Raw genomic sequence first — 129,090 nt, 5'->3', positions numbered from 1 at the left:
GTAGCCCAAAGGTAGATGAATTGCTAAACTAAGTGCGGTATGTACACACAATGGATTTTTAGCCATCTCTAAGGAGGAGGAAATTTGTGATGAATACTGCAACACGAATAAACCTTAATAGTAAGTCTGGTGAAATAATCCACTCAGAAATTTATTATGCTGAATTATATAATTACATTTAGATGAATTATCTATAGTAGTCAGAGCCATAAAGACAAAAAATAAAATGGCAGCTTCCTTGCCTTCAGGAAAGGAATTTATTTGATGGGGACAAGGTTTGGAGCTTTTCAAGAGAAAATGATTTTACAGATGAATGAGGGTGACGATGGCTGGAAGTGAACTGTTTATGTAAGGTAATTTAAAACGGTATACTTCATGTGCATTAAAATCTACAAAAACGAAATGGCTAAGATGGGATGGATGACATGCTAGCACACACATGTAATCTTAGTGCTCAGGAAGCAAAGGTGACAATGGTGTGACTGGGACAATTTATGAGGCCACTGGCAGTGGGTCCAACATCTAACACTAATGCACAGACTGACTTAGTGGAGCTCATGCTATATGGAGAGAGATACCCTGCCCAGCATAGACACAGGGGTGTGGGGTGGAGAGCTGCCTTGGTCCTGCCCCAACAAGATGATGGGACAGACTTAGTAGACTTCCTATGAGAGGCCTTACCCTCACTGTGGAGCAGATGGGAGGTGGGGGGGATTGGAGAGACTGGGAGGGAAGGAAGGAGGGGGAACTGGAATTGGAATGTAAAAATAATAAAAAGAGAGAGAGAGAGAGAAAAAAAAACCCAACAAGAATTGAAGACCTGCCTAGGCTTCTTGGCACCCTATCTCAAAATAATACATACATACATAATATATACATACATTATAAACTTGTAAATTATATGTAATATGTATCAAAAATGAAAAAAGTGCTCTGTGTATTTCATTGTAATAGTTTTAGAAAGGGATCAAAAGCAGGGTCTTTTTTCTGTTGGAAATACAAAAGGGGTCTAGTTTACAAAGTAAGAGTATAATACAATTAAAACACTGAATTCATAGAGCAACTCGATAAAGAATCTTAAATGTCACCACATTACATTCTGTATAAACTGAAATTTGTCATTTACAAATCTGTTCTACTTGAGTATTTACTATCCCTCTCTTTTCCTTAGTCCACAGGTAGTAGCAGGAGATGCAAATGCCAATAGGTTGTAGCAAAAAGTGTAATTGTGAGACTAAAATGAACTTTGAGCATTCAGTCAAACTTTAGAAGTGAAAGATGCTTGCGTGAGAGGTAAGAAAATGGATGTCCACAGAAGAGTATATAAATACATAAAATACACAGTTACACACATTTCTTATATAGTTGCTTGTATCGATATCTATAGATTCGTTTTGGGGATGTTATTTTTATATTCTCATAAGTTTGCTTTCTCATCCTTTTATCCTAAGGAAGGTTGTATTTTCTTTACTTTGAAGAATAATATATTTTGTAAATTTGTTTTATATTCCTACTACCACATTGTTGTTTTAAACAATATTCTTCAGGTTATTGTAATTGAGACTCAGAATAAAAGTGATGTTGTCCTTTGTACCCCATTCTGAGGTTCGGCATCACTTTGAAACCAGTTTTGTTTGCAAAAGACAGCAATTTAATTGTCCCAAAGGAGCTTACCAGTTATCTAATTGGGAAATCAAATGGCACATCAAAGTCATCATTTGGATACTCAAATACTACTGTCAATAACAGTACTTTGTTTTCATTGCCCTATTCTTCAAACAAGTTCTTCCAGTGGCAGGCAAATGGCTGCCAGAGACTTGTGTCACATCCTCCTGGTTAGCAATTGTCACTAAGGACATAAACTAAGGAAACCACTCCCTAAGTCAGTATCCCAGCTGCAGGCTGTGTGTTTCCTCTCCTGTGATTGGCAATCCCAAAGTTTACTCATAGAACAGGGCTAGTCTTTCAAACAAGAATCTGGAGAAAGAGCCTGGGAAAATTAGGCACAACAAAAGAAGAGTTTCACTGTTCACTGAAGCAGTATTTTCTCGCTTTACCGCGGTGGCTTTTTTAAGTTTAGACTGACTGATCACTGTTGCTTCTGTCCAGTCCACGGTGTCAGCCAATGGATTGTACAGTTGTCCTCCTAACATTTGAGTCCCTTTCTTTTACGGAACTTGCCACCAGGAGAACTTTAGTGGGAAGGCAGGCCACATGCCCTGTTAGGGAAGATGGAAAGTTCAAATGCTAGTTGTAAGTACTCTTAAGGTCTTGGGGCTTTCTATGTAGACAGGCTAGGAAGATGGGGGCAGAAATAGTTCCTGTACTGCTGGGGCCAGGAGCACTCATGCAGTACACACTGTGTCTGGGACAGAAAGCAAAGTGCTGACAACCTAATTAACGCACAGCTTAACCCTGCTTGTGTCACACAGTTCCCTGAGGTCTCATTCTAAAAGCAATTTTTTCCCCCAGCCTTTTTGTTATGGGCTATCTAATATGACATGTATAAAGGAATTTCTTTTCTTTCAGCCCAAGCCACTGGTTGGTATAAAGCTATTTCTTAGTTATTTTGAGGAATAACTATTTCCTTCAAGATGCTAATGATAGATGACTTAAGGTATGATTCATCTTTTTCATGTATTTAACAGCTTCAGATTTTAGAATTTATTATTTCATGGCCATCCTTTTATGATAGCATTAAATTTATTAAGGCAGGAAAGCATATCAATACAGTTAAGAAACCGTTAATATTAATACTCCCATGTTCTATAATTAATGGGTGACATCTAGTTTGGTTCTCTGCTTCAAGTTTAAGGCCCATTTGTACCTTTGCCATATAAATTAGCATCTTTATTTTTCTGAGTGGAAGAGGTTTGACATAAACACAATGATTGTTATTAGGCTGTGAGAATTTACTGTATTTGTGTGATATATATTATGTTTTCCCTTATACGTAGAAATGTACAGGGATACGCTCATAAAATACCAGGTGTAGACTATGTTCTTTCAAAATTCTAATGGTGGCAGTTCAAATACTATTTTTGTTGTTAATAATGGCTCAATACCTAAAGAGTCCTTCCAAGGTAAATTAACCAGGGAAATGTGCCAATTTTGACTTCATTGTTGAATGGCCGCATTCATTCCTTTTAGACTTAGCCCCCCATTTGCTGTGGGTCGGCACTCTATAGAATTCCTGCCGGCCCTGCTTTTCACCTATCTTTTAACAGTTTAACAGAGATGGTTGGATCACGTCCATCGCTGCAATTGTGTGTGGCGTAAAAAGCTCTGCAGTGCCTCGCTCTTCCCATTGTGTCTGCTTCCCAGAGTGCTCGCGCGCCGCGGCTCACTTGTGCTTTCTGTTTTCTAAACCCATTTATGCCCATTCTTTCTGCAGACACTTGTTCATCTGGGATCTCAAATTGACTTCTCCCTATTCTGTGTCCGTAACTAAAAACGCACCATTAACATTGATTGCGCTCTTGCAAAGCCCTCCCTCCATAAAGAGTGAAAGGCTGTGTGAGACTAGGCCACAGTGTTTGCAAATACCTGTTAGAGCCAAAGTGAGAGGAAGAAATGAGAAATAAAGAAATAATTGGAAACTTAAACATGCACTCTCTCTCTCCCTCTCTCTCTCCCTCTCCCTCTCCCTCCCCCCTCTCTCTCTGTGTGTGTATCAGATTAGTTTTTTTGGTTGTTCATAAAGAGAGACAGACAGTTGTAAAACATTTTGGAGGGAAGGGAGGGAGCATCATGCTACTATAAAAGATGGAACAAGGAGTAAAGCCAAGTCAGTGAGACCACCACAGGTTTATGGAAAAAAATAAACTCATTTTATAGCAAGGAAGATGTAAAAGAGCACATAGGCCATGGGTATTACCTACAGCGTTTAAATGTCACTGGCTTGACTTTTTAAAAGTAGAGCTGTTGTATTTTTTATTTATACAATAGTAATTGAATAAATGATTATACAATAGTAATATTACTTTTTTTCTTTTGGAGTAATTTTATACATTTAGAAACTATTAGAATCATAAAATTAAAAACTAGTAGAAAATTTAGAATTATGGGATACATTAACATCACTGTAAAATCATACATTTTAATACTTGTGAAAAACACTTCACACTTGTTTATAGTCTTGTGTTTGGTAAAAATGTAATACATTTAAAAATGTATCAAAATGTGTTGTCCTGATGGACTTTTCACTCAGGACAGTGGAAATACTGTCCCAATTACAGATGGCCCAGAAAAGAAAGTGTTCTATCATTCACCTCAGTTTTTCCTATAGCTCCCCGCCATATCCCCAGCCTGCAATCATTGGAACAATATACAGAACAGGACAATGTTGAGAATCAAGGTTTGTGATAAGTCAAAAGAGCATATAGCTAAGGTGAAGCCCAATAAAACATAGAAGGTAAATAATTTATTTTCAGGTGACTAATACTTTCAAATATATTTCTGTGTTCCCTTGACTGGATATTCTATTTTAGGTTACAAATTTTTATAGCTTTTTTCCTATTAAATCATTAAGTATAAGGAAATGTCATTACAAAAACAAAATTTTAAGATAAAAGTATGTAAGTTGAATCTGAGAGGTACCGTTTGAATAGTATATGAAGCTAAATTAAAATAAAAATTAATAATGTAATGATATAATTAATATTTTTATAAAATAAAAATGTGTAGAAGCAGCTTGTTTTCAGTAAAATATAAATTTCTGGCAAATCTAGTTTTAAAAAGCAGCTGTGAACTTAAGTAGCAACTGAATATTGATTTTCTTGGAAATATCTTAATGATGAAGGAAAATATAAAAAGATGAACAGGAAAACTGATGAGTGCTTCAAGGCTGCATGGAACCTTTAGGGGTTTTTGCAGAGGCAACTTTTTCTGATGACAAACCAGTTTCTAGTCCATAAATAAACCAAACCAATTGATTAGATTCACTTAGTAACCAAAGGAATGTAACCATAGGCGCTATCTCTACTCACAGAGAATTAAGGATAATTTATTTCCTTTTGTGTCAGTAATATTTAACCGAAGCTGTAATTAAGATTTAATATTTTAAAATATTAAATGCTTCTTATAATGTATGATAGTTTATGGGTGGAAATATTATGCATGTTGCATATATAGGGTTACTTAAAAACTAGTTGTTAGTGTCTGTAAACATATATGTAGTATGCACCTGTACAACAGGGCATCATGTATATTTTTGATAAAAATATTCACAATCATAGTTAATTCAATAGAGGAATCTAGGGCTGTACATTAGAGTAAGTGATAAGATCATCACTGAAAAATTATAATTATAGCTAATTGTCATATGTAGATATCAGAATATTGGCTTGCCATCATCTAATTTCAGTCCAGCATAGTAGGCTCCAACTTGGTAATTAAAATGTGTTAGTTTCTCACATTCCAGGTTGGTTGTGGGATTGAAAATCAATTCATAATGCATTTGATTGATTGCATGCAAAATCCATCTATGAAGGTATTTGCTGAGAACAAAGAAATAATACTTGCATTGTATAAGTTATACTTTTTATCCAAATACATTGGAAGAGAATGAAATAGTTTATAGTCTTTATGTATAGTAGCTATGTAGAAAGCAAACACAAAATGCTGGCTAAATTATTAATTGCTCATTCATGTGTATTTTAAAAAGCAATGAATTAGGAGTTGAAAAATAATCTAGGATTAGATGTGTTAAATAACATCCTTTTTGTAAGCCACACTTTCTTTAAAGAGAAAGTAATGTATGCCTATCTAATAAGAGTATTAGAATAAGTCGTTCAGAATGTGTGCCAGGAATAGAAGACATCCACCATTACTTCTGTTAAAAAAAAGAAAGAAAGAAAGAAAAAAGAATCACTTACATTCTATGATATTTTGTTTGTTTTGTTAATAGGAATGGGATGGAGACAAACCTATTGCCTGTAAATATCACATAGCTTAATTTGTTTGGTAGTCCCAGGACGGTTGTACTTCATGTCAGTGACATGTGTTGTCATGGCAGAAAAATCTATGATCTGCTGTGTCAAATCATGTTCAGATTCACCCCTTATTATTTTCATATTAAAACACCATGATTTATATGAAAAGGTTACTGAAGGCTAGCTAGGTGTTCACTATATTTTCTACAGTGCCTGGCAATGCCTAAACTCACGTTTATTATTATTCTTTGTGTCACTATCAAATTATATATTAAAATTATATTGTGTTCAATAAGAAATTCAGATATAATTAAATTTTTATAAAATATACCCAAATTTTAAAAATGAACTTAAAAATAAGACACAACATTTATGAGAAATCCATAGGAGAAAAAAAAATCCCAGAATGTTAAATAGATGTGGTATAAAAATTAATCTTTTCTGCTTCATATTTTTCTGTTCTTGAACACTTTTCCCCAGTGAAAACCTATTACATATTTTTGTCCTAGCGTTTTAAAAAGACACATTTTATTATAAAAGTCTGGTATTCATTTCTAATCGTAAAAAGAAACAAGGAGCACGGTCCGGTCCTAAATTCATAATTCGGCACACTGTCAGACATTGCAGTGTCGGAATTGCAGTACAACCCAGACACCTTCTGGACATCTTAAGAACTGCATGTTATTCTCTGAACAAAGACCCTGAATGTAACAGCTATTTAAAAAAACCACACATTAAGAAGTGCAAAATCGATCTGTAATTAGGTTTGAAATTTGACATATTACATGATTAATTTACTGAAGCCAGTATTTAAATAATTAAAAAGCATGGAATTATGGCATGCACATTGGAATGATAGTTTCCAAAATACCTTTGGAATCATTTTCAGGTAGATTATAGGATATGCACAGTCGGATAAAAACACCTTATGTTTATACAAGTAACGTTGCAATACTATGAAATTATATTCAACATAGAGTCAATTCTTTGAATAAATAGGGTACTTTCTGAATCGTGCAGCCTATTTATATTAAAGTATGACTGGCAAATTTTTAATAATTTTTTTCTGAGAGGGTCTCTTGTAGCTTCGGGGACATCACACTCACTATATAACCAAGGATGACTTTGAACTCCTCACCTTCCTGCCTCTATCCCCTGATAATTGTGAGACACCATGCCTGATTTATGAGGGATGGGGGTTGAACCCAGGGCTTTTCTCATGCTAGGCTAGGTAAACCCTGACAACTGAGTTACATCTCCAGTCCATTAATCATCAATTTAAAGAACTTTATTTAACAAAGTCAATCCCATATCTGATTGTTTTGTGCTATTTTAGATAATATAACCATTTAGCAAAATTTTAAAAGAAATATAATTATTAAAGGTCAAAACTTAGTTTTGAATGTGTGTGTGTGGTTTTGTTTGTTTGTTTGTTTTTGTTTTTTTGCTTGAAACTGCTTGTAAAATCACCACAGGCTGGAAGGCTGTATTGCTTAAATAGTAAGGCTATTCAAGTGGCAGAACTCAACTGACTTTAGCAGTGGCTGTGTTTGGTCTGTAGGTTCATATTCTCAGAGTTACAGCAATCTTACTTTCTGTACAAACCATTGTGTCTGTGGTGACATGACTTTACAAGCAACCTCAGGCTAAAAAAAGACATGCTCAAACCGTGTTTTGACCTTTAATAATCAAAACTTTGTTGAAATGGAGTTACATGTAATTCTTGTTGAGTCACTATTCAACAATGGTTTTGGTGGTTGTTCACTATGACATGCAGAAAATGTAAAATTGTGGAAAGAAGCCAGGGGATTCTTGTTCACATCGTGAGCGCCAATCAGTCTTAACCCATGTGTAGTAGGTCAAATGAGATTGCTGTTTCAAATGAGTTTTTAAATTTTTTTTTATTGTTGCTGCTGTTGTTGTTTGTTTGTTTTTACATTCTCTCTGAAACTCTTTGTAAAAATACCTTCAACTTCAGGAGTTAAAGTGAAGTCAGGTCCCAAGAAATGGCTAAATCCAGCAGGCAGAATAACATTTGTTATTTTAATGGGAGAGGCTTTAACGTGGCAGAATGATCCACCCTCTGTAGGAGAGCTGGTAACAGGAACGAACTACAGAATAAAATAAAACAGTTAAGAACATCGTAAATCAGAAGCGAAGATAAACAGACTTCCTTATCATGAGACACTCTGCACAATCAGCTTTTAAAAAGTACTTTTACATGCTTGCCTAAGCTCATAATTGTACCTATGAGGACCACTAGAGCCCCACAGGCACTGGGTTAATGTCCCTCAAAATCTTGTGGTCTGGTTTTTTTTTTTTTCAGACTATGTTGTACTCATCACCAGGAGCTAGCGCTTGATGGTCCATCCTTCCTCCAAAGCTCTTAGCAGCGAAGAGCAAAACCATGAACAAGAGAACATGTTTCCCTTGTAATGGTTCTTTTTCTTTCTTCAAATATTTTTCCTCCGTGTGTATGAGTGTCTTGCTTGCTTGCTTGCATGTATGTATGCATGGTATGTATTATGGTACCACATGCATGCTGGTACCAGCAGAGGTCAGAAGAAAGTGTTGGACCCTTTGGAAATAGACGGGGCTAAGTCACCATGCGGGTGCTGGGAATAGCATTGCTTTGGATATAAATAAATGCCTGTTCCACTTTCGTCAAGACTGTGAGCCTGTTTAAGGAGATTAATTCCGAACATATGGTTTGACTTACTTAGAGATATAGGCCTTTGCTATTTGTGTAGAATAACCAACTTGACTTCAGCAAGCAATACCAAAAACACAGCTTTGAGTGGGCGCCAAGGTCCTTTAACTAATGTTGTGCAGTCCTGGGTGGCCCAGCAGCTCATTTATGGGAACTCCTTTCTGTCACTAATATGGCTTGCTGCCAACTCTTCTATTGAAGTCAAACCTCTAACATGCTCAGGTATAAATGTATAGATTATACTTTGCCCTTCTGGTATAAAAAGAAATAACAATAACAACCAAAATAAGGAAATCTAAACTGAGAAACTTGAAACCTTGTCTATTCTTGTTTCTTCTAAATAGCTAAAAGAAATCATGGCTCAGTTTTGTTCTAGCCACGAGAGTAAGAGTTACTATTGAATTTTAAAATATTCTTTTGTAAAACATATATATTAAATGCTTTATTTTACTATGAATGGGTGGATCAAAAATAATTTTAAATAAGATGTTTGCTTATGTAACAATGGTAGATAGTTAAATTCTTTTTACACATAGCACTATTCAGAAGGCAACAATAGATACATTTTAATTAAACAATAGTTCTTCTACGTGCCCCTATGGGACTTAACATATGCAGTGTGGCAGAAGCATCTTTCCCCAAAGATGCCCACTAGCCTCGCTACCAACCCTATGAAGACCTTACCTTACATGTCAAAGGAGTCTGCAGGTGTGACTGAGGTAAGGACTTTGAAGTGGGGAGATTATTCTGGATTATCTAAAGAGAGGGAGACAGGAGGGTCAGAGTGGGAGAAGCTTCGATGATGGAGGCAGGGGCTGGAGTGATGGGTGCCACTGCAGGCTGAGGCCTAGGAGCCATGGTCTTCTAGAAGCTGGAAAGCACACAGAGTTCTTTTCCAGAACTTCCAGAAGGAGCACAGCTTACCCCATGCTTCATCTAAGTCCCAGTTTCAGATTTGTGACTCCCAGAACAGTAAGACAATCACCGAGTGCCATGTTAAACAATGCATTTGTGATCATTTGAAGCGAGAACAGCAGAAAACTATTTCATGGGGCATGTGTATTTTCAAGAGGCGGCTTGAAGATCAAGAAAGAGGACTCAATCACTGAACTTAATTTCACCTGATTGTTCTCTTTTGAAAGAGAGAAGCCCTTGCCAGGGATCTGAGCACAGTTGTTAGACTGTACTCTTAGTATACATTGGCTGTTAGAACTCAAAGTTAGAACTTTTAACCTATACATCAATTTTTTTAAAACTAACTTTTATTAACATTGAACAATTATAAGCCTCAAGGTCCCTATAGGTCTAACTTTCACTTGTTTTAGAAATGCCTTTATCTAAAAATGTCAAGATTAATTTTTAAAAATTGGAGTTAGTTAAAAGACAAGGAATTATTAAAAATTTTCAAGTAGGGATAAAATTGTATCTGAGTAGTAGGATGCTTGACTAGCTGGACATGTGTTTGCCCCTCAGCACCACAAAAAAGAAAAAAATTACCAATATGATACTTATTTATCTTTTAATAAAATTTTAAATGTGCGTATGCTTGAAGAAGAAGAAATCTCCCCCTCTTTTGAGGCAAGCTCTCAGGTAGCCCCTGCGAAGGTCAGGTAGCCCCCCCCCGCCCCCCCCAAGGATAACTTTGAACTTCTGATCTTCCTGTCTCCCAAGGGCTGTGGCCACAGGTGTGTACACCACCGTGCCTGATGGAGGCCATCTTCTAATCCAGTGTCTTTGACATTTTGTCTGTCCTTTAAGACTGTGCCTATATTTTCTTCTGCTGGTTTCTTTAAGATAGTATAAATGTAAAGAATTGGAGAAAATGAGTTCTCTATATTTAAAAATTAGATTTCTTACACAGTTTCTCTAAATTTGTATCTTTTCTCCTGTATTTAATAGTTTTTTTTAAAGTCCTATATCCACTTTGACAGTGTGTGTGTGTGTGTGTGTGTGTGTGTGTGTGTGTGTGTGTGTGATTATTCTTTATCCAGACTTTCCAAAGTAATGGATTTGGTTTTCAAATTAACATAGAAATCATAATTTAAATTTGAACTTATGTTTCATGTTGACTTAATATAAACTACACATCAGGTTTTTAAAGAAACAAAGCCATCTCTCTATCAGTAGGTGACTCTATTGCGGATGGGAGAAGTAAAGCAAGCAGAGTTGGATAGGATGAAGTACCTTTTTTTGCTAATGAAGGGACTGAGAAGAACCTGTTCATCAGCATATATTAATCCAGAAGTTAAGCAAAAGCCCAGTAGGAGGCCCTCTGTCTAAAGCAACCTCACCTGTTCCTCCTTCAAAATCCTGTTCTCTCTCTCTCTGTCCCTCCCTCCCTCCCTCCCTCCCTCTTTTCCTCTCCCCCTCCCCCCTTCCAGGATTTCTCTGTGTAGCCCTCACTGTCCTGTAACTCACTATATAGACCAGGCTGGCCTTGAACACAGAAATCCTCTTGCCTCTGCCTCCCAAATGAAGATCCTGTTTTGAATGTAAACTTGGATCCTTGACTCTAACGTCCTTGGATTTTTGCTTCTAGTTATGTTACAGGTTCACTTATACCCCCTTTCCCACCTGCTCCAGGTCTTTGTAATGTCTCTGGGATTGCTCTAAACGCCTCAACTGGTTCTCCTCCCTACTCCTGTCTCTTCTTCAAGCTTTGCAAAGGGTCAACTGTAACAATTCTACATTTCTGTTAAAAAGCCATCATTGTTCTGTGTTAAATTTGGTTTGATTATAAACAATCAGAAGTGGTTAATGATCGAATTCCTAAAAAGCCTGTTTCTGTTGTTTCTTTATCCTATAATTTTGTTTCTATCATGGTCAGGTACATTTAATGGCTCATGGGCATGGGTAAAGAGTCAGTAATTTTACAAATCTATAAGAATAGCAGCGCACATCTCTGTTAGATGAACTATACAGCCCAGAAAGTTGAGATGAAAATTCTCCTATTTCCTCTCTGCCTAAACTGAAGCAATTTTATAGTTAGTTCCTACAAAAACAGAATATCCCAGTTTCTTACCTTGTAGCATCACCTGAAGTACCGAACAAACAAATATTAAATAATCTGCCTTAAATAAGAGCATTATTAGGAAAAAGAGCTGCATTTGATAGCAGTCACTAAGTAAATACTATAATTTACAAACCACATTTGCTTAAACATTTAAGTCAAAATGTACATGATATAATGTGAATTTACAGTAATCTATAATAAAAAGAAAAGTGTAAATAGCATAGTTACCGAATTTTTCTTTGCTTGTAGTTCAGAGAAATGAAATTCAGCCTTTGCCCTATCATCTGCATTTATAGGAATTCCATCCAACATCTGTAAATTAGGCAGGCGGAAGATGAGCACATGGCGATGAACCATTTTTCTACAAATCTAAAGAAAGGTAAAAAATAATAGTTTATTTCCAAGATCCCTTTCATTAAAGAATTAACCTTCAAAAGGAGACAGTTTGGGAAAGGACACAAAGATGATACATAGCGGCTACTACTTTACAATCTTGGGTCAGGAGGTGGTGGCACCTGCCTTTAATTCCAGTACTTGGGAGGCAGATGCACTGGATCTTTGATTTTGAGGTCAGCCTGGTCTACCTAGTGAGTTTCAGGGCATCCAGGCCAGGACTGCACAGAGAAACTTTGTCTTAAAAGCCAAACCTAACCAAACCAAACCAAGCCAACAAATCAACCAAACAAACAATATTAGGTGCTACAGGCCAAAACTTGATAATGGGAAGTTTCTTAATCTTTTGCGATGTCCAATGAAAGTAGAAAATACTTTTTAAATGAAGTCTATTGTTAAGAAGAGGTTTAGTCTTTCTCCTTTGCTTCTTCCTTTCATTTCTTTTTCTTCCCCTTCCCCTTTATCCCCTTCCTCTTGCCTTTTCCCACCCTCTCCATGTATCACAGGCTGGTTTGAACTAATAGTCCTCTTGCCTCAGCCTCCCAGGTGCTGGAATGGCAGGTGTGTGTTACCACACTCAGACTATCATCCCTCCATAGTCCATAGCATTGCCCATCAGCTAGAGGAAATCTCAGCTCATGGGTAGAACTCTATGAAAGTTCATTTATAAATAACTACTTTATGTAAGATTTTCCAAAAGGCCCTATTCCACTTAATTCAACATCTTCTGGTCTAGTATGATCAGTTTCTTCAAAGTGTTAACCTGCTTTAAAAATATTTACAAAAAGGTTGGAAAGACTTCAATAGAGTGGTCTGATGGTATTGACTTTAGAAGGCTTTGCTTGCAAGGATGGGGCTCTTTCTTGGTGTTTGATACCCGGAACTGGGAATGTGCTTATCATTCCTTGGATGATAAGAGTAGTTGACTATGCATTTATAACTACTAAAAATAGCAGGATCTGTACTCAACCTCTTTTCCATCTGGAATTTGGAATTTCAGTTCTTGATTGAGAAAGGGTGCCAATGTAATCAACTTTCATCAAACCGCAACACATAAGAGATGCCATTTTTGTGACTAAGTGAAGATTGTGTTCTGTGTGCCCTGCCATGGGAGAGATAGCACAAGGAAGTACACATACAGATTCCTCCAGACTCTGTCTATCTCTTCCTCACACCCTATGGTTGTGTATCCTTACTATGCCATTGCAATTGCTCTTAGCCACAAGGAAAACATTACGATGACTGAGTTTCTCTAGAAAATCTCTGAAATAGTGATGATCTTGAGGACCCATAACATAGAAAGAATACAGTACTGTACTGTCTGTAATGGCAAACTCTTGGAGATGAATGAATAAGTTGGGCCTGATGGCTCATGTCTATTATCCTAGCCCTCTGGAGGCTAAAGCAGTAAGATTGCTATGAGTCAGAGGCCATCTTGGTTTATATAGTAAATTCCAGAACAAGCTGAAATGAAAACAAAAACAAAAACACAAACAAAAACAGAAAACAAAATGAACAAACTGCTTGAACTGAATGTGGTAGGGGGATGTTCAGTAATGGAGAGAGACCTCTAACACACCAGTCAAGCAAATCACTGACCACATTCTAGGTTACAAAGCCATTTTTTTTAAATACCAAAGAATACAGAGCCTGCTTCTTGTCACTAAAATGCTCCAAAACTGGAGGAAAATGATGAAGATACAACTAGAAACTAGAAAAAATTAAAATAAATAAAAACATATGCATAGCCTTCAATAATTTGTGAATGAAGATGAAGTCTCTTGAGTAGATTTTGAGATATGAAGATTAGTAAAGGCAATATGTAAAAACTTTCAAGGCATGTAAGAGCAGTACTGTAACCTACAGCTTACAGATTAGAAATACATTGAAAATTAATGTTAAGTTAAAATGATTAAGATTTAAGAAATATGAAAAATAAGAATTTCTTTGAAAAATTTCAAGTAACTAAAAGAAGGGAATGATAATAGATGTCGATGAAATAGAAAGCAAATCATGCCCTTGACAAGGAAAAAATACTGTGCTCTAAAGAAGCAAACATTGTAATCAAGGCTCTAGCAAGATTTATCAAGAATAGAACCCAAAAGCAAAAAATGACAACCTTAGGCACAGAGGGGTGACAAAAGCAGATATAGTGGAGAATTAAGAGAACATTATGAGCTTGCATTAAGCTCATAGCGATACATTAAGAACTTAGATAAAAGAACAATATCTGGAAAAATTTAAGCTCCCAAAATGAGCTTATGAGGAAGTAGAAATATGATGGGACTTATACTCATGGAGGAATTGAGTAAGCAAGCTAAATTCTAGCTTATAAAATAATTAGAAACCAGGTGTTTTAGAGATAAGGTCCATATTGGTTTTTTTAACCAATCCACAGACTAGGAATAGGAGGAGTGCAAAAGACATTATGCCAGATTTAAAGGTATGGTATCAAAAGACAGAATTATAGTTTTTATCTGCATAGATACAGATATGCTATGTTAAATACTATCAGATATAAAACATGAACAAATAATATTCACACCAGGGATTTAAGGATAGAATAGTTTTACTCTACCAAGTCTGTTAATGCAATTTAGTATACCATTAAATTATAAAAAGAAACTATATTATCCATCAGTCAAAACCCAATGTCCATTTGTTATGAAACAGCCATTTGAAACTAGAAAGACCTTCCTTAAATTATTAAAAGTTGCTTTCCCATAATTCATTGTAAGCATTATCTCTAGAAGAGACAACTTGGAAGCATTCTTTTGAAATCATCAAATTCAATACTACACCAGAGTTCTTAATCAGCACTCTAAGAGAAGAACAGGAAATAAATATATGAAGATTGAAAATACTAGCTATTTTTTACAGACAGCATGATGGTATATGGAAAACAATCAACGGTTTTTACAAACCATTAGAATTAAAAGCAGGTCTTAGCAAGCTGTTTAGACAAAGAACAATATGTAAAAGTCATAATTTCTTTACTCCTACAACAAATAATTAGAAGAATACAAAAAAGAAACTATTTAAAACAGCTGTTAAAACAATAGGATAAATCTTATCAAAGATGATTGAAGCTTTTCTGGAAAAAAAAACATAAATCTTTCTCTGTGTGGAAATAAATATCCTTTCTGTAATATTTTTTAGATTAATTTTAAAGCACATATAAAACCAGAAAGTATACATATTAATGGGTGGTCTGTGATACAGCACCCATATATTTGGATAAATGTATACTTCATTTAATCAGGTGAGTACATCTTCATTATCATTGTTTATGGGAAAAAATTTTTAGACTTTTATCTTGCCTAGCACCATGGCGGCCACTACCACCTTGCCCCTTTCCACTAGGGCAAGCAAGTACACACAGGACTCCTGTATCCCTTCCTGGAAAGAAGGTTACCACTGGGACAGTGTTTAATTCCTCCAAGAGCTCTTGCAGAGGCATGCCCCAGCAGCTGACAGGTCCCAGGAGCAGAGGCAAGAGTAGTCAAGGGAAGGGGTGAGCCAGTCCATGGCATGGGAGACAAGACAGCCAAAATTCAGTAGGCAGGGACAGATTTATGTTGTTCCAAAGATCATATCAGTTTTGTTTTTGGACGTGTGTTTAAGCACATCTGGGGTAATACGTTTAGTCATCATTGATAAACTGTGACAGAACAAAGTTATCTTTTACATTCATTTTCTCTCAAGTTTAGTCATCCTTGATAAATAGTTATCTTTTATAATCACTTTTACTCATCAACCCTGTAACCCAATTTTAAAGAATCCAAAGGCTTATGATAGCATGTTCTCAGGCTCGTAGTTCTTGTGGCTTTAAGGACTCAAGACAGAAAGAAAATCTCCAAGCTAGCCCTGGCAGATTGTCATGTCCCTAACAGTGTATTAGTAACTCTTAATAATCAGAGTGGCCAAGAAAAATCCTCAGGCCAAAGTTGCTGAAGTTCAATTTCTGACACAATATAATGTTTAACATTTTATATCTTTGTAGAATTTATTTATAGGTCTCATCCCGGCATTCTTTTGCTCATTGGTTATAAAACACCACAGCAGCTCTGCATGAGCTAACTTTTCTAAGAAAGGGAGGTCTTGACACCTCATGCTTTTATCGTTTCACCCCATTCTTTATTTATCAGTATAAATCTCTGTGTAGAGCAGAGGCAACTTCACCTAATCTAATTTCGTTGCTATATATGCTGTGCAATTGCCTGAGTGTATTGTGGGAGGAAACTTGCAATCTGATCTGTGGCCCACCAAAACTTTTAAGTTTACTTTGTTTTGAGTATCTTGTTCCTGAGTAAGTACGGGGAAGATGTTTCAAGAATGGCTCATAGCCTCATAAAGAGACCTCTGGCTTCCTTATATGTGTCACAGCCTCAAGGCAAAAGGAAGACCTTTAAGTAGATAAGGAGATCTCCCTAAAAGCGGGAGGGGTGGTGTGTTCAGGACTTTCCTGGAGAAGATTAGAAACAGTAGTCCTGGGAGAAGGCATAAATGATTCATAAGAAATTTCCCATCAATCCAAGATTCCAAAATTGTACAACTACTAAAAGTCCCCCAAGTATGCAGCATGTGGAGATCAAAGCCAAAAGTGGCACCTGCAGCTCTGCTTTGCTGGATCTTTGTCAAGCAGCTGTGCTGGCTTTATAACGTTAGCTGTTCCCATCAGACACGGCTCTGCCAAGCCCTCTCCTCCAACACAGAGAGCTTTTACCAGGAGTTTCCCGGTCCTTTGCAATCAGACTGCATACTTCTGTAATTTTCCTATATGCCTAGTAGGCATTTTCAAGGCTGGCATCCAGTTTGGCCTGGTCACTGCCATCTTGTGTCATCACCTCTGCAAGAGTTCCCAAGCAGTCCTGACCCCATTTCCCCCCCCCACACAATGTTTTCCAGCACCATAAATTAAAAACCAAACAAATGAACACCCCAAAACAAAACATTAGGGCAGCATGCGATGCTTTCCAGCTGGATCTAGATGCCACCAACAACAGGAATGTATCTGACTTCTTTGATATCAGCTTGAAATGAACTGTTCTGGCTTAGATGAAAGACCCTCGTCCTAACATGTGACCCTCTCTCTGACTCCCAGTCTTGCTGCCCTTGATGCCCTTCTGTGAAACCCTGGAACTGTCTGCCTCATGGCCTTTTCAGTCTTACACCGTCTGCTGTCAGTTTTATGCTGGATTTTCCTGGAACGCGCGGCAAGCTAAACATCAGGCCATCTCTCCATTGTCATACTTTTCAGTTTGCTTAGATGTTAAATGTGTATGGGGTGCTATTTATTGGATCCCTTTAAAGACTCCAACAAGAAAAGGCTGTCTCCCACATTCATTTAAAGTAAGTGCAGTTCAAAGGAAAACACCAACAAGATTTCCCTTTAACTTTGTTTGCTTCCTAAAATCCACAGGAGAGTGAAAGGGTGAAGAATAGCAAAGGCAGTGAAGAAAGTGAAGGACACAGTAAGAATGAGGAGATGGGAGAGGAAGATAAGGAGAAGCACTCTGCAAGAATTAAGACAATACAAAACGTTAGTAATTAACACAGCGTAATGTTATTGGCACAGCAATAGGTAAGTAAGCCAAAAGGTGCAATGCAGAATGTGACACACACACGTTTACATTTGACAGCAATGGTTTGCAGTGCAAACCAAACTTGTGTTGGGTTAACTAGCTACGTATATAAGAATAGAAAAAGTGAATCACGTTCTCATATCATATAAAAATACATAACGATAATTGGGAAATTAAGAAGTTATAAAGGTAAATACTCACTGGATTGCCATAGACAGTAAGCTCTCTGAGAGAAGGCATAACATCAAGTTTTTCCAGTTCTGCAATTTCCTAGTAAAAGGTAATAAATTATCATTTGGTTAGCTTACATCTCCTCACTACTCCAAAGTAGTTTTAAACAAGTTTTAGACGTCAGGTAGTTCCAACTGGATCATCTGAGTGAATCCACGTGAAGACCATAGACTCCTAATACCTGACTAGCAAAGATAACACTGCAATGCGGAAGATGAGCCACACAGCAGAACTTGCAAGGTAACAGCAAACTTTTCTAGGAAGAGCTGTAAGCTGCCCTAGGGCTTAGATGGCAACCTTAATAATAGAAGAATGTGTGATAGCAGCTGTACTTTGATACACTAGCTGTGAAAGAGAGAACACGTTAAATGGTTAAATGTTGTGCCCTCCTACAATGCACAGGACTATTTATTATTATCCACTTACTATTATTAATAGTTTGTAATCCTGTAGTTTTGGCAAAAATTTTTAAAAAATTTATTTTTATTTAATGTGTGTGTGTGCTTTGTCTTCATGGTATGCTTAGATGTTTAAAAGAACATGGAGAATCTGGGTGTCAGACAGAGGAATCACCTAGCCACAGGGATCAAATGGGACCATGAAACTGAAATCTTAGTTTGTGTTGCAATGATTCTTAGACAGAATACAATAGGCCACATTTTTCTCAGTCTACATTATTGGACACACTGGCAAAGTCAAAAGCACCACACCACAGACTGTAGGTCAATGAGACTCTATCTACCTTGATCTGAAGTACTAGTGTTTTGTTCATTTGTAATAGGGGTTTCTCTTGTCCTGTCATTGTTGGCTAACCCAGAGATTGTATTCTGATTGCTTACTTGTAGAGTTAATGCTTGTATCATATCATATCATATCAAATTGCCCAAATTGGTGTGAATCCAGAGATGAAGTCTCTACCCACAGAAAATTCGAATGGATAGCCAAGGTTTTGAAAGAATATGTTTTCAGAAGAATACAGCGAGGTTTCCAACTCATTTCACTGAACTTGTGCTGCCGGCTGGTGTTATTGTACTTAATGTGACCATATACCATCAGCAGACCATCTAAACTCACCGAGGAATACCACTTCAAGGATAAGAATCAAAGGCTAAAATCATTCAATAACCACTAAAACTCAGTCATTCCTTCAATGACGCTTACCATATTATTACTGTATTAAAATTTGATAGTAAACCCCATTGAGCACGATTCTGTTCACGTTTCCTGGGAGGAAGCTATCATGCCAACCTAATCTACTGTCTCCTCCATCCCTCACAGGGAATAGGGTGTCAAAAGGTGACAAGGACATCCTGAGGAGATGCTGGTTGTTTGGTCCAAGTTCCTTTAAGCCTGCTACTAACTGGATACCCTGGCAAACAGAGCAGTGGCATTTTCCAGGAAGGTCCTTAGCTGTGGCGTTCTCTTGACAGATCTCTCTGGATAAAGACTGCTTACAGTCAAGTAACCTGGAATCTACAGAATAGCAAGACATGGCCTCTAATAAGATGCTTAAGTATAAACCGGAAATGTTTCAGGACACTCCCCTACTCTGAGACCACTCCCCAAAATCTTCCTTGGAGATTGCATCTTTTATTCTGAGCTAGACAGCTTGTGTGGTGTGGAATGAAGGAAACCAATAAAATGTCCAGGGCCTCAAGTGTTAATTATTGAAACTGTAATCAAAACTCATGGCGGTTTTGTTTGTTTTTGCTGGGCTTGTTTAAGCCAAGGCTTTGGGCACACTGAACACAGTTCTACCACAGAACTTCTCCCCAGCTCAAAGTCTCATTTGTTTAGCTCACTTACTGTTGGCACAATATTCCCACAGAATGCCAGATTCTCCCAACTTTCATCTTTTTCTAAATAAAGTTGTGGAAAGCTCACTGCCAACTTGGCCAGGCTTTCCTCGGACTTGGGTTTCAATCTGGATAAAATCAGGCGCATGCTGCTTTTCTTGGTGTGTATGTGTCTTACTTGCTCAGTTGAAAGAGAAATTACTTGTGATTTCCTTCTAACCCTGGAAAGGAATTCTATATTATCACAAAAAAAAAAAAAAAAAAAAAAAAAAAAGGCTTCACAAAGTGTAGCAAGTAGAGACTAAGACAAATAGTTGTCAAGTGTCTAGTGTCTGCCATGTACCATGTGCTAAACTGATACAGGTATGGACAGGATGGACACAGGTCCTGCTTGTGCAGAAGGCGTAGACAGCTCAGCCTGCTCTTGAAACCACCTTAGAGGGACAGATAGCAGACACAACTCTAGTGAAAGTAGGCTTGTAGGTCATTACCAAAATGCTGATAGAAACACAAGCTCTGTCAGGTCCAATAACTCTCCTGCCTGTATGCTACCTCAGGAGGCAGTCTAAGAAGGTCCAGTTTGGTTCTGCACTCTACAAGCAACAGCTGCATTCTGGGTACATAAAACAATGGACTTTTTAAGGAAGACAGGTGGGTGGAGAGCTGAGGTGTTAAAGTCAGGTGAGTGAGATAGATGCCAAGCAGATCAAAGACACCGGGGCAGGGTGAAAAGGCCGGAGGAAGGTTTCTGCCGAGACTCAGAGACAGCTTAGACCAAGGGCATCGAGGAGTAAGTGCGAACCATGAGGGAGGATTAGTGAGCCCAGCTTTAGAACTAAACCAACTAGCATCAGTGGGTGGGTGCACATCGTCCAGGCTCTAGGTCTAGAAGTGGTGAGAACCCCTTTGCATCAGACTACAGTACATGCCTGGTGATATGCCTGAAATGGACTTGATAAATAGCAGTCACAACACATAAACTTCAAAATGACAATAGCCCCAAAGAACGTTACCTGGATTTTATTATATCCTAGGAAGAGTTTCTCCAGTTTGACCAAAGATTGCAATTTGCCCAGCTCTCGCAGTCTGTTTTCTTCTAGGTGAAGAGTCAGCAGGGCACTCGGTTTGGCAAAAGCACTTTCGTTAAATGCTCGGATGCGGTTATGGTCGACGACCAGCTCCTGAAGGACAACCAAGTTGTCCAGCCCTTCGACCTGACTGATCTCATTTCCTAAACAGTTATGACATGCTGCATGAGCCCAACTCCCAGAATCAAAGTTTATGTACCCACCTTTATTTAAATATTTATCAAATGATTTTTAAAACTAAAAAAGAACATACATTTTTATGTCTTCAAATTGTAACACAAACTGATCTTTCCCTAACTTTTAATGAGCAGTCTTTCCACAAAATACGTTCTGTAGCTTTAACAATCCAATTTATCAATCTGTTAATTCAGTTACAAAATGATCTTGGACTAATTTTCCTCTTTTTGATATATCTAATTAGTTACTTAGTCCTAATATTTACTCCTTTACAACTGAGTCTTAGACTTATCATACCTATTGTGGGTCAGGTCATTATTAGTACATATTAATGCAACTCTGGATCAAAACTGCATATGTGTTAGAGTTAGACAGACCCGATCACTTGGGTACATTATTTAAACATATTGGACCTTGCTTATTTCTTCTTCCCCACCCCAGGTGTCCAACATCAGGAAGATGGATAAGAAAATATGATGGATAAATATACAATAGGTTTTTTTTTCATTCACAAAGAAGAACAAGATTATATTCTTTGCAAGAGGATGCATGCAATTGGAGATAATCCCATTAATCAAATTAAGGTAGTCTCAGAAAAACAAACTTCATATATGAAAGTGAAACTATCTAAGAGAACAGAGGGGACTGATTAAGGAGGGGCAGAAAGGGGAGGCAAAGGAGGTAAAAGAAATACACTCAACATACAATATATACTTGCATGAGTACATACAATTGCATTTGAGTATATGCATATATGAACATTTGCACACGTAACTATATGCAATTAATTTTTAAAAATTATCTTTGATAATATGCAGCTAAACTAAATGAAAAATATTTGCAATTATTAAATTTTTGTTTCAGTGATCATTAGAATAAATAATGATACTTCTACTTGCTTGTTAGAGCAAGATGATAACCTAGTTAGTTTACAGGATTTATGAACAGCATGTCTACTCACCCTGTAGAAAGAGGAATTTTAAGTTTCTTAGTCTGTTAAGTTGTAGCTGGACTAAGTTACAAATTCCATTGTATCCCAAATGAAGAACCTCTAAACTTTGCATTATTGGAGGCAAATTTTCATTGCTTACTGAATCTCTGAAACACACAGTTATGTTTGAGGTCATAACTTGATTTCAAAGCAACTCTATCATAAAAGAAGGTCTGAAGTGTATTTACTATAAAGTGAAAGTAAGATAAAAATTTGTATGAGTTTTTGGTATATGATAGTTGACCAGGGTTTTATAATAACAATAATAATTTTTATCTCTTAAAATGCTTATATGGCAAAGAATAAAATACAGAAAGTCACTATGAAAAGTGAAGTCAATATAATTAGGCAAGAAAAAGAAAAATTATGTATTCCATTAGAAGGGAATAAATGCAGTTATCTTTATTCTCAAAGACATAATCCCTGTAGGTACTAAACTCTAACAGATCTACCAAAAAACTAACAAATCACTTCATCAAAGCCACAAGACAAAGTAATAAAAATGGTCTGAAGTTCTAGTGCCAGTAATAAAAATAAAGAGAACAATTTTTCTACTTTTTACTACTGTGTAACAGAAAATAAATTCAGAACACTTTATAATAAATTCCAAAAAAGAAGCACAAAATGTTACACATAACTGAATGAAACCAATGGAGGTATCAGTAAATAAAAAAATATTTCATGTTTGTGGATTAGAAATCTGAATATTATTAAAATGGCAATTCTTTCTAATTGATGAGTAGATTAAATATAATCTGCATTGAAAGCTCTTTATAAATTTTAAGACAGTTCATTTTTTTCCTTTTTCCTAAAGAATTCAAAGAACTCTGAACAGACAAAGCAATATCGAAAAAGATAAGTTAGATGGCTTACTGTCGTATAATCTACATATTGAAACAGGACACCATAGTGTAGTGAAATTAATAACTGGCCCTTGCAATGACAAGGGATGGATCTCAAAAAGTAAGCTCAGTGAAAGAAACCAGACACAAAGCGAAAGTAGGAGGGCTTGGAGGTGGAGGAGGGGGGAGTGGTGGGACAGGGGTAAGATATGATAAGGGGGCATTGAGGATAACCAAAGTATGTTATGCACACATATGAAATGCCATAATAAAACCCACTATGCAGTACAATAAATGAATGCTAATAAAAATGAAAAAAGTTCTTACTATGCAATTCCAATCTTACACAATTTTAGGGAGAGGCAAAATCATAGGAAAAGAAAGCAGATCAGTGGCTGTTGCTAAAGGCTTGAATGTGGGGGAAGGAGACCGCAAAGAACAATGAGGGTGGTCTGAGGTGCAGCCATTTCACACTGTGGTTTTAGCCATGGCTACAGGACTGGATACATTTGTCAGAAACCATTAAATGGCACACTGAGGTTGGTAACTTTGTTATATGCAAACTGTAGCTCATTAAAGGTGGTAAACACTAGACCCTACTCCAAATGACTTGACAGATTTTGATGATCCCTCCTGGAAGGTATCATACTCCCTGTGGAGTGGGGGTGGTGCATGGGAGAGAGGAAGGGAGTGGGAACTGGGATCGATATGTAAAATAAGAAAAAATAATAAATATACATGTATGTATACATACATATATACATATATATGAAAAATAAAGATGGTAAACACAAGGAATATTCTTCATTGAGAAAAATGAAAATACTTTGACTTGGTGGTACACATATACATACACACATATCTCTGTCCGTCCATTCGTCTATCTATCGATCTATCTATCCATCCATCCATCTATCTCTCTATCTATCTATCTTACCTAGCCATCCATACATCCTTTTATAAATGTATAAGAAAGCAAGAGATGCATCTTGATCTTCACAAAAGATTTTTTCCATAATGTTAGAATTGGGGAACAATGACAAAGACAAAGTTCATCCTTTTATTTGTCAAGTTTATTTTTGGCATATAGTTTGTTAAAATAATTCTTAAAATCAGCCAAATATATGCATTAGATTGTGTTCTTTGGTTGTTTTTAAGTGTGACAAATTAAAGAACTTTAGAAGGTACCTATTTAGTTTTGAGGTTCCTTGCTGTCCATAGCCACTTGAAGGTATTTTCTGGTAGAGCATTTGTCTGTTGCTTAAGTGAGTCTGAGGTTTTAGTCTGGGCATGATTGATTCGATATGGTTATAGTTGAGGCATAAGACCTGTAGAAAAACATCTTATTAACCAAATGTCAATAACATATTAAAATGGTCTGACTAACACTTGGGACTTAGAACATAACTAGTAATATATTATTATGAAAAATAAAATAATTCATCCTGAAGAATTTAGATTTAGCCTGGAATGTGTTTTTAATGATTGTACATGTTGGAGAATCACTGCAATAAAATATTCAAGACATAAGCCAGCTGCCCAACTTTCTCACTCTGCACCCTGGTTTGTCTAAGCCTGAAACAGATAAAATAATTACTTAGAAAGGCCTTTGTCTCTGTGGTTAGACGCCTTTAAATACTGACTGAGTTAAAGCAATGAGACTGCTTTGAGAACCACCTCATTCCCAAACTTCATTTCATACGTGCTCACTAGAGATTTGGCATCTTGTTCTATCTCCTACTGAAGAGTAAGATCTTTTTGTACATCAAGGATGTAAGGCAGATAGATGGTTAAAATTTTTTTAAAAAAATAAAAAATAAAAAACATTGGAAATCAAAACTAAGAATTTTTTTCTTGATGAATGAAAAACAAAATATAACACAACTTAGGGAATAATTTCGACACCTTCATAAGAATACATTTTAATGTAAAATGGAGATTAAAACTTGTGTTGGAGTCTTTGAGAGCAAATACAGCTTTGCAGCAACATGCCTTCACATTGGGCAGGTAGATGAGGCCACTGAAGGAGGTGAGGTTATTGTTCTGTAGGTTCACATTGCATACATTCCTAAAGTGGTCAACTGGAATCAGATCCACAGTCCTGAGTTAGAAAGCAAATACAGTTATTATTTTAAGGGGGCATGGTGAGTTCCTCCACAAATGACTCCCAAAGCCATTGAAAAGTCTCCCTGGACAAGTTCTATGCAATGTCAAATATTGGAGACTGATGTCCAGCTAAGTGTATATTTTTGTTGCACAGGTATGAAGAACATGGCATAGCTTTTGATTACTTTAAAAAAAACCCCTTACCTATTACCATTAAACAATTATTATAGAAGACACTTACATGGTAAACATTTCCAGTTGAGTTACAGATTAACATACAAGGTCATGAAGTCATGGCAGACTTGATAGAGTAAGTCATAAGATAATCAGGTCCTAAGCTTCTGTGGATGTATGTGAAGTAGGTGTAGACAGGAAGGAAATAGCAGTAAGGGCTTTGAAACCAGACTTTTCCGAGACCTAGGAGACTGTCACAGCATTGGTTTCAACACTCAGGTGACTGGGGCCTATGGTCACTGAGAACCTCTGGAAATCTACGTGCCAGACAAGTCTCAAGCCTGAACACGACAATTCCACATTCATGTTCTATAATGCATCTAAGGAATCCATTAGAATTAAAAGGTACAATTAAAAGTATGAGCAGGTTTCTTTTTAAACTAACTTTGATTTTCATCATTTTCTGCAGATGTAATTACATTTTTGCTATTCCTTAAAAATATATACATGAGTAGTAAACCTAATACGACTAGTTGTAAAACAAATAGGAGAAACAAATCCAGATGAGAAACAAACCCTTTTGGTAAATTTTTAATCATAGTTTCTGATAATAAAAATTATCGCATCATTTCAAGGGGTGTCTGACATAGATTAGGACAATTATGTTTGGAAAGGAGAGTTAAGTGTTAATAATTATACATGTAATTATAATTACAAATACAATAAGTGATTGTACCTAATGGATGATGAAGTCCAGTTTAGTTCTTGCATTTGGATAAAGTTGGAGTGTCCTTGTCGCTCGGCAATCATGTCAGATGTAAGTCTACCACCAAACAAATCTTTTGCATTCTCGATCTCTGAAGGTTCCTAGGAGGACATCTGGAAAGTGATGAGCTCTGCTACAGACAATCTCTGGTTACAGATGTAAACGACACAGACACACTTCTCCTTAATCTTCAGTAGAAACACTCCCACCCACCTAGCACACTGGATAGATGAAACACACACAAAATGATACCCGAGCTCTAGGGACTTTGGTGCCTGAGGGATGACATCTTGTTTTTGGTCTTTGTTTGTTTTTCTTATTTTCTTATTTTATTTTATTTTTGCCTCCTATATGCCTGGCTGGGTGCTGGGAAGCCAGAAGAAAGTCCATAACCATCTGACTTTCTCTAGTTAGTGGACAAGCAAAGTGGGAACCTGGCATGACATGACAATAACTGCAAAACTTTTAGGTAATAATAGGTCATCTAAGTACCAGAAAGTGAACTTGGCCACACCACCAAGTACGGAATGGGCTACTTGGTATCGCTAGACTACAGCAAGACCATCCTCTGCTTTCCTGTGTCAAAGGAGAGACTGAGCCTGCATTCCCTCCCAGCTCACTGCTATCCCAAACAACTAAACCAAACCAATTTTCACCACATGGTGTGTGTGGGGGTGGGGGGAGTGGGGATGGGGGGGTGGGTGGCAACTACTGTCTATCATAGCAGGGGTCATGTAGAATATTAATGAGTCATTCCTCTCTCTCACAGCCAGGATGAATTAGTGGAGGTCCATGGACAATGTAAGAAGGAGTCTCTCCTGGGCCACACAGAATCAATGGAGACTGTTGAAAAGCGGGAAGTCCTACCCTTGCCTTGGCATCGAGGAACTACACACTTCAGGCTGTATCTCTAACTCCTGCCTAACAGCAACAAAGTAGTGCCCAGCATCTTCCCACTGGTTCACGGTCAGGGGAGGGCTGCTGAGACAGGTAAACTCTGCTCTGCTGTGGACCCAAAATTGTCCACAGAAAAACAGAGAAGCCTCTCAGTGTGAAAAGACAACAGAGCCTCTGGGGTGGCACAGATATGAGTAATTACTGACAATCAGGCCTCACTAAAATGCTTCAGTAATTATGAAAGCACTTGAATCAAATGGAAACAAACAATCAGCAAGGGAATAAACACCAACAAAGGAAAGAAGATATGAAAAAGAATGTAACGAATTTTATTACTGGAAAATAGCATAGCCAGGCAGTTAACCCAGGCAGTTAATTTATCATTCTGTTAGATAAAACTGCTGTCATTTTCTTGACATTTAGTTACCCTTCCTTCTTATATTCCTAACTCACAAAGACTTCATATTGGAAATGAGAAGACATGCTGCATATCCAAATAATTTTTGCAAGATAGAAATATGTACAATGATGGAATAAAAGGAAATTACAACTACCTAGACAGCTCTTCAGTTCCTCATAGACTATGCCTTCCCTTAGTTAAAAATATATAAATAAAGGCCTGTCTAACTTGAAGCAAATCATGTACCATCCCTGAATTCCTGGGACGCTCCGCCGCTTCCATCTGTACCGTTCCTGGTTTACCTACATCTCAGAGTTCTCTAGGGACCTGCGGCCCTTGCTTCCCACGTCTCACTGCTCTTCTTTCTTTCTTTTTTCAAGTTTGCTAAGCGAAATATTAAAGCTTTACTCAGGCTTCCTTGCATTCTCTGTTCTTTCTTTAGACAGCTTTCAGTTTAACTATCTGCTCTTTTCAAAACTGTTTCTGAATCTGGAAAAAAAAAATGTGAATGAAATTTTCACACCCAAATTTAGTCCTATGACTTCAACCTTCTGCTTGATATTTCTAGCCATATAATCGAACGTCTCCTAAAACACAATCCGTCTGACCATCTTATCCCCCAAAGTTGTTTTTCTCCTACTCATATTGCTTTTGTTACAGTGATCTTGGAGAATATCAGGGCTCCATTTGAGGCTCATTAGGGGAAAGCCATTTCCTCCGGGTCAAAGGCATGGGATCTACCTCTGGCCTGAGTGGAGACATAACATAGGATTGTTTCCTCACTTAAGAGTTAATTCACCTGGGCCTGTCAATGACCTTTCCAAGAGATCATGGCTTATTCACTTACAGCTGTGCTAAAAGTTGGAATAACAATTACCCCTAATAAGAAATTAATGTTTTCCTTCGGGAAATATCCTCGGTGTAGTGATTCACACCCCACCACCATGTTCATCTTTTAAAGTTCATGAGCCAGGAAAGTATAACTTTCTCTTTTCCTCTGGCTTTTAATCCTTCTCTGAAGCTGTTCTTTTGCCACAAGCATACTTGCTGCCATGTGAAGGTTGCTGACCTTCATTGCTGAACTTGCTGACCTAATTCAAAATGCATGGCTTTTTTTCTCTTTCATAAACCTTCTTCCAATGGCTGTCGAGATTTATAATTTGATGGCTCTGACCTTGAATTTCCTAGTGAGTCTCTTTTAAAATTCTTTTTGGGAAGACTAAGGACCCAAAGAGGTAACCCCAACTTCCTTCATGACACTTTTATTGTGGTTGCAAGCTCTGTAGAAAGCTTTCCATGTTTGCTGCCCATGGGTGATACATTGTGTTAATTTCCTCTAGTATTTTCTCCAGTTTCAGCTTTTCATTTTTGTCTGTTTGTTTCTGAGACAGGGTCTCCTTATATGGCCCTGGCGGCCCTGGAACTCACTATGTCAACCAGGCTGGCTTCTAGCTCACAATGATCTGCTTGCCTCGGCTTCTGCAGTGTTGGGATTATAGGCGAGCGCCGCCACACCCAGCCATCTTTCTGAGTCACCTCCTTCTGGTTCAGTTTCTTATTATTTTGCTCCTGTAATATTTTAGTAATTAAAAAAAAAACCCATTGTTTCCCCTACTTCCATAAATAATGATATTAGATGAAAATTCTTAATATGTGTTTCTGGATATTCAAAGCATTCCCATCCCCTTTCATTTGAAGTTCAATTCTCCAGCCCATTGTTCATCTTTCATTATTAATTCATAGATTTTTTTTGACATAGCCCATTTTAAAAGGACATAAAGCAGCTTATAGGAAATATAATATATAAGAAAACAGTAAAAGCATAAATAAATAATACATAATGAAGGCCAAGACTAAAAGCAGCATAAGTTGGGACAGATAAATCTAGGGCTAGGGACAGAGAACATAATATCATAAAGTGTGTCATAAAATGACCCTGAGCTTTTGAGATGCTAAAATGAGAAGAAAAATACTTATATGATGCCCATTGTCAGTGAACAGAACAACACTTTTCTTTCCTTCATTTATCTCTAAAAGTACTTATTCATGACATCTTTCAAATGAGGGCATGTAAATAAGAGGAGTAAGAGCTCCAACACATTTAGAGCAAATACAATACTAGTTATATAAGACTATACATAAAATATACCTTTAGTTAAAACTAGTGGCTGAATAAGTCCAACATACACAATTCTGGAGAATTTGAGATTATTAGAATGACTAATGTTTTACTAATGATTATGTTTTATTCAGTGAGACACTGACTTTTCAGAGTATCTCAGAGTACTAAACCATCAAGGGTTGTCTCCAAAATTTCTAAAGTATTTGATGCATGTTTTTGTTTGATGAGAGCTAGGAAACATTACACTGTGTTCTTCCTGAATTTGTTGGACACTTATTCTGTTACATGGGGCTTGGAAGTCCAGCATGAACTTTCCCAGTATAGAACCTAGGTCTTCAGATGAGGATTTTGTGTTCATACCCAAGTCCTGTGCTCCCCAATCACTGTTTTTAAGTAATCCTGCCATGCTACATTTATTGGTTCAAATATATTTTCCATAGTAGTCAACAACTGTATTTTTCTAGGAACCAAGAGGCAGTTCTTAAGCCTAAGGGGGTGATGGCATTCAGTTGTGTTCCTACTCTGCTTCATGGAACTATGCCTTACTTGTTGCAGCGTTCACTGGAGATTTAACCCAGGACTTCATACATTAAGAAATTACCCAGAACTAAGCTACTCCTCCAGTCCTTGCTCTTCACTGTTTTTGAGTGTGTGTTTGTGGCATGACATGTGCACACATGCCTTAGGTCCACTGCCGAGCACACCAGGCTAGCTGGGTCATGGATGGGCTTCTGAGGATTTTCCTGTCTCTACCCGCATTTCACTGTGGGAGCACCTGGATTACAGGTGCTGGTTATGTTGTGTAATTTTACACGTGCTCTGGGGATTCCAGCTCAGCGCTTCATGCTTGTACTATGGGGTCTTTGCCTACTGAGCCCACTCTTCACTTTGGAGGGACAGACTTCACTGTATGAAAAGGTAAGCACCATCTTCCCTCTCAGTCTATCAGTTAGACTATTAAAAACTGGCTAGGTGAGAGAGCTGTAAAATTCAGATCCAAAAAGAACTTTGGAGATGTAGATTTTGATGAGCATGGTGAGGTTTAGAATAATACCAGAGATAAAGCCATATTCAAGATGTTTATGGCCTGTGAATATGCATATATGTGCACTGTGGATCAAAAGTTATGATTCACAAAACAACTTACAATTGAGAGTCCATCCAAGGCCTTCAGTTCTGGAAGATGAAATATAACAAACAACCGGTAGTTTTCTTGGTTCCATATGATAATGTTTCCAAACATGTCTAGAATGACCAAGTTGCATAAACCCTAGATAATAAGGACACATTCAGTTTCTGTATATGTGTATATTCCAGCAAGTTAGTTTTCCAGGGGTTAGACACCTTTGAATTTTTAGAGTTGAATTATCTATAATTTCATAGAATTGGAGTGCTTTTAAGTATACTAAAGGGTTTCCCTTTAGACCAATAAGAGATGATAGTCTACAACATTTCTGTGGTTCATACTATATATCATTACCCCTTTCAAGATACTGGTGTTAGAGGTATTACCAGTGGAAAAGGTGTCGAGAAAATGTTCATATACTTAAAGCTGTGTACCTTGATCATGGAATAATGGCCTAGTAGGTGGTATGCTTGTGTATTTACTTTGGGGTGTATTACTATGGGATGAAAAACAATGTCATTTGAAAATAAGACCATCTTGAAGTCTGTCAGCTCTCTGAAAAGATAGGGCAACCAATCTTAGGGGAAATTTACCTTTAGTAAAGGAATGGGCCTGAGTAAGTGTGGGCAGGAGGGAATGAAGCTTCTCAGTACCATGATGGGTTTGTTTTCTGCAGACACTGTTGGTGCCCAGGTTGCCTCTATAGCTTTAGAAGGTATATTGGGAAAAAGGACGGAGAGAAGGCTAACTGTAGGGAAAGTCAGGAAACTGATACAAGTTGTGGGAAGAAAATAACAGTCACAGTAAATGAAGCAATGTCTCATGCATAGGATATGCATAGGACAGGAACTGATGAGACAATGAAATCACATGTTGCATTTGAAGTTAATTCCTTCAGTAGAGCCTGTTACACAGTAGTCTTGAATTAGTGGTTTCTTTAGGAAAATTAAAGAGATCAAATCCAAATAAAGGGTTAGGGATACAGCTCAAGGTAGAGTGCTTGCCTAGTATGCCTGAGGTCTCGAGTTTTATCCTCAGCTTAGTACTGGAAAAACAAAAACAAAACAAGATCCAATAAATAAATAAAATTAACCAGAAAAGTTCAGAGAAACTGATAAAATATGACTATTGAGAATTTGTGCTGAGAACAGAACTGTTAAAGAATGTAAGGTTTGGGAATCTTTACAAATATTGAAGCATTTTTGATAGAAGGAAGTTAGGGTTACTATTGATGTAAGGAAACACCATGACCCAAAGCAACTTAAGGAAGAAAGGGTTTAATGGCTTATATATCCCAAGTCACAGTCCATTGACGGAATCCAAGTCAGGAACTCAAGCAGGACAGGAACCTGGAGGCAGGAGCTAATGCTGAGGCCATGGAGGAGTGCTGCTTACTTGCTTGCTCCTCATGTCTTTCTTGGTCTGCTTTCTTATACCACCCACGACAATCAACTCAGCAGTGGCTCCACCCACAATGTGTTGTGCCCTCCCACATCTATCGTTAATTAAGAAAATACCCTACAGGTTTGCCTAGAGCCTGATTTTTCTGGAGTCAATTTCTCAGTTGAACTCCCCTCTTCTCAGATGGCAGCTTGTGTCAAGTTGACATAAAGCTAGCCAGCACAGAAGATATGGGTTCTTACATTTGAACATGAAATGACATATTTCATTTGACTTCAAACTACTTCAGAGCCATAATGAAAACAAGTAACAAGACAAAAGCCAATATGGTTCTCAAATCAAAGCAGACTTGTAGTGGAACGGGTACAGAAGATCCAAGGATATGTCCACGAGGATGCAGCCTTCTAGTTCCCTACCAATATATTTAGTAGTGCTGGGAAAATTGGACACCTATGTATAGAAAAGCAAAAACTGATTCCCATTTCTCACTCTGTAAAAGCATTAACCCAAGGGCAAGAGAGAAGGCTGCGTGGTTAAGAGCACTGGTTGCGGTGGACCCAGGTTCAAGTCTCAGCACCCACATGGTGACTCACAACCATCTGCAATTCCAGTTCCAGGGAATCTGATGCCCTCTGCTGGCCTCCTTGGACACCAGGCTTGAAGGTAACACACATAAATACATGTAGGCAAAACACTCACACATAAAATTAAGTAAATCTAAAACCCAAAACAGAACATGAACTCAAAATGGCTCACAAATATTAGAGTAATACCTGAGGTAAAGTTAGAAAACTTAGAAAATACCAGACTTAAAGATGAAGGGAGTATTTAAAACAATGACTTTCTAATAGGATTCTAGTAGCCCGTGAGGTTGGCAACCACAATTGCATACATTAAAAAGACTTCTTCACAGAAAAGAAACATTCACCAGAATGAAGAGACAGACCACAGATGGGAGAAACTCTGATTTAACAGCTAAGATATATAAAAATATCAAAACATTAAAAACCAAAAGGACAAATAACCTAATCGATAAACATATAAACCGAACATAAACTGAACACAAGTAAACAAATCCAAATGGATAACAAAAGTAGGCACACATACAAAATAGGAAAATGCAAATCAAAACTACATTGAGATTATATCTTATTCCTGGTCAAAAAATGATGATAGCAAGAAAACGAAACAAAGAAAAACAAACAAACAAAAAACCCACAATACACATTGGCAGTGATTTGAGGAGAAAAAAAACTCTTATAAGCAATTGATAGTGATGCAAATTATCCCAGCTACTATGGAAATTAGTATAGGGGTCTTTATAAAATTGCAAGTAGATCTACACACTACTCCTTAGGGGGTGGCCTGCACTGAAGTCAGCGGATTATGCAAACAACTGACCATCCATGCTTACTGCAGCACTAGTCAAAGCAGCTGAGTTATAGAACTAGCTCTGGTACCCATCAATAGATGAACGGACAAAGAAAATATGGTATGTAAATATTATGTAGTATTCAGCCATAAAGAAGAACAAATACATGCCATTTTCAGGAAACGTAGATCACTATACTATGTTCAAAGAAAATAAGATAGCCTCAAAAAGACAAGTATTGTGTGCTTTTGCTCATATATGGAGTTAGTGGGGGAGAATAGAAGGGGGAGCATAAGGGATGGGGAGAGGAAAAGGAGGAGGGTCAGGAGAGAGGGAGGGCAATAAAGGGGGATGGATATGGTCAAAGCAAACTGTTATAATGTTATAATGAAAATGTTATAATGAAGCAAAGTAATCTGCACAATTAATATATCTTGATAAAAAGTTACCCCATAAATATATCAGATCGCTATCATATTGGTCTCATTTGTATATTGCATGAAATGAATGCAAATGCATTTCAATAAACTTGTTACTTGAGTTTCCTTTAGTCTTCAACAAACTCTATTCAGCAAGTATGGCTTCCATCACATAAACAAACAGTAAATGCTTTGAAAAGTGGAAACTTGTTAGCCCAGGCAATCACCTTTAAGTTGTAGATCTCTTGGTTCACAGCTATGTAGTTATTGCTTATATACAATTCTATCAGGGTAAACATCTTTTGTAGAGCACTCAGCGATGTGATCCTGTTGTTCTCCAAAGACAGCGAGTGGAGATGAAGCATGTTATCAAAAGTGTGCTTTTCCAAGCCAGTGAGAAGGTTGTTGTTCATGCTGAGGCGGCTTAATTTAGTCAGCCTGGCGATGCCTAGAATATCAGCCAAGTCAAGAAGCAATTGCGGCAGCAGGTTAGTTTCAAACAGAACAAGCTAGCCATGGCACTAATGCTCTTATTTGTAAATTTCAACAACTTTGCATTTCAGAAGGACACAGTCATGTGCAGAAAGTGCCATTCATGCATCAAATTTTGATTTTTAATTTCTAAGTAGATTCATTTTTCTTAGATGTTAAAGAAAGACACTTTGTAGGTAACAATTTTTCCTTCAAAAAAAAAAAAAAGATAAAATAGCTAACAACTCTCATATTAAAACACTAAAGATTAGAAACCAGAGAGAGTATAACAGTCTGGAAATTAGGAAATCAGCTGTATTAATGACAACAATTTGGCCCAAGTCTCATGTTACATGCTTAAAATGATTTTTAGAATGAAGTTTAGAAGCTGGCTTCTTCCAGTAGATTCTAGCCCTAATGTTTACCCTGCACTACAGGCACGGAGAAGCATGTAAGTGGGAGAGACAGTGGAAAGGAGGACTTTTTTTTTTTTTTAAGACAAGGTTTTGATATGTAGCTCAGGCTGGCCTCAAATTCACAGTTCATTGTCCTCCTGACTCAGACACCTTAGTGCTGGGATGACTGGCGTGGATCATCACACACCTGGCTGAAGGATAAGAGCTTTGGAGTCACAGTTGGCTTCAAATGTATTGCACAGGGCTACAGGTAAAAGATACAAGTACTCCTCCATTTCCTCATCCATGCAAAGGGCATGTCAAATCTACTTCTAAGGGGCTATGGAAGTAAGTAGCATGGTTTTTAGGAAGGGGGAATAGAGGCAGTCTTTAGCAGGTCACAGAAGATTTCTTTCAATTTCTTCCTACTAGAGGCATCAAGAGAGGGTCAGGATGGAAGCTGAGACAGTCACAGAGTATTTAATTGAGTATACTTCAGAACAACACATCGAAATGATGAGCTTTTTCGCTTGAGATAAGCACAGACAAAAGATCTGAAGAATCTAGGATAGTTGGTGGAAGATGGGAATTTAGCTTTACTCTACGGCATAGAATAAATGCTTTTATATTGAACTTAAATTAGTCAGGATATACTCATCTCATTATGACTGAGGCCTTATTAAAGCAGATTAACTGCTTTGTAAGTGAAGCCAGAGAAGATGTATACAGATTTTCCATTTCTAATTTTCAGTAAGTATAATTTTCATCTTTGCATTTCTAAACGTAACCTTAATTCCTTACCTTGCCAAATGTAGTGGACTGTTTGATCTCACCCATGTTATAATGTTATAATGTTATAAATGTTAATGGTCCTCTTGTTTCTACTCACATGGTTTAGTAGTAAATGGTAATCCTCTGCATTAGGAAAGGAAAGAAGCCTACGGTGACAGTCAGCTGCTAGGGCTCATTATGCTTAGAAGTTTATCGCCAGTCCTGTCAAAAGGTGTTCAGAAGACCCTAATGCAGGGCTTCTTGAAGCTTCTCTAGATACCTGCCCCTTTGGAAACTCGGTCCTTAGCATTACTGAGTCTCTATCTCACCTTCTATTTTTGAGATGCAGTTGCCATCTAATGTGAGCTCCTCCAGGTTGACACAGGACTCCAAGCCTTCCATTTTGGAGAGGTTATTATTGCTGAATGATGCCCATTTCAAATTCTCCAATTTTTCTAGATTTGTGATTTCAAAGAGATGTTGTCCATCTAAATTTAAGGCAGTTATCTATACAATAATTCATATTACATGTTACTTCTGAATTTTGTAAACATTCAAAATTATTAGATTTAAAAATCTAACAAAACAGTCCAAATGTAAAAAGTAAATGTTAGAATTCCTTTAGGAACCGGAAACTCTCAGTTTATGAGAAAGTTAAAGCTTGACAAGACTCTAATGGGGATGTTTGTTGTGTTCCGGACACAGTGATGTGGCAGTTGGGTTTCCAGTGCAGCTACTGGGACAACTGCTGGCAAAGAACTATCAGTCTCTTTGGGGACAGCCTCAGCTGCAGAGCTCTTTTGCCTCTGGGCACACTCCTTGCCAGCTTCTCTGGCCATTGTTAGTGGTAGATATAAAAACCTGGCCATCCCAGCTTCATTTAGGACACATTTAAAGCATCATTCTGATCCCAGCACTAGGGACCACCGAGGACCACTGAGCCTGCACTGCAGCCCAATATCAACATGTATTATACAATAAAAATGTCAACAATGCTTCCCATTTTCAAGAGTCATATTTGCTTCATCGTTGTCCTTCTTGTCTGCATTAGAAAGGATTCTGATATGATCAGGTAACCTTATGCAGCAAGAAGCTGTTGGGGCTGTGACTTGTTCCTGGCCGAGGCCTGGATTACTCTCCAATTCACTTGTCAAAAATTCCTGCTCCCTTGTCTTTAAAATGTTGACTTGATCTCTGGCTCTGAGCCTTTAGTTGGCTAAAACTTAGTATAAAAATTTACCTTTCAGTTTGTAGCTGACCTTTATACTAAATCTCCAATTCTATGGTAACCACAGTTGAAGACAAACCCCTGTGACATCTATCTAGAACTTGGACTTAGCATTTCATGCTTTATTTATTTACATACATACATACATAGTACACACACACACACACACACACACACACACACACACACGGTACATTTATTACCTTAGAAATGATAAATTGCCTTATATTTTCCTAACTTTATTGAAGCATAATTGACCATTAAAGTGGTAAATACTTCAGGCCTTTCATTTAATTATCTAATTTGATAGCCAAGTGTTATAAATTAAATGCTGTGATGTCAATTAGATGTGGAATCTAAAAGTCAAACTCGTGGAGACAGAGAGAAGACTGCTGGTTTCTGGGGATGAAGATGGAAGGCCGAGGGAACAGAGTCAAAGGGCCAACATTTCAACTTTTCAAGAAAAATGAGTTCTGAGGGGCTAAAGTATAATGTTACAACTACATTTAAAAAGTGTATTGTACACTTGACTTTTGATGAGAAGGTGCATCTTAAGTCTTCTTTCCCATCTTGTTTTATCTCTTAAATTTTTGTTCCTAATCTATCTAATTCACACCCATGTTGAATACAAAGATCAATTTAAATAAGACAATGTAAGAGTTAGTAGAATGAGCTGATCGTTACCTTCAAGTACCAATTCCCAGTCAGATGAAAATGTGGTCCTAACTTTGAAATCTGTGTCAGAATTTTGGCAGAAGGCCATATACTAAGCATCCGAGGTCTTTCCTCTTTAGAACTAGAATGCTGTAAGAGAGTTAACTAATAAAGTAGAAAATATGATGAATAAAAGTAATAGCACATTGACATTCATTTATACATAGCTAAGAAGTTTTGTTTCCCGGGGGAGATGGGTAGTCCAATAAACGATTTAAAAACATTTCCTACCCCTTGAAACATCCCCCCAATCCAGATAAATTTTAGCTTTTAACTTTTCTTGTTTTACAAACATTGAGGCATTACAAGATAGCACACAGCTTCAGCAATGGTTATACTCCACAATCCAGACAATGACCTCATGAGGCCGACTTATGACCTAGAACAGTGCCACTGTCATGCAAGCTCCTATGGCCCCCTCCCAGCCTCTCACACCTATCCCTATTGCGTCATTTCTGTCTGCCATTCACTTGCTTTCTTCTCTCCATCCCTGTGTGTGTCCATACACCACACACTACTAAGCCTTACGTTGTTTGAGCTGTTTGGAAACCAACAGTGTGCATCCTGCTACCCTGCTCCTGTCAGCAGTATCAGAGTCATCCTGCTTCACCATTTAGCTGGGGTTCATTTGCAGTCAGAAACATGGAAGTTCCCTCTTGGTGACTCTCTCTCTCCTTTTCCAGACAAGTTCTCATGTAGCCCAGGCTGTCTTTGAACTTTGTATGTAGTTTAGGATGACTTTGAACTTCTGATTCACCGGTCTCCACCTCTGCAGTGCGGGGGTTATAGATGCGTACACCATGCCTGGTTTGTGTGGTACTGAGGATTGAATCCAGGGCTTTTCGCCTGGTAGGCGAGCACTTGATTGCTAACTGAGCCACATCTCCAGCCTTGTACAGCAGCCCCTACATGACTCTGCTGACCGTGAATACTGATGTTTTGTGCCAAACTTTTGTTGTTAAGAATACTGACATTGTGGATACCTTTGTGCCCTCTTGCATGGCTCCTGTACGCACATAAGGGCTTCTTCAGAGAGTATGATCCCAAGCAAAACTGATGGGTTAGCGAAGTGTGTGTATGTGTGACAGAGAGAGAAATGGGAAGTGAAGAGAAGGGTGGAGAGTCAAATCATTTCTTTCAAAGTGATTGTAACTATTATTATTATTTCATATTCTGGATGAAACTTAAAATTTTTGACAATCTGTATGATTAAGGATAATTGACAGATTGTTGTGGTTTGAACATTACTTTTAAAAATATTAATGTGGTAAATCATCTTTTTCTAAACTGGTTGACTGTTCTGATATCCTATCCAGTAAAATGCCTTTTCAAACCCCTTCCTTCAGTTGGTTAATCTTTTTCTGTACATATTCTGGATATTAATAGAGACCTGTGCTGTAAATTTTCTTCCTTGGCATAGTTCTTATTTTTTTTCCTTTTGTTACAATATCCTTTAAGAAAAGGCTGTGCCAATTTTATTCCAGACAAACTCAATCATGGTTCCATTTTGCTTCCTTATTAGTAATTTCTTAATCCATGATCACAAGAATAAATCACAAGTATATTTACTTCTAAAACATTTTTGGCTTTGCCTTTTGCAGCAAAGTTTTCTTTTTAAAGATTTATTTACTTAATACATATACAGTGTCCTGCCTTCATTTACACCTGAATGAATGCCAGGTCACCAGATCTCATGGTTGTGAGCCATCATGTGGTTGCTCAGAATTGAACGCAGGTCCTCTAGAAGAGTAGCCAGTGCTCCTAACCTCTGAGCCTTCTCTCCAGACCATTCAGTGAAGTTCTCATGCATTTGCTGTAGGTATTTCTACTGAGCATCTGCCTAAGTCTACAAAGATGGGTTTACTGTCTGTCAAGCTCTCCTAGAGATTTGGCTCTCTACTGGGTCTTTGTTCCAAGCTGTGGGTCTGTCTTCTAATTTGGTGCCAATGTCACATCTTAAAAAATTCAATAGTCTTTGATTTATATTGGAGCAAGGCTCTAAGTCTTTCTTAATATGTTAATTATAATTTTATCAACAAAAGCTTTCCTCTTTTCATTTTGAGTAGATCCCAGGCTAATTGTTGTGTTAAGGAATTAACATTCACGTTTCCCTCAAAAAGTAAGGCAAAAGAGATAGAGCCTTTTTTTGAGTGTTGGGGATCAAGTCCAGGACCTAACCCAACTTAAGTAAATGTTTTGTCACTAATCTACATCCCCAACAACCCACAGTACAGGATTCTTTATCCATAAATTGTAGGCATTTCTTTCCCCCACAGGCTAACAGCTTAGTTCTTATTTTTTCAGCCAGTTACACATAATAGTGATACTAAGTAGATACTGTGCTAACTGATTTCTCAAGGCCTCCTAAGGTTACCAAATACACAAATACTGCCTATTTCCATTCAGGCTCTACGGAGTTTATGAGATTAGAAAATCATTGCCTTGGAGACACTGAGGGGAGGGAAGTGGCATTTGGGGCTGCAAGGTAATTCATAAAGTCCGGTGGCATTTATATGAGGAGGTATTGTGGCATATATTGAGGTGGAAACATTGCCAAGTGGTAAGATCACTCACTATATGTTGGTTTTTATTAATACGTTACGAGAGAATGTCAAACTTAATAAAAGAAAATAAGCACAAGAAGTATTATTTGTATTTTTCACCCAACATAAGGAACAGTAACCTATTGACTCCAACCTGAGTAATCTTGGTTCCATTAATGAACTTTAGAGCTGCTCTGGTTTCTTCTTCAGAGATGACGAGTCCATCTAAGTGTGTAAGAGTCTTTAGTCTGCCAATAACACTCAGCCTCAATGTGGCTGGCTTGGGAAAAAAAAATATCAAAAGTTAATTTGCATAAAATATCACATGTATTATGGCAAGGGAAAGTAGCTCTTCCTTCCTTTCCATATAATAGAAAACTGTACAGCTCTCTTCTTACTACATAGTTATAAAACTCAAGACTTAATTTAATTCTTTAAATAATAGTTGGAATTAAATTATGTAAGGATAAACCTGTTTGGTTTTCAGATTGCAAGTCTACCACTCTGGGAGGCAGATCCCAGGAGCTGTTGGGAGGTGTCTGTGGTGGAAAAGATCATGGGAACTATGGTGGTGATTATTGCTTAACGAGTAGGCAGTAAGCCAGGGAACTCCATGCTGGACTCAGCATGGATCTCCTGACCTTTGACATCCAACTTGATTACAGGGAGACAGTGACCATTCAAGAAGTCTGCTTTGGCCAAAGAAAAATATTGTTCAATTTTGCTTGGCCTAGAAGAAGAATTTCAATTATATACATCTAGTAATATGATCCAATTAATGGAATTGATCATTTTATTAGTACTTTATAAACAATAAACATAGCCTTAAAATGTCATTTAGTTATTTATTCTTGTGGTGGGGGTCTCGCTACAGAATGTAGGGTGGTCTTGAACTCACAATCCTCCTGCTTCTAATTCTCAAGTGCACTGTCTGTCTCTATGTATACTTTAGAAAACAATGAAGAGCTTTAATTATAAATTTGAGCTCACTTAGAATACTTGGAGACAACATTAAATGTATAACATGCATAAACAATAAAATAATGTTCAAATTTCCTTCCTATAACAGAATGTGATTTTATAATTCAGGCTTATTAGGGGACATGATTGCTACATTTAAAAGAGAATAAATAATGGAAATTGCAAAGTAAATTCATGTTTATCATCCAGAGTGTAGGGCACTTTACAAAATGCTGTCCCCTTCATAACAGTGTGCTTCCCTCTCCATATCGTAGTATCCTTGGCTCCTGTGTCATTACAAAAGCATTCTAGCACACTGACATATGGATTCTCTGGAAGCTTGCAAATAGCTATGACATCAGTCACTCTTAGAGCAATAATTTGTTCAAATTGTCACAGGTTATGAGATCTTTGGCATGACATCATACTTGATTCATTAGGTCACTACCCTACAATCACTTATGAAGGACTTTAAAGGAAGCACAAGAAACAGGGATGGCTTGCCTACTCGTGGCAGAGACAGTGGCTGTGAATGAGAGCACCTGCTCTTCTGGTGGTGGCTGTCACATACCTTCTGCCAGGGGTTGTGTTGAATGTCAAGGGTGAGAAGGCTTGTGGTGTGTTTGCACAACACATTGATCTCATCACCCGTCTTCTTCAGCTGATTCCAGCTCAAGTCTAAATGCTTCAGTTTCATCAGGCCTCTGAATCCCTCCAGAGTTATCACGTGGTTATGGCTGGCATCCAAATACTCAAGGTTATACTGCAGTACACACAGATAAGAGTTTGTATTTACTAAGTGCCTTTCTCTGCTTCTTTAAACATATCCCATGTGTTCCTATAATGCACACGAAAAACCTACACAACAGTCACTCTGCCATAGGGCTAACAACACTCTGGGTCAGCTCAGTAACTCTTTTTCCATTCAGAATTCAGACTTTACTCTCATGACATGAGAGATCCCAGGGAAGATTTCAAACTTGGAAGAAGACAGGGACTGTAGGAGAGTTACTCAGATTATGGATTTGACAGTGGGGGAATACTCTCAAATATACACACAAAGCCAATCCTTCTTAGAGACCACAGCATAGGCTTCCCATCTCTCTGAACACAGAACCGCAGGGTCTTTTTGCACAAGACTGTGGGTAAACAAGACAAGTCGTTATCCCCCCCCACACACACAATATGTCTTTATGTCTAGACTTTTTGTTATATTGGTGAAACAGCTTTACTCACAGAGTACGTCCTTAGAGACAGAAATTTAACTTTATTCTATAATTTTCATTTTTAAAGATGCATGGTTTTCTAAAGCTGGGTCTCATGGTATAATCCCTGCTCCTCAAGAGGCAAAGCAGAAGGACAAGATGTTCAAGGCCCATCTGCTCTACAGACAGAATTCAAGGCTAATGGGAGAAACTTGTTGAGAGCTTGTCTCAAATAAAAAGTAAAAAGTGGGTCAGTGGTAGAGTGTTTATGTAGCATGTAAAAAGCCCTAGTTTCAATACCCAACACCATATTTAAAAGCTACACAGTTTTAAATTATTTTCAATAATAAAATTAACACATTACTTATTGAAAATGTGGAGAAGTAAATAAGTGAAGAAAACTGAAAAGCATAAGTCTATTGCTAGAAAGAACTGAAAGTTGTTTCTGTTATTTTTATACATATACTTTCCTATCACTTTATATGCTTTCAGGATTTTCACATTTCATTACAGATTACCAAAAATGATTTTTCATAGCTGCATATCATAATATTTAGACAATATTTCTTAAACATTATACTAGGATGTTTACATTTCTAATTGCTAGCAACAACACAATAGACAGCAGGAGGATGATACTATCTACTATACTGTGAATTCTTAGAACCAAACATTTCTCCAAGTAAACAATAGGGGATGATATGGGACCCAAAGGAAATCTTTAAAAGGGACCTAAAAGGTATAATGCAAATATGCAGTTTCTACACAGTGGTGATAACATGTTTTCTGCTAGTCTAAACTGTTTGTGTACTGCCTCTGAAATAATGATAAACTAGTAGAAATGAAATGACTGGTTGCCAACTATAAAATGTGCCTCTCCTAAAGTGGCAAATCCAAACTAATATGAGAGCAATGTGATAGCACAGCCAGGGGAAAGTGCAGGGAGAGGACCTGGGGGGAAGGAGAGATGGTTGCACCATGGGAGCTTTGGTCCTAAGTCGCTCACTCCCCTCTCTTTCTGTGAGGGATGCTTATAAACAAGCTCTCCTTTAAGAGAGCTCTAAGTCACACATTTGCATGACTTACAATTTAATGTCTCTTCATTGTATGTTATAGTAAATAATCAAATAAATAATAAGGTCATCTAATTAACACAGTGACAGCCAGTGCTGTACATTAAATCCCCAAAACATATTTGTTTCATAATTGAAAGTTTCTCTCCTTTGACCTACATTTCCTCTTCCCCTAGGTCTAGACTGTCATTCTGCCTCGTGCATTTGATTTTGTGTTTACATTTCAAAAGAGCAACTCTTACCAAATGGTACACATCATCTAAGCAAGTAAATTCGTTAAAGCTAATATTCAGTTTTCGAAGTCCGGTTAACTTGGAAAGATCTCTCAGCTTACTCAAGCTATTCCCATGTAGATTCAGATTCTGAAGCAAAATAAAATGTAAATTAAAAATACATTACTTTCTGCGACACAATCTAGGTGTTAGTATCTAACATTTAGAATAATTATTAAAAAAGAATAATTGTCATTGCTCCTCAGCCTTTTGGCTAAGATCAAGTATAGAATAATTAAATCATCTACAATAATGGAAAATGAGAACACAGTTGCTTTGAATAACATCCCGAGAATGCTAATACAATACGTTAATATGCTGTGTGATGTTGAAAATTAAAATAGTTTATAACAACATCAATGGGCCTGATAGGTGATTAACATGACTTACTACTTGTTTGTTATTGGCAAAATTCTTTTCAGTGAATAAATATTTTGGCTAAGATATTTGTTAGGGAAGATCTGCTTCTCAGGTTAGCCAGTGAAAAATGGATGCTCTCCTGATTTGAGACATCAGGCAGAAAACCTCAGAGGAAATAGATGGCAAGGGTATACCTTGACTGAGCCATTGGACCAAGGAAGAAAATCTGAGAGTCTTGAAATAGGGACAGAATGTCAAAGAGGGGGGTTGAGATATAAGACCATGGCCACATCAGAGGGTGGCCCAGATGTTCTCGGTACATCTCCTCCTGGGATGTACAAAATGAATGTTTTTGCTGTTTTGTATTTCAAAGTACTCAAGATACCTACATGTGTCTCTGTCTTCAAAACTCACTGTATTTGAGTTAGAGAAGTTCTCAGTGTTCCTGCAAGATACTAGTTGTTCCTATAAGACAGTATTATAAACCAGTAGATTTTGCATATCCTTAAAAAACTCATCTCTATAAAGGTCTTCCAGGATTCCCACCTTCCTACATTTGTTTCTGTATCTATTCACTAAATCAAACTGATGTTGTTGAATGGGGAAAATAATTTATTCATTTTCAATACTATCCAGGTTAGTTTTTGTCAGCTTGGCACAAACTAGAGTTATCTGGAAAGAGGAACCTCAGTTAGGAAAATGCCTTATAGTCAAGTCTATAAAACATTTTCTTTATTAATTAGTGATGTGGGTGGGTTCATCTCACTTCCCGGTGAGGCCACTCTAGTTGGTGCTATGAGTGGTATAAAAAAGTAGACTAAGCAAGCTATGGAGAGCAAGTCTGCAAACAGCATGCCTCCATGGCTTCTACATCAGCTCCTGCCTCCAGGTTCCTATGGTGACTTATTTCATGACAGACTGTAGAGCTGTAGGTGGTAATAAATCCCTTCTTCCCCAGGTTGCTTTTGGTCAGGGTGTTTGTCAATACAATAGAAATTTAACTAGAACAAGTAACTAACAATTAATTTGTTGCTTTACACATAAGTAATTCTGAACAAGTTATAGGTGAAAAAAATGAGTATAAGAGTCAGGTTCACAACTGACAATTCTAATTTTAACACATGATTGTCTATAAGAGCATATAAAATTCAGTGTCATAATATATAGGGGTATAATTTTATTTTTGTAAAATTCCTTTTGCTTTCTGGTGTCGTAATAAAACTAATAGATTAAAAGGAAAGTAAGAAGTGCATTCTTAATTTATTATACTGGCACATACACAAAAAGAACAGAAGAGATAAAATGTCTAGACATTCCCACTATGATAGTGAGGGCTTGCTAGAGGCTCTAGAAATGTGCAGTATAGTCAAATTAAAAGTGAAAAAGTCTAGCTACGTTTATTATAAGTGTCAATCCAAGCAGTCAAATAAATGTGAAGAAATTCCAGTAAGCCACGTGCCATGACATCTTATTTGCTCCTGTTTCCTATTTTTATTTACAACACCCACTTTTGTGGGTGTTTTCCTGTTTTTTTTTTTTTTTTATTTAATCCTTTTAAGTTTTAGAGAAACACGTGCTACTGGGCTCAGTCTAGACAAGTACATTCATCTTTTAGATACATTTCATTGCTAAACTTTATCATTCTTATGTTGCCATCTCAGCATTGTATTTTTCTCAGCATGCTGAGCTGACAGCTTCTGTGATTACCATTCTGCGTTTTGCCAACACAGTAGATGATGATGGCACGACGCACCCCCTCCCCTGCCTGTCCCCATCAGTAATGATAACCAGTTGAAACAGACATAACCTTCTCTAGGCTTAAATATCCAGTTGGTGGTGACAACCCAGGTCTATGAGCACAGTCTCATAACACTTTGAAAGCTACGTTTTCTAAAATTAGTAATTTAGGAAATAGAATTGTCAAGTTCCCTTATTGTCAACTTTGCTTTAGGATTTCCCTCTTGAACAATGGATCTAGAAATGTGGCACTGGAGTCATGTAATTAAGTTCAATGATCAATAATATTGTTTCTGTATCTTCATCTGTATTTCAACACTCGTGGTACCTATCAAGAGATAGTGCAACGTGTGTGTGTGTGGGGGGTGCATGGTTCTCAAGGTGCATCCATTTACTACTTCTGAGTGTTCAAGCAAGCAACCCAGTGTCTCTGGTGTGTGTGTGTGTGCGTGTGTGTGCGTGTGTGTGTGTGTGTGTGTGTGTGTGTGTGTGTGTAACTGAAGACCATCCGGTGTGTGCCACATACTGTGCTGGGTGTTGGTAGAGGTAATGGCAGTCCATAGGATTCTTAAGGGTAATTACAGAAAAGGCCATCCACCTTCTCCTCAAGACACCTTTGTGTTTTGCTTTTAATTTTTTAAACTAACACCGGTTTGATAAGAAATTGTGTCAACAGTTTTAACTTGGCCAGTAGCTTCTAGGCCAAGTTAAAAAGACTTCAGGACCATTTTAGAGTAATGGAAAACATCTGATGACTTTAAGTAGGAGTGTCTGAGGTGGGATGGAACTAGCATGATCAGATTTGCATTTTGAAAAGATTAGATGAGGTTGAGTGGAGCAGGCATGGGGGGCGGGGCTTTGTTGCACCTCCTGGAACCTCCCTCTTATTGAACTTTAAATATGACACTACATCTATTTTATATAGCCATCTACTTATTTATATGTGTATTTGTGTGCCATGGCACACATGTGGTCAGGGGACAATTACAGAATGTTTATGCTCCCACAGATCTGGAGATCTGACACAAGGCATCAGGCTTGGTGGCAAGCACCTTCCCAGCTGAGCCATCTCTCCTGCCCTGAATTTTACTTAGTTACATAGCAGACTACAAAGTGATTGGCACTCCCTGGAGTTTCAGAACTGCCACGGTAGAGTACAGGAGTCCCGGTTAGAAGGCTAGGACAGTAGAGTAGGTCAGAGTTGGTGGTAGTTTGGAAACCATGGCAGCAGCATGTCTGAAACTGATAAATCTCAAAATCAGGAATGCAGGGAGGTTACCATCTCAAGTAGAGCTGACTCGATGTACAGTATGTCACTTTAACCAGTAATTCAAATTCTGCTGACATGTACGTAAAGATAAAACGTTCATATAGTTATTGATTAATACTGGACACTGACTAGAAACTTTTTGGTTTTACCTAAATCATTTAAAGAGAGATTGTTGATCATTCAGAATAACATCACTTGCTTCCTTGAAAACCACTTCAAGTAGCCATTGAACAGCCACTACATGGCTAGACTGAATTAAGACATGATGGTGGTAGAAAATACACTCCAAAATTAAGATGTAATATCTTCTTAATGAATTTTAATAACAATGCACCTTAAAATATTTTATGTATTTGGGTTAAATAAAATATATCATTGAAACAAATTTTACCATAAACAAAGCTGTGACAAAGTCATTGGGAAACTTAAAATGGCACATGTGGTTCTCACTTGATTATGACTGGAGAGCACTAGTCTAGACTAACACAAAGAAGGGACTGAACACTTTTCAAACAAATTATAAGATTCCTGGCAACATCAAAGAGTAACTTAGTAACTTTACACTTCACATGCTAGGTTCAAACTTCAAATTCAAGTTTCCTTTTTCCATCACAATACTCACCACAATATGGCTGTAAATGTTGGTCTTAGCGAGTGAAATGATGGTCTTATCATCCAAACTAATGAGTTTGGGGCGGGGCTTGATCCTGGGCTCCATCTTCATAACCTCATCATCAAATTTCAAATCCTGTGAGAATACTAATCCTTCAGAATATTTTTTGCCTTCTTCTAGAATAACAGTGTTTAGTGTTGAAAATAAAGAGTGAACTTTGACCTAAAAAATATTTCAAATGTTAAAAATTCAGTTGCTAATTTGTTATTTTAAAAACCAAATAGGCTGTATAGAAAACAATTGACTTTCACGGTTATACATCAATAACTAGGATAATAAAAATGACTTTAGTAAATATATAATCACATATCAAGATTATGAACTAACCATGGATGTGCCCATGTCACCCATAAAGATTTCTTAAAACTGGCAAAGGATAAATTTTATGACATAGAACACACAAAGGGCTAGAAATTATCAGACACAAAGCAGAAGGGATTGATATGGCAGGTAAGAGCAGAAATGTAACTTCTAAGCAGGAACATATGTGGGTGATAACATTTAAGAAATGTAATATTTGGGATAAATAAATAAAACAGAAAGCTACTCTCTGTAGTTATTTGTTAAGTAATTATAGCAAAAATCTATAATAAACTAATAAGACACTATGGAAATGAATAGGATAAATACTAAAGAAATATGTAAACAACTACAAAAATAACAATGCTTGGTAAATGTTAAATAGCCAAAAGAATATAACAGTAGATTAAATTGTCAGCCTGGAAGCCAGTACTGAGTCAATATTCCGGAACAAAGAACTATGAGAGAAAAATAGAAAGTCATCTCCACATCTTTTAAACATGAGTTCAGAGTCCCTCCCCAGTGTGGATTCCAGAAGACTTAACAGAGAATTGAAAAGAAGAAATAATCAAAGGAATTAAGAGAAGAAATCTTCCCAGAAGTAAGGACAAAACTCAGTCATTTCAGAGCTCCCCAAGTGGTGAGAAGCTTGCATGAGGCCCTGCTGGCATCATTAAACTGCCTGGATTGCCCTCCTCTTGGCTTCTTTGTTACGTAAGTTAAATGAACTACTGCTTATTATTTTTCTGGGGTTTCTGTGAGTTTGACTGGTAGAATCCCCTTAGGAGAACAGTAAAATAACATAAAACGCACGGAATTCTATTTAATAAGTGTATATTAAAGGCCTATGTACAGAAGAAAGTGTAAGAGCATACTCAAATGAATACGAAGTAAGCCATTGTGTTTCTAGACAAGGAGTCAATGGATTCACAAGGATTAATTCAAGGCTAGGGAACTAGCACAGTGTGTAGGAGCACTTGCAGTGCAAGCACAGGAATCTGAGTTGTAATCCCCAGCACCCTAGCAAGAGCTGAGCATGGATGGATGTGTGTGCCTGCAACCCCAGCACTGGGAGGCTGAGGCTGGAGTGTCCCTGGAGCTTGCTAGCTGCCCTGCCTAGCCCAAGTGGTGAGAGAACTCCTGCTTCAGTGAGAGATCCTGTCGCAAAGCAGCAAGGTTTGTTAATAGAAGACACCCGATGATGCCCTGCACTAACCTCCGCATGCACACACATTCATTGGGATACACTGTGTGCACATATATCAGATAACCAGCACACACACTAACACGCACACTCTCACACACACACACACACACACACCCCAATACATATACATCACACAACCAGCACACACACACATACACACACACTCTTCCTAAATGAAGTTTCAAACTCAATACAATTTCAATCAAATCTTAAAACATCTGATGGTCAAGATTTTTAAAAGGGTATTTTTTAATAGAAACCGATGAGCTGATTCTAATTTTTCTTAGGAAACAAAATGTTTAAGAACAGAGAAGAAAAGTTCTTAAAGGATAGGGCAAGAAAATTTGTTCTGTCATATATCAAAACACATTATCAATGTTGTATTTAACCAAAACAAATGTGGTTAGAGTCCAAAGTCAGATAAATCAATCAACAGAACAAAGCAGGAATTTAGCATAATGTCAAATGTTAAAAATGGTTTTAATGAGAGATAGTATTTGAAAACTCAGCAAAAAGGACAATGAGTAGATTGTGTCTATTTAAGAAAACAAATGGATTAGTCCTTCAAATCACACAATGTAAGGTAATTTCTAGAAAATATCTGAAAAGCAGAAAGTTTTAAAATAAGTTTAATAAACACTAAGGAAAAACAGGGTATTTATTATAAGACTTTTGAAAACAGATATAAAACCCAGAATCCACCCTGGGGAAGACACGAACTTTGAGAAATTTACAAATTACAAATTAAAATGCTAACTTTTTCTTAAAGTAAAATTAAAACAACAGAAAATGTTTGCACTATAAGATAATATTGATATCCACAATATATAATTTTAAAAAATCAGTATGAAAACAGCAGTCTCATAGAAGTTACCCAAGAATTTAACAGGTGACTTGTAACACTGAATAATTTTAAGCATATCAAGTTTGAAATATTCTGCTTTTTGCTTTAGGAAATGGGAAAAATTGATAGTGGTAAGGATGCACAAAAACAAACCCTGCCACAGTCTGAGGGAACATATAAAATGGTCACACCTTTGTGCAGGCAATATCAAAATCTAAAAAGTATCTATCTGTTGATTTTCTATTTTTCTCGAATAGCTCTTTCTTGCATAGAAAAAAAAAAAGAGTTCATTTGGGCTGGAGAGATGGCTCAGCCATTAAAGGCTAGGCCCACAACCAAAACATATATAATAATCGTCACTCAAATAGGATTTTAAATAGTTAAAAATACATACAACTTGTATTTGTTATCGCCACAGGAGAATTTAAATCAGAGTTTTACTGAATAGTATACAACCACAGAAAGAAGAAATTATACATCTATGAAAAAAAAATATGATTGCAATGTATTGTGAAAAACAAACCCACAAAACTGTTAGGTGGGTGCGTAGGAAAAAGAAGGTGCAGGAGATTAAGGTGGAGGTTGTTTCCCATGTTTATTCTATAGGTGTCTTTCCCAGTGATACTATAGATGTACAACACTCCTATAATATGCTCATATAATAGAAGTATTCAAGCGCCATAACGACACGCTTTCAAAATTCAGTTCTTCTCAGAGAAGCCATTGTACATACACACACACACAAAGCATGAATAAGCATATATAATCAATCTCAGCATAATATTGCTGGATTTCAAATTATTCAACTCCCAGTTAAGGAACCCCTGTTTTTTAAAAATGTACAACAATGCATACCACTGTGATATACTCAAATTCAACGATGTACTCTGGCAAAACAAGGTCATGGTCAAAGACAAACCACTTGTACTGCCGAAAGCCGCAATCGCAATTTCTTTGTCCTATGATAGAATCTACAGAAAAAGAAAGAAAGAAAGAAAATCAAGCAAGACAAACATTCAAAATACAGTAAACCTTTTTACTCCAGTACAGAGGAAGAAATAACAGCAAGGTCTTACTAACACTTTCCCACAGTTATAAAATTCAGGGTGTTACAAAAATCCTCCAGTGGCCCAACATGGACATCAGAAAGATTCCAGCCCTTTCTCCACAGAGTAGGGTTGATGCTCATGCTTATCATTTTACCAATTAATAAATAAATGACCACAGAGTTTGATAAACAAAGCCTCCAAGACCTTTATTAAAGGTTTTTTTTAGTCATTTGAAAACTAATACATAAATGCATTTGTATGTACACACTCACACATGAAAACCTCTATGTCCATGGATTCTGCAACCATGGATTCAAAAACCGCAGAGCAGAAATACACACACACACACACACACACACACACACACACACACACACACACGTGTAGTGAATCTGTACATTTTTTCTTGTTACTATTCCTAAAACAATAAGCACAGCCATGATTTGCAGCATTTCATTTATACTGCATTAAGTACTAAAGCAATGTTGAGATGGTGTACTCAGGAAGACTGGACTGTGTAGGTGACATGCACACATTATGCCATTTGATAATGGGCCTGAGAATCTCCAAAGTTTGATATCTATAAATGGTATGTGTGTGTATGCATACTGTAGAACTAATTCCCCAGATACTGAGAGTTGAGTGTATAGATGGCTATAAATACACGCACGCACACACACACACACACACACACAAAACACACACACACACCCTTCCCACAAATAATTAAAATTGGCGAAGTAAATCACACACACATTTCATTTCTATGAGTAACAGAAAAATCATTAGTCTCCAGAAGTAGGTTTTTATAGAAAGGTTTACAGGTCTTCTTAGATAGAGGTTAGACCATTAGCTATGTTATAAACTGTTGTATTAAACAGAGATGTTTTGTATTGAGAGGTTTGAAACTGCACAGTGTTCTTTTTGGCAGACATACTTAGCAAATGTCTCTGAGGCATGAACACCGAGTTAACCATGGGGTAGTTGGCTTTAATGATGGGTTCCTGTTCACGAGCCTGAACGCTCTGGCCAAGAAAAACCTTTGCAATGAGGATGGTGCCTAAATATGAAAAAAATAGACATAATTTAGCAAATATGACCTTAACAAATTTCCAGTGCAATTTTTATTAACTTCAAGTATAACTTAACCTTCTGTAAAGGCAGAGGCCATGGCTGTCTTACTTGCTACTATATAGTGCACAGCACACAACTTGATTCAAATAGGAGCTAGAGCATATCTGTTAAATAAATGAGCTGGAAATAAAAGGAACATTGTAATTGCAGTGAACAAAGCTGGGCATGGTGGCTCACACTTAGAATCCTAGCACTTAGGATGTAGAAGCAAGAGCCTTACAACTTTTAGACTAAGCTAAGCTGCATATGGAATGCTAGTTACATACATTAGGCTATAGAATGGAAAAAGTAAAAACAAATAAAACTACAAAGAAACTTAGGAATAAATAAAATAATTTAGCAGTGCCTCTGGTGTGTGTGTATGTGCACGTGTGTGTGTGTGTGTGTGTGTGTGTGTGTGTGTGTGTGTGTGTGTGTTCTCTCCTATCATGCAGGTTCTAGGGACTGAACTCAGGTAGGTACGGGCTGAGACATCTTGCTTTCTCCTCCTCCTGAGACCTAACAGGTACTAAATACATATCTGTTAAATGGAAGGACATTTCTTTGCTCATAGATTCTTGCAATTTGCTGAATACTAAGGATTTCTGAGTCAATAAAGTTGAAAAAATAATTTCTACCACTAGGTGACTGAATTTACTAAGCACAGAAGAGTAATGGGACAAAGTTAATACTGCTTTGGCTCATAAGGGATTTTCTCCAATTTTCAGTAGAAGAAATAGTGTCCTTCCAGTAACCTAAGTTGGGTATATGTGGGCAAACTTCTCAACATACATAGGTCTCATTTTTTTCTAATCTGTAAAAGTAGTGCCTAAAATTGTATAATCACAAGTGTAAAATCAAGGTTAAATTTTTTTCCTAATCATTACATATAATTACATATGGATAAATTATTTTTTTTTCAATATTTTATGTTTATGTGTATATATCTGGGTGTAGGCTTGTGCACATGAGTGCCGTGTCTTTTTCAGAAGAGGATGTTGGATTCCCTGCAACTGGAATTACAAGCTGGTTATGAACCACCCAGTGTAGATGCTGGGACTGAGCTGTGGTCCTCTGGAAGAGTAGCCAATGCTCTCACCCACCAAGAAATCTCTCCAGACTTGTTTATCATTATTTTACACAAGATAAATCAGGAGAACCTGTTTTAGAAAATGCATTTGGGGAATATTAAGTAAACAGTAAATATGAGGTTTTTCTAATAATGGGAAAGGAAAAGAATGATTTAAAAACTATCAGAGTTTTTTTCAAGAGTCCTTGATTTAGCAATCAGCTGGAGTTTCTGATATTTAACCATATGAAGGACTGCAAATCACACAGTTTGCCATGAACCATCTGGATCCTGGAATGCTATTCTCAAAGAAAAAGAAAGTGTATAAGCACTCTCAGGCCAGGGTTTAAACCCAAGGTTTCAGGCAAGCCAGGCTGGCACTCTGCTACCAAGCCACACCTCCTACCACAGCAGGGGTTCCTGACTCAGCACCAACCAACTTTCTGCCTACCCAGTGATCAGTCAGTTTTGGGATTGAGAGCTAAAAGAATAGGGGCCCTTAATCCCCGGCCTGATTATCTATTCTCTTTATTGTATATACCAATCCTTCATGTTTATACTTAGGATCGTAACTGTAAATTTTATATTTAATTATATGATTATGGGTATGAGTGGGCATTACGTAGAAACTGGTTTACACAAACCAAGCAGTGCCTAACATACAATAAGCATTTAATTAGTACAAATGGAACGGAAAAACCAACTGGAAGGTGAGGCAAGAGAAGGCACGATGAGCTGGCCTTTTCTCTCAGGCTCTAAATAAACTCTTCCATGGGTATCTTGCAAGCTGGTTATTGTACTTACACTATGTTGTAGGAATTTAGCAGAGTCACTGTATCTGGGATAGACATTAGAATGAATAGCTGTTTTCTGCAAGTACTTTGACCTTGAAGAATCTTTGTGATAAACAGTAAAGAATTTTTGTGGAAAACTGATTGTTTTCTGTGATTTGTAGAATTGTTTTACTGAAGGCGCATTGCAGCCTTTGCATAACTTTGATCACACAATGCCCTGGCACCCCCGAGGCTCTTGGATTATTGTGTATTACAAACGATACACAATAAAGGACTAAAGTCACGAGGACATGCTATGCAACACAGAACACCCCGACAACACTGCCACCCATTTAAGCTGCAAGGATAGTATTAGTAAGTGGATAAAGTAGCTTGCAGCTTGCCTTCTATAGAACAATGTCTAAATCCACAAACCTCACGACTTGTCTCCTACTGACAGTAAATCAATCTGGTTTTCTTACCACCTTAGGGGGATGATGCAGCTCAATGAAGTCCACCCTTCCTGACTACTTTATATTTCACATACAAGCCAATTCTTTTCTCTTTCTTGTGAAGTTAGTGTGTGTGTAAAGAAATATACATAGATACTTTTGAGTGCACTACATTGGGGAGAATGACATCAAACAATTTGGACAGAATCTCTCAGATAAAACCAAGAATGATCCAGAAGAGACGGAGGAACGGAGGGACAAGGGACACTTCAGAAGCGCTGTCTATATTACCGTGTCTGAGGAGGTCATACTCAGCTGGACTTTTCATCTTGTCCTTATACTTCTGCTGGAGGAACTCAATTCGGGGGCACTCACACATACTGAGGCTGTTCACAAGGGTAACTGCTTCTTTCCTGAAAGGCGGCTGTAAAAGGGGAAAGATTTTGAGGGCTTTCTTTTTCTACCTTATTTATTTATTTATTAACACAATTGACAACATTCCTACTTCAATGCAGATGGCTTCTTATTTTATGTTTCTGAGTCTGCCAAATCAATCTGCAAAGAAATAGATAACGTCCAGGTGCAACTTCATTATGCAAATCTATTTAAATATTCAACATTCACATGCAAATGGGTCTATAAAGAAGTGATGAGGAACAAAATTTGTTCCTGGGAAAACCAGCAACCACAACACCACATGGTGCAGGGCTCAACAGCTTTCACACATGGACTTGTGGGAAATTCTTGTTAACTCAGAAAAGGCCCTGTGGGGGTGAGGCACTACATCAGCCAAGGACGCCATTTGTCTCTGTGTATGCTGTACGGTCTACATTATTTTGAAACAAAACATTTCTAATTGTGCACAAATATTTTAACTTTTGTTGTGACAAATTTGACTTCTTCCAAATTGTATCAGGAATATGCATATTACAGGTCACAGAGCAAACAGAAACACTGTTCTGATTGAGAAAGCTAGAGCTATAAGAGGTTATGCCAGTATCCAAAGATGGGCGTAGAGGTTGGCAGAGTCATGATTTGAACTCACATCTATTTGTCCTTGTCACAACCTCAGTTTTATATTTATCGTTAGTTTTTGAGTAATAGCCAAATTACTTAGAATTATGTCTTTCCAGAAATGTCTCTCTCTCTTACACACCCAAAGTTATCCAAAGAAGTTCTTTAGAAAACCAACTACTTTCACATCTGTTGCACTGACCACACCCATTGGGGGGTGGGGACAGGTGAATATCTCACTACACCTGGGACTACAAATCCCACACTTCGGCGTCAGTGAACATCCCTACCTGTTTAGTTACAGTCTCTGTGCATAGTATTGGGAAGCGATACTATAACTTTGGCCTTCAGGGGACAGAGAAAAGAGAGGAGTATGAACAATGACTAAAAATCTAAGATATCTCAAGATACATCAAACAAGATGCCCTTTTTAAATGAGTAGAAAAAAGTAACAAGATGGTGACTCGGGCTTTGGGTAGGAAGGAATCCAAATAGAAATGTAAAGGAAGATCATTTAAGAGGAGAAGATACAATAAGGCACATGCACACATAGAAGTTGCACGCACTATCCATCCACTCATTCACCAGGTTCTTATTGAGAACTTAGTCCTTGCCCTTGTGCACTAGTAGAAAGGTTTACTTTCGACATAGTGTCGGTTCTGTAATAAGGACCCTCAAGCGACTTCTGCTTAATGTAAACAACGCTTGACAGTCTGGAGGGTTGGCCTGACTTCTCTACTTCCACTCTTTAAGCCATAGCACAAGGGCAGTTCCAAGATAAGATGCTCCCTTTGAAACCACGGAGCAACTCCATCCTAACCAGCCTGCTGCATGCAGACCAAGAGCCAATCAATTTTATTTTGAAATTTGTCAAGCGGTTGTACTTCTTCTGGGAACCATGCACAACACAGAAAGCAATGTAAGAAACAGCAGGAAACATGCTTCTTGGAAAACTAAGTGGAAAATTGAGTGAAATTCAGTGGAGCTTAGTTTAAAATTTCTGTGAAATGTATGTTTGGGCAAGGCCAAGCCTAAGTTAGTGGGAGCCAGGGTAGCTCCTACAAGCTAGGTGCCTCTTGGACTGAATAGGATGTTTAAGAATCTAAGAATGACATGTGGTTATGGCCAGGGTGATGCTAGTAAGAGAGCCAACTAGAGAGCCACTGTCCAACTAGACTGACAAGTGCATGTAAATCTTCATACGAAGTTCAAGCATCTGTTGGGTTGCATGCAGTCCCTTCTCTTGCGCTTACTTGGGACTGAGCCCACTGCCTCTGGGCAAGTGCTCTGCGGTGAAACTGTACCCCAGGGTCCCTTTTATTTTTTTATTGTGGGTCAAGGTCTCAGATAGTTGTCCAGAGTGGCCTTGAACTTGAAACCTAGGCAGGTCTTAAAATTGCAATCCTCCTGTCTCAGACTTGCAGGCAGCTGGAATGAGAGGCTCGGTTGTTGTTTTTTTTTGGGGGGGGGGTTATGGTTCTTCATTTTAATTGATTTTTAAAAAATTAGCTTGCAAACTAGGAAAGAGTTCTCTCACTGTTTGAGAATCAGGAAAAGCTACAGAGAGAACACCTTTAGCTGAATCTTGAAGGATGAGTGAGTTTGGCCCAGGAAATGAGGGTTCATTATTTTACCAGAGAGAAAATTGGTACTGCATCTGTCTGGTAACAGGGTCTTAGACTGCAGCCAGTGTCTTCTCTGCTCCAGTCCTCTGGTGCATAAAACACAACCATCCTAGGAACAGACTCTTGCCTAGATTGCTTGTCAGAGCCCATTTCCTGATGCAGAACCCGAGTGTTTATCTTTGTTCACTGGGTGCCATTGTGGCTGAGACACCTAGCTCACCTGGCCTTCTGGGTGTGGCATAAAGACAGCCCCTCCTATTCCCCAGACCTTCTCAAGAAGAGTAACTGCTGGTGTTTGGAGAGAGAAGACTGTAAATGCTAACCTCTTAGTATTCCCATGTGTAGAGGCCAGGGACATAAAGAAAATGGTGGCAGAACAATAAAGCGTTAGAAGAAGGATAAATCTGGAGAGACGGCTTGGTGGCTAAGAGCAATTGCTACTCTTCTGGAGAACCTGGGTTCGATTCCCAGCACCCACGTGCAGCTCAAAACGTCCCGTTTCACTCTCCTAGGGCATCTGAATGCACATGGTGAACATATATCCACTTAAGTTAGAAGGCCAGCAATAGTGTGGCACAACTGTCTTACGGTTACTGTTGCTATTATGAAAAAGCATGACGAAATACAAGTTGGGGAGGAAAGGGTTTTCCCTCTTTCACTTCCACATCCCTGTTCATCACTGGAGGAAGTCTGGGCAGGAACTCAGCAGGGACAGAAACCTGAAGGCAGGGGCTGATGCCCAGGCCTGGACGTGTGCTGTTTATTGCTTTGCTCCCCCATCGCTTGCTCAGCCTGCTTTCTTATAGAAGCCAGGACCACCTGCCCAGGAATGGCACCACCCACAATGGGCTGGGCTATGCCATCAATCACTAGTTAAGATTCTACCCTATGGGCTTGCCTACAGCCCCATCTTATGGCAGTATTTTCTCAAATGAGGTTCCCTCCTCTCAGCTGACTTTAGCTTATATCAGGTTGACATAAAACTAGCCAGCACAATCATGGATGCCAAAGGAGAGCTTGAACAAGGAGCCAGAGAGAGGACCTGATGTGTATTATGGTCCAGATAATAATGGTAAAATATCAGAAACTTTTCTATGTAGTAAGAAGTCAGCCAAGGACTTTTCATGTGAACTTCAATAACACAGTTTGTTTGAGTATTCAAAATACTGTCATTTCAACATCTAGTCAACCTAAGAAACGATAGCCATTAGGAAAGCCGGTGTTTAAGCTTTAAGCACATGGGTCTAGACTAGCCTCACTTCCAGGGCTCAGTATTCACAGGAGGGCAGGGGTTGGCCCAGTTAGTAGAGCAGGACAGGCAGCTATTGGGAAAATTAATGGAGACAGTGTCTTAGGTGAGGCAGGAAGTGAGCACGTGGAGGGTGCAGGAGATGGAATTCAGGACTTTGCACAGCAAAGACTTTACTAATTGAACTGTCTTCCCACTTCCAGAATATATTTTTGGTCAGTTCTTATCATGGCAAAATACACGTAAGGTAAAACTGACCATTTTAACTGTTCTTAAGCACAGAATTCAGTGGCATAGGGCATTTACATTACTGTGTAATGCCATCATCACATCTATGGCCAAAACGTTTTCATTAACTTGACCTGAAACTTTGTACATAATAAACAGTTAAGTCTTTGTCCTTCACCTCCCCCAGGGCCTGGTGATGTTCATTCTTTATTTTATCTCTGTCTTTGCATTGCCTTTGCATTACACAATATTTTCTCTTGGCTTATTTCACTTATGGTGATTTCAATGTTCTTTTGTGTTGTGTGGACTCACGGGGCAGATTTTCATCTCTCTTTATAATCTACTGTGAATTAATGGCAGTTTTTTTTTAATCTAACTTTCATCTATTGATTGATGTGCATTTGGGTTGTGGCTCCTTTTTGGATGTGTAATAGTGATGCATGAATATTGCTATAGAAATACCCAAGAGCATTGCAACACACATTTATTTAACCAAGTACGATTAACAACTTTGCAAAATACATGCCACTGCCACTTTCATTTACAGGCTGGAGAGAAGCAGGCACAGAGGTGGGTGCAGCTTAGGTGGTAGAGGATGTGCCTGGCACACACAAAGCCCCGGGCTTAGTCCCAGCATTGCATAGACTAGGTATGGTGGTGCATGCCTTTCACTCCAGCACTTGGGAAGTGGGGGTGGAAGGATCAGGAGTTCAAAGTCATCCTAGGCTACATAGTGAAAAAAGAGTAGGCAGAGGCAGGTGAAGTGGTGTATCCACAGAGGGGTGACGTCGGGGTTCAAACACAGCGGGATCTCACTTATGTGGGCACCAAGTGGATTGGGAAGCAGTGCTCTGTAGCTGGGGGCTACAGCTGCCTCATGGGGACAGTGCAGGGAAGTGGGTTGGGTGTGCCGGAGCTCAGGGGGTCTAGTGATGAAGCAGTATTGGCAGTAAGGTGAGGACAGAAAGGTAGAAAGAGACAGTGGCAGAAAAGGGGAAAAAGAAACCCGATGACAGAAAGCACAGCCAAATCCAGCTACTGGGATGTTTCCAACGCGAAGAGTTAACAGTAGTGCTGGAGGCTCCTAATAGCTTTAGAGCCAATTAAATAAGGCGATTTCAAGTCACCTAGTGTAAGAATCCAAGAATGAAGTTAAGTCAGGCAAACAAAGCCACGCTGGACTTCCTGTGCCATCCTTTTTGTGCTTAAGACTCTGTCTACCATGTCACCAAGCTTCGAGCGAAGCAGGCTCAGAAGCTTGCTATCAAGACGGATCTGGGTGGGGAGGCATGCTGGACAGGAGGCAGACCACACGCTCTAGCAAGATTATTCAAAGAGACCGGTGCTACCTTGCTTGTATCACTCTCTTCAAATCCCCTTTCAAGTATTTGTAGCAGGTGCTTTTTCTTCACCGTCACTTCAGGATCAAAAACATAAAAAAGGCACTCCAGCATCTTTCGATAGCTCCTTGGGAACAATGGAGACAGAAAAACGTTGAGAGTTGATTTCACAAGAACTTAGCCATTAGTAAGTTAACTGTACACCCATGGTGAGAGTTTCCTGTTTACAACGGATAGTCCAGTGTCATTAAAACCTCCAGCATGCCTACCCCACTCTCAAAAAACAGGCCCAGTGGGTAGAGACATGGCTCAGAGGTTAAGAGCACTGGCTGCTGTTCCAGAGGTCGGGAGTTCCATTCCCAGCAACCACATGTTGGCTCACGACCATCTGTAATGAGATCTGGTGCCCTCTTCTGGCCTGCAGGCATACATAACAAATACATTATTAAAAATAAAAACAACAACGACAAAAACAGGTCTTATGCAGACAAATCATGAAGTCATCTCAGCCATGGGAGATGCAGGACCAGAATCAATTTACTAGCAAGGTGCATTTTTCATATGGTTAATTTACAAAACAGGATATTCATATTCTCTCCCTGTAAAACAAAACAAAGGCAGGATTTTTACAGCCACTTTCTACAGAATCAATTCTTACTCTGAATCATGTATGTCTTCATGGTCCAAACACTTTTGGAATTTCTCTTCAAACTTCAGTCTCAGAATACGGTTGTTAACTTTAATGACACGTTTGACCTTCACGCCTGTGATGCCATATGCTCTGAAGTCCCAGGTACAGAAACGTGAGAGAATTAGTTCATAGCAGGAATTAAACCTATGTGGGGGATACAAAACACACACACACACAACAGGAGAAGCTGAAGGACACAAAGCACATGTAATAAAAGTTACAGATCCTATTTTGAGATTAATTTGCTAAACATACTTAATCAGATTACAGTAACTGTATTTTTGTTTCAACTGGCATATTTAACCAATAAAGGATGTTAAAACTTGAAACCCAGTAAAATGTTTCTTTTATTATCTATTATTTTGTCCTTCCACTTAAAGGTTATGGTGACTGAAAACCCTTCCTTCCTAAGACTAATTGGCTTCAGCGTGATCTCATGTTCCTGGTTGCCTTCCTGCTGGGTATGCCATTGATATTTTTCTTTCCTTAGTCCCCTAAAATGATTCTTTTTTTTAAAATTCATTTATCTTACATTTTTAAATGGTGCCGAAGATTGAATCTAGGACCTTTGGCATGCAGGGAAGCCCTTTGCCACTGAGAGCTATTTGCCTCCAATGGGCTTGGAAAGGTTGTGTTTCCCCAGGAACCAGAATATGACCCTCTTGTTTTCACTCTCCTTAGATGATTTCATCTGGAATGTATATTCGTATGCATGCATGTAGCCAGATGCAAATATTCATGCCTATCCAAACTTAGCTGTAATACCCAGATTTGAATATACAACTGTTTTCTAAAATACCTACTTGAGTATGTGAAGAGCCTGTCAAAACTAACTTACTCAACATCTGGCCCCAACCTGCAGTTAAAACTGCAGGACTGATCTATTTCTGTTCTTCCTCACTCCCTCACCTTATCCCTCAGCACGCCCGCCACCATTTCTAAAATGCACACTGAGGCAGATCCTGGGTCATCGTCACCAGGATGCTGTCCTCGTTGGAATCATCATTATCTCTGGGTCTATTACAAGAACTTCCTAATTAAGTTAGGGCACATGAGTGAAAGGGCAGTGTCTCTGGTTTCTCTCCTAAGGCCAGCATTCCAAAGGAGGAGATAGACAATAAATACCTAAAGTCATAAATATAGCAAATTCTAAACTGATGAGGACTTGGTGGGGGGAGCTCTGGATGATGAGTGCAGAGGGTGATCCCTGGGAGTTTTAGGGAAGACCTTCCAGGAAGAAATGATCTGAGAACCAGAGGAAGAAGACTTCTCCGCTTTGGGAAGTTCAAGAACAGGAAGGATCCGCTCAACCACTGGCCAGCTCTCTGCTGCCCTCATCTGGCCATTCTCTTAAATTACAACTTTATCTTAAAATTGTACAGAATGGAGATTAAGATGAGATTGAAAACAGCAAGCAAGTGATCCTGTATGGGATACATTTACCTCATGATCATTTGAATGTGTCTGAGAGCTAAAGCCACAGAGGGAAGCTTCCTCATGGGTGGTTTGTGAACCCAATATCTGAACTCCTAGCTCAGAGAACCTGACTTTCTCACTGCTAGAGGCTTTATCAGTGCAGGCAGGGGCCACCGGCCACTCTCCTCCTGAAATAACAAACCAAAATTGCCAGGTCTAGCTAACCCTGTGGGAGCATTGGTGGTGCAGTGGTGGCGTTCTTGCCTCCCAAGTCTAGGTAATCCAGAAGAGTCCAAATCTGGTAGAGCAGACAGATATGAACAGTGTCACAGACCACCATAGTGCCTGCTCAGAGTTCAAAGGTCTTACTAAATATCCACATTAACATCTGCTGTGAGAAATCCACTGGCCTTTCTTATAGAGGGGCCATTGTCTGGGTCTATGTTATTCAAGTCTTCTCCAAATATGTCAGAAACTGCTCAGACTCTCAGTAGTTCACTTCCTGCACCCAAAAAGAGCTAGTGCTCCAGCATTGTAGGGACAGCTCCCATTATTCAGTGGGCATTTTATCAGAGAGCCTAGGTTCTCAAGAGTCATGGCAGTGATGGGCAAACTATCAAACTGGTACATTGGATTCTAGGAAATGCATGAACCAGAAACAGACAAGAAAGCCTCATGTAGTAGAATCCTCTCACTGATGGTGTGTTGTGTGTGTGTGTGTGTGTATGTGTGTGTGTATGTGTGTGTATGTGTGTGTGTATGTGTGTGTGTATGTGTGTGTGTATGTGTGTGTGTATGTGTATGTATGTGTGTGTGTGTGTGTGTGTGTGTGTGTGTGTGTGTGTGGCAAAGATAAAGTGACGCTGAGGGACCCAAATGCATTGAATTTGGGTGAAGGAAGGAAAACGAACAAACTCCCAGACCATGGGCATGCTCCCAGAACAGTGAAGCACGTAGATCAGCTCCGGGGAGTGAGGATAGTTGAGATAGTTAATGCTCCCCTGCAGAAGAAAGGTTTGAAAGAAATGTGGAAATGCACAGCCAAGGGCTTTCATTTGGTTCTGTCTTTAACAAGGTGCTTTCTGAGTAAAAGCCGACTAGCAAGGGTCGTCAGGGGCTTTCCTGGTTGGTGAACATCAGCACTATTTGGCAGGCACCATGCTGGGCTCTGTGATCCAGGCAGGATGCTATGAAAACCCATGTGCAGGTGCTTTGGATTAAAGAGCATGCATGACAGCATGTGTACCTGGTTGCATATGGAAACTGAGGGAAAGAATGAAGTCAAGAATGGCTTCAATGTCTGTGAAGCCTGGATTAACAAGAAAATGCTGAACCCAAAACCGTAACGTCGAAAGCTAACTATTTTCGTATTACTTTGTCTAATTCTATCTCGTTATTTTCTCACTTCCACCTGAGGCTCAAGGGACTAATGGTACTTCAAGATCACACAGGGAATTTAGATGGAGGTCCTTTCTTTCTATTATCTCAAGGTGGATTCCCTTTTGTATTTGTTGAGTTTGCCTCGTCGATTGAACATCCAGATAGAAATGTCCAACACACAGGAATGCAGGGCAGGAGTCTGATTGAGGAGGGGGGATTTGCAGCTAGGAATAATTAGTAAAAGTTTAGGAAGAGACCATCAAGGAAAAGCATGAAAAAAAAATGCAAAAAAAAAAATGTTTAAGTACCAAGCCTATAAGGAACGGAGAATGGTACCAAGTATTTCAATCCTGAAGAAACGGAGGACTCCCCACTACTCCACAACCCTCATTAATTCAGTGTGGCCTGAATGTGTGAGCCTTCACACTAGTACACCCCATGGACTAAGACTGTCCATTAAAACACATGTGGCCAATTTTTATTGGATATTAAATACATACTCTTTAAATGGTCAAAAGAAACTCAATCCCATCCATGAAAATTCACTTCATGATTCTAGACAAATCCTTAGTGGATGGCATAAAGTGCTGTCTTATGAGATTAAGCACAACACTTCACTGCCATAATATAAGGTTTTAGAGCCAAAACTCTTGATGCAGATTTGGGGAGTGGAAGGGAAGAGCTGGAGGGTAATGTGAGATGCAGGCATGACCAAAGCACACTACATGCGTGTATGGAACAGTACCACAAGACCCATTATTTTGCAGTGACAGTATACTTTAACAAAAATGAATATAAAGGGGTCCGTTACTGCAAATCATTATATGTTAAAAAGTTAAATGGTAAAATGAGCACCTATAAAGCAATAGAGAAACTTCAATTAGTACTTATGCGCTTGGCTATGACCCAGCCCTGTGGCAGAGGTTGGACTGCAGCTGTCTTCCCCTGGAGCTCACAGAGCCAAGCACACATTGTTTTGTGGTGCTTTCAGGTGATTTTTTATTCTAAATTGGCTACACCTGTAGTGATGTTGCAAGCGTCTCTAAGGCAAGGACATCTTTCATGCTCTCGAGTTCTCACTTGCTGAATGTCGTATGACACCAGTGAGCTACTCAAGGGGCTGTACAGAGAGGAATAATTTGCTTCTACAATGACGGAACCCCTCCATTTGACTAGCATGTGTCTGTAACATAAGAAGCTTTTGGAAATTGAACAACATGGTAAATGTATTTCAGGAAAGAAATGATGCTGAGAAACGGTGAATGGTATACAATTAAAAATCTGGGGGATTTTTTTTTCTCTTTTGCTGAAGAAATAAAAAGTAGTCTAATAGAAAATCTATCTCTACTCAAGCACTTTATACTTAAGGAGAGATCCTTGGCCTTAAAAATATTGATGAAAGAGAAGTCAATGTTTAAATAAAATAGCCAGAAATGGGGCACCTGGCTATTTAAGGCACTTTAGCTGTAATTTTTTTTTAAAATCAGACATAAGAGAGCAGGCCTTGAGTGGCCAAGCATGTGGAACACTTAAAACAAGCGACTGGCCTTGAAATTCTGCCAACACACATTTGATTACCTCCATAAGATGGGTCAAGCTTATTCTCATTAAATCCAAATTAAGGCTCTGTAGCTTTGTAGATGCCCACTAAAAGCCATCAAAGCAGTCAACTTACTATCAGGCTGATGTAGGAACAGAATTGGTACTGTAGTGATTTTATTTTTAAATATTTTTTTTAACTAACTCACCTGTTTTGTTAAAAGGTTAAATAGAAGCAGAAATGCATCATTGTCTCTAATTAAATTTCTATTGTTTAATATTCCTAAGTAGGCTGAATGAATGTAAATGAAAGACCACATCTTACTACCTACAGATCTCATGAGTTTGTGCATTTGGAAAACCAAGGCCTCATCTACCTGGGAAGTGGCTTGCATGTCTTTCATAGCCTTGTTCATAAAAACCAAGTGTTGTGGTTTAAATAAACATAATTGCAGGACAAATTCACTGATACAAAAGATTTACTGGATTCACTGATATAAAAGAACATAGTTTAGAAGGCCCCCCTTCTCCCTTGGAGAAAGCTCCTTACACTTCTCCACCAAAGGATCCAAACTTCTACTCACAAAGGTAAAGACCTCTATTGAAAGCAGCCACTGATGGGATTAATACCTGGCAACCATACGCTGTATTCTAAAACTTAACGAGAACTTGGCACACTAGTCCGTATAAGAATCTGCCTTGCTGTTGATGTCAAGTAACACTTCACTCTGTGGCCATGTGTGAGGCCATCTTGTGGTTCCATACAATGACTGACTGACTCTCCACATACCCAGGTTACCAATATGGTTCTAGGGCAAACTTTGGTTGTGTTAATGGCCTCTCGGTTTAAGAAAATGACTTCAGAAATATGAAACTCATAATTTATAGTATTCATTTTCAAGACTTTCTTCTTTAAGAGTTATTTCTAATCACATCCTCTAGTTGAGACAACATTCCTGCTTGCTTATCTCACTGACATGAGGGCCATGGTTCTGAGGTATGGATGTCTGAGACTCCACTTCTGCCTCTGGTGGTCCTCTGGTGGGATTTTCACGTGGTGTTGGGAGTACAAAGGTCCTTGTACCCACAGATCATTGGGGAAACCAGGAATGTTGAGCATACTGGGTTGTCTTTTCAAAGAAAAGATATATAACCTGTTCTCTCACCCAGAAGGCTGGGAATTGGAGGTGATCTAGTCTAGCTATCTGTGTTATCTGAAGGGCCAGGTCATATCAAGCTCACACAACCAAGACCAGAGGTATTTAATGTCTAGATGAACCTTACATTATCTGTATAGCCAGGGGCTTCCCCAAGCTCCCACAACTCAGACCAGAGGCAGCCAATAGCCCAAATAACCTCTGTGCTCTTTGTATGACCAAGATCATGGCAGATCCTCCCCTGAACCCTTAATACATGCAGCCTATCTCTAGAATCCATCTTCTTGGAAGAAATGACATATACTTTGAATTAAGTTTTCATGTAATTATGCCTCCCTGTGCATTGGGAATTGTATTGCAACGGGAAGCTTTCCCCCGGATTGTACTGTGTTTAAATATATTATAATAAACTGCCTGCTATCAGACTCCAGAAGTTGGACCCCGCCCGGTTGACTAAGTCAGGCTGAACCAAGTGTCATTCTCACCTAACCTGGATTGTTTCCCTGCTGGCTGTGACACTTGGAACCCCGCAGTCTGAAGTCTGGCTTTGTCTGCCTTCTCCTGACATGGTGTCCAATGGCTAACTGTCTGCTTAGCTCCCCAAATGGCTTCCACTCTGACTACAGGCCTGCAGGACAGCCATGAGATGGCCTCCATGGTGGCAACCTGCTGCTGCCAATTCTGCTCTGACTTTCAGCCAGTATTCAGAATCCAGGGTTACACCCACCCAGCAATGGTATAAGCCCGAGGACAGTAGAGGAATGCAACTTTTTCTTAACATTTCTGTAAACTTCCCACAAACTTTATTTCTGCTGTCTGGCCAAGAAAAAAAATATACACAAAGAGTAATGATGTTGAAGTGTGCAGAGTTTGCCTCACAACAATAAAACAGACAAATGTGCAGGTGGGAAATATGTAATAGTGGATTTCCAACCGATGACTATTTTGATAAAAACTGGTTTGAAATGGGACACTATAAGTTGATCACCTGGCTCAGGAGCCTAAGTACAATTATTTTTAAAGCTATACTTCAAGTTCAGATTTACCAGTCATCAGCTTGAGTGCCTTCTTCAAAATGGATATTCCCCACAGTCTCCAACTCAGTTAGCAAAAACGGGGTCAATAGGCCGTGGCTTTTCTTCTTCTGTTTTACTTCAATGTGATAAATTGTTTCAATTCTACCAGAGACAAAATCCACATTTAGACACCACAATACGAAAAACTCACAGCATTAAAGCACAGAAGTTTGTTCATGTACTGAAACATGTACTCAGTTCGTTCATACTGTAACATGTATTCAGTTTGTTCATATACTACAACGTGTTTAGTGTGTTCGTGTACTCTAACATGTATTCAGTTCATTCATGTACTGTAACATGTATTTTAATAACAGTCACTTTTTGCTTTTCAGTGGATGAGTAAGGTTAATGTTAGCAGTTAAAGCAGGAACACGGATTTTGTTACCCTCACTCAGAGTATGAAAAGCTAAGAAAACCTCCTGGAACTAAGCATGGCTGCCAAATCCTAGACAGGCCATTTTGTCCCCTTATACCACCGTAGGTATCCTCAATACCATGCCAATACTAATATGTCTAAACCGCTAGTTTGAAGGTAGCTTGGCATGGGGTAATGCCCTACTCCCAAATGTTACAATCCTGTTGTTAATAGGGGTCAGTTAACTTGTTTACCCAGTCTGAGTGTGAATGAAAAGGTAGCCTGAGCCATACAAGGGCTGCGGGTGCCTTGCTGGGTCTTGTCTGCTTTGGGGGAGAGGGGAGGTTCTGAACTAAGTAGAGCTCAATTGCTTTCTGACAGAAGTAGACGCTTGATACCAAGCTGTGAGGAGAAAGCTCATTGTGCTTAACTGAGAACGGCCTCAGCCAGACCAGCTTTGAGAGGGTGGGTGCCCTAGGAACCCAAGGGCCAACACAGTTCATGTCTGTTGCCTACCATTTCTCAAGGGACCTGGGCTCAACTCTTGCCACCCCATATGTCTATTCTTTCATGTCTTCAATCTGAACAACCAGACAGTTCGCCAAACATACTCATTTAGTTTCCTGTTCCAGAATGTGACCCTTTCGTCCAGGGCACTCAGCTTGTTGAGTATCTTCTGCTGCAGACCTGATTCTTGGGTGACAGTCTCGTTACTCCTGGGTTTCTCCGTCTCTGGTGTATTGTCATTCTGCCCTTTACCAGGTCCCTTGAGTTCAGCCAGTTCCCGTTCTAACTGTTGAAAACAACACACCCGAGAGCAAATTAAAAAGAAAATATCACTAAGGCAAAGCCCCAACTCAGATTTTCATTTTGTGGTGAGATTTATTAGTTCAGAAGATGAATGCAGAAATCTAGGTAATAGGTAGCAGAGACTATAAAAGCCAAAGTGAAATTGCAATCAGTGCTGGTTTGGATGTGAACAAAACCTTAAACTTGAAACAATGTAATTTTAAAAACATACTTACGTCTCAATGTTTTTTTTTCAACTATGTCTGGACAGATATAAACCATAGGAAACACACAGAAGGGAGATAAGGTTTTTCTTTTTTAGCAACAAGCACCAAACACAAAACACCACACATTGTATCAGATTTTAATATTTTTGGGGTTTGTTGTCCATAGTTGGCTTTTTGGTATTAACTGGGGCATTTAAAATATTGTTTTGAATAATATTATTTATCTTGATTACTTAGCCTTTGGATCAACCCTGTAAAGTTTAGGTCCCAGGGCAAATCTCTTGTAGGAATTAAAGATGAAGTATAACGCACAAAGTTTATAAAAGGAAATTTACCAGTTAGCTATATTTCTTCACTTAAATAGCTATAACTGGCTGCTAAAATCAAATTACATATTTAAAAATGTGTGCAGTTTATAAAACACTCATTCCTTCTGCTGCCTGCAGATTTTAATTAATATAGTGAGTACCCTTAAACTGAAATTTGAAGTGTGCCCAACTTTGAAACTTTGAACATATTTTAGATATTTAGATAAGGGATGTTCAGCTGGTGGAGTCCATGTAAATATTCCAAAATGTGACAAACTCCAAATTCTGAAATGCATTTGGTTGTAAAGGATTCTAAACAAGGGACTGTCGACCTACATGCATGAAAATGGCACATTATAAAATGATTTCCACATCTTGGTCTTTCTGTGGTTTTAATCAATAATTTAAATTTAATTAAAGAATATCCTTCTGATTATAAAATAAAAACATACTCATTTGTAGAAAAGGTCAACAGATACATTTCAAACCTCTTTTTTAAAATAAAAAAATGGTTTTTTTTCTCTACCTTTTAAATGTATGGGTATGTGGGTCTGTGTGACGAGTGAATGAATATGCCAGTGAAGGCCAAAGAAGGTGCTGGATCTCCTGAAGCCAGAGTTACGGGGGTCGTGAGTCACCTGGTATGGGTACTGAGGATGGACTCCAGTTCTTTGCAAGAGCAGCATCCCTGTGCTAGCCCTGGCAGTACACTATGGGAATGATCGACTTATTCTCTTGTTATTATTTATGTAGCATCTGGTGTTTTGTTGCTATTGACGGGGTGGTGACGTCTCCGTAGAAGGTACACTTCCTGAGCTGAAGGTCAGACGCCCTCTGAAGCTGTGTGACCATGGCTCACTCTCACGGGCACTGCAGAGTGTGCGATGCTCATCTCTACCTCCCACTTCTGTTGTTCTTATTCTTGGTTTTGCAATTGAATCTACATTTCTTCATAATTTATAGTATTTCTTTTATTTGGCAGGTAAATCAATTCATTTACATATTTATTCTTGATATTTTTTCATCTAATTTTCACTCCCAATGAAACTTAGTTTGGTAAAGTGTAAACCCAACTCCCCCACTCTTAAATACCTTGGCTCTTTTCTAACACTATTTGTTAAATAATCCATTGTTTCTTTATGGTTTTGGGACGTTACAGAAAATTTTACACACACTAGGTTCTATTATCAAGTAAATGATCCCTAACTTTTCAAGATCTGCTTTTAATAGAGGGAATTGATGAAGTATTCTGAATAGAAAGCACACATACTACTAAAACAAAGTTTGATTTGAAGTTTCCTGTTGTATACCTGTGTGTGCACTCCTGTGTGTGTATACACATTTGTCTGTGTGAGTGCAGGTATATGTATGCTGCAGGACAGATGTGAAGGTCCTATCCCACCGTTTGAGACAAAGGTTCTCAGTTCCACATTGCATAAGCCTTGTCTCCACCTCTCAATCTCATCTCAGGAGCACTGTGGTTACAGACAGGCTACCAAGCCTGGGGTCAAAATATTTTAGAGTAAACCTGACTTAATCTTCAGACACACACACACACACACACACACACACACACACACACACACAATGGGGGACATAGGGGATTTAAGAATTTACTATTTTGTCTGATAATTTTCCTACAATGTAGCCAGTGGAATTTTACATAATTAAATCTTACAGTTTTTTTTGCAAAGTTGAATAATTTTATCCGTTCTTCTGGTAGCTTCTGTAACTTGCATTTTTTGTCATTCAGCTTTTCAATTTCTTCATTCAGATGTCTTTGAACAGTTTTTATTCGCATGTTATAATACATTATTTTTTTCATTGCTGTTGTCTGAAGGTAAGAGAGTAAATAACATAAGATTAGATAAAACAAATTGCAGAGAACTGTGCTGGCTAGTTTTATGTCACCTTGACACAAACTGGAGTCATTTTAGCAGAAGGAACTTCAATTGAGAAAATGTCCCTCCAGATTAGCCTGTGGAGCTTTTTTTTTGATTGATGATTGACATGGGAGGGCCCAGCTCACTGTGCACTGTGGTCCTGGGTTCCATAAGAAAGTAGGCAGAGCAAGCCACGAGGAGCAAGCCAGTAAGCAGCCCTCCTCTATCAGCTCCAGCCTCCAGGTTTCTGCCTTGAGTTCCAGCCCTGATTTCTCTGGATAATGGAGCAGTAGGCTGAAATAAACTCTCTCCTCCCCAATAAATAAATAAGCTTCTCCTTGTGGGAAGTAAGCTGAACTAAACTCTTTCCTCCCCAACAACTTTAGGACACATAGGTAGAAACCTAAGACACAGCTGTCTATGGTACTGTCTGAACACAAGTTCTTTCTTAATTTGGAAGTTGCCCAGCTGCATAAGACATGCTGAGGATGACAGCAGATGTGGTGATGTTCAGAGGGTTTATTTAATTTAATATATAAGATAAACATCTCAAAGAGCATCTTTGTGTCTAACATGGATGTGGCATATGCACATCTAGTTCCAGAATTTTCAAAAAAGAAATTGCAGACATAATTTAATTTATAAAACACTATACTTAACTAATAGGACTTAGGATTGGAGCAAATTATCAAACCACTGTTCCTAGTTTATTAATTCAGGGAAAGCATACAAATCAAATTAAAAGGGGTTAAAGGTAAATGTAAAATTGAGTATAGTTCACTTTTTAAAAACCTTAACAGTTAAAAAAAAAAAAAGGACAAAAACAAAATTTACTCTGCCCCTCAATCTGCAAAGTGAGGCTCTAACTGAACTATCTTCAGATTTAGATCATTAAATTATCACTCTAATGCAATTACCTCAAGTCTTAAACTTAACACCAGTATATCATTCAGTTACTAATCAGCTAATAATAGCAAACTGACTAAATAGCCCATTATGAACTATACAAGTTTGAGAATTAGATTAGTCACAAAGAACAGGCCAGACAATCTATCCAAGAGGATCAAGTTCCAGATTCAGTGAGATTCCCTCTAGAAAAATAAGGTGGGGGGCCAGAAAGCAAAAACCTGACAACCACCTTTGACCTCCATATCACACCCACACATACATGTGTACACACAAGCATACACTTCACTACACACACACACACACACACACACACACACACACACACACGAAGGAAGGAAGAAAAAAAGAAAAACTTGAAAATGCTGTTTCTTATTATTTTGAATATTTGGGGTAAATAAAAAAATCCCAAACAAAAATACTTGAGTCACTGAGAGATAAAAGGGTTTCAAATAAAAATTTAAATCTAAAGAAATATCATGTGTTGTGGAGCGAGCAGTTTATTTTGCCAGACAAAACAGAGAATGCTTAGTTAAATTTCAAATAAGCAGCAAGGTATTTAGTAAACTTACTTGTACTTATTTAGTTATACCAAGACATTCTTTAGTATTTACACAAAATTCAAATTTAACAGGTTTCTTCCATGTGGGGAAAAGATTTTTTTAAATGCTACGTTTAATTTATTCTAAAATAATTTTAATCATCATGTATCAAAAAATTCTATTTCCAATAGACACCTGTTTCCCATTTTTAGTGGGACCACTGAATTCCAGCATTAATGTTATTATTTGCATACTTTTAGATAATAATATTATTCTGCTCTTAGAGCAAGAGAAAACTGACTGTATAATGCTTCCAACCATATGGGGACAGAGCCAGAAAAAAGCCATTTCTCAGACACACTTGAATCACAGATACCTGCTTGTGAATACACTTACATCTGCTAGTTCCTTGATTTGCTTTGCCGATACATCAAACGTGTCAAGTCGTTGAAGAGAAGGCAAGTGATACAACACGTGGGTGGAGTAATTACACAGTTGACACACAGGATTAGTTTTGTACTGAGGATCATTCAGAGATAAATCCTTTAATCGAGGCAATCTTGTTAAGTTAGTAAGATCCTAAAACATCAATGACAATCAGTGTTCAGTCAGTTACGAATGCTCACTTTGGGGGTTGGTGGTTTTATTTATTTTCTTTTTGGGAGGGGAGGGTGGGATTCAAGACAGCAATTCTCTGTAGCTTTGGAGCCTGTCCTGGAACTTGCTTTGTAGACCAGGCTGGCCTTAAACTCACAGAGATCTGCCTGCTGTGTGCTGGGATTAAAGGCGAGCACCACCTTTGCCTGGGAAAGGAAGTGTTTTAGTATATATGATCACCCACACTGTCATGTAACACATTCAATTGAACACCTAAGTATGTATGTTAAGTGACATAAATGCCTATTTCTCCACAGTGAAAATATGTCCTAAACTCTAAAAGCTATGCATTTTCTGTGTACCAGCTGCTGCTCCAAACCAAAAAAAGCACCAGTTCTACTTTACAATTCCCTAGGCACATCTGTGATCAGATTATAATAGCCCCTTGCTGGAGAGCAATGGCAGATCTATTGTCTATCAAACACAGCCCCCATCAAAGATCTGATTAGCCGTTTGATCAAAGCTTCCATGTGCACTCTGCATTTGACCCAAATGACAATGCTGATGTTACTCAAATAGAACCGTGGTTTTTTGCATGCCCATGTGAATATCTATCTCCCCTCTTAGAATGTCCATTGCCACAGCCCAGGAGAACCTCCTCTGATGCCTGTTAAAATGCTGCTAGCCTTTCCTATTGATTAATTCCTTTGTGATTTCAGGTAACATTTCACTCAAATTTCTTTTTAATTTACTCATTCTACTGCTTTGCAATACCCCTTTGTTTTTGAGTTAAAAATGTACCATTTTTTAAGAGTACTTATTTACACTGGGTGAATCAAAAATTATTCCTTGCTCTTCTTTCTCTAATATTTTCATCAGGTGTGCTTGAATATGTACCTTCCATCTCACATTGGCAGAATTATATTGGGAACATGATGAGAAAGCAAGGAAAGGTTTTGACAAGAGAGACTGATTATAGCATGTTTAAAAGGGCAAGCGTCGCTGGACGGTAAACAGATTGAGACTAGAGAACAGAAAAAGGGTTGATAAGGGGGTTCAGCAGAGACGCACACCTAGGGCCATGCCAGACAGCCTGAGTTCCATCCCCAGGATCCACACAATGTAATGAGGGAACTGCCTCCTCCTGAAGCTGTCCTCCATCTCCACCTGTGCCATGGTTCTCTCTCTCTCTCTCTCTCTCTCTCTCTCTCTCTCTCTCTCTCTCTCTCTCTCTCTCTGTCTTTTTCTCCCCCCCTCTCAATAAACATAAATACAAATAGTGAGAATTGTGAGAAGTTGTATTCCTGTTTTTTCCCCTCAGTGATGCAGCTTGGTAGCCATCAATGACAGTGGTCCAGGGAGTAAGACTCTGGACATACTCCACACAGGCACTAAGAGGATTTGCTCCTGGATTGAGGGTAGGGTATGAGGGAATAACAGCAGGAAAACACGGCTGTCGGGATTCTTGCTTAACTAACCACGAGAGTGGAAATACCAATTAGAGAACCAGAGATGTCTGCAGGAAAAGAAGATTTGGAAGCAGACACCACTGGGAAGTCGTTAAGGGAGGTCAGCAGTTCAGAGAAGTCGCCAGGGGAAACAGAGGGACCAGTAATGAGATTAGGTGTATTTACAGTCATAAGGCACAGTGAGATCATTTAGAGAGTGAACGACAGACAGAAATGAGGAAGACACCCCAGGGCTGAGAAGGGGCAGTCCTCTTTTCCAGATGTTATTGGAGGATGAACCTCCAACGAAACAGATGTAGCCAGAAAGCTTAGGAGAAAGCTAAGAGGAAGTAGCACCCTGCCAGCTGACTAAATAGTTATTTCTTTGATTCTAGAAGGATCCAGTCATTAAGGCTAATTGAACAGATGCCTCTCAAACTCCCCGGAGCAGTGGTTCTCAACTTTGTTAACACTGCCACCCTTTACTACAGTTCCTCATGTTGTGGGAACCCCAACCATAAAATTATTTCATTGCTACTTAATACATAATTTTGCTACTGTTATGAATGGTAATGTAAATAACTGATATGTCTGATATGAGGCTCCCAAAGGGGTCACGACCCACAGGTTGAGAACTGCTGCCCTTCAGCATCAGGAAGCACTAAGTAACTAACTCATTGAAATTACTCCTTGAAGGAGGATTGTTTGGTGTATTTTCTGGCCTACAGAGTTTGTAAATCAGGTTGATAAACAGAAACCAATCGTTTAGTTGAACGTACCTTGAAAGAAGTAATTTGATTTCCAGACAGGTTTAGTTTTTCTAGTTGTTCATTAGGATCAAGACACCGGCCTTCGATTTAAAAACAAAATTAAAGAAACATTAGGGATGAGGATACATCTGAGAGGCTGTGTGTTTGCCCAGCATGCCCAAGGCCCCGAGTTCAATCCTCAACATCACAAAAATAATTATGATTCTCGTTCTACATTTATTATTTATCGTGGCATACTTGTGAGTTATAGGTGAAACACACTGTGAGAAACTGTCAGAAGCAGTAATTGTTTTAAAGATCTTCACAGCTCAACTGAAAGAACCACCACCTAAGATAAAAATGTATGCAAAAGTAAAAGTGCTTCTCAATGACATAAAGTCTAAAAGAAACAACCCAAAGCATGCACTTTTAAGACGCATTAGCCCAGATTATAGAGGAAACAGTACGCACCAATGCTGCTTATCAGATTTCCTGCAAGGTTGAGATCATTTAAATTCTTCAGCATCTGTAAGCCCTGGAAGTGTAGACAACGTGTAATTTTAAACATCATGAACTGTGATCACCCTGGTTATTTCCTCGGGTGCTCTAACAGTAGATATTGTGCGCTTCACAGGCCCAGAGGACAATGGGTACAATGAAGCCACACACCCCTCTCATTTTAATGGAATCTGGAGAGAATTTTAAGGCAGTGCAGGGAAGAACAGTGAAGTGAGTGGGGAAATGCCATTTCTCTCAGCATGTTTCTAATTCAGGCAAGTCACACAGATTCTCTAAACCCCCCGTTTGAAAACCTTCTAATTCCAAATATCACCTTGTGAGCAATAGAGAGACAGTGATTCCTTACAAAATGCGATCTATGTGTTAGTTCTTCTTTTTACTTATTAAAAAAACATTGTGCATGAGTGTTTTGCCTGCATGTATGTCTGTGCACCATGTGTGCCTGGTGCCCACAGAAAACAGCAGACGGTGTTTGGTCCCCTGGAATTGGGGTTACAGACATTTGTAAACTGCCATGTGGATCCTGGGAATGGAACCCAGGTGTTCTGGGAGAACAGATGTTGCTCTTAACCACTGGGCCATCTCTCTCAAGCCCCACCTCAGCTCTTTTTGAGAACAATAACTACACTATTCATAAATAATCTTGGACTTTAGTGCTATGATCTTAGACACTGTTGCTTAAATGCCGTAACAGTAAACTGGCCTTACATGCAAATTATCAAAATTACCTCACCTCAATATTTCTTATCATGTTGTGGTTCAGCCAAAGAACTTCCAGTCTTATTAATTTCTCTAAATTTTGTATTTTGGAAATTTTATTGTAATATAAATATAATTTTTCCAAATTTCTACATTCTTGAAGGCCTTCAATTTTCTGTTGAAAAGGAGATTAAAGAGTGTTATTTGTCATTAACTCATCAAATAAAGTTTCTAAGTCTTTTTCTTTTAAATATCACTTTATTGCAATATCAACATCCAAGAAGATTAATTAAAAATTTAAAGCAAACATATGCTTTCTATATACAACTATATTTAACTTTGTACATTTTCTTCAAATTTCAGTCAACTATATCAGCTTTATATTAACAAAATCACACACACACATATACATATATATGAATTTATTGGTAGCTTTCTTTTTGCTCAAAACCATCTAATTTTTTTAAAGTAATTTGATAATTACAAAATATTTTATGAAATTCTTTAAGATTACCATCTGTGCAGAATATTCACATTTGATAATTTTATCTATTATTAAAATACTCTAATAAATACTTTCATGCATATAACTGTTCTCTGGTGCTGAATTACTTCTCTAATATAAAGCACTATATATATATATAACTATATATATATATTTATACATATATATACATATATATATATATGTATCTCACTCTAATATAAAGATTTCCAGGTTAAAAGGTGTGTACATTTCTACTGCTCGTGATACATTTTGCAATGCTGTTTTCTAAAACACACATCTAACCATTCAGTGCCTAATTGCACCAATTTTACTAGTAAGCAATACTGGCTATGATCTGATCTGATATGTTTAAACAAAAAAATAATATACTTATGTTTTGATTCCTTATTCCTACTTTCACTTTGTACACATTTTTAAAAAAATTTTTTTACATTTTTTCTTATTTTACATATCACTTTGTACACATTTTTATCTTTGCCCACATCAATTTTGAACCACACATACTGCATATATTTTAGCGAATTTTTTCCAAAATCAAGAATTCAGGATTAGATGCACCTCATCATTTGTCTGTTTAAACTTACCTCTATGCAGCATTCAGCAATCCAAAGTTCTTTAAGTTGTAAACACGTCTCCAACCCTGAAATTTCCTTTATATCTTGAGCAACAATTGTAAGACTCGATAAGTTAGGAAACAATGATAATCCAACTATACGGGGATACCCTGAGAAAAACATCTCCAGTTTGGAAGTTTCTGATCCTTCTTGTCCAACCATCTCATAAGATAAACCATTGCACAAACACTGTTGTAAAAGAAAGAACTGCAATTATCTGTTCCAAACTGTTAAAATTTTGCCTTATGACATCACAAGCTATAAACTGTCCATTGAACTGACACCATTCTTGTACTCCCATGAAAGGGAGAGTGGGGTCACATACATGACATGACTTCTGTGCTTCCAAAAGTCATACGAGAGCAGGAGAGCCCTCCCTGTTAGCCCTCACAGCTCCATGAAGGAGTGTAATGTTCTACTTCCTTTCTTGCAAATATTATTGAAAAGAAATTGGCCTTAGACTCACCAGTTCTTTAATGATTTCAGTTCGATTTGAATTTTCACTTTCAATCATCTTCCATTAAAAAACAATGGTCATACTAATATATCTAGTAAAGGAAATGAAAGGTTGACATTAGTCCTAGAGTCACAGTGGTCCACGTGGATGTCTGTTGGGATTTCCATTATTTACATCTTTAACAAAATCACCTTTGGACTGTGTGATGGGAGTGGATGACAAGCCTCATTCTAATGAAACCAGAAGCAAGGATTTCATCTTCTGACACTGCAGGGTGGTCCACATGGAGAGTCACTCCCAGGTCTCCACGTAGACCCCCTTCCATCTCTAAACTTCCATTTACAAACTTCTTTGGTATTCTGAACCTTTAATTCTGCCTCGACACACCTCTATTTTGTTTGGTCCAAACAAAACAAAAATAGTTTTCTTCTAAACAATAAATCTTCAAAATACTCGAAGAAGCCACCTTTCACCTCCCCCTGAGACTGAACCATCGCCGGATTCTTTCTCATACACACACTGTACACTTCCTTCCCAGGCTGTGGTGTCCCAAGATGAACCCAATTCTCTAAGCTACAAAAGAAGGATGCCTGGAATGTGGATAGATACAGTTTTTTATCTACGTGCTATCTGAAGAGCTTCATTCATGCTTGGAAAATGAAATTAGATAACAGGTTTATGTGATTTCTATAATATAAGAATAGATATTAAAGAATTATTAAGGCTTATATGGCATGGGAATAGATATTCATGAAAATGAGTTCACTGATTTCTCTTTAGTCACAATTAACAGCTAACTGGCTTTAATACAACTTAAATGTTCATAATTTTAAATATTTTCATTATGTAATGCATTTACTAAAATGTGGAGGGATTTTTTTAAATCAATGATAAGACAAGATGTGAGAACATACAATTTCATTCACCCTAACTCCCTCCTAGAAGTGTATATGTGTAAATAAAAGTATGCAAATGCATGATTATTGTAAGCATTACAGCTCTGATGGAAAAGAGATTTATTGGGAGAGAAAAATCCAAGAGGGTGGCTGACTCTGCTCAGGCAAGAAACAGCAGCAAACTCAAACAGGAAACTTAGTTTCTTAGAAGGTGGTGGAACTTTCCAGTGTGGAGATTGGTGGGATTTCATGTCCAGAGATTGGCTTTTTACTCTGTGGGGTGGGGCAGGGTCCAGCCGGTAGGGCAGTTAGAGTATTCTGTGGGTGGGACCAGGCAGTTAGAGGTCCTCAGGGGAGGGGCCTGGCCATTAGTGTGGCCCTAGGGGCTTACAATTATGTGAAGAGAAAGTGTGGCATTAAAACATTTTTTAAGTCATTAGGATGAGTTACTCTGAGTGTAGATGAAAGCCGATGAGAATAGATTAAAAGGTAAGATAAGGATAGAGGCAAAAAGGAAAAAGAAAGAAAACAATGTTGCTGCTTTCAAAAATGTGTTTACTATTAGAGTATGAGTGTCTAAATTTTAATTTATTGTACTGTTGATACACATCTGGACTGTTTTTCATTGAAGGCCAATAATGTAAGTGTTTTATCATTGTGGGGAAAGTTCAACACTTCTGTTGGGTTTATGTACAGGAGTGAAATGACAAACAACTGTTTTTATCATTTTCACAGACACAATTTGAAGCAAAAGAAAATGTACACATATGATGATCATATGTTTTGCTTTTTTTTTTTTTTTTTTCTGAGACAGGGTTGCCCTGTGTGGCTTTGTAGCCTGTCCTGGAATTCTCTCTGTAGACCAGGCTGGCCTCAAACTCACAGAGATCCACCTGCCTCTGCCTGCCATTAACAGCAGGAGCAACACCAATGCCTGGCTCTGAGGATCACATGTTTTCTACATCAATTCATAAGGAAAAAAACTATGGTGTCAGAACCGTCACAGGTGAGCAAGAGGCAGGAATCAAAAGAGGAGCTTTGGGGACACAGATAAAGAAAGGTATTGGAGAAGAACTTGTGTCACATCTGTACATGTTTACATGAATAAAGTTACACTTATATTTTATTAAGGCCCCTCACTCAATTATCCACGTTCAAGAACTTATCCAAATTAAGATTTTTAACAAGTGGGGATTTGACTCCTGTGTTTACCTACCTTTGCTCCCTGATTACAAGAAGGCCTACACTAAGATGAGAGATATGTGAGAGAAACGTGCGCCTGTGCTGGGGAAAAGATGGACTACTGGGAAGACTGAAGAAGACGATGAATCAGCATCAGACTGGGAGAAAAGTCATCTGTACAAACCACGCCAAAATTCAAAACATCACCAAGAGAAGTTTTACTAAGCTATTAAAAAATATTTTTTAAGTTGTTTTCAGACTCAGAGCAGCAACTGTTCGTTGATAAAAGGAAAAAGCTACAGAGCATTCACATGCAGTGGTGTTTACAGCAGCGTACAGCTGTCTATGTTTGCACTCTGGGCTTTGTGAACTTGGGACACTGTCCCACCATGGCGAAGTGGTGGCTTGGATGAAGACTGTGCAAAGCTCAGGTGTTGCCCACATAGTGTCATTAAGAGATAAGATCTTTAAGAGATCAAGAGGGTTCCTTCCCCAAGGATAGGACCCAGGGCCCTAATCACAGCCTGATGGAGGCAGACTGGTCCCCTTTTCCTCTTCTACCTTCTGCCACGTGAAGAGTGCACCAGATACCCGATGCTGGTACCTTGAGCTTGGACTTCCCAGCACACAAAACTGTACAAAACAAATGTCTATTGTTTCTATTTGGCTCTGGGCATTTTGTTACAGCAACATGAAATGGATTATGGCACTGAGCCAAGAAGGAGAGGAGGGACCCTAGCTAGTGCCATAGAGCAGAACGCCACCAGCAAATTACCCCGGCCATTTACCCAGTCACTAACTAACCTATACATCAAGGACCTAACAGGTACAAGAAAGATGACGGAGGAGGGGAAAGAGAAGCCAGCTTGTGATATGTGGAATTTGAGCAAAGAACTAAATACATAAGGTAAGCCATGAAGGTATTTGGATCACATGCCTCCAGGCAGAGGGAACAGCCGCCGTCAGACCAACAGTGTGAGAATATGCTTGGGAAATGTGCAGAACAGCAAGGCACATGGGTGTGATGGACCACAGAGACTGACAGGACCTGCAGTCAGAGGAGGATTTTAGGGCCAGCACCCCCAATGCCTCACTGGTCCTGTCTGAGGACTTGGATTTTGGGGTGTCAGAGTGGCATCAGCTGTGTCGCTATTGAAAAGGGCCCCTGTGGCTCCTCCACTGAACATAACCGCTTTAGGGGTGAGGTGATCTGCTCTGTGATGGCTACTCTTGGTTGTCAATGTGTCTACATCTGGATTCTACTAAAAACCTAAGCATCTGGGCATACCTGTGAGGGATTCCTTTTTTTGATCAGACCATTTGAGGTGGAAGATCCACCCTAAATCTAGGCCACACCTTCTGGTGGAAGCCCACATAAAAAGCTTTTGTTTTTTGCCTGCTTTCCCTCCCTGTCACGGGCAAGTCCATTTATCCTGTTGCAGAGATGTGACTTTGCATGACTTTGTAGGTATTAGAACCCTACATCATCAGGATTCCCACACAGACTGAAGACTATCTGAGACTTTCAGACTTGTCTCCAGTCAGAGACAGCAATTCTTGGACTAGCTATACCATACCCCCAGCCTGTAGTCATCCTAATAATTTCCTTACACACACACACACACACACACACACACACACACACAGAGAGAGAGAGAGAGAGAGACAGAGAGAGAGAGAGAGAGAGAGAGAGAGAGAGAGAGAGAGAGAGAGAGAGAGAGAGAACCCTGACCAATACAGACTCTTAAGCCTCTGAGACTACAAGTTCAAAGCAACCCTTTCTTCTATACTTCTATAGCTGCCTTAGCCATCAGTTTTAATCATAGCATTAGAAAGGGACTAATGCATTTCCCTTCTCATTTTTTATGTTTCTTAGGTAGTCTTTCATATTCATTTTTTATGACTAAATCTTAAGATTTTTTTCTTGTTGTTTAAGAAACTCTTGTGGGATGGGAGAGATGGTTCGGAGGCTAAGGGTACTTGCTGTTCTTCCAGAGGCCCAGGCTCCATTCCCAGCACCCATACCACGGGGCTAAGAACCACCCCTGTTCCACAGATCCCATTGCTCTGGCCTCTGTAAGTACCTGTGCACCTTGCACATGCCCACACACATGATTAACATTAAAAACTAAATCCTAAAAAAAAGAATTTTGAAAGTCCAGCAGGAATTCTGATTTGATAGTACATTACAAAAATTAATATAGGAGGGTGTTCCCTTCACAGTGCCACATCTTTCTCTAAACAAAGTTTATCTCTGCATTTAGTCAAGAAGGCTACATTATCACATACCAAAATTAAATCAAGAACAGATAAACAACTTAATACACCTATAATCCCTAAGGAAATAGAAACAGTTATCAATAGTCTCCCAATCAAAAAAAAAAAAAAAAAAAAAAAAAAAAAAAAAAGCCCAGGCCCAGATGGATTCAGTGCAGAATTCTACCAGATGTTCAAAGATCTAATACCAATACTTTTCAAATTATTCCACACAATAGAAACAGAAGGAACATTACCAAACTCTTTTTATGAGGCTACAATTACATCAATACCAAAACCACACCAAGACAATTAAGAAAAAGAACTACAGACCAATTTTCCTCATGAAAATAAATGCAAAAAACTTAATAAAATACTGGCAAATTGAATTCAAGAACACATCAGAAAAAATCATCCACCATGATCAAGCAGGCTTCATCCCGGGGATGCAGGATGGTTCAACATATGAAAATCCATCAATGTAATCCACCATATAAACAAACTGAAAAAGAAAAACCACAAGATAATCTCACTAGGTGCTGAAAAAGCCTTTCAGATTTTCCCACTAAAATCAGGAACAAAGCAAGGCTGTCCACTCTATGTCTATTCAACACAGTGCTTGAAGTTCTAGCTATAGCAATAAAACAACAAAAATGAGACCAAAGGGATGCAAATTGGGAAAGAAGTCAAACTATCACTATTTGCTGATGATGTTGTATACATAAGTGACCCCAAAAATTCTACCAGAGAATTCCTACAACTGATAAAAACCTTCAGTGATGTTGCAGGATGCAAGATTAAAAAAAAAAAAAATCAGTAGCCCTTCTGTATACAGGTGGCAAACAGGCTAAGAAGAAAATCAGAGAAATATCACCTTTCATAGTAGCCACAAATAACTCTAACCAAACAAGCAAAAGACCTGTATGACAAGAACTTCAAATCTTTAAAGAAATTAAAGAAGATATCAGAAAAAAGAAAGATAACCCAAGCTCTTGGATAGGTAGGATCAACATAGTAAAAATAGCAATCTTGCCAAAAGCAATCTACAGATTCAATGCAATCCCCATCAGATTTCTTCACATACCTTGAAAGAGCAATACTTCATATGGAAAACAAAACAAAACAAAAACAAAAAACAGGATAGCATAGCCAAAACAATCCTATACATTAAAGGATCATCTGGGGGTCATCACCGTGCCTGACTTCAAGCTCTACTATAGAGCTACAGAAGTGAAAACAGCTTGGTAGAGGCATAAAAACAGATAGGTGGACCAATGGAATTGAATTGAAGACCCTGATATCAACCCACACACCTAATTTTTGACAAAGAAGCCAAAAGTATAAAATGGAAAAAAGAAAATATGTTCAACAAATGGTGCTGATATGACTGGCTGTTAACATGTAGAATAATGCAAATAGATCCATAACTTTCACCATGCACAAAACTCAAGTCGAAATGGATCAAAGACCTCAATATAAATCCATCCACACTGAGCCTCATAGAAGAGAAAGTGGGAAATACATTTGAACACATAGGCATAGGAGACCACTTCCTAAATAGAATACTAGTAGCACAGACTCTGAGAGCAACAATTAATAAATGGGACCTCCTGAAACTGAGAAGCTTCTATAAACTAAAGAACATCAAGAAGACAAAATGGCTCCCTACAGAGGGCTGATTTCCAAAATATACAAAGAACTCAAGAAACTAGAAATCAAACAACCAAATAATCCCATTTTAAAAATGGGGTACAAATCTAAATAGAAAATTCTCAACAGAACAATTTCAAATAGCAGAAAAACACTTAAGGAAATGTGCAACATCCTTAATCATGGATGAAATGCAAATAAAAACCACCCTGAGATTCCATCTTACACCAATCAGAATGGCCATGATCAAAAACTCCAATGATAGCTTATACTGGAGAGGATGTGGAGAAAGGGGAATACTTCTCCATTGCGGGTGGGAGTACAAACTTGTACAGTTGCTGTGGAAATCAGTATGGTGATTTCTCAGAAAATTCAGGATCAACCTACCTCAAGACTCTGCAATACCACTGTTGGGCATGTGCCCAAAGGAGGCACATTCACACTACAATGACATTTGCTCAACTATGTTTATAGAAACATTGTAATAGCCAGATCTTGGAAACAGCCTAGATGCCCCTTAACTGAAGAATGGATAAAGAAGATGTGGTATATTTACACAATGGAGTACTACTCAGTGGTAAGAAACAATGACATCCTAAAATTCACAGGCAAATAGACAGAACTAGGAAAAAATCCTAAATGAGATCATCCAAAACCAGAAAGACAAATATAGTATGTATTCACACATAAGTAGATACCAGACATAAAGCAAAAGCAAAAGATACCCAGACTAATATCTAACCCCACAGAGGCTTGAACCCTCTTCCAGAAACAGATGGAAGCAGATGCAGAATCCCATAACTAAACATTAGGCCAACATCCTAGAGTCCAATCAAAGAGAGGGAGGAGCAACAATATGAACAAAGGAGTCAAGACCATGATGGGGAAACCCACAGAATCAGCTGACCCAAGCTAGTGAGAGATCACTGACTCAGCTCTGAAAAGTGGGGAACCTGCATAAGATAGAACTAGACTCCTTTAATATAGGTGACAGTGGTGTGACTGAGACAATATATGAGGCCATTGACAGTGGGTCCAAGATCTAGCACTATATGGAGAGATTCTCCATATAGCCCATTCTATATGGAGAGATACCTTGCCCAGCCTAGACATGGGTGTGGGGGTGGGTGTAGTGGTGCCTTGGTCCTGCCTCAACTAGACATGGGACAGACTTGGCAGACTTCCTAGGGGAGGACTTACCCTCTCCATGGAGCAGATGGGAGGAGGGGGTGGAGGGGTCAGGAGGAGAGGAGAGAGGGGAAACTGGGATTAGAATGTAAAAAATAAATTAAAAAAATATACATATATATATATATATATATATATATATATATATATATATATATATGAAGACCACATTTCTGGGTATACAAACATGTGAATTCTCTCTCAATTTCACATTATTCTGTCTTCATCCGTGCCCCGATTTGGGCAAAATAATCCCATTCTAACTCAGTAGTTAACTGACAAGACAAAATTAATTGAAAACCCCAACTATGTGTGAGCTACGAGAAGCTATGCCCTAGTTACAGACAGGACCGTTTCTGTGTTCCTCATTAGCTTCCTTCCCTATGAGGAGGATTAAAGACAAAATCCTAGGATTCGTGACAGCATTTCTAATGTTCACCATGCCTTTCGAGCTTTTCCCTTCTCCGCCTTCTTTCTTCTCTCTCCGCTTTCATCCTTCCTTCATCTCTTACCAGATGAACTTGTCTTTGTCTGCATCGTTACAGAAAACAGGGCTGTCTTCAGATGTACTCCCTTCAATTTCCTTTCTCCTTAAAGATGCGTTCTTTCCCTTAGGACTTTTGGCTCAGTGGAAATACTCTTTTTTGGGGGAGTGGCTTGGTGGGTAGTGCTTGTATTTGCTGTGCAAGCATGAGTTCCTGAATTTGGATTCCCAGCACCCATGAGAAAGCCGGACATCCCATCTGGGTGTAGAGACAGAAAAAACCAAAGAAATTGTATGGTAGAGGAGTGGGGGTGGGGCAGGCTTGCAGGTCAGACAATGAGGCTGGATTGGTAAGCTCCAGGTTTGCCCAAAATAAGTTGCAAAGCAATTGAGGAAGACACTCCGTATCAGCTGTCTCCAAGTTCTACACACCTTTATATGGGTATTCACATCCCTATACATGCGCACAGGCACCACATACAATAAATGAATAAATAATAATCTTCATTTTGTCAGAAATGAATGTGCACTGATCAGTCCTTTTCTACCTCTGTTAGGGCATTGCTCAGTCAGTCCTTCATCTTTCTGTCCATAAGGCCTCCTTTCCCCTGAGCACGACTACCAGCTCCTCTTATTTAGAAAAATCCTTTCTATCTTGCTTTTTTTTTTTTTAATGAAGAGCTATTTTTGACGTTTCATGAGGAACTCTCTAGAAAATCAATAGCAACCATTCACTCCATTCAGCCACCAGCCCACTGTAATGTGAAAGAAAACCCTTCAAGCCACCACAGCTTCTACATACAGCTAAACAACAACCTTTAGGTTGTCAAAGAAAGTGGGTGTTTCAGCTCTGAACTTGACTTTGACATGACATTGAGCAATGCTATAACACTACAAAGTTGATGACTCTCAGTCTCCTTGGTTTCTCTCTATACCCCCCTCCTGCCCTCCTGCTCTGTGTATGCACACACAGTATAAATGGTGGTGTATGCTTTTTAAGTGTGGAGGCCAGAGGACAACCACACGAGCCATCCCTCAGGTGCCACCCACCTTGACTTTCTTTTGAGAGTGTCTCTCTTTTTGATAGGAACTTGCCTGTTAGGCTAGGTTAGCTGACCAGGGAGCCCCAGGAATTGGCTTGTTTCCCCATCATTGGAATTAAATGCAATGCTTTATTTACATGGGTCCTGGAATGGAACCCAGGTCTTCTTGCCTTCAAGACAAACACTTTACTGTCTAAACTGTCTCCCTAGCCCCCTGTTTGTTCTTCTGCACAAATAGCCTCCTTCTTTGTCAAAGTTGATCATCTTTATTTTCCTCTCTCTTGCACAGAAAGTCCAAAAGTCCATGTGGAAAACTCCCTGCAGATGAGTCACACGCATCACAAATTCAGTATGTACCAAACTGAGCTCATGTTTCTCAGCCAATGTGTTCCCAACTTGAATGTTTTGTTGTGATAAAGGATGCCACTATGACTCCTCCATCCACGTTGGAAACCTGAGACTTATCCCCATGTGTTTCCCAGGTTCATCAAGTCCTTTTTCACGTGCATTATCATTAAGTCTACCAGGGTTGTCACAGTCTCTCCATTCTCGGGCACCATGTCCCCTTCTCTGGATGTCCTTCCTGCTCTCTGACTTCCACCTTTTCCATTCTGTATGTCACTGGGCAGCCAGACTCCTGAAGTGCACATTTGTTTATGCTATTCCTCTTGGGTGGTGTTCATGGTTACCGTGTTCAGATTCATACCATTCTCTCAAACTCCTAGTCAACCAAAATAACAACACAACATTCCAGGACTCTAGACCTGTGATGGCTGATGTGGCTGTTTCAGCATAAGTCTCTGTATGTCCTTGAAATGTCTTATCTCCTTGACTTCATACTCCACGCACCCTTAAGATTACACTGAGTCTTCTCGGAAGACTTGCGTTTTCTCTGGTCTGACTGGAAACTTTCTCTTTCATGAGGTTGGATTAGGCTAGCACGTACCCTCTGGATAGCACTGTCTGTCACATGTATTGTGATACTTGTACGTCTTTTCTCCCAAGATGCTCACCGAGGGCAGGAACTACGTCTGACCCATGGTGGTTGTTCAATGTAATTTACCAAATGGTTCGAATTAACTGTTAAACCACAGATCCTATTCATTATAATATTGAACATAGTTCTGCATGACAGTTCTGAACACGGCACTAACTGGTCTGTAAAGAACTATTTTGTCTGTCAGAAGAGCTGGGTAAGGAAACTACACTTTTCTACAGAGCAGAAGCCCTATATGGTCCAGCTATTTTCTAGACTGAGTTTAAAGGGGTACGAGGATCTGACAGTTCTCACTGACGGCCTGTGTAAATGCCCTTCTCTCTCTAGATGATAGGTATCGGGTTGGCCAGTGAGCACCCGAGACTTCTAGCCCAGTGCCCACCTGAGGCTGTGGCACACTTTTCCTTTTGCTGGGGTCCTCAGAGCTCTAAATTATTATTATTCCTTTATTATTATAACTATTATCACAATACTATTATAATCTCCATTGCACCATTACCTAGGTCCCTTGACCTGTGTGATGCTGGTAGATTTCTTCTCATTTGAGTAAAGGGAACTCCCTAGTCTTTCCTACAAGGGAGGGACACCTGGAGGCCACCGGCAGACGGGTACCCACCTTATTCCAGAGAGAGAATGGTTTACGGGGCTGTCCGAGACAGGTCAGAGTGCACTCCGACCTCCCAATCCTTGTGTGCAGCTGACACCACACGTTTCCCAGCCCCGGGCCTGCTGTGTACTGACCGCCCACTGCGGTTGCCTAGGAAACCGGCACTCCACCTCCCCTGACCTCTGGGTCAGGAAGGGGATGAAGAGGGCGGGGAACCAGTCGCCTAGCCTTGTCTGTATCACGTGGTGGTAACCTCCAACCAATCAACATAGGCAGGGAAGACACTTGCCACCCCCACCCCCAAGACCCTACCCCCTCATCCCTTGCTAGTGCTCTTAGGGGAGCCATAGGAGCCCGGTGGTAGTTTTCTTAGGTTTTGGTATAGCTTTCCGCCTTGTTTGCTTCCGAAGACTGAGCAACAGTTTGTGGGCAAGCCGGTGGGGACTTGGTCCAGGCATTTTCACGGTGTAAGTTTTTGGCATTTAGAGTCTCAGAGACAGTAGTATTAACTGGTTTTGATTCCCACCACGGCATGGAGCAGCAATGTCACAAGACGCCCTGCCCCCCAGATCCTCCCCAGCCCTCGGGGCTGGTGATCTCTGCTCCAGCTGGTGCACCCCTGCAGCCTCCCTGGGGTCTTCTTACAAAGTAGTGTCTTTTCCATCACCAGATGGCCACTTTGCTCTGACTAGTTTAAAATTGCTTTCTCAAGAAAACAAAATTCAGATTATAAATATTTCTATTTAACAACTCAAGAGTTCAACACATTTGCTGGCTTTGCTATCTGTAATGTTGTCTGTAAACAAACTCCCAAAAAGGTAAATTAATTTCCCCTCTGTGCTTTCATTTCACTGAACACTGTTTCCTCGTGTCAGCATCAGATTAAATATAAGCCAATTAAAATATCTGTGGCTTAAGGGTAAAACTAATGCCAGGTTTTTTTTTTTTTTTTTTTTTTTAAATCTGATTCATGTTTTACTTTTACGGTATTCCTTCTGAAAATCTTGTGGAACAAAATAACCCGTGCTTGAAGAAGCGTTCTTTTTAGAATATAAAGACTAATCAGAAGGTGATTGTTTCAATTAAAACTGTAGGGGGATTGCATTATAGATCAGTTAGACAAAGCTTGTCTACTAATGTATCAACATTTTCACTTTGGGGTATGATTGTTTTGTTTTTGTTGATGTTTGTTTTGTCAACTTGATACAAGCTAAATTCATCTGGTAAGACAGAACTTTAATTGAGACAATATCTTCATCAGATTGGCAGGAAGGCAAATCTGTAGGTATCTTCTTATTAATGATTGACATGGGAGAACGCAGGCTACTGAGGCGGTTCCCCTCTGGGTCGTGGGCCTGCATTGTATGAGAAAGCCCTGGGCAGGGAGCCAGTAAGCAGCATCTCTCCATGGTTCAGTTCCTGCCTCCAGGTTCCTTCCTCGATTTCTGGCCTATACATCCCCCTTCAGTGATAGGGCATGATCTGGGAGCTGTCAGATGAAATAAACCCTTTCCTATCTAAATTGCTTTTTGGCCATGATACTCATCAAAGCAATCGAAAGCAAGCTAAAACAGGAAGAATGTAGTGTTTGGTGATGAAAATACAAATATTATCAGAATACATTGTTCTGTTTTGAAATACAGAAATCTGCTGTGATTTCTGCTAAAGGAGAAAGTGCTAGCATACACTGCATATTGTGCTAAAACAATTTATGAGTGAGTGCACATATGAGGAGGCCAATCCTGTGTCATTTTTCAGGACCCATCTACCTTGTCCTCTGAGACAGGGCCTCCCACTGAAACCTGATGTTCCTGGAATTATGGCAGGGTGGCTGGCAAGGAACTTTCAGAAATCTACCTGTTTCCAGTGCTGGGATTATAGGCAGACACTATCCACCAGAGTTTTTCAAATGGGTTCTGGTTCTCATACTTAGCCAGCAAGCACCTTTCCTATGAATCATCTCCCCACATACACCCTCGCTGTGAAGTGTGTGCTTTCTCTAGAGAGAGCTCAGGGACTTTGCCAGCAGGAGCTGTGTCAGCATCCTCTACAAGCTCAGAGTGAAAACCTTTGGCGATTTGTCAAGCTAAAGGCTCTGTCCGAAGTAATTCTTAGAAGATTGCTTGTTTGTCCCAATACTCTAGATTTCTAAAGCAAAAGATGCCCACAGTTTCAAAGCTGCAGGACTGGTTTTTGTTGATAGCTTCTCACTCTAAGGCTGCTTTATGGTACTTTTTTATGTGTCTGTTAAAAAAGAAAAACAACAACAACAAACAAAACAAAAACCCCAACAATAATGGAAGTGAAATCACCGTTGAAAGGGAAATGGACATGCTTGCCCCCAATCCCTAACCCAGAAGTGTCTTTAATTGACAACCACTTGCAAATGAAAAAGGGGTTTTCTCCAAGGGAGTCTCCCTGGGGAAATGAACTCCTCTTAAAGGTAGGCTGCATGGCCAGCAGTAAACGACCAACAGAAAATGAACTCAATGGCATCTTTGGAGATTCCTTGTCTCATAATATTGTCAAGGCTTCCCCCACCCCCATCTTACTTTTTATTCTTATTTGTGTTGTTTTGCCTTACAGGGCCTTTTTGTACATAGTATGGCTTCAAGTTTAGTGTTTGTATGAGGTTCCTGAGTGTGTGAATGAGTGGGTCTCTACATCTATATCTGTTTCCCAAGCATCTTCTTGGGCTCTCTTCTTCTGTTGTTGCTTTGGCCTGTTCTAATGTGTTTTTGTTTTATCTTTATATTATATTTTATTATTATTCCTCAGAAGCCTGTTTGTTTGCTAATTAGAGAAATAAAGGGGGCGGATCGGGATGGGAGGGAGGTGGGAAGAAACTGGGAGGAGCAGGAGAAGGGGAACCCATAATCAGTGTATATTATGTGAGGGGGAAAAATCTATTTTAAATAAAAGGAAAAATTCAAACCAAAAACTCTAATTGTGTAATCATTCATTCATTGAGATCTTTTGGACTGGCTATTAAATTTATTTATCCAAGAAACCTATCATTAAGAAAAGAGAATGGCGATGATATCTAATTACAACTTTGCTTCATTATCTCATCAAATGTAAGTTCAAAGAATGGAAAGTCTGGAGACTTTAAGTGCTAATTTCAATTTTATATTCTTGTAGACACTTGATTTTTCTACACTTGACTGCTTCCCAGCTAATGATTTCATTAGATTGTGAAAGTTCACTGTCTCATGCTTGAATTTTACATGTCATAAAAACCCATAAATGAAGTACAATTCAAGATTTACTCAGGCAGTCGGAGGAGTAATTATGTGGTACTTACGAAGTCATCATTAGAGGCCTTCTTATTAATGTCTAGCAATGAATATTCAACGTTTATGAAACGAATATATTGGGATACAATTAAAAGTTAGAAGCTGTTCTAGACAAACTATTTCTAGGGTTTCTACATAAAAAAAAATAGCTGTTGGCTATGATTTATTGATATATAATGGATAGAAAAGGCACTTCCTCCGCCTCAGATAATTCCACTCCTCATTTTACCATTCTGGTTTTGTTGGTATTTGCCTCTAGGCAGCAGCCCAAGGACAATGAGTTTAAGCTAGGGACAGGCTTAATTCCCAAGGGATGACTACTTCTTTGTGAGGAAGAACCCTCCATCTTTTCTTTACTTGATCATGTTCTTAGATCTGAGCACATTACCCACTGAGCATACAGAGACCTTATCCATTTCCATTTCTTCTTCAGTTTTGTCTATATCCTACCTGCTTCCCAGTCATTGACACAAATCAGGTTTTTTATTAATATTAGTGCATGTTAATTACACAGGACAATGGGTTTCTTTGTGATATTTTCATATACGCATGTTACATGTTTTGATCATATTCTTCCTCTGGTACCCTTTCTTCTTCAATAGCCCTCTGTATATTTTCATGTTGTTCCTTTTTCCCCTTTCCTTCTCCAGATTCCATATATGAGAGAAAACAAGCAATACTTCCTTTTCTGAGTCTGGTTTATTTCATTTAACATAACAATGCTTACCAAGTAACGTGCTTACTACTTTATTTCAACTATGTCATATTTTCAGGTAATTTTTCTCTCTAAAATATTCTAGTTTTCATCCCCCCTCCATAGTATCAACTGAGAGCTAAAGTCAAGAGCCTTATATTATCTAAATCAAGCATAAGTGAATCTCAAAGCAAATTCCTGGTTGGTTGTAAATCTATAAAATAAACCAAGCAGTGTGCTTCTCAAATGAGAGTGGACAGTCACAGGAAAACCTTTCCATTCTGACAGTGACATAGGAAAGAAGAAAAACCAGTATACACTATTTATATTAAGACCAAACAAGGAAAATATTAAAATTTCACATACAAGATTAATATTTTACTTACTATCCTGCCTTCTAGACACACTGGAACAAAGGTAAGGCCCCCAGAACTCTGGGTGGCCCAGATTTTCTGGGTGTAGCCCTCTTACAGCTCTCACAGGCTATACTGCACACTTGTATTTCTCTCAGGATGGAGTTGCATGTAGGTGGCTTTATCAAGCTTCAGTGTATGGACCTAGGGGTGACTCTCTCTTCACATATCCTTTGACCATTGCTTCTGTTCCAACTCTATGCATTTTTAGAGGTACACACTCTACAGGTGTTGTGAGCTAATCCATCCACAGCAAATACCAAATAGTATTCCCCCTGCAGGTGGAACTACTGTACACCTTTGACAAAAAAGTGGCATTCTTCCCGAGGTTCTGGTGGCTGAGAACAGGAGAGGACAGTGGCAAAGAGAGACTATTATAAAAAGGAACTGTACAGAACACTGTCTGTTTAGAGAAAGCGTTGGCAAACTATGGCCTTTGGTCCAAGTTCAGCTTGCTCCATGCTTTTGTAAAGTGAGTTTTTGTTGGAACACAGCCGCACCCATTTGTTTACCCCTTACAATGGCACAGTTGACTAGTTATTCAACAGAAACCATATTACCTGCAAAGCCTAATATTTACCATCTGGATATTTGCAGCAGCCTTGGCAACATTTTAGATCAGATCTCAGCTTCACAGAATGAGTCTTAATGAAGACTGTGAGTAAAGGTTTCAAAGACCTGAATTCAGAGACATCCCCAGACATTCCCAGAGTTCTTGATTCATCTGTTGAAGAGACACCTGACTTTTACTGTTTCGAGTCAGAGCACATAGCAGTGAACAAACAAAATCCCGTTACCTCTTGGAGATGCTGATCTATTGAGGGAAACTGCTTCAATTCCAAACATTTGTTCCCTCCAACCGAGTCTCATTTTCCAGCTTCCAGATACAGAGTGAATGGTTGTAAAATCTGATTGGCAGATATTAATTAAGGGGTGACATTTGTCATGTTGGATGTGATGGTTAATTTTTCTTGACAACTCGACTGGAATGAGCTAAAATACAACTTGCTTGACACTCCTGTGAGGAAAGTTCTTGACCTGATTATTTGAAGGAGAAAGATCCATGCTAAATGTGAATAGTTCCTTCTGGTGGCAACAGAGACAAAAAGATGAAGGTTGCTTTTTGCCTGCTTGTCTTCACTCTTTAAAAAAATTTTTTAAACATAATTTCTTTATTGATTCTTTGGGAATTCACATCATGCATCACAATTCCACTCACCTGCTCACTTCCTGGTACCCCCATGTACTCCCTTCACCCCTACAGCATCCCCAAAAGAAACATTTAAAAAATAAAATCAAAGCAAGCAAACAAAAACAAACAAACAACCCACCACAAAAAACCAACCCCCCCAAAAAAATACAACAGGACAAAACAAAAAGAAACATCTTTGATTTCTGTCTTTCCACATCTAAAGCATCTGTCCATTACTCCTGGTGACATTTAGGACTAGTATGACACATAGTATACGCCTTTGTCCAACCAGCTTACTAGCAGATATTCGTTGCAACTAATCATTGGTCTGGTTCAAGTCCTCTGGTTTCTGGTGTTCCATCATCACTGGATCCATCACTGAAACTTCTCTGGGATATCCCACGGCCTCCCAGAGTCATGGAGATCCTGCTTAGTTCGTCTTCACTCTTGTTGGCAAATTTATCCATTTGCTGTGGCATTCTTCCACCAATATTGGAAGCAATGTCTTTGGGCTTCCAACAAAGATTGAAGACCAGAAGCTCTCCAGGAACCATCTAATCCAGTGATTCTCAATCTGTGGGTCGAGACTCCTTTGGGGGTTGTATATCAGATACCCTGCATATCAAATATTTACATTATGATTGATAGCAGCAGCAAAATTACAGTTATGAAGTAGCAATGGAATAAATTTACAGTTGAGGGTCACCACAACACAAGGAACTGTATTAAAGGGGCCACACACAGCACTAAGATGCTTGAGAACTAACTACTGCTCTAGTCCTTCAGTACCATATTGGTGCTGCTAAGCCAACCAGCCTCATGGACCAAACAAATGCCAGGTTCTTGGCCTTCCCAGCATGGGACAACCATTGCTGGACTACCCAGCAAATCTAATAATTGGGGTCATCTGTTAGTTCTGTTCCTTTGGAATACTAGTTGAGGAAAGACCTAGTGGCATGATTCTAGCAGGAGAAGAGCGTAAGGGGGGGGGGTCATGGTTTCCTAAGGGCATTGTCCTCTGTATTGGGTTGAATAGTGTCTCCCCCAAGATTCAGAAAGGAACCTCAGAATATAACTTTATATGGGATTTTAAAAATGTATCCCTACATAAGCCTGGCTGGTCTAAGACTTACTGTGTAGATCAATCTGGGCTTAGACTTGTGGCAATCTGTCTGTCTCTGCTTCCCAAATTCCAGGCATGCACCACCATGGAAATCTGATGGTTAAACAAGAACTAGTTGGAGACAAGATAATATTATATTAGGGTGGGCCCTACGTAAATCCAGTGCCTGGCATCTAGAAGAAAGCCTTGTGCTGTCAGACAGGACTGAAGGAGGAAAGGTCATGAGAAGACCAATCAGGAACTGGAGGGGCAGTCACATGCCAAGGATGACCAGATAGATGGCGGTCTACCTCTAGAAGGCAGGAAAAAGCAAATAAAGTCACCAAGAGCCACTAGAGGGAGCATGACACTGCTATTACAATGATTTGGGACATGTGGATTCCAGAAGTGGAAAAAATAAATTTCTGCTGTTAGTAATAGTTTGTTATAGCAACCCTACAGAATTATTGCAGGGACTCTTAGGAAGGGTATGCACCTTGTCCACAGTGAGCAGTAGAGCACCTTTTTGGAAGCAGAAAAGGCTATTCTTTTGGGGAGACATAACTTAGAGCTAGCACCTATGAACAAAGGAAAAGGATGTCCTCCCTTTTGGAAAAGATCATGGCGCATGGCAAGCAGCTCAGGATGGGAACCCTATCCCAGTGCCCTTGCATGGTGTTCAGACTGCCTTCCATGGGCCACAGCCCTGCCCATAGTAACAGGAGGAGCCAACTACTGCTAACTCACTGTCAACTTGACTGGTTTGAATATCTATGGAAACATATTTCTGAGCATGTCTATGAACTTGGTGTCCAAAAAGGTTTATGGGAAATACCATTTCTCAGACTGAGGAGTCCCAGACTGAATCAGATGGAGAAAACTTTCTGTTTGACTGTGAATATAATTTCACTAGCCAGCTTAATCTAATAAACAGCTTCCTTTTTCTCTTCTTTTTTCTTTTCTTTTCCTTCTCCCCTTCTCCCTTCTATTGTCCTCTCCTCTCCTGTTCTCTCCTATCCTCTTTTCTTTCCTTTCTTTCCAAGACAGGGTTTCTCTGTGTAACAGTTCTGACTGTCCTGGAACTCACTCTGTAGACCAAACTCACAGAGATCCACCTTCCTCTGCCTCCAGGGTGCTGGGATTAAAGGTATACCCCATCACCGGCCAGCTAAATGACTTTTGGGTTTCTATCAACCTAAGATCTTGCATGGGAGAGGCTCAGAGTGATACAGTTGAGGCCAGAGGTAAGGCCAGAAATCACGTGGTTTAGCACACTAGATTCTTTAATGGGATTTAAGAGTGAAAGAGGCGGTGGAGTTTTAGAAGGTCAGCATCCATGGCAACAAAACAGATGGCTGTTAGAATCTGATTTGGACTCCATCATGTCTTTCATAGTTTCTCTTTCCACACATGCAATATTTTCCTTAAGAATTTGTATATAATACATGTGTTTTGATATATGTGCTGTTCTTTACAGAAACAGGCAAAGAGAGTTAGAACTTTCTTCCACATTAGTCTAGACTGATTTTATCTAACGTCCAGTGTCTGACAACTCTATGGCTTCCACTATACCACAGTTGTGATCAGCACGTAGAAGAGGGCCCATGGCCAGAAATCATACCTACAGGGATATGAAGAGCTCAGGTGCTTTGCTTTTTCTCAGTCAGCAATAGCTTTACCTGGGTTTTGACAGGGTCAAAACAGCCCTAGCATCACCTCTGGGCCCTTCATTCGATCTCTTAGCCACATTTTCTGATATGAGGCATCTATAACAACCCTACCCCAATCTCTGCATAGTCTCTGAGCACACCGCTCATGGCCTTTCCTACTCCCTGCTTCAGCTGACCTGGCCAGCTCCCTGTGTTCTTGCCACCAGTGCCTCAACGGCGCACATCAAGTTCATCAACAGCTTCTAACCTGTTGTCCAAGCTACTGATCTCCTCTTACTGGCTTATCCTGCTGACCTCGGGAACATTGTCAGAGAAATAAGAACTGAGAAAGCCATGCTTTGAATACCTTTGCTGAGCCGTTTGTATGCTTATCTGTGAATTTCTTCACTCGGGAAACACGCCGTGTGTCAGTCTTCTAAATAGCAGTGGAGAAAACAATACAAATGTGATCCTTTATGCAGTCTGCAGTATGGAGAGAAGATAATAAATGAGTAGGATCTATAGTAGGCTGGGTAATGACAAATGCGGGGAGGGGGAAGCAAAGAAGGGAGATAGACCATGCTTTAGGGTGTGTGTGTGTGTGTGTGTGTGTGTGTGTGTGTGTGTGTGTGTGTGATGTATGTGCATGCATACAGTCAATTTTAAATTGCACACCCAGGGAAGGCCACAGTCATAAGATGATCCTTGAGTAATGGCTGGAAAGAAAGGTGTTCATTATAATGACATCTAAGAGAAGCCATTGGGAAGAAGGAAAAGTGATGGACATTCTCCAACTAGAGTAACGGATGACAGGAAGCTCTAGCAGACAGACCTATAGGCAGATGTGTCAGAGAAAAAGTGATGTCAGATTATGTGGGTCAGATTATCTGGCTTGTTACATGGCCCTTATGTGACTTTAGCCTTCACTGTGAGTATGAGTGGATCTAGAGGAGAGCTTTGAATGGAGAAATGACTTGGTATGGTTTTGTTTTCAATGGGCCACCTGTCACCTGGGGTTTGAAGAACAGAGACGATCAGCTGTAGAGCAATCACATAGTGTGTCAGCCAGATGCTCTTTTTTGTTTTTTAAAGAAAGGAATAATTGTGCTCAGACAAAAGAACAAAAACAAAACCTGATGCTGTTTTCAGTACAATGAATATGTGTGGTCGTCCTAGTCATATTTTAATACACAAGGCATGAGTTCTTGGCATCTTGGGCAATAGCAAGGGTAATAGCAAGGGTGGTAATAGCAAGGGTGGTAGTTTGCTATGCTGGATTCCAGAAACACAAGTAGAGACGGTAAATTGGAATTAAGAGTGTAGAGTTATCATCATAAAGGTAATATTAAAGCCACAAGACTGGGTGCACTTGTCAAAAGGATGTGACAGATTTGTGCTCCAGGACATTTGGATATTTAGAGATGTGAGAGAAAGCCAGCAAAGACTCAGCCTCAGCCACCAATGGAAAGAAAGTAACACAAGTACGGAGCTCAAGTGGTCCATTGTGTTTTCCACAACTGCAGCCAAAACACCCCAGAGGACGGCTTCCAGGGGTGATTGTTTATTATGGATCTAGAGGTTCAGAGGTTTCCATCTATGCTCTTTGGTTCTATTGACACTAAGCCACTGTAAAATAGAAGAGCATCAGAGCATGTGGCATCACTTCAAGAAGATAGGAAAGTGTGGCAGTAGCTATGGACCAGGTATAACCTTTGAAGGCAAATGTCCAAAACATTGCCACCAGCTGGGGACCACGTGAGCCACATGAGCCATGGGGGACATTTCTTATCTAAACCATAATACAAAGTGAAGAAAATAAAGTAGTGATATTGAGGGATAATTACAGTCTGAAACTTATAGTGTGAGAAGACAGAACCAGGCTCCAGGACATTTGAATATCTAGAGGTCAGAGACATGAAAGGAAACCATCAAAAATTCACCCTCAGCCAGAAAGGGGAAGAAAGTGATGGAAGTATGGGGTTTCTGAAGCCCAGCACATTTGTTTTCCACAACTATAACCAAACATACTCCCCATGTGTTGATAACATTAAAGAAGCAGCATATTAAAGATAAATAAAAGGAGAGGAACTGGGAACTGATACTTATAGACAACTCTTTAAAGGATTTTTGTTATGAAGGAAGGAAGAGAAATCGTGCAGAAGGTAAAGCGTAGGGTCAACATAAGTTCTTTCTAAGGTTTGAGAATAACAAGTGCTTCGTGTTACTACTGTTAGAGACAAGGTTCTGAAGAATTTAGAGGGGATGAAAGAATACGGGCCACAAGGTTAGCTTGGCTTTGGCAGAGGAGAAGGTGGATGGATAGACACAAGAGGTAGTTTGCAGGTGAGTGTAGGTGGTGTGGTGGGAGACAGATTCGGTTTTTCAATGAAAGTCAGGAATTCAATGTCATCCAGAAAGAAGGGTGTGGAGGCTGATGGGAGGAGAGAAAAGGTGGTTTAGCGGTCCAGGAAAGTGGGCTAGTGGACGGACTACACTGATAGAGTGCGACTGTCCAACAGCATTTTCTTCTTGTACGGTTAGTGGTCTGAAATGTAAGGGGCATCAGTTGGCATGGTCTTGAGTTTTATGTGTCAGTGTTTAGCTAACATGGCAGACTGCAAGAGTTGGATGGAATAAGGTTGTGAATTACCATAACCAACACAGAAAGGGGAAAGAGGAGCAGAAGTATTGAAGACATATCCACATGGTGTTCCATAATGACTAGCCTTGGGGTTTAAGCTGGGAAGGTGCACAACTTCGCAGGGAAGGTAAGGCGATTGATTGATAGATTGCATGTCCTGTGGGGGCACTGAGAACAAATCCCCTATTTCAGCATTTCACAAAGACTAAAGGCCAAGTTATGTCTCTTGTTTATTCTCTACACATCACTATGCAGGAAATTCTCAGGCCACACAAAATTTATACTTTCCAGAATATTCTGAGGCTCTATAAACATTGTACTTTCATAGCCACTTGTCTCTAGGTCCAATGTTCTTTTCCTTCTCTGGCTGTCTACCCCAGAAACTCCTTTCCAACGACCCCTTCCTTTTTAAGTCCTCCAGTATCCCAGCAGAGCAAGTCCTTCTTTCTTGACTTGCCCATCCAAACTGAAGCTGATACTTCCTCACAGTTCACAGGGTCAGATGTCTAGGGCTCATGAGTCAGGGTTCATGAGTCAGGACTACTTGTCCTTCATGGTTGCACATAGATAACTAAAACTATCCCCAGGCGAATAAATGCCATCATAGAGAATTGGTCCACCCCAGTCTGAACCAATATTTTTATATATTTTATTATAAATCATCTTATTTTATATATCAATCTCAGTTCCCTCTCCCTCCCACCCTTCTATGCCCCTCACTAACGCCCCATCCCATCCCCCATCCACTCCCCAGGGAAGGTGAGCCCTTCCATGAAGGATCATCAAAATCTATCAGGTTATTTGGAGTAGGTCCAAGGCCCTCCCCCATGTATCTAGGCTGAAAGAGTATCCTTCCATAGGGAGTGGACTCCCAAAGTCCACTCATGGACTAGAGATACATCCTGGTTCCACTGCCTCATAGACTGCCCAGTCCTCCTTGCTGACACCCACGACCATGGGGTCTGGTTTGGTTCTATGTTGGTTCCCCAGCTGTCAGACTAGGGTCCATGAATTCCTGATTGCTCAGGTCAGCTGTTTCCATGAGTTTTCCCAGTGTGGTCTTGACCCCTTTGTTCATCCTCCCTCTCTGAAACTGGCTTTCAGGAGTTTGGCTCAGTGCTTAGCTATGGATCTTTGCTTCTGTTTTCATCAGCTACTGGATGAAGGCTCTAGGAAGGCATTTGAAGTAGTCATCATTCTCATTATAGGGGAAGGGCATTTAAGGTAGCCTCTTTGCTATTGCTTAGATTCCTAGTTGGGGTCATCCTTGTGGATCTCTACACAATTCCCTAGTGCCAGATTTCTCTTTAAACCTATAATGGCTCCTCTATTGATGTGTCTCTTTCCTTGCTCTCCTCTATTCATCTCCTCATTCAATCTTCCTGCATGTTCTCCTCCTCCTCTTCTCCCTCCTTTTTCTCCTCCCTCCCTCCCCCTCCCCCCATGTTGCCAATTTGCTCAGGGGCTCTTGTCCCTCTCCCCTTAACTGGGGACCGTGTATGTCTCTTACAGTCCTCCTTGTTTCCTAGCTTCTCTGGAGATGTGGATTGTAATCTGTTGACCAATAGTTTAAAATATTAAAATCAATCGCAAGTGGCAGATTATCCTTTTAAAATTTAACATATTTTATAGAATACCATTTAGTAAATTAAAGTAAGTGAACTAATAAATTTGTGTCTCTAAAAAGCCCCTCAAGTTTCTTTAATAACCAGTACTATTGGAAGTACTCTGATGAAGTACCAAGCTACATCCAGAAGCTGATTCAATCTTTAAGTTTACCTTAGAGATATACAAATATTCTTGATTAAAATGTCCACTCCCCTACTGCCCTTTCCCTCTAAAGCTAGTAAATCAGCAGTAATATATTCTAATGGACAATATTGTACTTCTAGGGGAAGATTCCTCTTATGGTTTAATTGTAGGCTATATGGCAAATGCCTGATATTTGTTTTTTGTTTTGTTGTTGTTGTTGTTGTTTTTTCTTTTTTGCTTTGTGTGTCAAAGAGTTGATAGATAAGGGATCACTTTGGTGTTAAATAAATAAAAAATTTCAAAAAACTTTAAAGAAAAATTTTATTTCATAAGCACCAGGTGAATGCCCAGGCCTATGGCTGACACTAAGCCAAGCTGTACACACAACATTAATTCAAGCAAACAAAGCACAAGCCTGCAGAATGTCTCCATGACACTGACCTGTTTTCATGGCTTTTGTGTTTGATCTCCAGGGAGTTGAGTCTGGCATTTTGTCAGCTGACTGACCCCAAGAGCAGAAAAACCCTTTCTCTAGTACTTTTAACGTTAAGTTCTGGAACTTGGGCCTGCTGATGTAATGTGAGTCCAGGTATTGAGATGTCTCTGTCATTCCTAGAGTTTATGTATTATCCTTCTATGGCCTTTGATGGAGTTGAAGACAGTTATGGTTATAGTTTTCTTTAATTAGTATTAAAGATAAGTTACATGTAAGACTTTAGACTGACAAAGATAGAATAATGATGGAATATTTTCTTTAATACTTGCTAAATGTTAATGGACTAAATGTTGTTAACTATAGTTCTTATTTGATACCTGTTTTGTCATACATAATTTTACTATGTTAAAGTTAAATCCATTCTTTTTATTTTAGACAGAAAAGAGGAGATGATGGGAGATGTCATTCTGTAAATATGTTTCTCTTATTGGTTAATTAATAAAGCACTGTTGGCAAATAGGAAGGCAAGATAGTTGGGACTAGGAGACAAGGAGGGTTCTGGGAGATGCAGTAGAGAGGAGTCAAGATGTCGGACATGAGCGAAGTCCGGACCCTCTCTCCGGTAAGGTAAGACCACATGGAAACACTTAGATTGATAGAAATGAGTTAATAGTTAAGACAGAGCTAGCCAATAAAAAGCTCTAGCCATTGGCCAACAGCTTTATAACTAATAGAGTCTCTGTGTGTTATTTTGCAGCTGGCCCAGCTGTGGGACTAGGCTGGCAGGAAAACTGCTCGTAACACAGTTGTCCCATGAAGGAAAGATGACATGATAGTCATGATTAACAGTGAATACATCTAAAACAGAAGGCCTAGAAGCTATCCCATTACTTATTATAATCTATTTTATGGCCTCTTTTCCCTGGGACTGAGAGAGGGATTGGTGGTTAAGAGCACTTGTTGCTCTTGAGGGAGGTCCCAGAATCGACACGACAACTCAAAACCATCATAACTACAATCCCAGGGGACTGTGACCTCAAGGGGCACCAGATACACATATGGTGCACATTCATATATGCAGGTAAAAATTCACTGAGTATAACAACGCCTTTAAAACATTTTACTTTAAGTAGAGATTAAGTTTTACAATTCTGAAAAGAATTTTTGTATGTTTGATTTTACTAAGTGCTAGTAACAAAGATATGTAGAGAGAGAGGGGGAGATGGAGGGAGGTAGGGCAGAGTCACAGAGAGAGAGACAGAGAGACAGAAAGAGAATAATCTTTAGAATTTGTCAGCTGTAAGTTTCCTGTGACTCTAAAACAGTATTAGTTGATAGAATTAGCACGTTTAGAAAGGAAAGCTCAACAGTCTGGGTTCTATCCAAATGTTGAGTTGACTGGTTTTGTAAATATGGGGAAATTACTTCATTCCTCTGACCCCCGCCCCCAGGTGTGTACATGTGTGCGTGCATGTGCACGCGCATATACTAATAGCTACGAATAGGTATTGCATTCCCTCACATTCAGCTGCAATACTGATGGCTAGTGAATTCCACCTGGGAACAGGTGGGGGCAGTGGCGAACTGTGTGAGCAGGGAACCTGTCCCAAAATTCTGCTGCAGGTCTGCACTGAAGGGCCAAGCAAGGAAAACTGCAGGCCAGACCAAGCATGGTGAGGCAGAGAAGCTGGATGCCTGGCAACTGCAGCAAACAAAGGACTAAGAGACAAAGAGTCAGAACCCAAGGTGAACATGGAAATGACAGCCAATCAGTGAGGGGGCAGATCACAGACAGGAGTCAGACTAAGGCCTGCATGGTGTGAAGAAGGTCCTTCAGAGCAACCCAGGCTCTCTGGTTGAACTCAGTGAGGATGAAACACTCAAAAGTGATGACGCGGGCTGTTGGCACCTGCTTAGCCTTGAAGCACAATCTGCACGGTCGGATGAGGGACTTCATTAATATTGTGGAGTCCAGCCCGGTTAAGAGTTCTCCCACCTTCAGCCCCCTCTGACCTCTTATAAAAGAAGTGGTTTCTGTTTGGCTTTTTGTTTTTCTGTTGGTAACCTCACCTGAGGTGACTAACCCCTTTGTCTTATCTGGAACTGCGGTGTTCACTGGCACTGGAATTCTGTTTTAAAGCTGGGCAAAACCCAGGAGGACTAGAACAAGCTGGTCACTCTGCCCCACCTGAAGGTGGTTCTAAGCTGGACTAAGTCAGTGGGATGGATGTTGTGAGCAGCCAATGGCCATTGCCTTACTGTGGGGAACATACCTGTCTGAAGACAAACTGAACCCCGAGCCCCATTGAACACCTCCATCCAGCTGTGCCCAGGCAAGGACTACAGGAAACTTGCTCTGGCATAGGTTAGAAATCCCATTTTCTTCATAAGTTGGGGTTTGGTCTCTGTCATTTAGCAGTCCCAACTGGAAAGGAGTAAAAGAAAAATAAGTGATAATCTTGGTTGATGTTGAGGTCCCTGGAGATGGATGAGCATGAGCAGTGAGGGTCCTACTCTAAGATAAGACTAATTTGGAAGTTACCTGAACCTGTCACCCCACAAAGCTGTGACAGTCCAAGCAGCTGGGAGGACTATGAACATGAGCAGGTGACATGTAACCAGGTCTCTTTCTGTTTGTTTCACTTGATGCTTTCCCAAGGTGGAAAATATTCCATGTGCACTGTATACCGTGTGAACAACATCTGTGTGGGTCAAAGACGGCAGCAAATGACTGCCTCACTGGCATGTAAAGCACTGATGATCAACCTTAAAACCAGCTGTGGCAATAAATACTGACTTCCACAAAACTCTGTCCTCTTGAGGGTAACACATATCCTATGGGGTTTTTTCCCAATTTATTTTTTTTAGAACTTATTGTCTGCCTCAGATTTGATGTTTATTCCTCTAGAAAATCTTGTAGGTTTCCCAGACACTGTCTAGAATTTAACACTCAAGTTGAGCTTTTCAAACCCGAATTTGAATCCCCAGAATGCACATGGTGTGTCCCCTATAAACTCTTGTGTTTGAACACCCAGTTCCAGCGATGGCGCTGTTCTGGAAGGTCGTGAGGCCTTTAAGAGGTTGAACCTTGATGGAGGAAGTGGGTCACTGGGCATGAGAGTTTGTGTCCTTCCAACCCTCCAGTGTTTCCTTTATTTCCAGACTTCAGGTACAATGTGACCAGCCAGCTTTCATGCCTTTTAAGCCATGATGGAATGTGTCTCTCTTCTACTATAAGCCAGAGCAAACCCTTTCTTCCTGGAATTTTTTCTTGACTGGTGTTTTGCCAGGGCAGTGAAAGAAACAGCCAATAAAGCATACAGGTCAAAATAAGAGCTAACATATCTGTCTTCATGATAGTCTTTGCACAGCAGTGCTGTTTACATCAGGTCCTGCTCATCTCCCCAATGCTGCATTCTTAGCGTGTTGTTGGCAACCTTGGGTATTCATTCTCTGTGGATACATGTGCATTGATTAGTTTGGTATTTGTTCAGCTTGCAATGAATTTGCATTTTTGTTCACATCAGAGTTCCTTTTTTGTGTGTCTTTCTCAGCTGTGCTCACTTCTAAGTGATTTGGCTCACAGTGGCTCAGCTTTCCACAATTGAATGAAAATGCCTTCCATAAATGGTAGTTGGAATTGCCAGTTCAGCTTTAGGTAAACCAATAATCAAACTTTGTGTGTATAAGCATGCATATGTGCACCTGCACATATTTGTATGTGTGTGTGCATGCATGTGTATGGGAATTCGTGATGTGTGTGTATGATGTGTATATATGTGAGTGTGTATTCATGTGTGTGAGTATGGCTGTCCACATGCTAAAGTAGATAAATGGAGGTCAAGGATCACTTAGGTGTAAGTCCTCACCTTCCACCCTTTTGGACACAGGATCTCATTGTCATTTGCTAGTGTGAGCAATGGCTACCCAGCCTGTGAGTTCAGAGATCCTCCAGTGTCCCTTCACACTTTGTCCCAGGATTCCTGGGACTGCAGATGTGTGCTGCACATCTGGCTTTACATGGATTTTGGGGATCCAAACTCAGGTCCTCATGCTTCTGTGGCAAGAGGTTTATCCACTACGCTACCTTCCCCACTCCAAACCAATATTTAATACTGGATTAAAGTAATTGCAAAGAGATACTGGTAATTTTACCCTTAGACTGATTTAGAGTCATCAGTCAAGAATGTAGACTGTGCATCAGGCATTGGGTTGATACTTCACATAATGTTATTAATATTGACTAAACACTAATGTCAGACTCTATGTTATAGCCTTTGTTTTCTTACCTCATTCATCCCTGAAAACAGTCCTGAAGAGCACATTATTCTGATTTTTAAATGAGACATTGAGGCACAAGCTTATCTAGTACCTAAATCCAAGCAGCCCCATGACACATCTTGTGTTACCATCATATTAGTTCTAATAGGTCTACATTACAAATAATCTTTGAAAGGGTACTAATGTTGTAGATAGTATTAGAACCTAAGACTTTGAAAGAGTTGTCACTGATTTTATCTATAACTACATTACATGATACATGTTTATCCTGGTTTGTTTTCTATCATTATAATAAACAGAATGACCAAAAGCATCTCAGGGAGGAATGGGGTTATTTCATTATATTGCTACAGTCCATCATAAAGGGAAATCAGTGTAGGGACTGGAGGCAGGAATTTGGAGACAGGAACTGAAGTAGAGGCCATGGGGGAATACAACATTCTGGCTTGCTTCTCGTGGGTCACTTATGAAGATTGTAGAAGTTTGCTTTCTTCTACAATCCAGGTTCACCACACACAGTGGGCAGGGTCCTACCACATCAATCAGCAATTTTAAAAAATGCCCCATCAACTTGCATATAGACCAGTCTGATGGAGGCATTTTCTCAACTGAGATCCCTTCTTCCTAGTAACTTTAGCTTATGTCAAGATAACAAAACTAACAACAACAAAGTAAAAACTAACTAACCAGCACAACAGATAACTAACTACTTGTTGAAGCTTGTGATGCATATAGTTCACAGATTTTTATGTGGTCCTATATGGTCTCTTGTACCAGTCATCAAATTTAATACATTCCATTTATATTAAGAGGCAAATGGAATTATAAATAGAGCCTAGCTCTGAGCCTTTTATTAATTTGCTCACCAACTCTTAGGCTTCTACTCACTCCCACTTAAGTATCTTTTTATGTCCCTGGCTTACAGTCCAGCTGTGTCTACTGGCTGAATTTGGATGGAAAGATGAGAAAGGAAGAAATTCCTCTTTTGATTAGCCTACTTTCAGAAAGCTCCAGGGACACAGAATCTCCTCCTAATGTACTTGTCGGGTATGACAATTAAGCCCTATAATTTAAAAAAATAATACAGGCTCTTGGAAGATGATGTGATGTTTTCCCAGTGGAGGTTGGGTCCATATTGAAAAAAAAATACAGCCATTTTGATTGAGATTAATCCTACAAGTCCAAGCTTTCAACCAGTCATCCGGGCTTCAGTAATTGTTGTTTGAAGCCAGAAGGAGCTGTCCAGGGTTCTGACATCCACACATCTCTGTAGCATCTTTCCACTCCTTGGTCTTCAGGGCAACACATCACACTAGATACCGAATTCTTTGGATATAGTTTATGATCACTGATCCTGGAAGACATTTGTAGTTAACCTTCATGTTTATTGAGCTAGCTCCTGTCAATGGAGTATGACATTCTACCAGAAAAGTTAATTCTACAGTTTCAAGACTTACATTGGGGATCACAAAACATAGAGTCAGGTGGCTGACTTAGACCTTAGTAACATTTGTCTTAGGTAAGTGACTTTGAGGAAGTCTTTGGATTTTTCAGAATGTTGGTTATCTCACCATGCTCAGCAATAAGATGTGAAAATGATGAAAACACAACACAGAGAAAAATTTGAAATATATGAAGGAAAATACTCAATTTAAAAAGTAAGTACAGAATTCAAAGGCAATCATAAAACAAGAGAGAAAAATTATGCACATCACAGATGCAAATAGACTAAAATTGGGTAAAATACCTAAATGTGAGATCTTAAACTGTGAAAATCTTATAAAGAAACATCAGTGCATATCCTTGTGGCCTAGAATTATGTGACAATTGGTTAGATAAAGTCCCAAACAATTTAAGAAAAAGAAAAGGAACTTGAACATTTATCTCAAAAAACACTAAACACTTTTATGCTCTAATGAACACCATCAAGAAAGATTTAAAAATCCAGAAAATAGGAGACAAAATGGCAAAGCATGGGCTTTACAGGGGACTTATCTCAAAAATATATAAAATCTCTTATAATTCAATAATAAAAAGACACAGCATAAGAACAGGCAGAGAATCTTCACAGACATTTTGCCAAAGAAAATATGCAAATGGCTAATGAACACATGAGAAGATGCTCAACATCAGCTACCAGGGGAAGGCAAGTCAACATCATAATATGATATAGTTCTGTTTTCATTATTTGTTCCGCCACTGTTCCAAGACACCTGATGCAAGCAACTTAAGGCAGGAATATTTGTGTGATAGCAGGGGCAGGGGGTGACTAGTCATATTGTGACCACAATCAGGAGGCAGAAGGAGCTGAATGCATGCCTAGCTTTCCCCCCTCTCCTTACACAACCCAAGATCTCAGCCCATGGAATGCATCACCCACAGACAAGCCCAGAGATTTGACTCCATGGTAATTCTAAATAGCATGATGTTGACAATCAAGATTAACCATAATGACTTCATACCCATTGAGATGGTTGCAATTTTTAAAATGAAATATAAAATGTTATCAAGAATGTGGAGTATTTGCAACCTTCATACACCACCAATGTGTTTGTTTATTTTCAGTGATGTGTAGGGTGTATTTTTAAGTGCAATGATGGAAGATATCAAAAGAACACTTTTCTGATTATTATTTGATATTAAGAAGAAAATGAATGAAAATCAAAACCTCCCATAGCCACAGATACTGTGGAAGTCCAACCTGATTGAAGCCCATTAGCCTACGAATGCCCTGAGTCAGCAGAGGTGCAGTCTAGATTGTCCTTGATTCTTCATCTCAATGTCATTCATCTCTTGGAATGAAGACCCATTAGTGTCCATAGTTCTTCCAGCATCCTCAAAGAACTATTCGCTAGATGTCTCTTTTAAATAGCTATTTCCCATTTGTTTATCTTTTTGTTTTGTATTTCATTCTTGTTCTTTCATCAGTTTCTTTGTGACTTTTAAAACATCTGCATTAAACACAGACTCCCAATTTAATAAACTCTTGACTTTTGATCAGGAATGCCCCTTTTGCTCTTCATTCTAGTTCCTTCTTTAAAAGATTTAGTTTTATATCTATGTGTGTGGGGATGACAGAGTATGTGTGTTGGTGTCCTCAGAGGCTAGACAAGGGTGCCAGTTTCCCTGGAGCTGCAGTGACAGGTGATTGTAAGCCACCCTACACTTGGGGTCTCTGTTAGAATAGCAAGTGCTCTTAATCATTGGGCCATCCCTCCAACCCAGCGATGATTATTTTTCCCCTTTTATTGAAAGTAGATTTTTTTCCTTACACAATATATCCTGATTTTATTTTCCTCCCCACCCCCACTCCTCTCTGTTCCTCCCCCACCTCCCATAATGTGGTGGTTTGAATGAAAATGGCCCCTATAGACTAACAGGGAGTGACACTATCAAAAGTGTGGCCTTGTTAGAGGAAGTGTGTCACTGTGGGGTGGGCTTTCAGGTTCCAGAAATTCAACCCAAGCCCAGTGTCACTCTCTTCCTGCTGTCTGCTGATCCAGTCGTAGAACTCTTGGCTGCCTCTCCAGTGCCATGTCTGCCTGAAAGTCATGATGATAATGGACTAAATCTCTAAAACATAAGCCAGCCCCAACTAAATGTTTTTCTTTCTAAGAGTTGCTGTGGTCCTGGTGTCTCTTCACAACCACAGAAACCCTAATGAAGACACCTCCCATCTGGATCCACTCCTTTTCTGTCTTTCTTTAGAAAACAATCAGACTTTTAAGGTATAATAATATAATAAATATAGTATAATGTATTACATATTAAAAACCCAAAACTAACATATTTACATAAAAAAAATAAGGAAAAGAGCCAGAGAAGGCACCAAAATCAGAGACCCATTTATTCACCCACTCAGGAGTCCCATAAAAACACTAAGCTGGAAGGCACAATACATACCCAAAGACGTGATGCCAACCTGCATGGAGGCCTTGTGCATGCTGCCCCAGTCTCTGTGAGTCCATGTGAGCTTTAATTATGTTGATTTAGAGGACCTTGTTTTGTTGGTGTCCTGCATCCCCTCTGGCTTTTATACCTTTTCTTCCTCCTCTTCTGCAGGTTTCCCCGAGTCCTGGAGGGAGAGATTTGATGGAGACCTCCCATTTAAGGCTGAGTGTTCCCAGGTCTCTCACTCTCTGCATATTGTCTGTCTTTTCCCACCTGCTGCAAGGCACTGATCTATTAGGAGTCATTTTATTGCTTTTTAAACAAACAGTAGTATTTGGTTTTACCCTAGCTTCCTAGGTTATCCAGTTTCAGTTCTTGGTCACACAAGCAGTGTTGGGTATGAGTTATATTTAATGGAGTGGGCTTTAAATCAAATCAGATATTGGTTAGTTATTTCTACAAGCTTTGTGCTGCCATTGTACTAGCATATCTTGCAGGCAGGACAACATTGTCAGTCATAGGGTTTGTGGCTGGGTTCGTGTTTACATTTCTTCTTTGGTAACACGGAGAGTACCTTCCTGTACCAAAGACATTAGCATACAGGGGTGAAGGCTCTATGTATAAAATTGGTCAGCTTCATCATGTTCAATGAGTTGTGTAGACATTGTCTTCAGGAACGGGGCCTTGTCTTCAGTTTGTGAAGAGCAATCTATATCCTTGGCAACAGCTCAATCAGATGTAATCCAATCCTGGTATGGGAAGCTTCATTTAACCGACACAAGATGGCCAGTTGGGACTTTTTTCTCTCCCATTATTTAGTGATTTTGTTTATATTGTGATGGGAGATGTCATTCTGTTTCTCTTATTGGTTAATGAATAAAGCACTGTTGGCAAATAGGAATGCAAAATAGACGGGACTAGGAGACAAGGAGGATTCTGGGAGATGTAGTAAGGGAGATTCAAGATGTAGGGACTTGAGAGAAGAGGTCCAGACCTCTCTCCAGTAAGATAAGACCACATGGAAACACTTAGATTGATAGAAATGGGTTAATATTTAAGACAGAGCTAGCCAAAAACAAACACTAGTAATTGACCAACAGCTTTATATCTAATACCACATCTCTGTGTGTTATTGGGGGCTGACACAATTGTGGGACCAGGCTGGTGGAAAAGTGCTCATAACAAGATTGCCTCCATATGTACATATATTTTAGGAAGTTTTTACTGTACTAGGTTTCTATATTGTCCCTCAAACAACTCTTAATTTTAGTTCTCCCTTCTTATATTCCCTCCATTATTCTTCTCTTCCATCTCCCACTTGATCCTGTTCGTCCCCCCATCCATCCATAAATATCTAGTTATTTCCCTTTCCTAATGAGATATATCTGTCCCCCACCCCAGTCCTTTACTCTATACCTAACCTCTGTGGTTCTACTGATTATAGCTGATAATATCCACATATAAGAGAATACATATCATATTGTTAATTCTGGATCTGGAATATCTCATTCAGGATGACTTTTTCTAGTTGCATCCATTTACCTGCAAATCTCATTATTTCATTTTTTCAAATGGCTGAGTAATACTCTATTATGTAAATGTACCACATTTTCTTTATCCATTCTTCTGTTAAGGGACATCTAAGTTGTTTCCAACTTCTGGATATTACAAATAATGCTGTTATGAACATGGATGAGCAAGTATCTCTGTGCTAGGATAAAGCATCCTTTGGATATATGCCCAAGAGTGGTATAGCTGGATCTTGAGGTAGATGGATTCCTAGCTTCCTGAGAAAACACCATACTGATTTCTATAGTGGCTGTACAATTTTGTACTTCTTCCAGCAATGGATGAGTGTTCCTCTTACTCCACATCCTCCCCAGTATGTGATGCCACTTGTATTATTGAGCTAAGCCATTCTGGTGGGTATATGATGAAGTCTCAAAGTAGTTTTGATTTGCATTTCCTTGATGGCTAAGGATAGTGAACATTTCTCTAAGTGTTTCTCAGCCATTTGAGTTTCCTCTTCAGAGAATTCTCTGCTTAGGTCTGAACCCCATTTATCAGCTAGGTTTTTTTTTTCTCTTGACATCTAGTTTCTTAAGTTCTTTATATATTTTGGATATTAGTCTTCTGTCAGATATATGGTTGGTGAAAATCTTTTCCCTTTCTGTAGGCTACTATGCTGTCTGAGTGATGGTGTCCTTTGCCTTATAGAAATTTTTCAGTTTCATTAGGTGACATTTATTAAATGTCATTCATTAATTAAATGTCAATCTTAGTGCCCATGCTAATGGTGTTCTCATCAAAAAGTCTTTTCCTATGCCAATAAGTTCAGGCTAGTCTCCAGTTTCTCTTGTATCAGGATCAATGTATTTAGTTTTATGTTGAAGTCTTTGATCTAGTTAAAGTTGAATTTTGTACAGGGTGATAAGTATAAATCTGTTTGGATTCTTTTACATGTAGCCATCCAGTTTGGCCAACACCATTTGTTGAAGATGCTGTGTTTTTTTTTTTTTTTTTTTTTTTTGGTTTTGTTTTGTTTTCTTTTTTTTGTTTGTTTTGTTTTTGTTGTTTTGGGTTTTTTTTTTCCAGAAACAAAACAAAACATAGGTCCAGAGGTGTGTGGCTTTATGTGTGGGTCTTCAATTTGACCTGGTTAATGTGTCTGTTTTTGTGGCAATACCATGCTGCTTTTATTACTATAGCTTTATGGTATAATTTAGAGATTGCTTTTAGTAGAATTACCTTTATACTATATTAATCCTACCAGTCCATGAGCATGAAAGATCTTTCTATCTTCTGATATCTTCTTCAATTTCTTTCTTCAATGACTTTGAAGTTTTTTTTGTTTATTTGTTTTTTGTTTTGTTTTTATCATAAAGTCTTTCACTTACTTGGTTAGAATTACCCAAAGTATTTTATATTATTGAGGCTATTGTGAAAGGTGTTGATTCCCTGATTTCTTTCTTAGTCCATTTGACATTTGTATATAAGTGGGCTACTGATTTTTGTGAGTTAATTTTTTTCTTGTGGAATTTTTAGGGCCACTTATTTATATTATATATTATACCATCTGCAAATAAATACTTTGACTTATTTCTTTCCAATTTGTATCCTCTCAATCTCTTTCACTTTCCTTATTACTCTAGCTAAGGCTTCAGATACTATATTGATTAGATATGGAGAGAGTGAACAACTTTATCTTGTTCCTAATTTCAGCAGTATTGCTTTGGGTTTCTCTCCATTTAAGTAGATGTTGGCTATGGGCTTGTTTTACACTGCTTTCATTATGTTGAAATATGTCCCTTTATCTTTAGTCTCTTCAGAACATTTTCTTTTTAATCATAAATGATGCTGGATTTTGTCAAAGACCCTTTCTGCATCTACAGAGATGATTATTATTTTTTCTTTCAGTTTGTTTGTATGGTGTATTACTTGTTTCAATTTACATATGTTGTTGAACCATCCTTGCATCTCTGGGATGCAGCCTACTTGGTCCTCATAGATGATCTTTTTGACATGTTCTTGGATTTGGTTTTCAAGTATTTTATTATTGAGAGTTGTTGCATCTACGTTAATAAGGAAAAGTGATCTGTAGTTCTCTTTCATTGTTGGGTCTTTAGTTGCTTGAGTATCAGAAAGACTGTTGCTTCATGAAATGAACTGATCAATATTCCTTCTGGTTTTATTTTGTGGAACAGTTTGACAAGTATTGATATTAATTCTCCTTTGAAAGTTTGGTAGAACTCTGTGCACTTAAACGATCTGGCCCTGCAGGTTTTTTTGTGTGTTTGCTTGGTTTTGGTTGTGAGACTTTTTAAATAACTGGTTCTATTTCACTAAGGGTTACAGGTCTGTTTACATTTATTATCTGATCTTGAGCTAACTTTATAAGTGGCATATATTGAGAAAATCTTTCAGATTTTCCAATTGATGGAGTACAAGTTTTCAAACTGTGTCCTTATTTTCTCTGTGTCTTTTATTTCCCTCTTTTGTTTCCAGTTTGTTAATCTGGATATTCTTTCTGACTTTTAGTAAATTTGAATAAGGGTTTGCCAATCTTACTGAATTTTTTTTTTCAAAGAATCAAGTCTTTGTTTCATTGATTCTTTGTATTGTTCTCTTTGTGTTTTATTGATTTCAGTCCAGAGTTATTTATTACTGTCTACTCATTTTAGGTATGATTTCTTCTTTTTGTTCTATAACTTTCAAGTGTGTTGTTAAGTTACTAGTATGAACTCTTTCCAATTTTCTTCTCCTTCCTCCTTTTCCTTCTCTTTTTCTTTTTAAATGTAAGCCCTTAGTGCTATGGAGTTGCCTCTTAGGACCCCTTTCATTGAGTATCAGAAGTTTGGTATGTTAGGGTTGTGTGTCTTCATTTTCATTCAGTGCTAACACATTTTTAATTTCTTTCTTATCTGGACCCATTTTTTATTCAGTAGTGAACTGCTCAGTTTACATGAGTTTGTAAGCTGTCTGTTGTTGATGATACCTAGTTTTAATCCATGGTGGCCAGATAGGACTCAGGGTATTATTTAAATTTTCTTGGCATCCGTTGAAATTTGTTTCCAAGTATGTGGTCAGTTTTGGAGAGCATTTTGTTAAGTGCTGAGAAGAAAGTGCATTCTTTTGTGTTTGAGAGAAATGTTCTGTAAATATCTGTTAGGTCCATAGGGTTATGAAGTCTGTTAGTGCCAGCGTTTTCTGTTTAGTTTTTGTTGTTCTGTTTAGTTGATGACCTGTCTATTGGTGAAAGTGGGACATTGAAGTCTCCCACTATCAGTGTGTGGGTTAATACATGATTTAAGTGGTATATTAACTTGGGTGAACTTGTGTTTGGTGTATAGATGGTGGATATTTTTCTTTGATGAGTATGTAGTTTCCTTCTCTATCTCTTCTGATTAGTTTTTATTTGAAGTCTATTTTTATCAGATATTAAAATGGCTACATCAGCTTGCATCTTAAGTTCATTTGCTTAGAATATCTTTTTTCCATTATTTTACCCAGAGGTGATGCCTATTATTGATGCTGAGGTGTGTTCCATGTGTGTAGCAGAAGCATAGATCCTGTTTTTAGATCCATTGTGATAGTCTCTGTCTTTTTACTGGGGAAATGAGATCACTGATAGTGTGAGATATCAATGAGCACTATGTGGTTCCTGTTTTCTTTTTTGTTGTGGTTGTGTGTGTGTATGTGTTTCCCCTTTTGATCCTTGTGTTTCCTTGGGTGTGGTTTTCCTTTTTAGGTTGGAGTTTTCCTTCTAGAGCCTTCTGTAGGGTTGGATTTGAGGATAGATATTGCTAAAAATTTGGTTTATCATGGAATATCTTATTTTCTCCATCTTTTGTGATTGAAAGTTTTGCTGTATTTAGTATTCTGGGCTGGCATCTGTGATTTCTTAGAGTTTACAGAACATCTGTCCAAGTCCACCTGGCTTTTAACTTCTGCCTTTATATGTTACTTAGTCTTTTTCCATTGAAGATTTCAATATTCTTTGTTCTGTATGCTTGCTATGTGCATGGGGAAACTTCTTTTCTGGTCTGGTATATTTGGTGTTCTGCATGCTCCTTGTACCTTGACATCTCCTTCTTTAGGTTTGGGAAATTTTCTTCTATGATTTTTTTAAAAAAAGATTTTCTGTGCCTTTGTCCTTTCTTCTTCTATTCTAATTATTTTTAGACTTGATCTATTCACAGTGTCCCAGATTTCCCGGATGTTTTGTGCAAGTTTTTTTTTTTTTTTAATTTAACATTTTTTTTGACCAAGATATGTATGTCTTCTATCCTGTCTTCAATCTTCAATGCCTGATTTTCTCTCTTCTGTCTCTTGCATTTTGTTGGTGAAGGTTGCCTCTGAGGTGCTTGTTCAAATTCATAAAATTTTTATTTCCAGATCTCCATTTTCAGGTCATGAACTGTTGGCTTTTGTTTGTTTGCTTGTTTTGTTTTTGTTTTCCCTTCTTTCCTGTTTGTTTTTTCATAGCTTTCTTTAATTTCTTTAAGGGATTTATTCACTTCCTCTCTAATGACCTCATTCATAAAGGCTCCTTAAGGTCTTTTTTTAATGCTTCGGCTCTGTTCCAGTACCTGGGGCCTACTGTGGTAGGGTTGCTGGGCTCTAGTGGAGACATACTGTCCTGTCTGTCATTGACTGCCTTTTTACCTGGCATCTAGGTGTCTGGGTTTGGGAAGATTGTAATTCTAGGTGCTGATATCTGGACTTGTCTTTGCTGGGCAGTGGTTTTGTTTCTTGATCTCTGTTACCCTCTTGGGTACTTAGGAAGGTGTGATGTTTGTCTTGCCTGATAGGAAATTCTTTAGGGATCTTGATAGGTCTGGCCACTAGGGGTTGGGGTAAAATGTGTTTCAAAGTATTGGGAGCTGACACTTAGGAGTGGGGGATGGGCTAGGAGGGGACTCTGAGGGGATCTACAGGAAGGAGGAAAACGGGGTGTTCCACGAAGGGTCTGTTTAATCCCCTGGGAATGGGGGCAGTGGGTGAGGAGGGGCAGAGCTGGGGATGACACCGGGGGGGGGAGGGGGAGAGGGATTGTAGGGGAGGAGGGATTGGGTTTGGAGGAGAGGAGGGAGAATGAAGATCTCAAGCTGATAACCTGCTTGCTGGCTAACTTGCTTCTCTGGCAGGCTTGACCGGTAGGTTCCCAGAGAAAACCTGCTGGTGCTGGGGGCTGGGCTGACAGGAAGAGTCTGCAGGAAGGTTGGAAGACAAGATCTGTGTGGACTGCTGGGGGTGGGGGCAGGAGGACCAGGAGGCCTAAGCAGAGGTGAGGTTGAAACTGGGGAATTAGGTTTTGAAGGGTAGAGGAAGAAATGAAGGTATTTATTAACCTACCTGCTTCCCCAGCTGGGGTGGCCTCCAGCAATGAAATTTTTAAAAGGTGTTGTTGGCTCAGAAAATAGTCTGGCAGTTTTCCCATGAGATTAAACACAGAGTCGCTTAATGTCTCAACTATTCTAATCATTGTTCTGCATCCAAAGGAAATTAAAACATAGAGACAAACCTTTGCACATTTTTAAAAAAAGAAATATTATTTTTAATAACTTCGAAGTGAAAATAATCCAAGTTATCTGACCAATGGATAAGAAAATAGAGGTATATCCACATCTCGGTATTTCACTGGTCAACAAAAAGAGAATGCAATATAGACATGGCACAATATGAGTGAATACTGGAAATGTTATATAAAGCAGAAAAAAATCAGATACAAAAGTCCATATGTTGTCTGATTCTATTTATATGAATGCTCAGAACGAGTGAACCTATGAAATGACGAACATAATTGATAATGTCCTGAGTTCTTGGTGTCTGGTGGGGAATGCATATGGAGTTTCTATATGGTCTGATGAGATGTTTTAGATGGCTTGTCATTATGGCGGTAATTCTATGAAGATTCTAAAACTCTCTAAATTATATACTAAAGTGTTTGTTTTAGTGAGTTCAATCGCCATAAAATTAAAACATAAAAAAATAATTACCAAGAGGCTTATAAAAACCTAATGCACATCAAATAAGTTAAAAAAAAGTAATCAAATAAGGTAAAAAAAAAACAAAAAAACAAAAGCAGTATGGGGACGCTATATATATTTTCACCAAATTAGAAATACAAAAGCATGTGTGTAGGTATTTAATAAGATCTACATGAGTATATACATTATAAAGAGCAAAGAATCAGTCAAAGGCAGCTTACTTCTTCCAGGTATACTCTGACTGCTTCTCAAAAGAATAAATTCTTTTATTCTCTGCACAGCATGGAAAAATTCAGGTTATAGAGCTCTTATTTTACATTCTTGCTCAGAAGACTGCTTTAAAACTAAGAATAAATAAAAAATAGATTAAAAATGTGTACACAAACATTCTTAGAAGCACTATTGGTAATAACTCAAAACTGGAATAGCCTGGATCTATCATCTGATGAATGGGTGGGTAAGTTAAGGCATGCTCACATCATGGACTAATAGTAACCAATAAAAAGAAATGGAATATGGACACAGTACTTCAAAAGTGTCCCCTGAAAATGTTATAAGTGAAAGAAACTTTGTTTTGCTTAAGTGTACAAATTAAGAGAAAAGACAGATTTGATGGAAAGTGATAAGCTTTATTCCTCCCACCCTTCTGAGGCCACTAGAAGCATCCACATTGCATCCCTTTGAGTATCAGATGAAATCCTAGCAGTCACTCTCCACTGACTTAAGAGCCTGCTGTTTTTGTTCCAAAAATGCTATGAGCTGGGGTGTCTTGGGCACCTTTAGAGTATCAACCTAAATATTGTTTCACTGAAGTAGAAAAGTGGAGAATGTTTTCCATATCAAATCCAGTAGCTTCCACACATTATCCAAAAGTCAAAAGCATGCTAAGAAATAATCTTGGAGTTACTTAGATAAATTAAGTCCAAACCAACACAGTACATGATGATTTTGGAGATCTGAAGTACTGGAGTGAGTTCTATACCTTTCAAAGCCACCAAGAGTGACTCTACCACTGTATCTTTCTCAAAGGAGGCTTTTAAGAGGGTCTGTGGTTTGGGTGATGCTGAGCTTAAGTATAAGCAGAGAAGGAAACACATGGCACACATTGCCTTTCCTCTTCCCTTGCCCGTCAGCTGCTATGGTTCACTCTTTTAGAGCCTCTCTTCTATAGAATATGTTTATGACTATGACCCATAACACTTTCTCTACACAGCACTCCAAACATTCATCACATCGCATCCAGTGGATCCTTTTTTCACTTCTGAAACAATCCATTCCAGGCTGAAATGTGTGTGTGTGTGTGTGTGTGTGTGTGTGTGTGTGTGTGTGTGTTTGATCTAACCCTTTTTAAAAAAATCTTTCTTTCTTTCTTTTTACCAAATTAGTTCCTCCCCAGTGTAATATTCAAATTACATGCAATGAACTCCAAGCAAACCTTCTTCCCATTCTTCCCAGGTCCACCCTCCCACCTTTGCCTCCCCCCAAAAAAGAAAATACATCAAGTCCAATTTGTAGTGCTCGTATAGTCATTGGAGCATGTTGACCTAACTCCTTAAAGAACCTTTGAGACTTATTTTTGAATTAAGCTTACTTTTTAGAATATAAGAATTGTTGCTAGGATGTGACTTCTCGATGGAATGCTGGTGTAGCATGCGAAAAGTTGTAGATTCAATCCCATGCTAAAAACAGAAAACAAAACAGAGCAAAAAACCACTAACCAAACAAGCTAAAAGTTCAAAAAACAAAACCAAAACAGAATACACGGGTTACAAGTAGCAGCAGTGTGGTCCTTCATTATCTTGATTCCAACAATCACTGAACAGACCACCTGATTTGCTGAAAATACCTGAAATTATGAGCAGCTTTAGTTTTGGAAGTCATTTCTCAGAAATAATTTAGTATGTGCTATTATCAACATGAGTTATTTACTAGAAAGACTTGTTTCTAGCTGTGGTGTGGCTCCAGCACACATCTTTAACTCAACTATAAACAGGATTAAATAAAGTCAACCATAGGTTAAGAAGCAGAGCAAGCAACCAGTTGACAGGAAAAAACGGTGGAGAATAAGAGAGAGTCAGGAGGATGGGTAGAGAGACTCACAGAAAGTAGAAGAGAGGGACATTCACTTTGAAGAGTTTTGTTTGAGGTGGGCCAGGAGGAAGTTCTCTTTCTTGGATGTTGGCAAAGGAGGAAGGTCAGTGGGGTTCTTTCTCTGCCTCTTTGAGCTAGTAGGCTTCCTCACCAGCATCTGGCTCCTGAGTCGTAATTGATAAAATAGAATGACTGAGAATTAAAAATAAAACAAAACAAACAAAAACAAACAAACAAACAGCAACAAAAAACCCAAACAACACAGAGGTTCTTTTAAAATCTTTAGTCTGTGGTCAAGGAAACTGGGTTGCAGGGATATTATTTGTAGAAAGGATTACATTGACTGATGCTGTAACATGGTCTCCATATGCCCCCACATTCTCCACAGTTAAAGTTTGGTTGAAGTTCAGAGGTAAATCTGAATGTTCCTCACCTGATTCCCTTTTTGGAGGGACCCAAACAAACCACATAACAACAACAAGAACCAAAGACTCGACTCTTCTGAGCTGTCTTAAAAGTTCCAGCCCTATTTTCTTTGTCTCCAAAGCATTTTAGAACAATTCATAACTGTGGTGACTATGTGAGTCCTGGAACCCATCACTCACTCACTACGTGTTATGTCCACAGATCTGCAAACCAGTGGTTTCCTCAGCTCAGAGGGATGCACAGGTGACATGATAGCAATATGAATCTTCTTACACATAAAGCCGAACATTTCTTTCCCCATGGATAACTTGTATCAATTCATATTGAGTTTAGTAAGGCATTCTCAGCATTTTAAGAAAACTTAAATACTCTGTTTCTCTTTGTCTGAGTCTCCTCTCCACAGCCTTGCTCGGGACCAGTCCTGGAGCCTCACACATCTTAGACAAGTACCATGCTACTGAAATAAACCATCAGCACACCATGTATTTTTTTTTTCAGAATAATCTACGGAAATAAAATTATCTGTTTCCTATAATGAGTAAAACATAAATAGACTTAACTGTCTATTTTTCTCCATATATCCTGGAATGGGAGTATTGCTTGGTGGCTGATGAAATGTGGAAAATAATTAGAATAATATCTCTATATCTATTTAATCATAAGGATACAAAGAGATTTGCACAGCTTGTCAAGTTTTTAAGTGATCCCTTTCTTTGGTGTTTCTCAGAGAAACAAAATATCTGTCTCCCCACCATATTGCCACAGTTCAGTATTCCTTAATAGCCCTGTAAACATACCACTTGAGCTTTCCATGTTCTTGGCATAGTAATAATGAATCTGTGAGGAAAAAATTCCCACCTAGCATTCTTGATACTTTAATGCAATCTAAACAAGAGATTGGAATGATACATTTGAGTGCCTCCCCAGATGCACGACTACGTTAAATTCCTTGAAAAAACAGTGGTGAAATAAGACTTGTCAACTTAATATCTCAAGTAGGTGCTTATTTCCTCTTAGATTAAAAAAAAACTTATGATTTAGGATAATCAAGAATTTGTTATTGTAGGAGGAGATCCTTTGTAGCTTTATTAGGATAATTGACTGATATACAGCGAATCACAGATACAGACGTGACATCTGGTACACACACGACAACTGGGTTTTTGGCAGAAGCATACTCCGTGAAGCCACTATCACAGTGAAGATAATGAACATATTCCATAGAAACTATTTTTTCAAAGATTTATTTTTGTGTGTCACACACACACACACACACACACACACACACTGAGAGAGAGAGAGAGAGAGAGAGAGAGAGAGAGAGCTGGAGTTATAGGTGATTGGGAGCTGTGAGATGTGGGTTCTGGGAACCAAAGTCAGGTCCTCTGCAAAAGCAGCAAGAACCCTTAACCACTGAGTCATCTCTCCTATAATGAAAAATTTTGGTGATTGTCAGGTCCTCACCATATTTTCTCTTATTTATTGCTACCTACTACAATAAAAGATTAGTATGAATTAGGAATTTTTATTTTCATTATTTTTTGGAGCACCCAAAGGACTCTGTCCTTTAAACCCACAGACAGGTGGGAAGCTAATGGTAGCTGAGAACTCTACACACCCTTTCTGCACGCTGCCCATCTTTTAAAAGAGTAGGGCCAACAGATAACTGTGATTAACTAACTGTACCACTCTACTCTGATGTTGAACATAAATAACCTAAGACTTAGAAGGCACGCATCATGTTACAGTTTAGGAACCAGTAAGACATGGCTTGTTTGAAAAGATAGGTCTAAATATGGGAAAAGCACATGTAGGTGAGTCACCTCCCCCTTCATTAAGTATCTTCCATTGTATCAGAGAGTAAAGGGAGAAGAGCAGCAGCAGCAGAAGTTTCTAGGGATGTCCACTTCTCCAGCAAAGCAGACTGCCAAGACAGCCTGTCGTCTGTATAGCTTTCGGCCCAATGTTTCCAAAAGGAGACACAGCTGCTTCTGTATGCCTAGCAGCGTCCTGTTTGCTCTTGGCGCTTCTTGCAACAGGCCTAGGAAGCTTTTATTTATTTATTTATTTATTTATTTATTTATTTATTTATTTATTTGAATTTCTCCCGACAATCCGTTCTTGTACTCTATTTTGTTATTGTTTTGCTTGTTTGGACCTGTTTTGGAAACTGTTAAGGATGAAGGATTTAATCTCCAGGTTGCCGATGCCTGTCTTCACTTGCCATCAACACCTATCCTTACCAGGACAACGCTCAGACCAGTGTCCTTTCTACATCAGACTCTGGTCACTCTCAGAATGGTGGTCCTGAGATTCCCCAGCTTCCCTTGCTCTCCTAGAGTCCCAGGACTCCGGTCTGGCTTTAACTTCTTGCCTAATCCGTGAAGCTGCAGTCAGTACCTGCTGGTCCTCTCCTTGTATTTTTCCCCAGTTGAAGGGCAGAGTCAAATGGGTTTGGCACATCCCTTAATCAGAGCCTGCCATTAGCAGGCCCGGGGCTGACACGCACTGGGGAGGACTCGGACCAAGCAGGCCATTTTCACCTGCGTAATAACAGGCTTGTGAGTAGCGAAGCGGCACTGGCACAGCAAGCAGCCTCTGGAGCAGGGGAGGAGCACAGGCGGCGGCCGCCCCGGGGCCCCAAAGGAAGAGGAGGGGGAAAAGGAGGAGCCGAAGCGCCCAGAGCAGCCGCCGCCGCTCGGCCTGAGTTGCAGCAGAGGCAGCGACGGCAGCGCAGAGACTCTGCCACCTCTCGGATCCCGGAGTCCCTGTGGGGACAGCAGCAGGGAGCGCCCGCGCACCCAGCCACCGCACCCGGGCCTTGCCAAGCCGCCATCGCCCAGCCGGGGGCACCGCCAGGCATGGCTGCACCGCCGGATATGCAAGATGAGCCGCTGCCTTTGGCTAGCCCCGGGTCCCAGTGGTTCGGGGGCCAAGGAGAGGGGGAAGACGAAGCGGCACTGCCGAAAGGGGCCAGGCCAGAGCGGCAGGATGGGGAGCCCGCTTGGGGGTCGGGACCCGGAGACGGGGTAGTGTCGCCGCGGGAACTGTGCTCTGGCCCCGCCCGGTCGCCGCCCGTCGCCATGGAAACTGCATCCACAGGTAAGCCCCGCCGGCACCGCAATCCCACAAATGGAGGCCGTGACCCTGGTTTCTTGTGGTTAGGTCCTCTAGTCCGCAGCTCTTCTCTGCATAGCCCTGGTTTCTCTGCCTGGGGTTTCAACCCCAGCAGGCTTTCCTCTCGTGCGACAGTAAATGTTAGCGGACTGGTGGAAAACAGCAGCGTGCTGCTAGCGGGTAGGAGGAAGAAGGCTGTTAGTCTTGCTATTTCGTTATTACTCTTGTTTTGGCCTTAGACATTGTCCCTGTTGGCAAGCCTGGCTACTGCTGGTACAAGTTTCTCCTTCTTGTCAGAGGCCTCGGGGCAGCAGGACGGGCGTGACAGGTTGTGATGGTTTTCTGGGGCGTGTTTGCACGCAGCGTGCTCTGCCGCGGACCACAGTAGTTGACGACCAAGCAGCAGGCGGGCCTACTGCTTCAGGACCCTCCCGCTGGGATTAGGGCAGCGGAGTACAAGAGGGGCTTTAACTCTCCCTTTTCTTCCCTCAAGGAATCACCACACCCTACTCCTTCCCTCTCCAGCTCCTCTTCCCTTTTCCTGCGCTGAAAACAAACCCCAAGAGTCCTGCGCTTAATTCCGGAGGGACAGCATTATGGGAGGGTTGGGAGTTGTAGCCTACTCTCTTTATTTCCTGGCTGCTCTTTACCCAAGTCTATCAGGGAGTATTAAAACTTGGAACCCCCAAATGTGAAGGTCCTGGCTGAGAACTGGAGTGCGGGGGAGGGGGAGGAGGTTGTGGCCAGAGGGCCAGGCACGGTTTACCAAGCTGTCTGAACTCTGTGCTTCTGTGTTTGCAAAAATTGCCAGGGGTTTGACCTCTCTTCCCCTGACTTGCCCTTCCCAGCCAGAACAAATCCTTGCCTGGTGGGACCCACCCCCGGGCCATGGCTTGTCCTTGGAGGGTAGAGAAGCTCGCTGCTGGGAGGGGTGGCTGCCTGGTTAGCGCTGTTTCCAGGAGAGATACCAGAGGGGGTGGTGTGTTGTGCTGTTGTCTGCAAGGCTCTGGGGTGCTGGAGTGGGAGTTGTGTAGTTTGGGTGATGTAGTGTGAGGCCTGGGTAGTGGGTGTTCCTGGAGGAGGGGACCTGGGTGGGACTGGCTTATGTGCTGATTTAGGGAAACCCCTTTCTTAAGCCACCCCCTCTCGAGGGTTATGTGGAGTGCCTCAGGTTGTCTTAACTAGGCTCTAGAACAAGCAAGATCTAAGCCAGGAATGGAGATATGGAGACTGTGTTGAATAATGGAAAGAAAAAAAGTAGGGCCAAGCAAGAGAAAAAGAGAAGCAAGTGAAAGAAGGCCAGGGAAGGCAGGGGGAGGAGGGGAAAAAGGAGACTGGGAGGCAGTAGGATAGTGGTGGGGGGAGGGAGAGGAGGAACACAATGGGAAAAACCCCAACAGCTGACAACCTCATTTGTCATATATTAATTGCTATAGAGTGGGATTTAAATGTAAGACCAGTTTCCTGGTCTCTTGCAACTTCTTGTGTCCAAATGAAGAGAAATGAAAACGTCTAAACTAACAGCAAGAACAAAAGGCAAATAATAGCAACCTACAGCCCTTTGTGCCTGTAGGCTTCTTTGCTGAGGGGTGGGGGTGGGGAGGTGGCTTTCAGTTCAGAACCTGTATCTACTATACTCCAGGGAAATTCTAAGCTTTCCCTACCTCCCATTAGTATCACTAAGGGCAAGTAAGAAAAGGCAGTGTCTGTTAGGTTACATGCACTGAAATGCTCTGAAAGAATGTAGAATGTAGGTATATAGATACACATGTTTTAATACAATGTCATGTTTTGATATAGTGTACATTGTGGAATGACTAAAACAAGCTGATCAACACAACTGTGACCAGTATGAATTAGACAGATGCAATGTCCTCATACAGAATGGTGACTGGATGGACGGAGCAGTCACTATCTCCCACACTGTTATCTTTATTATGAAGGTATTTTGTTTTGTCAGGTGATTTAGGGCTTTCCTTTTCTGAGCATCACATGAACTAATAAAATCAAGCAAGGTTCTAAGTTTGGTAGGAGGAAGTTGAAAGGATTTAGATGTACATGTGTTGTACAGAAATGTTATATTGGATTGTTACTGCCTGAAGGGATTTCTCAGATGATTGCTATTTGGTCAGTGTTTTAAATCTTCAAGCTCCTACTCCATAGGATAGGCTGGTATATAAGACATGAATGTTGGAAATGGCAGTCAAATAAGTAGCCATATATTGAAAACTCCATATAAAGTCAGGGCCAGTCTCCTTATGTGTGACTTCTGCAGGTGTGTGTGTGTGTGTAAGCAAAATCAGCATATCAGTGACAAAACCCAAGGGAAGACCATGGCGCACGTTGCTTGACTTTGCAGTTTTATAGCTTGCTTTATAAATAGAAACCCATTTTCCTAAGGTTCTGAAGACAGGAAGCCCAAGCTCAAAGTGTCCGGGAGTCTGTCTGCTGTAGTTCTGCCTTCTGGCCCCGTCACTGTGTCCTCCAAGCGGAAGAAGGCAACTGTATTTTTTTTCTTTTTCCTTTTGAAAGAATGCTTCAGGCCTCAGTGTTGATGGAGACGGAATTTCGACTCTAAGTGCGAAGCACTGTAAACTGACAGCTCCAATTTCACATGCACTATCCCCATGTAAGACAGATACGGGTGATTTAAAAACTGTTTTTCTGAAAAAGAACCACCAATCACACCATCTGGCCAGAAATTCTGTTGTTTATTTTTATACATTGATGGTAATTAAAGTTCCCCAAGAAATAGTTAAAAAAAAAAACACTTCGTAAAACTCCCAGAATAAATATATATAGCTCAACATCATTAAAGCAAGCTATAAAGGCCCATTACACTGAATGAATTTTCAGATGTTCTCGATGCTTCCGTCACTGTGGTGGCATGGAAAATTTCCCAACAATAAAAAGAAAATAACACATTCTTCTTGAGCTACGGTCTCTCACATCTAAAATGGCTAGTGGGAATGTACAATGATGTCTTTGGCCAAGGAACATTCAAAGTGCCATGTGGAAGCTATGGTGTCAGGCTCACTAACCGTGGAACATTGCCAACCTCTTAGAGTTTTATACAAAGGATGCTAAGAGCAACTGTTCTGTATTTTTTTTTTTTAAATATGATCAGCTATTTTATTCCCAGGAACTAGTCAAAAGGAGCACACAAAATGTGTGCAAACAAAATGAGGGATGAATGGCCTTTTGTTTACTGAAAGGTTTTTGTTGTTGTTGTTTGTTTTTTTTTAAGGAGCATTTGAACAAATTGGAATGGTAAGAAGTTAACCTATCAGCTGCTTTGGGAATTAACTCATTGGCCACTTGGAAAGCATGTGGAGGACAGGATAGAGAACAGCCAGAAGAAGCTAGTTCAATGTGACTTGTCTCAGCTTGTACCCTCCTTTGGATACATTTAAAATAATTTTTTTGGATAATTTCAAAAAGAAAAGGAAGAGTTCTTTCTTCAATACATACTTTGGGGATCATGAAGTTTATAGGTATATTTTTAAAAATATAAAAAGCAATTTTACATCTATAATGATTTAAGTTATGTTGAGCATATTTTATACATCCCATCTAGATAACTACAGCGTTTTATCAGCCATTCATTGCTTCTGGAAACTGGATAGACTGTATTCACTATCGTATGTGTTTTATAGAAGTGGGATTTTTTAGAAATTGGAATACTTTCTGGCAGTGTCCTTTAGAAATTATAAATTCTCGTCTTCTCTCTTTCATATTTTGAGAAAGCCACAATGATGTTGAAGCTAGAAGCAACACTCCATCTTACTTTTCTAGTCTATAGAAAGAGTAACTTAGTCTGGAGACCTAATGCAGTTTATTTCTCTAGATTCAGCCTTTGGACACAGTATAACTTTTCTGGCAGTTAAGTATGGTACACACTCCTGAATGCAGAGATGTGAGGATTAACATTTAGAAGTACTTCTGCACTTTGAAAACACATTGAAATGGGTATCGTCAGGACTTGCAGCCTAACTTCATGTTTTTGAAGTCACCACTCTGTAAACTCACTCTGCTCACCCCTCCATGGCTGCCTGTTTCTGTTCTTTTTCTAGGTTGCTTATAAACCTCTAACATGGAGGCTGGGGGGGGGGAGTTGTGGACTATTGCCCATTTTACTGTCAATCCTAGGAAGCATGGATCACAAAAAGTCTTATATGTAAAGTGAGAAACTTCTGGGGTTCACCCTGGTAACCAGTTACCGAATGGCTCTGCTGAACACAGGTCAAGGGTTCCTAGACCACGCACCACTTTCTGTTTCACATCCACGTTTGGTTTAGCCAAGCACTTCCTTTTGTGTGAGTTTTCATTTTCTTCTTTCTCAAGTCTTTGCTGGAAGCCTGACTGGAAGGCCATCGCCATTATCCCAGGCCACAGGAACATGAGCATGAGCTAGTTTTCTGAGGTCAACACAAGATACACAAATGTGAGTCCAACTTGCTGTGACTATATCGACATGAAAGATAAATCCATTTCTCTTTCCGTCTCTTTGTCTCATTTTGCCTTTCTTCAAAGAAATCACTATGTTAAGAATTACTCCAAGGTCTTCAACTTTGTTCAATATATATATATATATATACACACACACACACACATATATATATATTCATATGTATATATATATACACATACATATATATTCATCATCTATATATGTATATATTTGTGTGCGTGTATGCATACATACATACACACACACACACATATATATCTTATTTTTGAGCTTATAATTTAATTGCAGCATTTATCCCTTCCCTTTCCTCCTCCAAAACCCTCTCATACGTCCCTCTTCACTGGTCTTCATATTCATGGCCTCCTTTTTCGTTATTTCAAGCATATGTACACATATATTCAGGAAAAAAATATGTACATTCCAAATATAACCTGTTCAGCCCATATAGTTCTACTTGGGTGTATGTTTTCAGAGCTGACTGTTTGGCCCTGGACAACCAATTGATGTGCTCTTCCCTGGAGAAGGATACTTCTGTTCCCAGCTTTGCTTAGTTGCCTGTAGTTCTTTGTTCACAGATGAAGCCACGTGGGCTCTTCTCTATCTAGCTTGCCATGCTCATTGGGGTCATCATTGTTCAACTCACATTTGGGTGATCACGTTGATGAAAATCTGTGGGCGCAACTTCCGATGTTCCTCATGGAGCGAACTCTGATCCTCCAGCTTTTACAGTCTTTCCACTCCATCTGCAATGTTCCCTGAGCCTTGGGTATGGGAGTGTTTTGTGAATGTATGCACTGGGACTGGGTTCCAGAACTCTGCCTTTTGATTGGCTGTGGTTTTTTGTAGTGGTCTCTGTCTGATGCAAAGAGAAGTTTCCTTGATGAAGTATGAAGACTACACTTATCTGTGGGTATAAGGAGACATTTTTATACATTCTTGTTAAAGATTATGCTAGCTGTCCATTCTCCAATAACCATGATTTCACTAGCATGAGAAGTAAGGTGTGTTTCCAGTGTGAGGTATAGTTTGCCTGTTGTTGAGTAAGGTTTTCAGTCCAATTAAAGAGGTGTTGGTTACTGCTAAGATCCGTGTACTACTCCACCCTTAGTGTTAACACATGTTGCTTGATGTGGTTCATAGGTGTTATAGCTGTGTATGATTGTTGCCTCCCTTCTTTGTTAAGTGCCATGATATTATAATGAAATTGTTTCCATAGTGAACTTTTAGAAATGTACTGGAGAACTTAGAGGGGAAAGAAAAATAAAGGGCATATTTCGAGAGACAAATATATCAATACATGAATGATCTTCACTGAAGAAAACATAAAGAACATGGTTAAAGAAGGAAAAAAAAAAAGCAAGCTGGGTTTTTACTTCTGTAAATACTATTTGAGATCAAAGAGAGCATCAAGAAGATCATGAGCTAGAGAGCCTACTGTTGTGGAGGATGCTGTGGTACTAGTGTGTGGGAAAGAGGGAAGAGCTCCCCACTTTATGTTTGCCATATGTGATCTAAATGGACAGACTGGAAAAGCCCCAACATTTAGGATACCTGGAAACTCATAATAAGTAAAATTCCTTGTAGTTGCTATGATGAGACCAATTCCTCAGATGCACTGGATGGGCAGTTTCAACATCATTCCAAGTGTCTTTTGAGAAGACAGCTAAGGCCTGAAAGTTAAAATAGATACTTTCTCAAAGACAGAAAAACAATTGATTCTTCAAACCTGGGAGGCAAAACCTTTGATTCTGGTCACCAGTAGAAGCTAATAATGTGTTTTATATAAATCTTTTTGAAAGAAGGAGTATGTTAATCTCCAGAAATTTGTGATTCACTAAAATACAGCTCATGCAACATAGCCATTCTCTTTTCAGATTTGGAATTGCCATCATATACACAGCACAGATTATGGCCAAGAACTCAACTTGTAAATGGTGTAGAAGGCATGCTATTTAATTGCACAAATATTATTAAGTTTCAGATGATGACTGATATGAAACAGGGTAGCATTAACAGGAAAAAATATCTTACTGCTTACTCAAAAGTAGCAAGATGTACTCTTCTTAAAAATATTTTCTATCTTAATTAATAATTGTGTTTGAGGGAAGGAAGTGTGTGTTAGATGATCTTATAATTTAAAAAGAACAAAAGAGTATATAGAGAAAAAGAAATCGCATTCATAATTAATTTTTAAAAATAAGATAGTATTTGATTCACTCATAATTCTACCATTGTTTGGTGAACCCCTGGTATATACCAGATGTTGTAACACTGGGACAGAGCAGAGAAAAAAGTCCACTTCCCTGAAAGTATATTTTGGGGATTGGCACTGGGGAGAAGACAGGGAAGACAGAAAAGACATCTGAAGGGACATAGAGTTTCATGGACCAACTCCAAGCAAAGTAATGGGAGCTAGAGAGCTAGTCAAAAGGATTTATTTGATGAAGGGACCTAGAATCAGGGACTTCGGGAGGTGCCCAGTGACGCCTGGGACACCGGCATAAG

General features: G+C 39.2%; 1 protein-coding gene across 1 annotated transcript; it reads right to left on the bottom strand.

Moving 5' to 3' along the window:
- Window positions 1-7,815: 7,815 nt before the first annotated feature.
- Lrrc9 (leucine rich repeat containing 9) lies at window positions 7,816-87,713 on the bottom strand. Its single transcript, XM_051195979.1, has 32 exons — window positions 87,653-87,713; window positions 77,350-77,431; window positions 76,854-77,072; window positions 75,796-75,936; window positions 75,015-75,078; window positions 74,574-74,644; window positions 72,146-72,328; window positions 70,097-70,252; window positions 67,706-67,887; window positions 66,707-66,838; window positions 60,136-60,312; window positions 59,487-59,601; window positions 54,313-54,445; window positions 51,552-51,674; window positions 50,421-50,536; window positions 47,164-47,376; window positions 43,145-43,264; window positions 41,196-41,387; window positions 39,819-39,944; window positions 37,092-37,226; window positions 35,509-35,686; window positions 33,770-33,990; window positions 30,372-30,494; window positions 25,776-25,906; window positions 24,752-24,860; window positions 23,948-24,087; window positions 21,888-22,024; window positions 20,675-20,892; window positions 17,836-17,904; window positions 11,885-12,025; window positions 9,328-9,399; window positions 7,816-8,044 (listed from the first exon to the last, which is right to left on the bottom strand). The coding sequence occupies exons 2-32, from the start codon at window positions 77,395-77,397 to the stop codon at window positions 7,835-7,837; spliced, it is 4,395 nt and encodes a 1,464-aa protein (XP_051051936.1). The 5' UTR covers window positions 77,398-77,431; window positions 87,653-87,713; the 3' UTR covers window positions 7,816-7,834.
- Between the last annotated feature and the right edge of the window lie 41,377 nt (window positions 87,714-129,090).

This window comes from Phodopus roborovskii, unplaced genomic scaffold (assembly GCF_943737965.1).
Source record: "Phodopus roborovskii unplaced genomic scaffold, PHOROB, whole genome shotgun sequence".
Classification (NCBI taxonomy): domain Eukaryota; kingdom Metazoa; phylum Chordata; class Mammalia; order Rodentia; family Cricetidae; genus Phodopus; species Phodopus roborovskii.
Note: the sequence above shows the minus strand (reverse complement) of the source record. Positions and strands in the feature narration are given on the sequence as shown.

Coding starts and splice junctions, on each gene's coding strand:
- Lrrc9 (XM_051195979.1), bottom strand. CDS start 77,397: ATGATTGAAAGTGAAAATTCAAATCGAACTGAAATCATTAAAGAACTG. Junction 70,253..72,145: donor AAATCAAGGAACTAGCAGAT/GTAAGTGTATTC, acceptor TCTTACCTTCAG/ACAACAGCAATGAAAAAAAT. Junction 66,839..67,705: donor TGGAACAGGAAACTAAATGA/GTATGTTTGGCG, acceptor TGTCTCTGGTAG/AATTGAAACAATTTATCACA.